The 144,179-nt window shown below is 43.2% G+C and overlaps 1 long non-coding RNA gene across 1 annotated transcript; it reads left to right on the top strand.

Annotated features, from left to right (window-relative positions):
* Positions 1-84,373: 84,373 nt before the first annotated feature.
* LOC129326482 (uncharacterized) lies at positions 84,374-141,102 on the top strand. The gene is made up of 3 exons (XR_008596698.1): positions 84,374-84,461; positions 104,579-104,684; positions 140,537-141,102. It is a non-coding gene; the product is annotated as an uncharacterized LOC129326482 (long non-coding RNA).
* The last annotated feature ends 3,077 nt before the right edge of the window (positions 141,103-144,179 follow it).

The raw sequence follows: 144,179 nt of genomic DNA, 5'->3' as shown, positions 1-144,179 counted from the left end.
TTACCCCTTTAATTCACATTCTGTTTCACAGCCTGAGAAAAGTGATTGCAGTCTTCCCCCACCCCCAACTTTCCATTTCAACTTTCTGAGAATTTTCCATAAACCAGGATCAACAACTGACAGTTGTTACAATTTCAGAGATAAACAGTTTTAGTCTCATTCCTTCTTCCTTAATTCCAAGAGGCTATTTGGAATGAAGTATCTCATCTGGTTATATTGCATAACTTTCTATAAAATAATCCTGCTGCTGTTCAAGATGGAGTTCAGCTTAATCCCTTTAGACCTTCTCAGGGGACTTGACCTTTCAGTCCAATTTTATAAACAGACATGTAAAAAAGCATGAAGTGTGGGAACTCTCTCTATACAAAGATGCAGAAAACTGAAGACAGAATGGAATGAAGCATTGATGCAAATGTTACCTTTTCCTATACAGTATATGAAAAGTTACAGTGGAATCCTATGCACAGTCAATGGCCTTAAAAGGGTGTAACTCTTCTTATAATTGCACTATCAGTATGATGAATTCACTGGATGTTCTTATTCTATGTTTAAAAAGGCACCTGATGTTGGTCGGATACACACGGGTAGTTTACTCTGACTTGGATACTATCGGGATGTGGTTTTATCTCCTGCTCCCACACTGCATCACTTCCATTGATCTCCTGGTTTTTCCCTGACTTTCCAGCAGTCTTTCCTAAACTTGCTTTGCTGCAATATTTGGGGAAAGACTGAGTATCATTGTAGCATTATAATGTTATAACAATCTGCCTATCAGGTTTTCTGAATTCTCAGCTTTCATTTTTTTTAAAGTCTCTACCCCCTTTTGTTGCAGATATATGCCTTTCCCCCTAAATCTCCATAATGAGAGAGGATAGAAATTTACATGTTAAGGAAAAGATGAGGAAACCTGCCAAGTGGAAGCCCCATTGCCACTCTGCTACATTGGCAGCCACATCAGCGATGGGGAAACCACACAAGCCCATTGTTAATCCTTCTTCAAAAGGTGAAGTCTTTTTGGGCAGATCTTTCACTAGTTAATTGGAATTATCAGGTGTTTAAATGGCTTTTAAAATGTACTCTGAATTAAAGTTGTGGCTACACGCTTAGTGCTGTATTTAGTATGAGATATTTTGTTGTATTTTGTATGATTCAAAACTTGAATATTCTTCTGAATTGGTTTACATGCATAACTTTTTTTGAAATCAACTCCCTTAATTATTCAGTGTTCGTGTTTATATTTGTTTATTTCTGTCTTTAAAAATTCTTAATAATTCTTTTTAGGGATGTTGAAAGGTTTGGGTATGGGAAAAAAGAACAGCTCTTGGTTTGCTGCAATTAAAAAGATACTTTCTAGAAGGACCCTGGACATGGATGTGCCATATTAGCATGTGACCTGCTCAGATAAATGGCTGATAATCCAAGCATCTGGCGTAGCAGTAGATTAGGGGCACAATGAGGAAAAGCCTTTATCATTTCTGCCCTACATACCATAGAATCCTAATATAATCATCCTAGAGATGATTGTCATACTGTTGTTCTATCATGCCTGCCCTTGCTGAAGGGGAATGTTATGGCTGGAGTGGCCATGTTTCTTTCCCTGGCAAAAAGGAACTTGGCTTAAAGAGGGGCCTGCAACCCCCATCTGCAGAGATCCCTGACCCATGTTCGCTTCAGAGTGCCTGCAAGGAGAGCCACGTTCCCTTTATTCCCTCCCTTAGTGCATCCACATATGGGCTGCAGCTGCCTGACATCAGCCCATATGTGGATGCACCAAGGGAGGGACATCGGCCCAGCTGCCTGACATCAGCCCATCAGTTCATGGCTACATCAGCTAGTGTCAGTTGGCTGTATCCTTGCGTGCCACTCATGGGGGTGTCAATAGCATGCTGCTCCTTGATTGGTGGATATTGTCAGGGTTCTCACAGACTCTGATATGCTCACTGTATGATCGGCACCTAGGTTGATTGTATCAGCATCAGGGCCTTAAGATGGAGCTGCCCATCTGTGTTTGGCATTGTTCTTTGCAAAAGAAGTGATCCAATGAATTTTGATTAAGAAAACTATTTCCAACTTAAGTACTAAATTAGAAATCATTATTCACAGATTTTTAGTTGCAAGTTTTTGCTGAATGATAAATTTCACATTTTACTTATAATGGAAAAGTAAAATAAGCATCCCTTTATTTTTAGCATCTCTATAATACAGGAAAAAATGAAGTGATTTTGTTTCACAGCCTAGGTCACAATAAATTTGTCTGACATAAAAGAACCTCTTATTCTGAACCCCTTGTTTTAGTCTATATCAAGTGAGATTGGTTTTTTGGATCCATCTCGCACTAGCTTTTCTCTCTTTGTAGAAAAGAAACTTCTTTCAGGACAACCTAAGCTAAAAGAGGCTAACAAGTTATTAGCAGTTTGTCAAAATCAGGCTGTTGAAATGTCTGCAATGGGGCTTCTCTGCTGGTTATACCCTTTCTCTCACTTGAGTCACACATGTAGTCAGGGGGCATGGCTGCCTTCCTGAAAAATGCAACCACACACTAGCTACTGTCTGGTTGCTCAAAATGGTTCTCCACATGACTCAAGCAATTTTCAGGGCACTATTGCAAAATTGCTTCTTTTACCATTTTTATTCACATGGTAGAAATCATCCAAATCATATAAAGAATGGAGTAGTTCATATTAACATCATGCAACCTGGAGGGCTGCTGATAGGGATGCATTTACAAATGGATGCCTGTGACATCATCAGCACCTGTGGTACAATCAATTGCATCATTAGTTTTCATCAGTGCAGGTTGCTGCAGACTTCAGCACAAATTAAGCATGCCAGCACCAGTGCTGGGCGATTGCCTTTGTTGCTGTGATTTCTCAGAGATGATTCCCCTTGATCCCCCATGATGTCGTTTTAGTGGTCATTGAATCATTCATTTTTTTGGGTCCAAATTACTCCATCGTTTCAGGAAAATGGCTACATCTTTAATGAATGTAAGAAGAACTGACTTCATCTTCCATGGCCGCACAAATGGCCAATTTGCAGAAGATATACACTTATGGGATGTCCTCCCCCAGCTAATCTCAGTTTCTATAAACCTACTCATGTGCTTCATTTGCCTGTCATGGTCTGAGAAAAATCCCTTCTGACTGATGAACTCAGAAGGTAAATCAGGCAAATAATGACTAAGTAGGTTCTATTGAAAATAACAGAACAGGCTCTGCAAAGGCCAGCAATTATGTGCCAAAAAAAGAATACCTTAATTAATGGGATTTAAAAGTGAAATGGACAACTTTAAACCAAGAACCCACAAATGCTATTAAAAATCTGTAAAAGCATAAATAGCATGTAACAAGTACATTGGAGTATCAGCCATGGCTATGAAAGGAGCCATATAGAAAGTGTAATGAAAGACCACAAGAAATGGATTATTGTCTGTAAGGTGCTGAAATAGAAACCAGTGTCTGTCAAGAGGGTACACATGTAAGAAGTCAAAACACTATTTGGAAACAGGGTCAGAAATGGAAGCAAAGATACTATTCTACTTTCACATACCTGTCACAAAAAGTTCATGTATGGAATGAAGACAGCTGAGCAATAGGTGTGAATAAGATTCTCTACACAGAAAGCACACAGGCAGAGTACTAAAAACGAGTGCAGAGAAATGTCTTTTAAATGAATAGGTCAATTCAGTGGTCTCAGGATTAGAGATGGGCACGAACTGGAAAAAAAACTGAACCATATGGTTCGTGGTTCGTCAAATTTCACGAACCATGAACCATGAACTTTCATGAACCTGCCCCTGATTTGCGAACCGGTTCGTTTGGTTCATGAAAACGTCACATCCAGGTCAGAAAATCATCACTTCCAGGCCAGCGGAAGTTCACTTCCTGATCAGCAGAAGGTCTGCAGGAAGAAATGGGATCTGATGAACCGTGGTTCGCGAACCATGAACCGGCCTGGTTCGTGCTTAATTTTTTGGTTCATATTTTGGTTCGTGCCCATCTCTACTCAGGATACTAGACTGATTTAATTTATTCATCTTATTTTCTTCAGAAGTATCTACCCTTACTTTTTTTTAAAAAAATCCAAGCAAGCTTCCAAATAATCAAAGGTTTCTTAAGTTAACCACCCTATCTTTAATCTCCTGCAGGGAAATGGTTTCCTACTCCTCTTAGTAAGATATTGTGTTCCTGGCTGACAATTCCAATGTCTGTTCACTTCTAGGGTGACCTACAAATCTGTTTTCATTATTATCATCACAGCTAAGACAAGTTTATATGATCTAAGTCTGCAACATTGCTCTCCTGGAAAGTCAATAGTTCTTAAAAATCATTTGCTTGCTAAACTATCAATCTCAGACATACTGATATTGATTGTAACCCTGTTAAAGCTGTCTGGACATTTTTTTAGGTGGAAAGACATTCCGGCCACCCCCCACAAATACTATACAAAAATAGAATTTCATGTTTCTTCCAAAGAAAAATGGCAACTGCAATAAATAAAAAATTTAAAACTCCTTGGAAGTCAAAGAATGAAGTGGTGGGTATTCATTAGTGGCAAATCAGAAACCTGACAGTTACACAGCACATGTAGGATTTCGGAACAGCAATATGTGGGCACCGCTGCATTATTCAAAAAGTGTTTTCACCAGGTTCAACACTCAGCAGCTCTAAAAAGTTAAAACGGTAAATGCTTCTAAACTCTTAAATCTTGATTGAGTGATTGAATGATTACATAGAAATCTGATATGACCTAGCTCAGATGCTTAATACGCTAAAACTTCAATCATTAGAAATGTTTAGGTTAGGACCCCATCAAACCCCAGAGGATAAGTGAGATAATAGATAACAGATATCATTATTATCTGACAGTGTAGATCAGCTTATTCAGCTCTTGGCTATTAACTACCTTTAGCTGATCAGAGGATATAACCTCAGGCTCTGGAAAGATGTGTGGTCATGACAAAGCCACAAAGCATGGAAAATTACATTTTAAGAACATGAATTCGGCATGCTTATAGATCTAACGGTTATAGAAAGGAATCTTCATTCTTATCTCTACTAAAAGTAGAGACAAGAGTGAAGATTCTAGTGACCAAAAGTTGAGATTCCTTTGGTCATGGAAAGTGCCGTGAAGTCATAGCTGATTTATGACAACCCCTGCTGGAGTTTTCAAGACAAAAGACTAACAGAGATGGTTTGGCATTGCCTGCCTCAGGTTAGCGAACCTGGAGATTGGATGGGATTTCTTTACAATACATTTATAAGATCCTCCCTCATCTATAAATCCAATGTATATATAGCAATAGATGTGGTCTTTCTACATCTACAATTACAAACACTTCCCACACATATTCATATTCCAAAGTTAGAATTTTAAGTTATTTTCTCTCATGTAGATAGGTATAAGATCAATGAGGATGCTTTGCAGCTGTGTGCTTTCAAATTATTAGAGCATTAAAATAATGTGCATTTAAGACTTTACCTTGCTTTTTGGTGATTACAATCTAGCTTCTGTTGTTAATGTTACTTGACAAGGAATGATAGACTAGAGAAGTCACAAGAGGTTTGGGAGGTTGATTCTTGTACAACATAAAGTCAAGACTGTGGGTTGTAGTCTAGTAAGAACGGTTTGGTATAATTTGTACAGACAAAATAGTTTTATAACGATGGTGTGAAATTCAGACCTTTTAGAGGCTGATTTATTTGTGCATTACTTTCACTCTATGAATCCATTGCCTGTCAAGTGTCACTAAAACTACCACAAACTTGGATTTCTACATGTTTCAAGATTGGGGGGGGGGAATAAATCATTGTGCCATCAATTATTCTGCTTCCAGGGGTAGATTCAAGCATCATCCTTGCTCGATCTTACCCATTTCCTCTCCTTACTAAAGCCTCCACCTGATGTGGCTTTTGTCCACACATTTCCCATTATCTCCACTATAACCTTTTTTGATAGTTAGTGGGGACCTTGCCTTCTTTTCTTATCTGTGGAAAAGCTGGTTGAAGTGAACCCCCCAGTCTGGAGATCAGAATAATGCTCTCTTAAAGACATTATCAGTACAATCCTAAGAAGAGTTACTCCAGTCTAAGATCATTGATTTAAATGGTCTTAGATTAGAGTAACTCTGTTTAGGATTACACTGTAACTTGTAAACATTTTAAGCAGTATTCTTTATATCTACAAGTGTTTATCAAGAAAAAAAGCAAGAACCAAAGACTTCTGGCAAGCACAGCTGTTCAGGTGATCTGCTGCCTGCTGAAGGATTTTTTAAAAAAATCCTGGTATTTATGATTGACCCAACTGCAGATAAAATAATCCTTCTTTGGATAGGAGAGACCTATAAGGAATTTGCAATTTTAACAGCAGCACCGTTTGACAAAAAACAGCTGCTGCTATATAGTTTGTTTCAAACACCTGGCCACATTCTAGGGCTCTATAAAATAGCTAATCTGATAATGAGCAGGGAAAAAGACAGTAAAGGAGGGAAGGTTTTATGGACACAATCTGGCATACAACACTGAAAATTGAAATGTGCAGAGTATTATCTCATATGTTAGTTTCTAGCTCCTACAGCTAGCTTATCTAGAGAAGAGGGTGATTTTTAATCTCATAGAGGGAGCTGTATGCAACAAATATCATGAAAGATAAGAGAACTGGGAAGCAAGAAAGAGGCACAAATGGGTGGGGGGGACACTTGGCTTAGAGAGAAAAATGGTAAAAGGTCACATAGAAGTGCAGAAAGTTGAATTTCACATATTGATCCATATCTTTGGATGCAAATCACTGGCTCTAAAAATAGTATTTTGATGTGAGGTTTTGTGTCTGATATCATGGGTCTACGGGTGTGCATATAAAAATAAAGTGGTTTGGGGGGTTAAATAAAAATTAAGTAAAAATATTATGGACAAATGACAATCGCTGATTCCAGATATTAGAATGTGAATATTGAACATAAACATGTAATTGTCAGTTTTGCAGATGGTGCAGTCTGACATGCATTTCCATCATGTTGCAAACTACTATAACAACTTTAATTCACTCTAACGGAGTTGCTGTAATGTCTAGCCTGTACTCATATGCAAATATTTTGGGGGCAAGGAGGGAAATGTGCCACTTTATCTAATATAAAAGCAAAATGTACAGGTGTGAGTCAAGTCTTCTGGAGAAACACTTCCTGGTTTCCACACAATTCCCATGATCCCACCATAACTTTTTTTTTGTTTTTGGTAGTCAAAGGGGACCCTTCCTCCCTTTCTCACCGATGGAAAAGCTGGTTGGTGCAAACCTCCAGTCTGGAGAACAGAATGATACTTCTCTTTCAGCTGTTAATTTGCAAATATTTAAAGCAGAATTTGTCATATCTATAGCATACAAGACCTTTGATATATTCTCACTTTTTGCTTTGATTGGTTCCACTGCACCTCTGTGATAAAGGATACATAAATGTAGATAGGATGTCTAACCCACTGGCATCTTTTTCAAAGTTTACCAGGTTTTTTGCATGTTAAGGCACCCACACATGTATGCTCATATGTAGAAAGTCATATGTATCCCAGTTACTCTGTCAAGGTGAACACTTTTGTGGCAGTAGAACTGGATACTGTGTGCATAGATTATTTACACATATGCCAAGGTATATGCAATATTCTGCATGTGATGTGCTTTCCTCACCATGTGTTTTTATTCTGAGGATCAGTATGAAGTGGACTTTAGAACAGCTGATACTCCTTCCATCTTATTTTCTGAAGTGTATTGATATTCCAAGACTTCTCTAGATCAACAGTGCAATTCTTTCCTGAGAGTAAGCCCCACTCAATAGACTTGAGTATGATTTAAAGTGGCCTAGCTTGGATAGCCCAGGTAAACTTGATCTTGTTAGATCTCAGAAGCTAAGCAAGGTCAGTCTTGGTTAGTAATGGGATGGGAGACCTCCAACAAAGACCAGGGTTACTATGCACTTGCAGAGGCAGGCAATGGCAAGCCACCTCTGTTAGTCTCTTGCCTTGAAAACCTCAGCAGGGGGCTAAGACTTGTCAACAGCTAAGACTTGTCAGCACTTTCCACCAACCGGATTCACAATAGAGCTGCTTAGAATTGTTCTGTTTATGGTTTATACTCTGGAATAAAGCCATTTGTCTTCAAGTATGAAGCATTACAGTTTTTTGCAGTTCTCTGTGATGACCTGCCATCTGTGCATATATTTAAATTGTTGTAACCAATCACTTTGGAAAAATAGACTGTATCCTATCCTACTACTATGTGCAGCTAAAGGCGGTGTGCTTGATCAGCACACAGAACGTCCCACAAAAACAAGAACCTCTTGCCTTGATGGGACGTACTTTGCACTGATGGAATATGCAGCCTTTATGTGAATGCAGTGATAGAACACACAGTCCTAGTGAGACAGACGGGCTATAAATAATGTAAATAATGTAAATAAATCCTTATCTTCCCTTTATTCTCCTCCCATAAGTAACTGGTGCAGTACATACCCTATTGATGTGAGATCTTATAATATGTAATAAGATACCATCGCCTATACATCAGTTTTTATAGTTCCAATAAGTCCAAGCAACAAGGCCAGACATTTAATTTCATTTCTGAATGTAGTTGGAAAGCTATTATTAAGAAGGTGTAAATGGAGAAAATGGGCAAGTCAAGTGATCTTACCGATGGCACTTAAAAAGGTATTTTTTCGGCACAGTTATGTTAAAATATGTTTATTAGCTGAGGATCGATTCAGTGATCTTCATAGTTACCATCTTGAGGGCCAAATCCTTTTTTAAAAATCAAAACATGTTTGCTTCAAACAACAACAAATCAGATGAATCCTTAGAAATATGCAATCATTTTCTCAAAGTTCCCACCCTCCACCCTATGGGCTGTTGTTACTTAAGGAAAGATATTCTATATGCATTCACTATCTCTCTTCTATTTTCTTTATTTTATACTTCATTAATATACATCATTTTTGTAATTTCACTGTTCCTGATCATGTAAAGTTAAACACAGATGATCAGATTAATAAATTCTCCAACAATAGGAATAGCATAGGTTAATGGCAAGCATTTTAATGACACACCCACACCTCTCGTCACAGTGTAACAATGCATAAAATAGATTTTCTTCCTCATGGCTCCTATGCAGTTTGAATTCTCAAAAATGTGCATTAATCTTCTTCAAGTAGGAATACCAGTGGGTTTCTCCCTGCATAATGAGACTGTTTCACAGTTGCTGGCAAAGATGAGGCCAATAAGATAATACTTCCCACAAGCTTTACATTCCAACAAAGTTTTAGAAGACAATTCCCAAGAATAGTTTTTTAAAAGGCTAATTCTGAAACAGAGGCATGATAGACGCAGGTATGTGGTAGTTTTCTTTGTTCCCTGGAAGCCTCTTACATCTGTCAAGATTGTGGAATATTGTGGTGAAACCAGTGTAGGTCTGGGCAATTTCTTTATCCTATAGTCGAATAAGATGCTTTAAAATTATATAGTTTTATACTTCCATTATAATCCATCCCACCATTCTGCAAAATTGCAATGAAATTAACACAAATTTTTTTAGACTCCTACTGTTCCAGTCCATCCAGACAAAGACCTCAGTCTTGGATTACAGGCAGGAAATAAACTGGATATTCCAGTTTCAGGAGTACTAAAGAATAATTACAGCCATTTTATCTATATATGAAACCATATTGGGAGTTTCCTCTGCCCAAGACTCTCTATTTTCTATTCTCCTCAAGGTTTATTGATATTACTTACTGATTTTTATACACACATTCTCAGAAGCAGACAAACTCCTGCAGATATGACGGAGGCTCTCCAGTCTTTCACATGCTCAGCATCTCATATAATCTGAGCTGTCAGATGCTTCTAGCTGCTTCTAGGGTTGCAAGAGGGAAAGAGGCAAGGACAGGGCGAATGATGTCACCCCATCAGTGTGGCATCACTTCCAAACCTGGAAGTGATGTCATCACATCAGTGTGACACTCTAAGATCTCCTCAAAACCCTATGGTCAAACTAGAGTTTGTGCTGGAAGTGACATTGTACCACTGAAGTGATGACTCCCCACCACTCACTACTCACTACTGCTATATCAAGAAATGCTAGGGACAGCAGGTAGAGAGCAAGTGGTGGTTCCTTGCTTGTGACTTGCCCTGGAACCTGAAGGGGTAGATCCCTATCCCACCACACACAAAGAAAATTCAAGCTCCAATGTACTCACCCTCTCTCTAACAGAAGCTGTCTCTCCCTGAAAGCCAGAGCTGGGAGCCCCCCTCCCCCCTGGTCTTTTCCTCTTGTAACAAATTTGGAGCTCCAGTCCACGTGTTGCCAAGGACCCCCTCCTCCTCCTGTTATGAGGCCTGCCATGAATTGTGTCAGTTTCCTGCGTTGCTGTTTAAAGATCTATCAAAGACTCTGTTTTAGGGCAGCAGTGCCTGTGCCTATTTCTGTTCTCCTTGCTGCAATGGACTGTGCCATCCATGTCTGTTTCCTGCCTCCTTGGGCACCTATCACACCTGGGCCCAGAGCCATGCTGCCAGCAGCACAGTGCCAACCGGGGGGAGTCTCCACGAACCTGGCCAGGCACCCCCTGGTCAGTTCCTGCGGAGAGCCCCTTGCAGGCCGGTCACTGAGTCTGCCCTCACCACTGGGCCAAGGGAGAAACCATGTTTCCCAGGCAAAGAAGTGTCGCGGTCTGATTATGCTACACAAGCCTCAGTGGCAGGTTCAAGAGAAGACACGACACACCAAGCTTCAGTACAAATGGTGTATTATACAATTTACAGGTGGATACATTTACATACTTTATTACGTTGGCTGACAAAGTGCTTCGCCAGCAACCCGCAGAGCTGGAGCTCTTTACAGTAAAAGACTCTGCATCCTTATATATTATTTAGTAGCCTATACCAACACAGTGCTGACTCACTGTGCCAGCCCAGGTGTCCTTGACATTTATAGAGAAGTACATCACCTGGCTGGTATCATATGATAGCTACCTGTCATCACTTTATAACTACTGATGACTCTGATCAGTCACTGCTAGCTGCCTTATCTCAGTGTTTACTTCATTATCTTGACACTCCTAGGCAGCTTACAGTGACTCCCAGTTTATTTCTTAATTGTACATATTGCTCAGTATACAAACACTTAGTAAACATATCAGCAATATTACATTCAGTTGAACATCTCTGCAACTTTACAAATCCTTTGCCCACACTGTCCTTTACATTCTGATATTGGATCAGAATGTGCTTGCTTCTTGACTTGGCTCCAAAGTCCTCAGCTAAGTGTTGAGCTGCTGTGTTGTCACATAAGATGGAAATGGGACCTTTATATTCAATCTTCATGTCCTGCAAAAGCTGAAAATCCCACTCCAAATGTGTGACACATTCGCTTAATGCTGCATATTCCACTTCACAAGTGCTTGTAGCAACTAGAGATTGCTTGACTGACTTGTGCATTATCAGGGCATTGCCTAGGAAAATTACCAGACCTGTCGTTGACTTTCCATCCGGACGGTCTGCCCAGCTTGCATCACAATACGCCTGCACTTGTACTTCTCCATCCACTCTGAGTACAAGTTTGTAACTTATCGTTCCTTTAAGATAACTTAAGATACGCTTGGCCGCTGTCCAATCCCTTCTGTAAGGACAGGCTGCTCTCTGACATAACAAGTGTACTGCATAGCTTATGTCAGGCCTTGACCAACAGGATAAATATAACAAAGAACCCATCAGGGACTGATACCTCCGTACATCTTCCCATAGCTCATCGTTTGGCTCTTTTATGTATCCTGTAACCATGGGTGTAGCCACACTCTTGGCTTCTGACAACCCATACTCTTGCAGCAGTTTTGCAATTTTATTTTGTTGGCATAATTCTTAATACCCTTCAGGGGTTTGTGTGATCTCTACCCCTAGGTAATTCCTTACAGGCCCTAGGTGTTTGATCCTAAACCACCTCTCAGCCATCTGTATGAAGCATTGTAATTGTGTGTCATCACCATACATATGTTTACCTTAAGACCAGACTCTTGTTTATGTGTTCAAATCCTGGAACCTGTTGCATATATATTTCCTTTTCCAAAGGAGCATGTAAATATGCTATTGTGAAGTCATGATGGTCTACTTTTTTACTTTGAATCCCTGCCTTACACAAGGCAACCTTTAGGGATTCAGACCTTACAGTTGGTGAAAACACTTGGTCATAATCGCTGCCATAGACTTGAGAAAACCCTTTTGCTACAAGTCTAGCCTTTCTATACACCTCACCCGTTGGCAGAGTTTTCAGCTTGAATAGCCATCTGCACCCAACATCGTTGGTGTTTACCGGCACTCTCAACAGCTCGAAGACTTCGTTATGCATTAATGACTCATACTCTGTTTGCATGGCTTGCAGCCATAATTGCTTCTCTTCCCTCTCAAGAGTAAGCACTTCTTGGTAATTACTTGGTTCTCTGGCATACACATAATTGACCGTTGGCTCAAAGCCATATCTTACTGGCGGAATTCCCTTTGTACTCCTGTTGGATACACGTATCTGCTACCCAGAACTCTGTGCATCCTCTGAGGCTTGCCTCCATGGCATGCTCGAGCCCCTCCTATTCCAACTTTGATCGATGATCAAACCCATTATGAAGTACAACAAATTTTGGACTCTAAACTTAAAAGAAATCAACTGTTTTATCTTATCAGGTGGAAAGACTTTGACTCTGGGTTTGATGAGTGGGTGCACTCTGTACATGTTCATGCTCCTCGGTTAATTAAGACATTTCATAATAGTTATCCGCATAAACCGGGGGGAGGAGCATCTTAGAGGGGGCAGAATGTCAGGGTTAGGATGTTCTTCCTGAGTATGTAAAACAGTGTTTCACTCACCTGTAACTATTGTTCGTCTAGTTCATTCTGTGCAGACACACATTGGGACTGCGCTTGCGCAGGCCTGCCTCGGAGAGAGATTTATAGCTTTAAAACTCCGAGAAGTGGGCGTCCCCGCCCATGGCGCATGCGCCGCTTTTGGCGCTCAAACACGCATATTAGGGCGGGGCGCCCATCTTATCCCTCAGTTCTCCTATGCCGCCAGAAGTAGCCACAGCATACCTCCTCACAGCGGGGTAGGAGGGAGGGAATGTGTGTCTGCACAGAATGAACTAGACGAACAACAGTTACAGGTGAGTGAAACACTGTTTTCGTCGTCGTTCTTCTGTGCAGCCCCACATTGGGAGTATAACAAGCTACTCTCCAATGGGGGCGGGTGTGAGGAGCTCCATCTCCCCCGGGTACCAAACAGCGGTACAAAGCACTACACGTCCGGAACCTTCTCACCTTGCATCAGGTCCTCTCCTTATACAAATAAAGAGTGAAGTACTGCACTTCCCACAGCAGCGTCCAACCTGGAGCCCGCATCCACAGCATAGTGTCGGACAAACGTGTCTGACGATGACCAGGTCGCCGCTTGACAGATATCTTGCAGTGGCGTTCCCCGCAGGAAAGCAGCCGAGGAAGACTGTGAGCGAGTCGAATGAGCTTTGACCGTGCCAGGACATGGCGTGTTGGCTGTAGCGTAGCACCTTCTGATTGTCGCTACAATCCACCGAGACACGGACTGATTAGATGCTGGTGAACCCTTACGAGGGCCAGCATAGCAAACAAAAAGGGATTTGGACCTTCGAAATGACCGTGTTCTATCCAAATAATACAATAAAGCCCTCTTAATATCTAAACTGTGTAAAGCTTTCTCTGCCTCTGAGGTAGGATTGGGGAAGAATACCGGTAGTGAGAGCTTCTGATTCAAATGGAAAGCAGACACCACCTTAGGCGTGAACCCCAGGCTTGGGTGAAGCACCACTTTCAGGGGAAAAAATTGTAAAAAGGGGGAATCCACCCGTAGGGACGCTAATTCACCTACCCTCTTTAACGATGTAATCGCAACCAGGAAGGCTACTTTCCAGGATACAAGGGCCATCGGACAACATGCTAGAGGCTCAAAAGGGGAAAGCATCAACTGAGCCAGTACGAGACAGACTCCATTGAGGTGTCGGAGCTCTCCTCAGGGGGAAAGTACGAAACACCCTCTTAAGGAATTGCTTCGACGCATGATGTGAAAAAAGGGTCCTGTCATCCACTCTCTCGTGGAATGCTGATATTGCAGCCAAATGAACCTTAACTGACGTAGCTGCTAAGCCTCTATGTAGAAGGGAAAGTAAGTAATCAAATACCCTAGGCAAGGGGCAGGAGAAAGGTGAAAACCCCTGCTGTATCGCCCATTCTGCAAAAACATCCCACTTGTAAGCATACGACTTCCTGGTGGAAGGCTTTCTAGCGTTTAGCAAAATCTCTGTAACCGCAGCAGAGAACCCCCCAGCTACGGGGATAGTAGCCAAGCTGCTAGACTGAGCAAGTTGACATCGTGGTGCCGAAGCTGTCCCCGGTGGAGTAGATCCAGGTCGTTTGGGAAGGGATGGCACCTGCCCTTTGCTAGCTGCCATAGGAGGGGGAACCACTCCCTGCGAGGCCAAAAAGGCGCTACAAGAATGCAACGGGTCTTGTAGTGTCTGACCCTGCAAAGAACCTGGGGCAACATGGGTATCGGTGGGAACGCATAAAACAGTGCGTCGACCCAGGGGATTTGGAACGCATCCCCTAGTGAACGGTTATCCCACCCCGCCCTGGAACAGAACAGTTCCGCCTTGGCATTCTGGGAAGTTGCAAAGAGGTCCACCTCTGGGTGTCCCCAAAGCTCAAAAATCGGGCGAAGAAACATGTCGTTGATTGCCCATTCGTGATGCGGTCTGAAGAACCTGCTCAACTCGTCCGCCCTGGAATTCGAGAGGCCGGCTATGTGGATGGCCTGTGGGTGGGTATTGTTGCGAATAGCCCAGAGCCACAGGCGCCTCGCTTCTCTGCAGAGTGTAAGGGAAGACGTTCCGCCTTGTTTGTTGAGGTAATAGAGAGCGGTGGTATTGTCTGTCTGCACCTGCACTACCTTGTCCCGTACCAGGTCTGCAAAGGAAGCAAGTGAATAACGTATGGCTCTCAATTCCAGGACATTAATATGCATGTGTGATTCAGACGGGGACCAGATATCCTGTACTGAACAGGACCCCAAATGTCCCCCCCATCCTTGGAGGGAGGCATCGGTGGTCAAAGTGGCCTCGGGTGTGGAAGTTCCGAAGAGAACCCCGAGAAGTAAATTGGAAGGGTCTCCCCACCATTGTAAGGATCTAACGATTGAACGTGGGATAGATAGATTTCGTAGTTGAGAATCCGTGACCGGGTTAAAGGTCCGGATGAACCAATTTTGCAACGGCCTCATAAAGAGGCGTGCAAAGGGAACAACCCCTGTCGAAGAAGCCATAAGGCCCAGCAACCTTTGAATGAGTTTTGCCGACTGGAACCGTTTGGACTCCACTCGCCTCACTAAGGATTGGATTACCCGTAGCCTTTCCACGGGGAGGAAAGCTCTTGCTACAACTGCATCCAGGGAAGCCCCTATAAACTGAATGGATTGCGAGGGTTCTAGGGTAGACTTTTTCCAGTTAACTAAAAGGCCCAATTTGGAAATAGTAGTGATGGTGAGGTGTACATGTTGCAAAAGGGCTTCCCTAGAACGGTCCACCAGGAGCCAATCATCTAGGTATGGGTAGATCGTGCAACCCTGAGATCTCAGGAAGGCCACCACCACTGCCATGCATTTAGTGAACACTCTGGGGGCTGATGATAACCCAAAAGGTAACACCGCATATTGGAACACCTCGTCCCCATAACAGAACCGCAGGTATTTTCTATGGGTATGGTGGATCGATATGTGAAAGTAAGCGTCCTTGAGATCCAGGACCGCGAACCAGGAATTTTTCTCTAGATAATGAATGACACTAGAGAGTGTTAACATGCGAAACTTTTCAACTTTAATAAACAAATTCAGTTGTCGTAGGTCAAGGATCGGTCTGACTCCACCGTCCTTCTTCTCCACCAAGAAGTATCGAGAATAGAACCCAAGCCGAGAGTCACTGGTAGGGACCCTCTGTATTGCACCCTTCTGTAGGAGTTCTGCGATAGCAAGTTGCAGTTCTTGCGAGGGCAACGGTGAACTCCCAGAAACAGACAACTGAGGCATATGCTCGAAATGTAAACGGTAGCCATATTGAACGATGGCCAGAACCCAGGATTCAGAGGTAATTTTTTCCCATTCATGAAGAAAGGGAGACAACCTGTCCAAAAACAGGGACGGTTGTTCCGAGGCTAGGTCGGTCAGTCAAAACCCAGGCTTTTGCGGCTGGGAAAATTTTGGTGACTGCGGTTGATTCTGCTTGGTTCTGGGGCGGGTAGAACGCCAAGAAGAACCCCTTTGATAAGAAGGATATGACTTATACTGTTGGTAATGATGGTAAGGTTGGTAATTGTACCTTGGGTTGCGTTGGTATTGTTGCCGGCCCTTATATCTGTATTGCTGCTGGTAGTGGGGCTGCTGCTGAGTAGAGATGACCCCCAACGAATGGGCCGTCTTCCGATTGGCTTTCATTTGGTTCAGGGACTCGTCAGTTTTTTCAGAGAATAACGAGGAGCCCTCGAATGGAAAGTCCTCGATTTTACTTCTCTTGTCGGGGGTCAGTGCCGTTGATCTCAACCAGGAATGACGGCGAAGCACCACTGCGGAGGCCATAGCACGGGCCAAGCAATCAGCCTCGTGCTTAGCTGCAGTCATTTGCTGCTTGGCCAGTCTCGAGGCTTCCCCCTGAAGGATCCGGAATACAGCCTTCTTGTCTTCCGGGAGGCCTGCAATGTACGAGGAGAGTCTGCTCCAAAGAAACAGGTTATATGACCCCATAATGGCTTGATAATTTGAGATGCGGAAGTTTAGGGCTGCTGAAGAGTATATCTTTCGTCCCAGCTGATCAAGCTTGCGCCCTTCCTTATCGTTGGGTGAAGAGTATGAACCGTACTTGTTCTTGGATTGGGTTTCCTCCGTTACAAGAGAGGAAGGTTTGGGATGGGTAAAAAGGAAGGCACAGTCAGATTGCTTCAGCTTGTAGTAACCTTCCACCCTGCGAGAAGTCACCGGAATCGAGGCCGGTTTCTCCCACACTCCATGCGCAATGTCCAGCAGATCCTCGACCGCTGGGAAGGCGACTGTTGAGGAATCCGAGTGTAGTGCTTGAAGCACCTTGCTTTTAGGTTTGGACGAAGAGCTGGAGACGTCTAATTCGAGGGCTCTAGCCATCCTCAACATTTGCTCAGTGAACAGCCTGTAATCCTCCGAAGGCGAGGATGAAGGGGGCTCGCCCACGGTTTCCTCCGGGGGTGGATCCGAAGCGATGTCGGATATCTTTCCATAATGCGACACCGATCCAATGTCCTCCTCCGAGCCCGAGCTGGGTTCCATAATCACGGAAAGCTGGTTCCTGGATGCGTTCGGTTCTGCAGACCAGTGGCTCTGATGTGAGACGGATCCAGGAGGAGGTTGGAAAGCCAGCGTGGATTGGAGCCAGGCTAAGAAATCCTGCCAGTTTGGCGGTTGCCCCTGGCACGTAGGTTGGTATGTCCAGAAGGGTCCAGGAGCCGGAGGTGCTGGGGGGGCCGATGTCTGGGCCGGCCAAGCATAAGGGTACTGCACAGGCTGAAATTGCTGCATTTGTGGTGGGGCCAGCATGCCTGTGGCCAATGATGTCTGGGCCGTAGGTCTGCGATCTCCGTAACTTGGACTCGGATCCGTAGCGGAAAAAGCCGGTTCCGGTTCCCCTAAACACACCTCCCCTTCAGTGTCCTGATGGAAAACAGGAGTAGGGGGAGGGGAAGGTGTCGAAGGCTGTTGTAATACCTCCTCCTCGATTATAAGAGAAGGGGTAGAGGCCGTAGACCGGTGTCTCTTCTTCTGAGGGGATGAATGGGAAGACTTCTTAAGGTGCTTAGTCTTCGTCTTAGCCTTCTTCGGTATCGGTTCCGCAGAGGTACGGCTCTCAGCGGTCGGTTCCGGGGAGTGGCGGTAGGCCCCGCTTTATCCTTCGGATTCGACTCGGAACCAACAGGGTCTGGAACGGCAGGTGCCGGTTCCGACTGCGTTGCGGTTCGCTCGGTCGAAGCGCCTCCCTGGCCCATCTTATCAGGTAAGGCTATCACTCTGGGCAGCGGGTTCGAACCAACCCCGGGCATTTGTACAGATGGTTTGTTGGATCCCGAAAGGACCATCTCCCACAGGGCCGCCTTGAGCCTGGCCGCTCTATCACTACGTGCCTTTGGGGTGAACCGTTGGCAATGGCGGCAAGTTGAAACAACATGGGACTCACCCAGACAGAGGAGACACAGGGAATGCTCATCCGTTTGGGACATCTTAGTGTCGCACTGAGAGCACTTTTTAAACAATGCCTTGTGCGACATCTGGAAAAAACAGGTTGAAGAACTATATACAACTAACTATCTACGACTACAACAACTAACTATATACAACTAACGTTCTGAGGAAAAACTAGTGCGCAATCAAGGAGCGATAAGCTAGCGATCTCTCCCACCGGCGGCGAAAAGAGAACTGAGGGATAAGATGGGCGCCCCGCCCTAATATGCGTGTTTGAGCGCCAAAAGCGGCGCATGCGCCATGGGCGGGGACGCCCACTTCTCGGAGTTTTAAAGCTATAAATCTCTCTCCGAGGCAGGCCTGCGCAAGCGCAGTCCCAATGTGGGGCTGCACAGAAGAACGACGACGAACCAAAGAGACTCCATATTAATTCTTTTAGTATTCCAAGTGCTTTATTCACAGGTGCCAAGATGTCCCAAGCAACTGTCTCACAGAAGAGGATTGTTTTGGCTATCGCTTTTCCAGCCTTGGGAAACTTTCGCTTTCTCAGCTTCAAAGAGATTGTTTTGAGAACTATGGGGGGAGGCTGGGTCTGCTGGGATCTGATACTTTGTACCTTATGCTTTGCCTGTCATTCGTAACAATACACGTGTACCAACCCAGATATTGCATCTGGGCCAGTGGACTATAATGATTGCTTTTTCAGTAAATCTCTTTTGGAAACAACGGACTCTTGTCTGATTGCAGAAGGTAGTCTGGATTACAATTATTATTTAGCCACAGATCTGACATTGAGAACCACAGGGAAGGGCGCCTGTCCCAGGGTACGTTGTGGGGTATTTAAGCCAGCCTCCCTGGCCATGAGGTGCGTGTGCCATTCCTATCCTGAACCTCCGTTGCCTCTCTCTACGGGTCTAGTGCAGGCATTAGATACCACCACACTTCACTGCTACATCTTTCTTCCACGCCGTGACCAGGTGAGTATACCCAGTTCCATCGTTCTCAAGTGGGCTCTCCTGCAAATGCAACCGGCTCTGTTTTTCCTACTCTTTATTTCTTAGTCTCTTATGTGTATCTTGTTGGTGTGTGTGCTATCTTAGGCATACGCAACACTATTAGTAAAAACACGTTTATCGTTATTAGTCTCACCTCTTTATTGCACGAGTGTTCTGATAGAAGGACTCTGGTATAGCTGGTCAAGATCCCGCACTAATTTAAATCCAGACTGCAAGAGCAGTTCTGGTAACACACGCTTGGAAGGAAGACATGCCTATCAAGCTAAATTGAGCTTAGGTTGGAGTTTCCAAGGCAACAGCAGGAGTCCAGACAGAGTTCAGACAATCCCTGCCTGAGTTGTCAAGGGAATTGATTGCAGGTGCCAGACTGTCTGGCTTGACGAACAGCAAAGAACTGCAATGAACGAGGCTTGCAACGACCACCTGTTCATTTAGAATGGGGCCTCACAAACAGCTTGTTCTCGAACAGCAGATTGGGCTGTTTGTGGCTTTTCTTTGTTCGTATTGCTGTTCGTGCCCATATCTACTTGTAAGTTGTTTTGGGCCACCAATCACATCTAAATCAGGCCTCAAATCCCGTCCATGGAGTGTATCCTCTTTCTTATCCTTTCCAGCTTCAAAAGATTCAATTATATTTTTAAAATTACAGCCATGATGGGATCTGTTTTTGCAAGAATTTTATTAATGTTTTTTTTTTTATGGGGACACACTCTTGCTCCATCCTTTCTGGCTCATGCCTGAATGAACAAAATCAGAAAGCAGTGAATCTCTGCTCTGTCATCTGGGACATGATGCTGCTTTTTTTAGGGGACAGGTGTCTTAAATTCAAGGTCATCTGCTTTTGCCTATAATCTTCTACTTTGGGGGCAGGGCGGGGAATCATATTCAGATTCATTGTCATTTTGCTTTTTATTATGCAGCCATAACCTGACCAGAAAAAAATGCTGCAGAGCCAACTTTTTTTGCTAGTTAGGACTCCACGTTTTTTTAAAAAAATGGAAAAACCTGTGTTTTCCTCACAATCAAAAGAACCCTCTCACCAAGAATATGTATATTTTAGTGTCTATCAGTGCTAACCTAAGAACTCTCTATTGAGAGTAAACCCCATTGAATAGACTTGAGTAGAGCTCTGGGTAGACCTACTTAGAATTGCTCTCCATGAATTGTTAATATCTGAAATCAATGTTGACTTAAAAAATTATGGCAGGCTTTGACCTACTTATAATAACTACCTTCCTTAAATTACCCCTTTCACCTGCTAAGCATGTTTGTGTTCAGTGTTATAGTACCTAAGTACCATTACAATGTAGGACACCAATAGAAACTGTTATAATAAAGAAAAGAAGAGAAAAAGAAAGGGGACTGCAGAAATAGCAGTTGCACTCCATGTATAACTTCTGAGATGAAAAACATTGGTTTAAAATGGAACACATAAACATGTTTCAGAAATTGGCTGCCATACTGGGATATGAATTTAATTTGGGGGTCTTAAAAATGTTTCCTAAGCAATTCCTTTCGTGACTGCATGCTTTGTCTTTGAGCATTGATTGACTAATTCATCTCAGCTATGGAAGCTGTGCATATGGTGCTAGGAAAAGAACAGAAGCTTGAAATCAAAGTGCTTGTTTGAATGACGAATGTAAAACACCTGCAAATAATATATGAATCTTACTGGTGTGTACAATTACTTACTTTCCCTATGCCAAGAAGTCAAAGAAACATATCTTTATAAAACTCACTATCACCCAGACAATTTTAAAGTATACCACACAGCAGTTTTGTGACTCAGTTCCTCATCAGAAGCAATCGCTATACAAATCAATTCCAAGACTTTCACTTTGCTGAAAACTATTTGCAAAGTCAAAACCATAGCAACATATGACCATACAAGTATGTGCATTTCTGTACAAGCACTTATAGTGACTGTGTGAGTTACCAATCCACTGGTTATTTACCTATTTATTTGCATTTATTTATTCACATGCATAATGTAAGCCTTGGCGCACCCCCACCTCATAGGTTCAACCGAGCCACAAGAAGACTTCTTAAAATGAATCTTAAAATTCGTAAATAAATGGCCCTCCATACCTGGTTTTGTTACTTTTGCCCATCTAGAGTTGCCATCTCCAGCTTGGAAAATTCCTGTAGCTTTGGATACAGTGCCTGGGGAAGGGGACCTTCAAGGAGACAAGGGAGCTTAATGGGGAACAGAAGAGCTCTGCCTAGAGGCTGGTAACCTTAATCTGAGTCCTTTCAACCCAGGCAAATCCCTTCCCATTAATTCTATACCCTTTTACTCCAATCTCTAATCATCCCATAGTTTTCCAATCCACTTTTCATTTTATCAAATCCCAGTGAAACCAAATTCATTCCCTGTGCCATATCTTTTAGAACATGGCATCGCTGATGCCAAAAGGCCCTCCAGTGACTAGTACCCTTATGTGGACCTCTTCAGTAGCTGTCTGCAACTATTGATGATGATATCTTTGGGTAGTATCAGTCCTAGGTGGAAAACAGCAAGCTGGGAGCGATTCTGTTGTACCTCTTCTTTCAAACTGGCTTTAATAATTAATGATAAATAAAAAGGGCTGAAAACTCCAGAGGGATAAACTTTCCAAGGCTACATAAAGCAGCCTAAAAAGATAGGCCTTGCACACACACACACACATACCCACGCACAAATATAACATGCTAGAATTCTGGGAGCCAGTCCATATGTTTTTCATTGCAGAAGATCCAAAGTGCTAGGCACTGGCATTTCCGCAAGTTGCCCAATTAAATTAAGACACGGATGGCTTCAATAGATGACAGGCAAGGAATTCCAGTTATGTCACCCCCCTCTGTTAAAAATGGCCTGACTCTCCACATTACTGTGATGAAATGTTAGATGGTTACATGAGCTGAGACCTATTGATATCTCTAGGACTAAGTGCTCACAAGTGCCCTTAAACGGTACTGGTCTTTCTGAGTAGGTCTGTTTTTAATTCCCTTCCATATGCATTTCAGTAAAATTACAAAAACCTGAGGAATTCGAAAAGGGTTGTAATTAAGACCATCTGTGTAAGTACACTGAATGCTTTCTCTCTGCTAGGGCAGGAATGAAGAGTGAGAAGCTTTTTTGAATAAAGAAGGAAAAACCCCACTTTCTGACTCACAGCTTTTGAATTAGACCCGCAATAACTGAGGGTCCCCTGTTTCTGGAGCTACATACTGATTTTAGTAACAGACACACCAATTTATTATGAAGTTTTTATTATCCTCCGTGGGATAAAATAGAGTTAGAATGGAACTTCAATAGAACAGCAGCAAAACAAGAGTCATAATAAGTACCTTCTTTTAGAGTTGCCAACTTTGGCCAGGGAAATTTGGAAGTGGTACCTTAGGAGAAAGGAATTTGGGGGGTGATTTCACCCAGAATCTATGTAGGAATCATAGTAAACTGATATTTTCTTCAGAGGAACTGATCTCTGTAGTGTGTAAACCAGCTGTAATTCTGGGAGAAATCCAGAGACTCCACTGACCCTCCATGGATTTTGCCTTTGGGACTCATAAACCTTGTAACTGGTGGGGTAGCCCAAGGTCAGAAAAGGACAATCAATTGTAACTGGTTACTAGATTTGTCTGTTCAAGAGACAGTTTCAAAAGAGTGATTTATAATTTCCTGAATATGTGTAAGCTATATAACTGGTTGAATGAAATATCTTTTGCTTTTAAAATAACCATTTATGTATATTGAATATTTAGATAGCCTCCACCTATTTCCCAATAACAAAGATTAATAAAAAAACTTTTAAAACATTTATACTTTTTATCACATAACTATATGTATGCATACGTGTGAGAAAGTCCCACTGCTGGAAAGCAGGCACAAACTGAGACACACACGCACACACACACACACACCGCCTCCAAGCAACTGAATTATCTGAGTTCTTCAAATCACAACAAAGGGTATTTTCAGAACAGGGACATTAATCATTATGATAAAGCTAAGAGGGCTTGGAAGTGCCATTTAAACAAGAATTAAGGCCTGATGTGTTAAGGCAAAGAAGATTTCCTTTGCTTTTGGACATTGGATGACTGGCCTGTTCAAAATAAGCTTTCTAAAAAGTTTTAAAATACCCCCAATAGTAATTTCTTTCAGTATTAGATATACAAATGATTCTCCTTTCTGATCAGCTACAGTTAGTCTGAGAACTTCAGCAGATGGTAAACCAGGGTCAAATCCACATTACTCATCCTAAATCACATATTCCCCGCATTCCCCACACAATCCCGAGTGCCGGTCACATTACCTCATTAAACAGACGCATTTCATTCGCATTTCTCCCGAATATGTGGTCACAGGTTTTCAACGGGAGTTTCATGGTGTCCGTGAACGGGCCAATGCACAATTTACACGTTTTTTTAAAAAACCACCCCCCTTCCTGTCTCCACGGCCGTTCCGAGAGTTCCTATTGGCTGATTCAACTTGCAAGTGCTCCGTAGTCTGCAAAAGACTGTTTTTGACTTCATAGCATTGGATTTATTGATTATGCTGTTTCTGAATCAAATCTGGTAGTTTGAAAAATCATTTTGGGGTGAATCCATCCTCAGAACGGACTCACGAAACTTCCTTTTTAACTGTTTTTTTTATTTTATATTACTGTAATATCAAAATTACAAAATATTGAAATAATGACACTCCAAGGAAGTGAAACTTCTGTAAAATTCAGGCACTGAACTGTCCTGCATAGGAAATGCCCACGAAAGCTTCCCACATGCTTCCAAATTTCCAAAAAAGAAACGGGAGAGAGCCATCAGTGCTGTCAGTGGGGGAAAGAGAGGCATCATTATCTTCAATGATGTTTCTTTATAAGGCAAGATCGAAATAACGGAAAAGTGCGCTCAAAATTTTTTTTAAAAATGGGCGGGGAAAAAAGGTCCCGCCCAAAAAAGCGGTTTTCGAGTGGCCGTGTGACCGGAGGGACGCGCGAGAAAGACGGATTGGAAGCAGGAATGTGAACGAAGAGGACAAAATCGCGGATTGGAGGCAAACGGAAGATATCCGATAAACATGCGGGTAATGGGTGAATGTGGATTCGACCCAGAAATGTGAACCTCTTTTACATATGGAGGGGTGACAGTCTGAATTCAGATCCTCAGATGTGAATCTGAGTGAATCTCAGATGTGAATCTCAGTGTTCAGCAAAGCACTTGTAAGCATTCTGGTAACAGTGATTTAGGCCTATAATAATCTGCTTTCTCATCCTCTAGGGCCCATATTGAAAGCAAGGTGGTTGCTATTAAAATATCTTTCCCACTGCAGGAACATCTGAATGTATTTTCCACATGGAAGTCCCAGATCACATGAACCCTGTCCTCGTGGTCCAGTGGGAGCTATGTGGGAAGTAGTGCATGGAACCCATGCTATGAGGAATGGATTTTAATTCTGTAGAGAACCAGGGAAGACATACACACCAATAGTGGTAACTGGCAGAAGAGCTATGAAAAACAAAATATTACTAGCATGGAGTAAATGCCACACCGAAAATCAAGCTAGAATTTAGCTGTTATTTTTTCAGTAGTTTTTGTTCATCTGACAGACAAAACCACAGAACCTCTTTCATTAAAACCCTGAACAAAGTTTCATGTATTCATCCAAGAGCATTCATTGTAATGAAATGAGTTAACTGGGTATTTTTAAAAATGTGGCTCCCCCCCCCCTAGAGTTACCGTATTCTTTTCATTCCTTGTTTGGATGTTTTGGTACAACAAAGGCCTTTCTTTTTTTAGCATGAGTGACATCACACATTAAAAAGCTTAAGAATTGTCACAAGAGTTTCAGGCAGTTGTCCAGCTTTCCAAATAAGGCATACTTTACATATTTCAGCTCCCGCCCTCTCCTGGATTATTCTCTAGTCATCAGTATTTTTTTCCTGAGGCATTTGTCTATTTCCAGACATGTAATAAGGTCTCAAGATTTAAACCAGCTGTAATCTCATTCGATACTGATAGAATTACATTCTTTTAAAACAGTCCTGTCTTTGAATGCTGCACCACTCTCAATTGTTAATACAAGAAGATAGTTAAAAGATTTTAAGGGGTAGCTAAACTATCGTTAAATGATCTCACACATGCGCCCAACAAATGCCATAAGCTTTTAAACTTTACAAGACTCCTTTCAAATGTCAAAGTTAATAGTAAGGTAAAATAGAATGGGATAATTGAAGCAGTTGCTAATTCTAATTTAATATTTAAAGTATTGAAGTTTGGCCCAATGCTGTTTCCCCTGAACATAGCATAACACAGCGTTTCCCAGTCTGTGGGTTGGGACCAAAAAGTGGGTTGTGAAGCCTCTGAAAGTGGGTTGAAAGCCAGCCATCCCTAATGGCAGCTCCTGCCCTTTGCACCTTTCTCTCGCTCCTCTTTTTTCTTGCCAGCTTCTCACATTCTCATCTCACTCTTTATGACAATAAAGGGGGGGGGGACTTTCGTGCAACTAGTAGAGTAGGTGGGAGCTGCTCAGCTCATGGCAAAGTGAGAGGAGGAGAGTAAGAAGTGTGTGCGAGTATAGGCTCTGTCTTGGTACTGCTCCTTTAGCATCCCCACCTCTTGTCCAGTCCCCTGCAGTGCCCCACTGCCCTCTACCCACTGAGGAGATGTATTTCACCAAGCCACTTGCCACTCACCTCTTTGCCAATATCTGCCATCTTCCGGCATCTCCTCAACTCAACAGCCCCACCCCTCACCCCTCACCATCTTCTCAATCTCTTGGGTGAGCCCTGGATGGGTCACCATACAAAGTAAATTTGGATGTGGGTCACCGCATACTGAAAAAGTTGGGAACCACTGGTGTAACATCTCATCCATACCTCAGGTGATTAAGATTCGCTCAAAGTTTATAGATTGTTGAATGATTCTTCTCTCAAGGTAACCGAGATGGTGGTTAAATTACTCCATGCTGCTTTGAAATGGCATCAAAGGTTATCACAGAATTAAGTTATGATTGATTTTTCCTTTTATTGTGTCTATATTTTAATAACTTGAATTGCTGATATATGCAAATAAAGGCTGACTTGACTTGACTTGATTAAGACTCCAACTTAGGACATTTATCTAGGTAGTATATTTCCTGACTTTTCTTCCTGGTAGGGACCAAAAGTGGCCTACAAAAACACCTAATTTAAATAAACAATTGCATGTGCTATGTGCCGTCAAGTCACCTCCAACCTATGGCGACCCTATGAATGAAAGAGCTCCAAAACATCCTAACATTAACAGACTTGCTCAGATCTTGCAAACTGGAGGGTGTGGCTTCTTTTATTGAGTAGTGGAGTTGCCAACTCTAGGTTGGTAAATTCCTGGAGATTTGAATGTGAAGCCTGGAGGTCTGGAGAAGGGAGGGACCCCTGCAGGAGGTAATGCTATAGAGTCCACTCTTCAAAGTAGCCATTTTCTCCAGAGGAACTGATCTCTGTAGTCTAGAAATCAATTGGAATTCTAGGAGACCTCCAGGCCCTGCATGGAGGCTGGCAAGTTGGCAACCCTGAATTAAACTTTGCTGTCTCTTCATATATCTCAGAGTCATTCCCAAAGGTCCTCTGCAGAATGAGGCACAAGTCTAACATATTCAGTTCTTTAAGTGAGAATCACATAATTTATTTGTGATGAACACCACATATCTAATGAGCTTTTCTCCCTCAGAATAGGAAGTATATGTTTGTATGCACCATGCTTTCATTCATAACACTTGTCTTGCAAACTCTCCACATGAATGCCTTCTCTGTAGGACGGAAGGAAAAATTTCTTCACACTTGGATAAAGGGGACTCATAGAGCCTCAAACTCCAGAGAAGAGAAATGTCAACATCTGTTTATTATAGCCTAGCTAGTAGACAATTATCATTCCTTCCTCCCCTTGTTTCTGGTAAGCTGTGGTCAGACAATGACATGGCATTGCAGTCTTTGTGGGCTACAAGGGTTCCCACCACAGACTTACTTCTGATATGCTAATAAAGAAGGCTTTGGGTTTTGTGCTGCTGAAAGGCTCCTTGCATGTATTCACTGAAGTGACAATCCAGAGTTCGACATGGCAGCTCTCCGCCTGCTGTGTGAGAAGTACAGTTCCTAAGAAGAGTTCCCCAGACTTTTGAAAGAAAAGCAGAGGAATTCCACCATCTGCCTTTATGGGTCACCATGAAGAAAACTATTGAACAAATTACTCCCTGACACAGTGGGCTTCGGGATCTTCTTTGACAAGCGATAACTCAGAACAGCTCTTTAGGGCTATCAAGTTTCCAATGAAGCTTATGAGTTGAGTATAAGAATATTCAAATGAAATAGCAATGTGATGGGAAAGAGGTTTTTTTTTAAAAAAAACAAAAGTTTATTTGCATGGAAAGTGTTTTATCAAAAACCTCTGGAAATACTATATCCAAACTGAGACAAACATCACTCAACTTCATTTATGTTCATTTATGCTGAGGAACAAAAATCACAGACTAGTTTACTGTTTTCTTTTTTCCCCTTCTTGAAATTCTTTCTATTTTCCGTTGGAATCATCTGATATGATCAGACTGTGGAATATTAATTGCATAACCACCCGGTATGTACATATACTCTGATTTGATATTGCACTACTGAGTTCTGACTAGACATGGGCACGAACAGAAGGGGAAAAAAGGCCACGGTGTTCATTGTTCATTGCCATCCACAAACAGGAACTCACAAACAACCACGAACATGGCCCTGTTCACGAACATGTTTGTGGTTGGCTGTTCATGGGGGCCAGCAGACTCGCCTCCAGCCATCAAAATCCCTACTGCACCACTCCCAGAAACCCTACCTGAGCAGGCAGCAGGAAAGGTACCAATAATAAATAATAGCTTGGCCCAGAGCCTGGCAGCAGCCCTGGAACTTGAAGGGGTAGATCCCTATCCCACCACACACAAAGAAAATTCAAGCTCCAATGCACTCACCCTGTCTAACAGCAGCTGTCTCTCCCTGAAAGCCAGAGCTGGGAGCCCTCTTCCCCCTGGTCTTTTCCTCTTGTAACAAATTTGGAGCTCCAGTCCACACTTGGAAGGAAGGCCTGCCTATCAAGCTAAATTGGGCTTAGAGTGGGGTTTCCAGGGCAACAGCAGGAGTTCAGACAGAGATCAGACAATCCTTGCCTGAGTCGCCATGGGAATTGATTGCAGGTGCCAGACTGTCTGGCTTGACCAACAGCAATGAATAGCAACGAATAAGGCCTGCAACGACCACCTGTTTGTTTAGAATGGGGCTTCACAAACAGCTTGTTCGTGAACAGCCGAACAGGCTTGTAATGATTTCAAGAAATGGGTGCATGTGTCTTTAAATGTTTGGTGAGATAGGTGAAGAGTGGGGGTAAAAGAGAGAGATGAGTGAGTGATATGATTGGTTGATGACAGAGAGTGGGCGGAGTGAAGACAGTTTTCAGTTACTGAGGGAGAGAAAAAGATTCAGTTAGGGCAAGAGAGGCAAGCTGTGTGCAGCCTGTGTGTGTTCATGTATTTGTGAGGGAAAGGCAACCTGAGTGGAAGCCTGAACTGAGTGCAGGCAAACTGTGTGTGCGCCTGAGAGAGAAAGAATTGAGAGTGAAAAGAAAACAGGCTAGCTGTGTGCTGTCTGAGGAGTTCTCTGTGAGAGAAATACAGAGCCTAGAGAAAGAGGCTAACTGTGTGTGAAGCCTTACAAGAGATCTGTGTGAATGAGTTTGGATGAAGCAACTAGAAGAACTAAGAACTACTTTTATGTAACCAATACGCTTCTTAAAAAAATAAACTTTTATTTTGTTTTGTTATATCCCAGAGTCGCAGTCATTGTTATCTCCCATTCCCATCCTCAGGGCCACATAGAACCACGAAGGAGCCTGACGCTCAAACACGTTACAAAAGGGAAAATTTAAATAAATCATTTTGGAATAATATATTCCTGGTGGCAGCAAACTACCCAGAGGGTGTAAGGGGGAGATTTAAAGCAAAATCCACCCTAAAGAAAGTGAAGATCATAACAAGTGGAGGCATAGCGGTGGGATCCAAACATCCTGAGGAGAAGGAAATATTTTAAGGGGGATATAATAGCCTGGGAGGAAGGAACATTCTGAGAGAAAGGCATTCTGAAAGGACAGATAGCCAAGGAGACAGAGTGTTCAGTTAAATCCTATGAGAAATATAGAACTGTTATAAAGGAAAGACACAGAAGAACTAGTAGGATTTATAAGAGAGAACATAATCTGGTGAAGTTTAGTACAATTGTAGAAGGAAATAAAAGTAAAAGAGAAATGGCAGAGTTTATGGGGACGAAAAAGGAGGCTCTCATTCAGAAGTGCATAGAGTTAAATTTACCTCATGAGGGGAAAAGTGTAGAAGAACTGAGAGTTATACTGTTACAAAGCAGTGTGGAGCCAAGTAGAACTGCAGAGGAGAGAAACCCTGAGGGAATGTATAATCCTAGTCCAGAATATTTAGAGTTTCTAAGAGAAAAAAACCAGCTTGAAAGGGAAAAGCTGAAAGTTGAAGCAGAATTTAGAACTCGAGAAATAGAACAAAAACAAAGGGAAAGGGAAGCTGAAATAGAACAAAAACAATTTGAGAGGGAAAAGTGGAAAGCTGAAATGGAACTTAGAGTTCAAGAGATGGAAAGACACACCAGTTTGGAAGCGGAAAGATTACAATTAGAAAGAGAGAGACTTAAGAATGGGGACAAAATGGAGGGAAACTCTGAACCCAGAGCTGATTTACCTCGAGTTACCCCAAAAAATTTTATGGTGTATGTGTCAGGAGAAGATCCACAAATTTTCCTGTCCACTTTTGAACGATCTGCTCAGAACTGGGAAATACCAGAGACACAATATATGAAGTATTTACCCAGCTTAATTATAGGGGAATTGGCTGAGATCTACAACACATTTCCCTCAGATAAGCCTGTTGTTTATGCTGAATACAAAGAGGCAGTATATGACAGCTTTAGGCTAGGTGCTGATTACTTCAGAAAGAAGTTTAGAAGCCTAGTGCCTCAGAAAGAGAAGTCATTTAAGTCTTTTAGTGCCAAACTGACAGACTATTTTGATAAATGGATTTCGTCTGCCAAAGCTAACTCTAAAGAGGGAATAAGGGATCTAATGATTTTGGATCAGTTTTTATTTCAACTTCCTTCAGAGATCAGACTTCTGGTTAAAGACAAACTTCCAGAGAATGTCAACCAAGCATCAGAGTGGGCAGATAGATTAACACTTAATAGAGGAGGTTGGGATCGCCGTGAAAGGAAAGATTACTCTTATAAACCAGAGTTTAAATCCAGTAAAGGACAAAAGGGAGAAAGGAAAGGAACATATGAGAGAGCTGAGATTATAAAAAGTCAGGATAAAAATATAGAAAGAAACCGAGATGGATACTGGAATGATAAAAGATGTTATGTATGTGGTCTGAAAGGACATTTAGCTTACAAATGTCTAAAGAACCAACCCAAGCAAACAACGCTTGAGCATGTAAGGAGGGTCACTAGAACTGACTCAGATGATCAGAGTGATGAAGATGATAGAAACTCCCAAAGCTCAGCAAACACAAATGAAACACCCAGTAAGAACACTGCCTTACCCATAAACACTGAAGAAACAGTCTACTTGTGTGGGGTAAAGACAGATAAGGTTGCTCAGGGTACTGAACTGAGAGAGGTGGTACAAATAGATGGGAGAGATACTTTAGCCATTCTAGACACAGGCGCCTCAGTAACACTGGTCAGGGAGGATTTTGTTAATAAGAAAAACCTGATTCCAGATAAGCAAATATCCTTACAAGGTGTGTGGGGAAATTCTAAAAGAGTGCCACTAGCACGGCTAAAAATTAACTGGAGAGGAAAAGGAGAATATTTTCCTGTAGCAGTTATTAAAGAACAGAAAATACCAGTAGTATTGGGAAGAGATGTAATGGGAGCAAAAGCAAGAATTCAAATATGCACTGACTCCAATGATTTGCTACAAGCTGAAGCCAGGGGAGCAGAAGACAAGCCCCTATGTATCTTAGCAACAGACACAATTGATACATTGCAGGAGGGAAAGAGAGAGAGACAAACTCCTGTTAGTAGTAATGCTGAAATGTCCCAAGAAAAAGCAGGAGACATAAATAAAAACTCTGAGGAGTTTAACAAAGAAATTATGACAGATTGTGAGTTAAAAGACATAAGAGAGAAAGCCAGGCAGAATGAAATGAACACAGAAAGAGACATTTTTGCTTGGGAAAATGAGTTGTTACAAAAAAGGGTTACTAACCTAAAGCTAATTTGTGAAAAAATAGATAGGTCACAGCAAGAAAACTCTTATCTGGATATAGGAAACAGAATGCCAAAAAAGACTCTAACTAGCCAGAGAAACCTCAGATTTCAACTAGAGCCCTTAGAGAAACAGAATACACAAATTGATGAAGAGAATTTAGAACTCAGAACAGTTGAATCTGTGAAGAGTATGAACCTCATGGTGGCTCAGTTACAATTTGAAAACAAGGAACTGGAAAGTGAGAACCTACAGCTTCAGAAAAATCTAAGGCTTAGGAAAACATCTTTTAAGAAGGCTGAACATTTAGAAGTCAGTTACCAAGGTTTGGATACAGAAAACCAAAGGCTGCAAAAAGCCCTAGAAAACACCAACAAAAAGATTCAGCATTTAGAAATGTTGATTTATTTTGCCGTAGTTACCCTTTTAATTGTCTTTCCACTAATGCACAGGAGCTATCAGTCAGTTAGAAATAGATTTTATGTAAGAAGAGAGAAACAACTTGATAGTACAGTTGCTGAACTGGTTGAAGACAAATGTAAAGTACTAGAAAAGTTCAGCATGTGCAAAAAACAGAATAAAGAGTTAGAAAACTCCTTGAAGGATGCTAGCCTTTTAAATGAGTCACCCAGTGCATCAAACATGAAGAGAGTATGTAAAGAACTGAGTTCAAACCCTGTTCGCAAGAAAGAAATAGACTGTTTAGGAAAGAACAGAATATTGATAGAGAAACAACCAGAAGAAGCAAACAACGACCTAGTAGAGAAGGCCAAAGCCGAGATGACCTCAGCCCAGCAGTGGAACATCCCAGAGAGCGAGATGACCTCAGCCCAGCAGTGGAGCATCCCAGAGAGCGAGATGACCTCAGCCCAGCAGTGGAGCATCCCAGAGAGGAAGATGACACCCCAGCAGAGGAGGAATGCAAGATAAAGAAACCCAGTACTTTAAAACAAAAACCACAGAAGAGTGAGAAATGGACTTAACAGGAACTGCAGAGACAATAAACTATTCCCTAAGCCAGAGGAAGCTGCACACCACTCTTCTGGAAAAGAGATGCGTTCCGCTTAAGGAGAAGGGGGGGGGGGTTGTAATGATTTCAAGAAATGGGTGCATGAGTCTTTAAATGTTTGGTGAGATAGGTGAAGAGTGGGGGTGAAAGAGAGAGATGAGTGAGTGATATGATTGGTTGATGACAGAGAGTGGGCGGAGTGAAGGCAGTTTTCAGTTACTGAGGGAGAGAAAAAGATTCAGTTAGGGCAAGAGAGGCGAGCTGTGTGCAGCCTGAGTGTGTTCATGTATTTGTGAGGGAAAGGCAACCTGAGTGGAAGCCTGAACTGAGTGTGTCTGTGAGACTATATATTCATTCTATTTGAAGTAGGCAAACTGTGTGTGCGCCTGAGAGAGAAAGAATTGAGAGTGAAAAGAAAACAGGCTAGCTGTGTGCTGTCTGAGGAGTTCTCTGTGAGAGAAATACAGAGCCTAGAGAAAGAGGCTAACTGTGTGTGAAGCTTTACAAGAGATCTGTGTGAATGAGTTTGGATGAAGCAATTAGAAGAACTAAGAACTACTTTTATGTAACCAATACGCTTCTTAAAAAAATAAACTTTTATTTTGTTTTGTTATATCCCAGAGTAGCAGTCATTGTTATCTCCCATTCCTATCCTCAGGGCCACATAGAACCATGAAGGAGCCTGACGCTTTGGGAACGTTACCAAAGGGAAAATTTAAATAAAATATCTTGGAATAAAATATTCCTGGTAGCAGCAGACTACCCAGAAGGTTAAGGGATAGATTAAAAGAAAAATCTACCCTAAAGAAAGTGAAGATCATAACAAGGCTGTTCGTGGGCTTTTTTGCGTTTGTAATGCTGTTTGTGCCCATCTCTAGTCCTGACCCAGCTCCAAATCATAACATGTCTTCTTCATAGAGCACTCTTAGGAGAACCTGAGATCGTGTAGTACTGAAGAAAAGTATTCAAATTACTACACTCCATATTATTTCAATATAACTTTCAATATCAATAAAAACAATATTAACAAAGGGAAAGGAGCAAGACATTCTGTCAGTGAATCATCTTGGCTTTAGCTAATTTGATTGTTAATTTAAAAAATACTGAAGGCCTGATGAGGTAATAACTAAATATACAGTGCTATCCTAAACAGAGTTACTCCAGTCAAAGCCCATGGGTTTAGACTGGAGTATCTCTGTTTAGGATTTCACTGATAGTGTATTGGATTTTTTAAAAGAGGTATAAATACAAGATACCTGAGAAATAAAAATAAATTGTGGATTAAAGTAAAAGATGGTTCTAACGATAGAATGGCAGAAATAACAACTGTTTTGTTGCCTATATAGTATTTCCATTCTGTAGCAACTCAGTAAATTTAGTTCAATAGTTATCAGTTATAATTCATTTTTACGATGCCTCAGATATTTACAACTGCCCCATAAAAATAACAAATCGAGCAGGTGTGTGGCCTGATTGTAAAATATTAAACACTCTCCTTGGAAAGAATTGGCTTGTTTACAGGCATTGTAATGCTGATGATTATTTAATTTTTGGAGAACAGTGACCCAAAAGAGCACACGAGCTACAAGTGTTCTATGAACTCAGCAGGATATAATCCCTAAGGAATTCAAGAGCTGAATAAGGAAAGCCGTTAAACAGCACAATAACTTCAAGTGTCCCTCAGCAGAATTTAGTGAAACAATGCTAGGAGGCAGAAATTCCTAGAGTATAACTGAGCATGCTGTAACAAAGTACACCATTGTGAACAGGAATACTGTTAATGATTGTCATTAACTATTGTTCTTTGCAATAATTTATTAACCTCTTCTTTCCCAGAATCAGCTTTTAATTCTCCATCAACAAAGCACAGAGCCAGATGGGACAGAGAAGGAATTTCAAGGCCAAGACAGCCATAAGGGACAGCTATTTCAAGGTCTTGTCTAGACTAGAACATGAATGTGCTTAAAGCTGTCTCTGTGGGCCAAGCTACACATGACGAATGACACTTGAACAGCAAGTGTATTTCTCCCTGTTCACTTGCCCTCCACTCAATCCACTTGCCGTTCAAGTGTCATTCGTCATGTGTAGCTTGGCCCTCAGTTAAGGCAACTCAACTTGCAGCTAAATCTGCTGCATTAAGATCAGTCATTTATCAATCACATTTAATTTCCTGGCTTTTGTTGGCCTCAGTCAGTGATGTTGCTATCGAAATGTAAGGATTTGTTTTTGTGTTGCGAAGTCTGTGGTCCTCCCAGTTCTCAGGGCAATCCATACTTGCAGTCACATACAATAAATCATTAAATTTGTGGAAGATTTAATGACACATAATGGACCATCCCAATCTACACAAACAGCAGCTATTCTCTGACGATCTTAAAAACTTGGAGCTTGCTACAAATGGTGGGAGGTAAAAGGTTGTAGAGCACATTAAAGAATCATCTTACAATCAATTTGGCTGCGCATGAACTATTCTGTTAGCAAGGTTTTCTTGAAGCTAATCATTTTCTCAGCATAAACCACAGAAAGTCTGTGGGTTCTTGTAAGCCTGACTCAGGTATGGGATGATTTATTTGAAGTCTTCAGAGCAGACTAATGTGGTTGGCTTCTCTTGCAGTCCTGGAAATGGAAGACTAAAGGCTTGTGAGAGAAGAACATGGATCTGTTTCTACTGTCTCCCCCATTTAAATCTTGAGTGCCTTTTTCATTCCCAGCTTCCCGAGACTGCCAGCTAAATTGACAAAAAAAGAATAAAAGCGGTGAAAAATAAAGCACTCCATCCAGCATGCCCTGTGAGGTAGCCACAATTCCTGTTACACTTAAGGAACTGGAGAAGACCCTCCTGTGTAATTCAGGCTGCCTTTGTCCCTTCATTGCCCCTTCTATCCACCATCTTCTCTCCCAGAAATCTATTCCAGATCCCAATTTTCACCAATGCCCTGATACATTATAGCAAAATATATGGTAGGTTCTGGGTAGCGTTGCTACCCTGCAAGTGGGGACTGTAGATCTTCTGAAATTACATCTGATTTCCAGACTAAAGGAATCAGTTCCCCAGGAGACAATAGCTAGACTCTGTGGAATTATACCCCTATGAGGTCCTCGCCTTCTCCAAATTCACCCTCCCCAGGCTCTACCCCCAAATCTCCAGAAGTTTGCCAATCCAGATTTGGCAGCCCAGGTTCTCTCTGGGTCCCTTCTGATACCATCTAATGACTTCAGCTATGATATAAGTAGTAGGCTGGTTTCTCCTAAGCACTTTGGGACATCATGTTAATGAGGAATGGTTGAAGAAAAGTTAGGCGGCCCTTGCCTGAGGATTTAGCTCTACTGTTCTATTCTTCATGGTCTTCATCAATTTTGGGCCTTAAGTTTCCAGAAGTCCCACTTTCTAAATGTGCCTAAATAGTGCCTCAACTCATCCTAATCTTGTCTTGTTAATTGGCCACTCTATTTGTTAGCCATGCAAGAGTCCTCTTTCCCTGTGGGCTTAGCACAGACCACAATAAAGCCTACTCAAGATGGCTTGAAAAGGGTTCCCAAGGTCCATTCAACTTCCCTTCTGTGTCTAGGATCAGTTGGGGGGGGGGGGGGTACTCCTATTATATATGAGATATTTAATAAATGATATACAAGAAGTATATTTGGGGGAAGCTACTTTAGCAACCTTTTCTGATATAATCAATCACATCTTGACCTCAGTGCTGTACTTCTAAATGACCATTTCACACCTGTGAATCCCATTCCTATAAATCTGAGATGGCATACTACAAAAAGGGAGCTAGATTATGTCTATGGACATGGCAAATGGTACTTTCACTAGAAACTGGACAAATGTGGTTTTTCAACCAAATGTTACTGTCCCTAGTCACTGTGAAATTACTTTAAAATTCAGTGCAATAACATACTGTAGGACAAAGGCCTGTCATCCTTCTTATTCAGGCCTTTTCAGTAATATTATGCAATCCTGTTTTGTCCTGTGATGCTGTAAAATTCTGGGAGGAGGACATACAATAAAATTTACTGCTGACTAAATAGGGGAAGGCACTGAATAATGGATGATAATGCTTCTTGTACTTAAGACAGTAGCTGACAGAGAAAAGAGGGCTTTTTAGAAATTAGTACCTATTTTTTGGATGGGTCATCTCTAAATGTCCCCTTCTCAGGAAGCTAAATCCTACTTTGCCCCAAAGTAGATACAACACCTGTCCATGACAATTAGATGGAACCAAAAAAGGGATGCAAAGAAATGTTAGCATCATGTATTCCGAATAGTCCATTCTAAATTATTCATACATTGTGTAACAATTTTTCAGTTAAACTAGATCCAGAAGTCTTCCTGCAAGAGACTGTATCTCTGTTCCTTTCCAAGCCTATTGCATTTGCCAAGAGATGCCTGGAGTGTGGTTTGCCAAAGTGTCTTGGACATCCGTACTGTGTACTGACTGTTGCTGTAACTTATTGCATTGTTTATGGGCTGTTCCACTCATAGTTCACATTGACATACATTGTGTAATCTGCCTTGAGTCTCATTGGAAAAGGTGGACTATAAATAACGTAAATAATATAAATAAAATAAAAGCCTGCAGCATCAGTAATGCTTGATGAACCCCATCCCGTCTCCTACCCCAGAGTGGGCCCTCATTTCAAACAGGAGATTTGGAGAAAACTACTAGTCTAGTCTCAATGCAACACATAAAATATATGAGAGAAATATTTTGTAGGGATGTGCAAAATGAAACAAACAACTAGAAATACACTCAGAGCTTGTTGTTTCAGTTCATTAAAGCAGCTTCTGGCTCAATGAACCCAGTCTGGGAAATGAAACTGTAATGACCTCCACCCACCCAATGAAAACTTTCTGTGTTCCATTTAAGATCTTGCCATGCGGTGGCAGCACAGATGGTGTAGGCAGGCAGAGGCGGGTACTGGGCCAGCACTGATAGCGGCAGCACCTTGTTTTCCTTAATGCAAGTGTAGCCGTGAGTATGTGCAGGAGAGACGGACATGATTGATGGCCACCTGCATCCCACCCATGCTCTCCTTCAGGCCAACCTCCCTGCTCTGCCAAGGGAAAGGGAGTGGGGGACAGCTGCCCCACTTACCCAGCTGGGGCAGATGCAGTAGCAGCAGGGTGCTGAGCTTTGGGTTAATGTAGCAAGGCTGGGGACGTGTGCTTTTCTCCAGTGGAAGAGAGAGTCCTTACCAAGGCTGGAGATGAGCAGGTGGCAGTGAGGCCAGCAGGAACTGCCACCATGGGTAGCTTGAGAGAGCTGGTGGGTGGGGACACAGTGAGACTTAGAGGTTCGGGGCAGGGTCACAAGCCTAGCCTGGCCATAACAGAGCAGGGGGGAGAATGTGGAAGGGGAGAGGAGGGAGGAGGGAGCCTGAGCAAGAGAGAGAGGAGAAAAAGAAGATGGAGGAAGAGTGAGAGAAAGAGAGGAGAGTTGTTCGCATGTCAAGATTGCCAATAGAACTACCTTCCCTGCAGTCCAGCCTGTTTTGACTCTCTGGGACAAAGGGAGGGACCTCTGACAAAACTGACAGGGGTTGTCTTCAAACCAATCAGTTTTAGCCTTTTTGCGAGTTCTTTGATTGCTTCTCTAATACACAACACTACGTGTTACCAAGCCTTTCAAAAGGGGTGAGTAATAGCACCATAACGCCCCGTGCTCATGCTTGCCACAAACAGCCCCCTGTTCATTACATGTTGAATAGACATCGTACTCATCCCTTTGAACAAGAGTGTACATAAAGCTGAAGAAGTGCACTTTGAAACAATCATCTACATAAGCTCTGTAATTGTAGTATCTCCCCTGAGAACCGTGTTTTTTAAAAAAAATATTCTGGAAATCTGCCTGCTAAGAAATTACAACTAGAAATGAAGCCAAACAAGCCCCCAAAACACAAGATTTTAAATGTATCAAATGCATCATTCTATTTAAAAAGTCAGTTCCCACATTCTGTAATATTTTAGAGTGATCAACAATCAGAATCTGGGCTGGTGATGTGTAGCTAAGAACAGGCTTGATAATCAATGACTAGATTCATCTACAAGCCACAGCAGCTTTAGCCACACTCTAAAAGGACACCTGAGAACATCCATTAATGTTTTCCCCTACATAACTGAATTACTGTTTTCATCCCTGCTGGGAAAAGTAAAACACTGACTTATGGAAGGAGAGACAGGAGGGCAGTGCCAGAAAGTATATGAAGGGAAGAAGGAAGTGAGAAATGCAGGAGAAGACTCTCCAGAGAAATAGGACTGGGAAATTGGAATATAGATGGGTGGGATGAAGGGATAGAGTAGAAAAGCATGGAGCAAATCAGAGAGTAATCGAAGGTGATGGATGCAGTCTTCACTCTCACTGAGGTAGTACACTCGTGCCTGGAATGTATCACTTCAGACTGCAGGTAGGACTCGCGTGACATAACATTGCTCCATGCAAACACACACAAATTTTGTGCACTGAAAGAGAAGCTCGCTGACTCACCAGCGAGCTGTATTGGCACTGAGAGCAGGATGCAGTGGAGGCGTGGTTACGGAAGAAAAGGAGCGTCCACCTCTGCTCTGGTGCAGCCACATGGTCAGAGCCATTCCTTCTGGATCCCTGGCAGGAGCAGCACATTTCCCACCCACCCTCCACTCTCTGGGATGAAAAGAGGGCTGTCACAACTTTATGGGTTTGGCGGGTTTTAGACATTGGGCCAGATCCCAATAGGGTGAGTGGGGCATTTGGGCAGCTTACCCCGACGGATCAGGAGGCAACGGCTGTCCAGCATGGCTGGCAGCAGAAGAACACTTGCTGTGGTATGCCAGCATGGGGCTGGTGTGATACGCATCAGACAGCGAGTAGGCCTTCCAATGCCAACAGGGATCCATGCCCATATGCCTGGCCAATGCTCCATCTAGCTGTAATCAATAAGGTTGCGGCCATTCCAACCTAAGAATGGTGTCTCTGTGTGTTATTTGCCAGAACACAGACTGACATAGCACATAGGTGACAAATTAACTTACCTGGAAAAAAAATTCTTTCTAACATCTACCTATCAGTGTGCAAAAAAGTGGATGTATAGTGTGGAGATTCAATTATGTGTTAGAGTGCAGACAAGGCAGTTGCTAAGGAGATCTGAGATAATATCTGAATGGAATTCTACCTGGAAACCCCAACTCCAAATAGGTGAGAGACTGGGGATGGCAACTATTGGGCACACAGCTTGACTCTCACTCACAGTGCCCTAGTCCTCCTGGGTCAGATTTGTTGGAAAATGTAACACAGCTAATGGTGGAATGAACATTTTGCATGCAAAAGTGGCTTTATGATAGTGATATAAGAAGTAGGAAGGAGTGAGCCACATATTCTGTGACTTTTCATGCATCTGTCCCTGATTCCACAAGTCACAAAGAACAAAACTGAACTTGAATGTTGTATTATTGGCAGTTCTTCACCTGGAAATTCTGACAGTCTGACAAAAGCCACCACACTTCCAATGAATCTGTTTATGAAGTATGCTAAACTGGACAAGCAGTATTCACACCCTCCATTTCTGTTTTCTTATTTTGCAGCAGACTACCTGCACAGTGACAAAACACATAGGAGCATACATGAAAGGTGTCTGTCCAGTATTATAGATCCAGAGGAGTTAGCCTTGTTAGTCTGTAGTTGCAAAATAGTAAGGAGTCCAGTAGCACCTTTAAGACTAACCAACTTTATTGTAGCATAAGCTTTCAAGAACTACAGCTCTCTTCGTCAGATGCATGCATGCATCTGATGAAGAGAGCTGTAGTTCTCGAAAGCTTATGCTACAATAAAGTTGGTTAGTCTTAAAGGTGCTACTGTCCAGTATCAGACTTTCTCCCAGCTCTCGTGCTGCCCTTGGGCTTACCCTGTTGGCAACAGGCAAACACACCATGTTTTGGGTTGCTGACCACTTCAATGGCCACCCCACGTCCTGAGTGGCCCTTTTAAGGGGCCGTTGCCGGCAGCTGCAGCCAGGCTAGAGTGGCCAGGCCATTAGGCAAAGGAGGGACAGGAGAAAAAATGCAGGGTGGACTGTCAGGAGTGCACAATTAACCACAGCCAATACAGGAGGGGGGGGGGGAATGGCAGGCCAGGGAGGAGGCTCCGGATCCTTTCTAGGCTCTGTAGGAGGGCCTTGGGAACAAGGTGGAGCCAACCCCCTTCCCTTTCTGCATCTGAGCCTGAAGCCCTTTGCCAGTCCTGGGGGCTGGCTAAACCACAAGAAACCCACACCAGGGAAAGGTTAAGTGAATAATATTTCTTAAATGCACTTAATGCAAATATTTCTCAATTACTATACTTGATACAAAAATAATGATCAACTCTCATACAATATTTTCAAAAGACTTATCATAATACACCCTTCAAGGTGATATTCAATGCCCCAGTGTCCAGAGGGGTGCACTTTGTAAGCCCCCCAGAGTCTTTAACGATGATTTGTGTTGCAGACAGAAATCCGTCTGGTGTAGCAGACAGAAATCCGTCTGTCTCCAGTGCAATTAGATTGATATCTTTTGTAGTTGTAGTTTCTTCTTTTACAGGTTGGTGGAGCAGTGAAGCTGGAAGGGGCCCCGAAGGGGCATTAAGTGCATTTAAGAAATATTATTCACTTAATCTTTCCCTGGTGTGGGTTTCTTGTGGTTTGGCATTTACTTGTGGGGAATGCCTCTTTACTTTTGGAAGTCCTGGGGGCTTGTCTGGCACCACAGAGGCAGGGACAGAATACAACAACCCTTTGGATGGCCACTGTGTCTCCCCTCCTTTACGAGCCAGTTGATGTGAGAAACAAAGGAGAGGTTTATGCATCTTAAAAGGTCAGATTAAAAATCATCACCACAACCTAACAAATTTCTGTGTGTGTAGCTGAATGAAAGGTGGAAGGGCTAGTTCTTCCTAGCTTGGCAACAGCAATCATGTTAAACCCTTCTATCGCAGCTAGGAATTTCATTAATGCTATAGGTCTAACTGTGTCATCCCAAGCGAGTTTATATTCTTCTAAATCCATTGATTTAAACTCCACATTATTTCTTTTAAAATCTTATTTATTTATTTACTTAATTTATACCCCACTTATGTTCCCAATGGGGACCCAATATTCCTAACAACATCTCCATTTTATCCTCACAAGTCTGTGAGGTAGGTTAGGCTGTGAGTATGTGACTGGTCCAGTAAGCTTCCATGACAGAGTGGGGATTTGAACCTGGTTCTCCCAGATCCTAGCCCAACACTCTAAGTGCTATACCACACCGATTCATCAAAAATTAATGGGTCAATCATAATTTGCACTAGAATTTTTATATCTTAAATTGCAATAAGTTGATTTCTTTCACATTGTCAGGCTAAGATGAGCACATTGGACCCTTCTTCTCTTCCTGGGCAATTTATTTTGTCACTTTTCCCCAGCCTGGATTTTAAAAAACTAGATCCTGCTGTCATAGCCAACCACACATCAGACCTTGATGGGTCTAAATTCTGCCTTTGTTTAGTTACAGGAAATGAATGTGCACTCAAAAAGAGATTGTTGTTCTAATGACCCATAACCAGAAGATAATACCAACCAGTCCTTGACATGAGCTTCATTTTAAAATTGTTTGAGCAGGAAAGCTAGCGGTTAAGAGATAATTGACTTCTATCTGTACTGTGGCTTTAAAATTTCATGTTTCAGAGGAACACTAGACAACACAATGGTGCAAGGTCATTCTTACATCTGCAGTTGAAATGACTGAAGCAAAAAATGGACAGCAGTAAAAATAATACAATGTTTTTATAAGGTCACTTATGTTCGCTGGCACTGAATGCTCAAATGAATAATCTCTTTAGCTAGAGAAATGATACCTACATTTCGAGAAGATTCTTGAAATTCCTTTCACCAGGAGCTGTCTCAAGAACAAACACCCGATTCATAACAGGCTTTATAAGAACACAAAATTAAAAGATCCAGAGGAGTTAGCATTGTTAGTCTGTAGTCGCAAAATAGTAAAGAGTACAGTAGCACCTTTAAGACTAACCAACTTATTTGTAGCATAATTTATTTATTTATTTATATCATATTTGTATTCCGCCCTCCCTGCAAGCAGGCTCAGGGTGGATAACAACAACATTAAGAACATTTAAAACATTCCATATTAAAACATTTAAAACATCATACAAAAATATCATACAAAAATAGCAGCACTCTTTTTCCTGATACAATAAATAACAAATAATGCAACAGTACAACTGAATATAGCAGCAGCTTAAAAACAGTGATGGGCAGCTCTCATAGGGAGGGGGGTAGATGTTGTATCCTCCAGCCAGAGGAGGCCCAGCCTCAGCCATAAGCCTGGCGGAACAACTCTGTCTTACAGGCCCGGCAGAAAGATAGTAGATCCTGCCGGGCCCTGGTCTCGGTAGACAGAGCATTCCACCAGGTAGGAGCCAGGACTGAGAAAGCTCTGGCTCTAGTCGAGGCCAGGCAGGCCTCCTTGGAGCCAGGGACTGATAACAATTGCTTTCCTCCTGATCGGAGGGTCCTCTGGGGAATATACGGGGAGAGACGGTCCCTCAGGTACGCTGGCCCCAGTCCGCACAGGGCCTTATAGGTCAATACCAAGACCTTGAACCTGATCTGATACTCCACTGGCAACCAATGCAGCTCGCGCAATATTGGTGTAATATGCGCCCTATTTGGTGCTTTCATAATGATGCTTGCCACTGCATTCTGCACCAATAAAGACAAACGTCCCCGTATGGGAAAGTAAACAAATTAAACCACTATTTATATCAGGTGTGAAAACACCAACGAGATCAAAGTGTTGTAATACATAAACACAAATTACACCTGTATTTGGCATGCAATGGAACTGTAAGGATGGCTACACTGTCCTCCAATTACAGATTAACCAGTCCATAAACACAAAACACCATAATTAGTCCTGGTGTGACTTCTTTTGTGGTGGAAAATATTTGAATGGTGATCCCCACAGAAGCAGGATGAAAATAAATGATGATAATCCAACAGGATTCCGGTGCCGGATTCTGCACCAGCTGTATCTTCGGGTCAGGTTCAAGGGTAGGCCCGCGCAGAGCGAGTTACCGTAATCTAGCCTAGAGATGGCTGTTGCCTAGATCACTGTAGTTAAGTCACAGGTAGACAGGTAAGGGACTGCCGCAGGTGGAAAAATAAGACCTGACAACTGCTGTGACCTGTGCCTCCATTTTCAGGGAGGCATCTAGGATCACCCCCAGGCTCTTAACCCTTGGAACTGGCACAAGCTGTGCCCCATCGAGGGCCGGGAGCTGGAGTCCCAAATCCAGTCCTCCGTGGCTCAAGTACAGGACCTCCATCTTTGTTGGGTTCAGTTTCAGTTGACTCTGTTTCAACCAATCTGTCATGGCTGCAAACACATGTTCCAGGACATCTGGGGCTGAGCCGGGCCAGCCGTCCATCATCAGATACAGCTGGGTGTCATCTGCATAAGCTTTAGTGAACCACAGTTCTCTTCATCAGATGCATCTGACGCATCTGACAAAGAGAACTGTGGTTCTTGAAAGCTTATGCTACAATAAAGTTGGTTAGACTTAAAGACTCTTTACTATTTTACAAAATTAAAAGCATTACATGTTTTTCTAGAATTGTTTTCAAAGTATAATCACTAACATGTATCCCATTTAAGTCATTTAGATCACATTTTATCATTAACACAAGAGTTACTTTTTATACTTTTTATAAAGAGTTACTTTAAATAGAGAGAACTCCTCTCTATTTAAAATAAAGAGATTAACAATACATTCCAATTCCTTCTCTTCTTCAAACATTATTTTTAGGCTACTGCAATTTTATATTTCTCTTCTTCCACAGAGTGCAGAGTAACCTTCTTTGAATTTCCTCCCTCCCATTTTATCCTCACACCAAACCTGAGAAATAGGTTAGGTTGAGAGACAGTCGTGGGCTGACTTCATTTGCCCATGGAGCTTTGTGGCTAAGTGGACACCTTGAATAGGTATCTAAATGTTGAGGCAAGCATAGAATTGTCCAGCTGAGTTCTCTGCTATACCATTGTGGCTGGATGTTGCATTTTCTGTTACCCATTTATGTATTTACTTCATTTATACCCCACCTTTCTCCCCAATGGGGACCCACAGTGTCTTGTATTATTTGCCTCTCCTGCAATTTATCTTCACAACAACCCTGTGAGGTAGGGTAGGCTGGGAGTGTATGACTGGTCCAATGATGTCATTTCCTTAAGTAACATCATCAATCCCAGCAGCAGGCAAGCTCCTGCACTTCACATGGGCCCAAATTGGCCCCTGTGAAGTGTGGGAGCATGCCCACCACTGGGTGTGTTGACGTCATTTCTGGAAGTGATGTCATTGTGCCCTTCTGTGAGCATGTATGCACTTTGCATGCATGAAAGAAGATCTGATAGGTAAGTTCCAGGTCCCCCCTCCCAACTGGTACTTACTTCTCAGACCTTTTTGCACGCATGCAAAGCACACACGTGCTCACAGAAGGGCACAATGACATCACTTCCAGAAGTGATGTCATCACACCCAGTGGTGGGCATGCTCCCACCCTTCACAGAGGCCAATTTGGGCCCATGTGAAGTGCAGGAGCATGCCTGCTGCAGGGACTGATGATGTCACTTAAAGATATGACATCATTGCACCTGGAGGGAGTACATCTGCTGTGTGCTGGCACAAGAGGTTTTTTCCCCTCCGGGCTCATTCCCTGGGCCTTCTCCCTTTTCCAGCCAGGTGAGTGGCAACAGGGGGCAAAGGCTGGGAGCACGGGATCCCCTGCCCCTACTGAAGGACCTGGCAGCTCTAGATGGGACACAAGCAGTTCAAGCATATCACCAAGCCACATTCACAACTCACTTGGAAGAGGAAGCCCCCAGAGAGAACTTGTGGTCAAGGTTTCAGATCAGGAATGATGTCCCTAGGAGGAGAATTTTTTGCAAGGCAAAGGAAACAGAAATATTAGAACAAGTACCAAGAAAAATAGAGCTGTACATTTACAACAGGCATCTCTACAGTAGCTCGCTGAGAAAAAGCACTGATGAATGAAATAGGAGTAGGGAATTTTGTCCCCAGCAGGTAAATGGTAGGAATAAGGCAAAGCTTATTTTTTGGCCAGCAAGAATCATATCAGTAGTTAATCAGAGGGAACAAGGATGCCTAGAACCCATATCCCACATATCAGCACACATTCCTTCAACTACACACAGCCAACTGAGAGCCAAACTACAAGTGACGCCTTACACAGGTTGGACACTAGTCGGCTTCCCTCAAGTTTTGATGGGAAATGTAGGCGTCCTGGTTTTACAGCTTGGCTCTCCATTACAGCTGCAAGACCAGGATGCCTACGTTTCCCAACAAAACTTGAGGGAAGCCGACTAGTGTCCAACCTGTATAAGACGTCACTTGTAGTTTGGCTCTAAGAATACAGAAAAGGGCATGTTGAGGCACTGGAATCCTCCATTGGCCCTGGTGACAAAAATAGCTATGTATATCTGGGTTGGAAAGTCTGTTGTGAAAGGCATTTAGCAGTGCAGTGTCACGGTGACATCACAGCCACACCAGTGACATATTTTCAAGATATGTTGGTATAGGGGGCTCAGTTGACATCCTAAGGCAGTGTTTCAGTCTCAGTTGGTCTGTATTTGGTCTCATTTGGTCTGTATTTTATTTGCTGCTTTACTTTTGTGGGGCTTAGGCTTTGAAAGCAGAACAAGCAAGCTTTCGTCTAGATAACCTAGCCTGCTCTCATATATTCTTTGATTTCAGAAAAAAGATAGAAGTCCCTTACAAGAAATTGAACTGAATCTATTATTTTTGCAGTAAATGTCTTCTTCTTATCTATCAGTTATGTTTTATTGCAGTGTTTCATCAAGCAACTCAGGTAGTATATTTGGTGTACATATGTCTCTACTATTTTAACTTCACAACAACCCTGTGAAGCAGACTAGACTGACACAGCACTCATTGACAATTAGAATTCAAGGTCCAGGTCTGCTATGGTATCTACTACATGAGACTGGCCTCTTTCGGTGGAAAGATTTGTTAAGAACTGGCTTAAAGGGGCCTTTTTTCATTTGTTATATAAATCCTCCTGATCAGAGCTGGTGATGGAACCTTGAGGGACAGGGCTGGAGCACACATTACAGTCACCATGGCAATGTTTTAAAAACAGCCTCCCTGTAGCAACAAATCTCTGCCTAGCACATAATGCTAAAACACTTACATAATAAAACTTAGACATCATGTTGGGAGTTCCTTCTAGCAACACAAAGCAGGAGCACTGGAGCTTCTTCAAGCCAATATTGCCAAGCTCCAAGCAGTAATAGCTTCTATATCATTACAGGGGGAGTCAGGGTCAGATATGACATGTTGGCCAATTTCAGCTGCAGGTCTAGGATAATGGGAATGTGAGCCACATTTTTCACATGACTTGTACTATTTTAGAACAAGCCACATCGCTATAATTTTAGGCTGCTAAATGTTTTGTGCTCTTTTATGCTATGCCTCAGCTTTTAATTGCAGTGGATTTTAAAACTTTTCCTGTTTGATAATGTTATTGTGTTTTATTTTGTAAGCTGCCTCAAGCAGGTTCTCTGGAGAAGCAGTACATGCAATTTACTATCAAAGAAATTAAATTGCAGTTACACTACTTTCCTTTCTCCCTAAAACCATACATTTGGATATGGTATGATAATCTTTATGTAAAAGAGTTAGAAAAGGAATTCAATTGCCTCCACAGGCCAACTTGTGAATTTTGTCTTATTTTTGTATGGGTTGATTTGATTGTATGGAATGGCCCCGAAGGTAAGTTTGAGAAAGATTCAATCACATTTCATAGTAGAGACAGACAAGTAGGAAGGAGAGGAGAATGGGAACAATAAAGATTCATTCCAAGATCTCATTAATCTTTCTGCATTCAGCACTCAAAATGTTTATGAAATATCTCATTCTCACCTAATAAAACTCTGCTCTTGAACATAATGTTCTAAAACATTGTTTCTCTTTTACATAAAAAGCATTTATAAATTCTGATCTGTGTACATGAACATGAAAGTAAAAAATCTCTTTATACAGCTGGTATTAGGGGAAAGAAAATATCAGTCTGTACACTCTTTCAGAGACATCAACTCTTGTGGGTCGGGTGTTTATTCTGCCCAAAATTCAGCTTCTCATCTGACATTGCAAGGACTATATATTTTGATGGTGGTGATAGTAAAGTAAATGTTGATGCAAGTTCCTGAAGATGGCAACTTTAGATGCCCACAGACAACCCCATCCTATATACTACATTCCCCCCACCACAAGCAATTAGAGGTGTGTTGTGAGATCCATAGTGGGGACTCAGTTCCCAAGAGCATGGGGCCCATTTCAGACTGGGGCCATGATACATGGGAAGAGGGGGCATTGTGCTTTCCCCCCAATCTGAAACAGTCTCAGGAGACCACTATTTGCCTTACAGGGGAAACCTGGGTGAACCCCATCAGCACACCCCCAACAGGGCAAGTAGCACTCCCAGGTAGGGATAGCGTTTTTATGGCACAAATGAATTTTTCCAGCCATTCCGTGGCTGGTTCGGAGTTTCACAGACCCTGCACCGGTTTCTGCCCATCGGCTGAACCCAGCACAGGGTCTGTGAAACTGACAGTCCCTGCGCAGGAGAAAGAGGCTGTCAGTTTCACAGACCCTGTGCTGGGTTCAGCCAATGGGCTGAAACTGGTGCGGAGTCTGTGAAACTGAAAGCCTCTTTCCCTGCTGCCCAGGCTGTCAGTTTCACAGACCCCACACTGGAACCGGTGCATGGTCTGTAAAACTGACAGCCCGGGCAGCAGGAGAAAGAGGCCGTCAGTTTCACAGACCCCGCGCTGTGTTCAGCCCATCGGCTGAAACCATCACGTGGTCTGTGAAACTGATAGCCCAGTTCTTCTGCTGCCCAGGCAGCCGAAGAAAGAGGCTACCTGTTTCAAATGTCCCGCACTGGCTTCAGCAGCCGCTGCAGGCCGGTTGAAATGCCATGGACCATGAACTGGGAAAAGGTCAGAAGTTCATGGTTCAAGGTTCTGTGGAATGCTACAAACCACAAATCACGTGGTTCAGGGTTTTTTTGGTTCATGCCCATGTCTAGAAATAAGTTTCCAGCATGGAATTCAGGATACATGGTTGATTGTGTGGATCCAAAGAGAACCTGAGGAAAACATAATATGTAGTTAGACCCTGACTTGGTCTCCACATGCAGGATAATGTAGCAGTAATTAGATGGCAAAGCCCTGAGGCCGTATGATGGGAGAACCTGTCACTTCAAACTACTGGTGGTATATTCTAGAAAAGTTAATGCATGCAAAAAATTAGTGTAGCAGGGAGAAAGGTTCCTGTCCCTCTCTTTGCTGGCTGTACTTATTTTCTATTTGCAGGAAGTTTTTAACATAGAGGAGCATTCCAAAATGTGATCTCTTGTGATCCTCTTGCATATTCTTCTCTGCTTTGGGTCCCCATTGGAGAGAAAGGTGCATTATAAATGGAGTAAATAGTTATAATAATAGAAACTAGATCTAAGTTTAGGGCCCTATATGCATGACTAGGGTTGTCAGGTCCCCTGACTCCCCCATCAGGAGATCTGGGGCACACACATGCGCTCCCAGCTTGCATGATGACATCACTTCCAGGATCTGCTGGAAGGGCACGATTCGGCCTGAATTGGGCCACTATGGGCATGGGAGCACACCACGCTGCCTAGGGGTTGGCCCCCCAACCCAACAGATGTGACACAAAATATTAGGAAACAAATATTCCCACATGCCATGGGGCTGGTATCAGTTCATGAGGATGATATTTGAAGAGGGAGGAGGAGGGGCTCCTGCACCATATTCCCAAGCTGAAATGGCCATGGGGATGGGGTCTGTTTGCCCTGCTGTGAGGCCCACATTGTCTGGCTTTGTCTAGCTCTTCTCCTCGTCCTTGTTGTTTGGGAAATGGGATGCAACAGGCCATCATAGTGTTTTTTAAAAAATGCCAGCTGTTTCTTTTTAAACAACTTTTTAGTAATATTTTTGAAAATGTCAGCAATGGATTTCCTGAACTGCTGTAGTTGTATCATTGCTGTAAGCCAATTTGTTGTTTCACAGTGGTATTCATTTATCTGTATTTTTATGTGGGTCTTTAATGGTTACAATGCTCAAGTTGTCCTGAGCCCTGCAAAAAAGAAGCTTTACAAAATGTATAAATAAGTTTAAAATTGCATTTTTATTTTGGATGCACTAAATGTGTCTTTATATCCAAGTCACAAAAAAATCGTGTTAAAAGATTGTTTACATCCAGGAAAGAAAAACCTAAATGAAAGCAAGACATGAGTAAGATCAGTCAGAGATACGGAGTATCAATAGTGATGGGAGAACTGGAGATCAAATAGTGTGCCAGTGTAAGGAAAGTAAATTCTGATTTACAGCCACCAGGATGAAAGAAATTGGCCAGGAAAAAGATTAGCAGCTCAGATTGGGAAAGGAGGAGGCTAAAGCTCTTTTCTGTCCATAACCTATGAGTTCAGTCTTGCAAAGAATGTCATCTCTTCTAATACAACACTGATTTTTTTTTGCAGTCATGTTGGGGTTTTTTAAAAATATAAATCCAAATGAAATGTATGCATATTGTGGCCATTCAGTGAAATTTCAAACCTAAGGCATCTGCAGGAAACCAGGAAATGTATTTGTAGGGGAGCCTGGCTCAGTGCCTGATGGTTTAGAAAACCATTTTGCCTTCAAAAAATGCAGTGCGCAGAAAAGCAATTTACAGGCAATTATAAAACTAGGGAGGACAAAGATCTGTTCTCTCGGGAAATGGTTGTTGAACTCAGGCACACTGAGGAGAGTGTGTGACTATCATATCTAAATCAAAGAAGTCTTATATATGTTAGAAGTGGAGGAGACACTCCAGTGTTTTCAAGTGTAATGCTGAACTGGGGTCATGTTGACCCCACAGTCATCAATGGAAAAACTCCTTGTGCTTATATAACACTCTCCATCCTCCATTTAGATATGACACAGTAGGTTTTCCATATGTAAGATTTGTTCTGTAGATATATTTTTGTATTAAGAAGGGAATAAAGAGGAGAAAACAAGGATAAGTTTACTGCAAACTAAGAAACTCTTGGCTTTGCTCATTATTGGTCCCATGAATTCCAGTACAAAGATATATGGCTAGTCTGAAGATCAAGGCAAAGACAATTCCAATGTTCATAAAAAAATGTCTCTCCTAAATTCTGTTTCATAATCCTTGAACTATAAGAAGTCCCAGAGATAAATATTTACAGAATCAGTTCTGATACTGGATTGTAGCACCTTTAAGACTAACCAAATTTATTGTAGCATAAGCTACAATAAAGTTGGTTATTTTCAGGGCTTTTTTTCAACAGGAACACAGTGGAACAGTTCCGGCACCTCTTGAAAATGGTCACATGGCTGGTGGCCCTGCCCCCTGCTCTCCAGACAGAGGGGAGTTTAGATTGCCCTCCGTGCCGCTGTGGTACAGAGGGCAATCTAAACTCCCCTCTGTCTAGAGGCCAGGGGGCGGGACCACCAGCCACATTACCATTTTCGCCAAGGGCGATTTAAACTTTGAAAAACTCCCCCCTTGTTCCAGCTGACCCAAAGTGACATCATTGTGCACTCCTGGGAGCATGCGCGCACTTTGCACACATGCATGTGGTACCAGGGGTACTACCTCCCACCAAGAGTTGCCCCCCTCTGCTGGCAACCCACCACCTCTTTTCCCAGAAAAAAAGCCCTGGTTAGTCTTAAAGGTGTTATTGGACACTTTACTGTTTTGCAACTACAGACTAACATGGCTAACTCCTCTGGATTTGTGAGAACAGAATGCCAGATACTTGGGTGTGGGGGGGATATTACCTATTAATTAAATATTACCTATTAATTATTTTTTTTACAGATTGAAAGGGGGCACACATTCACATCCTCTAAAAACAACCTACTGAAGTAACAGCACCACATGACTACTTCTTGCAAAATTTCCCCTTCTCGTCATAGGCAACACAGCTCTTCTTATGCACATGGCAGGCAAAGCTGTGGTTTTGGTCTCCACCCCAGCAAATAAGTGCACCCTGTTTTCCTAGCTGAATGGGCTGCCCATTAAAGTCAGCATTCACTGTTAAAATACATTTCAAAGAGGGAACTTTTTCAGTTCTTGCAAGCTGTGCAGTTCTTGCAAACAACCCCTTCCACCCACCCAACACACACAAACACACACACACACACAGAGTAAGTTCTACTATAGCTTTTCTCTTATCACAATAGTTTGTTATGTATAGTAATCTATTTTTGATGGAAATTTTTCTTTTAATCATGAGAACTCCTGCCTGACGTCTGAGTTAGATATGTTTTGATCAATGGTTTACATTTTACTGTTTGTGAGAATGAAGCCTTTGCTGAGTTTCCTTCAGAAATCCTTGAGGGAACACAGTTCACCTCAAGGCATCAGCCTCCATATCCTGTTGTTGATGTTTGCTGATGGAGCAGCAAAAGTGGCCCTGTTCTGAAACACACATTTCTCTGTTAGGCAGCATTTGGGAGTGGTTTTTTACTCTGCACCAAGCTCTTCTCCACCTCTCTGGTGTGGTGGTAGTTTGAGTGTCACACTAGGACCAGATAGACCAGGGCACCCAAAATATCACCCAGCCATGAAACTCATGCTTAACCAATTTTTCTGGGTTGTTGAGAGGATAAAACATAAAAGGAGAGAGGTATGGTGCCTGAGCTCCTTGGTGGAAGGGTGAGGTAGAAATATATTTGTTAGGTCATGTCTGGTTTTAGCGGCATGTTTGTATTTACAGTGTTAGTAAAAAGTAACCACTAAAATCCTTTTCAACGATAGGAGAGTATATGACCCAAAAATTGATAATATGTTCCCTTTTGTGCATGTCTGAACACACACACACACACACACACACATAAAAGCCTATATATCCCATTGGATCAGCAGTTGACCTATCTATTCTGACTGGCAATAACCATCTGGCAGAGCTCATTCTCAGTCCGGTCACCCAGGATTTATTTAACTGGAGATTCCAGAGATTGAAACGTACACATGCAAAGCATGTGCTCCTCGTGAGCTATAAACTCTCTTTTGGGTGCACCACAGAAAGATAAAGGCTGTCATTGGTTAGATATCTAAGATTTTTAGTGTATTGAAGCCCAGAGCTAGGCACACATCCATAGATGAATGGGATAAATGGCTTTATGAACTGCTGCAGTTAGCTAAGGTATGATGGCAGAAATGCTTACATGTATCTGTTTCTTCAAAATCTATATTTTACCACTAGTTCTACCTCCTTCCTGATCTCAAGACATTCATGGGAACTTCAGTATCATAGTATCTTGAGAAAATGTTCTTTCACCAAAAACTGGCCATCAGAATGAATTATCTCAACACAAAATCTTCATTATCCTATATGACTAGCTGGTGGGTTTTATTTACTGTGCTCCAGCACAGTAAATAACTGAATTTGCAACATTTTCTCACTGCATAGATCGTGTCTTGGGACTGGCTGCTGTTGCTGGAGGTTTATGCATGGTATTCTTGTTTCTAAAAAATTAATCTATGTAGCTATGGGGAGCTCTGAGTCTGCCTTTATGTGATAAAGATGACTTAGGAGTAGAGATGGGCACGAACAGAAAAAAAACCCCAAACATTATGTTCATTGGTTGTGGTGGGTTTTCCGGGCTGTATTGCCGTGGTCTTGGCATTGTAGTTCCTGACGTTTCGCCAGCAGCTGTGGCTGGCATCTTCAGAGGTGTAGCACCAAAAGACAGAGATCTCTCAGTGTCCACACTGAGACACTGAGAGATCTCTGTCTTTTGGTGCTACACCTCTGAAGATGCCAGCCACAGCTGCTGGCGAAACGTCAGGAACTACAATGCCAAGACCACGGCAATACAGCCCGGAAAACCCACAACAACCATCGTTCTCCGGCCGTGAAAGCCTTCGACAATACATTATGTTCATTGTTCGTTGCCATCCACGAACAGGGACTCACGAGCAACCACGAACATGGCCCTGTTCATGAATATGTTTGTGGTTGGCTGTTCATGGGGGCCAGCAAGTTCTCCTCCAGCCATCATCTAAGTCAAGATCCCTACTGCACCACTACCAGAAACCTGATCTGAGCAGGCACCAGGAAAGGTACCAATAATAAATAATAGCTTGGCCCCAGAGCCTGGCAGCAGCCCTGGAACCTGAAGGGGTAGATCCCTACTGCACCACTCCCAGAAACCTTACCTGAGCAGGCAGCAGTAAAGGTACCAATAATAAATAATAGCTTGGCCCAGAGCCTGGCAGCAGCCCTGGAACTTGAAGGGGTAGATTCCTATCCCACCACACACAAAGAAAATTCAAGCTCCAATGCACTATCTCTATCAAAATGCCAACAGCAACTGTCTCTCCACTGTCTGCAAAGTCAGAGCTGGAGCCCCTCTCCCCCTTGCTCTTTGCTCCCTTGTTGTAACAAATTTGGAGCTCCACACTTGAAAGGAAGACCTGCCAAGCTAAGTTTGGGGTTTCCAGGGCAACAGCAGGAGTTCAGACAGAGTTCAGACGATCCCTGCCTGTTGCCAAGGGAATTGATTGCAGGTGCCAGATTGTCTGGCTTGACAAACAGCAATGAATGAGGCTTGCAACGACCACCTGTTCATTTAGAATGGGGCCTCATGAACCCATTAGAATGGGGCCTCATGTTCACGAACAGCAGATTGGGCTGTTTGTGGCTTTTTTTTTTGTTCGTATTGCTGTTCATGCCCATCTCTGCTTAGGAGAGGTACAAGAAAATCTTGTTTTATGCTTATTTTGTCTGAAATTGGAAAAGTGGAGTTGTGATCTGGTGATGAAGGTGATTCATATAGTTACTCAGCCGCATAAATGCACCAGCTGGAAGCATTAAAAATGGCAAGTTAAATCGCCTAACAATGAGAAGGCTTTGGCAAGCATATTTGTGGAATTAGGTCTCTGCCCTTTCATGTTTTTAAGTGTGTAGGCATATTCGTGGGGATCTTTAAAGTAACAACAACACCCTTCAGGACAACTTAACGCCCACACAGAGTGGTTTCCAAAGTATGTTATTACTAGCAACAGAGCCTGTTTTTTTTTTAAAAAAAACCCAGGCCCTAGAAAACCCAGGAATGCTGGGCTTGCTGTGGCTCCCTTCGGAGGGGCAGGCGGGCTCGCCTGATCATCCCACAGCTCCCTCTGGAGGGGCGGGTGAGCTTGCCTTGCCATCCTTCCGCAGAGGCCAATGCCATCCCGCCGCAGCAGCCAGTGCCATTCCGCCACATGGCCAATGCAGCCTCCAGAGGGTGCCACTGCAACAAGACAATCAGGCGAGCCAGGCCAGGACCTTTTCAGTCCTGGCCCCAACCTGGTGGAACTCTCTGTCAGAGGACACCTGGGCCCACCAAGATCTTTTCAGCAGGTCTGTAAGACAAAGATGTTCCACCAGGCATACAGTTGATGCCAGGTTTTTTATTGCTTTAGGAGATTCCTTACCAGTCTCTCACCAGGGGGGCTATGAAAACATCTGCCCCCGTACAAGCACAGTCACAGAATATTATTAACTGCTGACTTCCCCTATCCCCTCTTTTGTTTATGTTATGATCGGGAAATTGGAGGGGGCTGCCATCTGAGATGTTGTCTGTACATGTAACATGGTTGTTGGATTTTAATTGTATCTAAACGTTTTAATGTGTATTGAGTATTTTATTGTACCCTACCCTGAGCCTGTTTGCTGGGACGGCAGGCTAAAAATCAAACAATAAAATAAAATATTTTTTTCAAGGGTCTCAAGCGGCTGACAAACAAGAAGAAACAGAGGAACCCTCTGACTGACCAGCCTTTACTGCATTCACAGAAGTGATGGACCTACTAATAGTACAATCCCAAGGAAACTTTCCCAGGATAGGATTACCAATCTCCAGGCAGGGCCTGGGCTTTCCTAGAATTATAAATGATATCCCCACTATAGACTTCAGTTCCCCTGGAGCACATAGCATCTCCAAAGGGTAGATGCTACAGCATCATATCCTTGCTTAGCTCCCTCCCTTCCCTAAACTCCTCATTGTGAAACTTTTTTTCCTCAAAAAAATTAGCAACAACCAAAAATACATTTGCTAAGTTTTTAACTGAATGTTGTTTTTAACTAAATGCTTGTAAGAGCCCTCCTGAGACTTATTCCTATTTGATAGGAGTATTTAAATATAAAATGTTGAATGCCTCTAAAACTATTAGACGCTATAGCAGATGTTTTATGCCAACATATCACATGTTAATTAAACACTCTGCCAACCTACATTTTTTCTGAGGTGTTGGAATATGTTTCTTATCAGATGCAGTTCTAATCAAATGTGCTGCGAGATCTGTCATGATTCTAAAACTGAGGTTGAGAACTGGCAGCTCCCAGGCTGAATATGGCCTCCTGAAAAGTGCCGTCTGGCTCCTCAGTTGCCAAGCCTCTCTCGGTTTCTTAAAACCAGAAGGGAAGAAAAGACAGATGGAACTGGCTTCCTTCTGTGTTTTTCTGTTGCGTTTCCCTTGGACTTTTCTAAGCTGTTTACAAGTTCAGAACAAGAACATTACACAAGAATTCAGACACTGAGATATAGCCTTTATTATTATTTTTGCTATATCATTGTTTTATCATTGTTCAGCTAAGTTTCAAATTGCTAGTTTTATATATAGGAGCTGTAGTTTATTTCATTGTGAAAGTATTTAGAAGTCTGCCCTATTAAGGAGCCTATAATCTGCTGCTGGTCATACTAGACCCCTCTGTGCTGAAAGAGAAAACAGCAGTGAAGAGATTTACTTATTTATTTATTTGTAGTCCACCTTTCTCACTTATACTCAAGGGAGATTACAGTGTAAATCAATACTAGTATCAACAGGATGGGACTTCCAGTAAGCAATGCAATAGGATTAGGATTGCAGAAATTTGAGACTGAGACAAAGTAGAAACAAACATCATTTAACATGACATGTTAAATGATGCAGAAATTACATAGTAGGATAATACATAAAACATGAGATAGTAAATATAATACACAGTAGTATATTCCACAGTCACTATCCCTTTATTAAAGTATCTTCTGTTGTAGTATAGCCCTGTTTTCTGTAGGCAGTGAAAATCTCTGCACATATGAGGGGTAAGGCTGTCAATCTCCAGGAGGATGCAGGAGATCTCCCAGAACAACAACTGATTTCCAGTCGGTCCGTGGTCCGTCGCATTTCATGGACCAAGGACCACAAACTTTTTACAGATTTGCCCAGGTTCGTGGACCAGTCGATCCATCGTCCGTCAGCACTGGTTTCCATGCTGCTTGCAAGCAGGGGCACGGAAACAGGGACTTAAACCTCCTTGCTCCAGCTGACAAACCCACAACTCTCAGCCTCGCTGCCCATTTTCAAGCCATGGTTTAGTTATAGGGGAAAACGCTCCCCCCATTACTTGTGAGTGGTGCAGGGAGTGCTTTAAACTTTAACCCCCCCTTGCTCCAGCTGACTAGCAGAGCCTGCCAGTCAGCTGGAGCAGGGGGGTTAAAATGCTCCCCCTGCTGCTTGTGAGCAACACGCAGAGCACTTTAAACTTTAAACCCCCTTAGCTGGCAGGCAATGAAGTCCTGGATCAATGGACCAACCCAAAAGTCGGTCCATTGGAAAATGGGTGTCCCACAACCCGCCAGTACACAAACGCCAAACCAGGCCAGTCCATGTCAAATTTAGATCTGTTTTCCAGTCCGTGCCCACTTCTAGTGCTGAGTATTACATATACTATTTTTGGTTTTAAAATATCAAATAAAACGTCCATCCATCAGTGTGCAACCTGTTGATTGCCTTTATAAGAAAGAGTTTGGTGGTGATTGTAGAGGCAGTTGATATCTAATACTTTATTTGGGTTACATAGTACTATGATACTATGGACTTGAAAAAACTTTTCTAAATGCAAGGCTATTCTCCTGTGATGGGTGTTAACCCGCTAAACCTGTAAAAAATTAGAAAACTGAATCAGCAGCTATCAGTCTACATAGATAAGAATGAGATGCTTTAGTTATTTATTTCCTTATATACTGTCTCTTCAGAGACCTGCTCAAAGGATCTCACTATGAAGATATATCTTCATGTATTTTACAGGCTCACCTAGCCTTGCTCTTGCATTTTATGCAGCTAATTTAATCTTTGAGAAGATGGGAATATGATGAGTCACCCTCCCAACATGTCAACGACGTGGCCTCCACTAGGCACCATACTTCACAGTGAACGGAAACATCTGTTTATAGAGAAGATCATAATATAAGTAACTCACTGAGGTTGCAATCTTTTGCACACTCAATGATAAGGAAGTACTAATGAGGTTGGTAGGGTTTACTTTCCAATTAACATACTTAGCATTGGAGTGAATGTGGATTGGTGGTTCAGTGGAACTCTATGGTGAAAATACTTCTATATAATCCATGACTGATCTCTATTTTTCCATGTATTGCAACCATGGGGTGCTGCCAACTGGTTCAGTTCAATAGCAGGAGAAAATGTCCTCCTCCCATTGATGTTTGTAGACAAAATACAGGTACCCCCTTCAGAGAATTGGAGGTAAACAGAAATTGCATATAGAACACTGCATCTGAGAATTAAATATAAATTTAGCAACAACACTGGAGTAGAGAGTCATCCCAACTGCACTTTTTTTGACACAGTGTATAGGCAAGTGGCTCAACAACTTTGTCCATTCAGGATGTTTTCACCTGCACATTAGTATATTTCGAAAATACAGCTAATTACTGCTTAGAGTTTCTGTTCTGTAAACAGAAAAGCACCTGGGGCACAAAATACTATCCATGAATTTGATGGAGAGAGAAAAATAACTGGCCCCACCACTTCCCACTGTGTTTATTCTGCCACAACAAATCATAGGATTCTGACTATTCTGTGACTGAACTGGAGAGATGTCAACTTGCTTTGTGTAAATGAGCAATGATGTTGTTTTTTCTACAGTATAGTCTGAACAAGACTGACACTGTTTTAAACCCACTGACTTCAAATAACTTAGAAAGAGGATTTTTGTTTTAAAAATGGAAGCCAGTAATATCAACTAAGCTGAGGATGTGACTCTTTTAAATTCATATTCTCTGTGTTGTAATTCATGTCTTGTGCAGACTCTCTCCCATCTAAGTAATTTTATCTAACATCAATCAGTCAGGCAGCAGTGCCCGTTTGTCATTAAGAGATTTCTTCCAAATGTTCACATAAACGTTAATTTTTAGATTTTGTCTCAGCAAAATAAAAGAAATTGTAGGGAATATCTCTTAACACCAGGAATTTCAATGAAAATTTAGCAGGCTCTGTGTGAATGTTCACAGTTGATATAATGTTACAGAGAGATTCCTGCCCATACCATCTTAGAAAGTATCTCATCCCAATTAATTTAGTTTCTGAATGAACCCCAGGTTTGAAGGTGGATAATATGACAGATCTGCAAATGTAATCAAGAAGCAAATTTAATTAGACTATACCAGCGAGGCTCAAAGTGCTATTTTAATGCAGAATACCATTTCAAGAAGACTAAGCAAAGAACAACTATGAAACAAGATGTACTGGAATTTCTGTACAGGAAAGAAGCTTTGTTACAACACAGACTGGTGGACATGAAATTTCCTTGGGATTTCCATTACTCAAGATACCCAAACACTAGATCTAAGACTATGGTAGGGAGATATGAAGGGGAAACACCAACAAAAAGTGTACTTGTAGCTGAGTGACTGAGCACCCCTCTTCCAGCAATGACCCCAAAGCCTTAATGGGAGCCTGGGGGAGTTGGTGAAGTGCTGGATTGGCCAGCCAAGGGAGAGGGGCTGGTGGCCCATCACCCACTGGACTATGTGGTTGGTCACATGGCGTCTGCCTCCAACCACTTTGGCAGAGGTGAGCCATCAGTTGGCAGTGGGAGCTCTTCTGTTTCAGCCTAGCAGCCCCTTGGTGCTCCTTGTGGTGTGTGGCTGCAGGGCTGATGGAGGACCTTTACAGGCCAGGAAAAGGAATCCTGGAAGGAGATTGACTAGGAGGTGGAGAGTCCTAGAAGCTTAAAAGGCTGTCAGATGGGGTGGACAGAAGAAACAGGAGAAGGCTGAAACAGGGGCCGATTCCAGACGGGCACAAATAGAGCGAGTGCTTTCGCTTTTTCAGCGACCTCACTCGTAAAAACCCGCAATTTCCCATCCCGGCTTACCTGCGGTCCATGGCGCTCAGTTGCGCTCTATAAGCGGATGGTGTGAACGCGGTATTGCGGGTTTGCACACTTCTGGACGCTTCGTCGCCGCGGAGAGGCCCTCCCCTTTCCCTCCTTCCTTTGCCGGCCAGCTGGCAACAATATTCTGTTAATTTTTTTTAAAAAACCAGGCGCCATTTGCGCAGTCACACGTTTGCACACATCGAACTGCGCAAATGTGCACAAATGCACAAATGCACAAAAGTGCACAAAAGTCAATGCTCCATATTCGCATACTTGCACATTTGCGCATTTGCGCAAAACACGTAAAAAAAATTTTTTAAAAAAACCCGAAATGCGAACCAATGAAGGCCCCCGACGTCAACTGTGACAGGGAGGAAACAACCAATCCCGGGTACCTCAGTTGGCCGTGCGAACATCCGGAAGCGGGACTGCACGGCATGCTGCGAGACAAAGCGGATGGAGACGAAAGTGAACGCGTGGCCGGTAAGCGATTATTTCCGCAGAAAAACCACAATTTCTGGCCATCTGGAATCAGCCGGGAAGAAGCAGACAAGAAGAAAACAGAAAAAGAATCAAAAAGAAGAGGAGGAGAGGGAAGGGAAGGAGGAGGAGGAGGACTTGGGATCACCAGGGCCAGAGGCAGAACCATTGTAGTCATCACCACTTCACCCAGGTGATGTTAACTGTGAGCTGATTCCACTTTATTCACAATTATAAATAGTTGTGCTACTCCAGCTTTTGGATTGTTTCTACAGGATTTAGGTGTTTTAATGTATATTTAAAGTATATCTTCGTGACTGTAATCCTAATCAAATGTATTTGCAAGTAAGACCATTGTCTAGTCTGGAAGGCTGCCATCCTAAGTATGTTCACTTAGAAGTCAGTTTGTTTCAATGAGCTCTGATGCAGAAATACTGGGCTATTCTGTGTATAACTGTGTCTTCACTTCATCGAATGAATTACTTAAAATACTTAAGATACATGAGATTAAGCACTAATGGGTACAGAAAGGGGAAGCTATAAACAAATCTTTCAGGATAAAACTAAGGATGCCGCAAACTTTGCAGTGAACACATGCAATAGGTGAACATGTAAAGTTCAACAGCCATGCTCATCCATCATCCAATCTGTTCACCTGTCAACTTCAAATGGCCTTTGCAGCTATGAAATAGTGGTGGTGGTGTAGTTTTGTTTCTTTATTGTGAAGAAATCTCATTTCCTTGACTTGGCTTTTGCACCTGTGCAGTAGGTGAGATGATTCTATGCAAGATTGTGGTTGGCTGGATCAGATAATTAAATGACAGGAGGGGGAAATGGCACCTCCCCAGTACTGTGAGAAAATGTGCATGTGTGAAATAAAATCCACAACATGAACTTACATAACAAACTGTAAGAGTTTTAAATACATATGCATATGCATATGAGTTTTAAATATATATATGTACAAGTATTTATGTTTATTTATACAATTTGGCTGCTTAGCTGTGTGCAGTGAAAACATATCTGTGGGGGAAGAGGGCAGGAAAAATAGGACTCCGATGGGCCTGAGAATACACGTGTGTGAAACAGCCTACTGCACTGTCTTGTTTGAATATGCAAAAAGGAACTGGGTGCAAACAGTTTGTTAACAGCTAAACTATTTGATGAACTGGCTCCTCGTTTATGACTAGTGAACAAAAGGTGAGCTGAAACAGCAGGTATCAGAGTATCCCTAGGTAAAATTGGAAATAAAAGAAATCAAGCCTTGAATAGCTGTGGGAGATACTTACATTGCTAAGGTTACTGAGAAAATGTTACCAAGGTTACAAAAGCCAAATGAGTACATGCAGCAGCATCAGTGCTTTGAAGTTCAGATTTCATCCAGTAATTATCCCACATGAGGTTACTCAAGTAGCCAGTATTCTTTTTTTAAAAAAATTAATTTATATACCCTGCCTTCACCCAGCTGGTATCAGGCACAGAGCAGGGGGCAATACCCGCCCCCCCTTCACACAATTGGGATCAGGAGAGGAGGAAGTGGCAATGCCCGTCCCTCCCCCGCCATCATCTAGCTGGGATCAGGCACAGGACGGGGTGGTGCCTGCCCCCTACCATCACCCAGCTGGGATGAGGAGCGGAGCAGGTGGCAATGCCTGCCCCCGCCTTCACCCAACTGGGATCAGTGGCAAAGCAGGTGGCAATGCCCGTTTTCCACCATCACCTGGCCAGGATCAGGTGCAGAGCAGGAGGCAATGCCCTCTCCCCCTTCACCCAGCCAGGATCAGGAGGGGGCAGGCAGCAAGGCCCACCCCCCTTAACCCAGCCAGGATCAGATGCGGCTCAGGCAGCAATGCCCGCCCCCCTTCACTCAGCTGGGATCAGACGCGCAGCTGGTGGCAATGCCTGCCCCCCTTCACACGGCCGGGATCAGGGGCAGAGCAGGCAGCAATACCTGCTCCTGTTCACCCAGCTGGAATCAGGCACAGAGCAGGAGGCAATGCCCACCCCCCCTTCACCCAGCTGGGATGAGTAGCAGAGCAGGTAGCAATGCCCACCCCCTTCACTTGGCTGGGATCAGGAGCAAAGCAGGTGGCAATATCTGCCCCCACCTTCACTTGGCCGGGATCAGTCATGGAGGAAGAGGCAATGCTCGCCTGCCCGCCCTCCCCTTTCTAGAGCCTGTTGTATTTTTTCCCACAACGGGCTTTGATACTAGTCCACTATAAATAAAGATGATTCGTCTCTCAGACTCCATGATCTACAGACAGTGATTCTGTAGTAGGGCCCACTTCACCCAGATTGCTCCAGGGGTAGTTTAACATCCAATTCAGCTCATGTTTAGGCATGTTCCCAGTTAGAGTTAACATTGGCTGGCACTGACGGAAATAAAAGCATTACAATATATACTAAAAGACGTTAATAGTTTTCAATTGAGCAAAAGAGAGATGGATCTCTCTCTCTCTCTCTCTCTCTCTCTCTCTCTCTCATTCTCACCCCCCCTAATCCTATTCACAAGAAATGATACAATCTCCAGTTCTGAGTGGAATGTTATGTGAGAACATCTCTCTCTCTCTCTCTCTCTCTCTCTCTCTCTCTCTCTCTCTCTCTCTCTCCTCTCTCTCCTCTCTCTCTCTCTCTCTCTCTCTCTCTGGTTTTCCTCCCACACTTTTCTCAGTAACAGGAAGGAGCCCATCAGGCACCAAGTCACTCAGAGCAGCAAAGGAACCATCTGTGTGAGAACTACGGGTGCAGAACAAACCATTCCCAAGTAGATTTGCTTTTTAGGAAGTCCCATTCCATTGTATTAATGGAACATTATCAAGGAGCAAAGATGATACCTTGGATGTTCACCAGGTTCAATGGGTGGAGTACCAATTCATGCCAGCTGGAATATCAGGGAAACCGTTTTAAATACTGGACAGGACAGAGTGGGGAAGTCATGGCAGGAGAATATAATGGTGGTGGAAAGTGTTGTCAAGTCATAGTCGACTTACAGTGACCCCTGCTGAGTTTTTGTAGTTATATTCTTATGTGGGGCCTCCTGCCTTGGATACTACTAATAAACTAAAAGCAAAGCTTGAGAAAAATGCTAGTAGTTGTGTAAGCTGTCCAGATTTCAAGGGGCTACAAATTGATTTCAGAGGGATTCTCAACAAATGAAACAAACAAACAAACAAACAAATAATGTGGCAGGGTGATAAGGTGGAAGGAACCACAAGAAGCATCCTCTCTCCTGGGCTGTGGCACTGGGTATAGCCCGGTTGGCTGCATCCATAGGATGTTCCCCTGCCGTACAGCCTGGCTGGCACAAATTGCATCCAGACATAGCAACCATACCCTGAACTGGATGGCCCCAGGCAAGCCCAGTCAGATCTTGAAACCTAAGCAGCGCATGTCTTGGCTAGTAATTTGATAGGAGACCTCCAAGGAAGATGAGGGTCATATGCAGAGGCAGGCAATAACAAACCACCTCTTTGTCTCTTGCCTTGAAAACCCCAGCAAGGATCACCATCAGTTGTCTACAACTTGATAGCACTCTCCACCACCACCATAGCAGCAACAGTTTTAAATGAGTATATGAAACTGATAAGTGTTCCTTTCCAGTTTGTGTAAATGCCCCTTACTTTCTAGGGAGAACTAAAGGGAGATAACTATAATCCATCATCCAGGAACTTTTCTACCATTTGAGAGTTTATTTATAAAACATTTCCCTATCAATGCCCAGATGCCTTTAGTCTGTATCAGTGAGATTAACAGTCTGTGAAACAATTAATAACCAGTTCCAATCACAGAAACCTTCCATTTTAAAAATAAGCACTTGTTGCCCAAACAAGAAGAACCTCAAAACAGCAAGGAAAAGATTAACAGCTATAGCATACTGGTAGCTGCTGAAAATTTATTCAGAAAGTGTAGAAAATGCATGTAACATAAGTAGTTTAAGCTCTTCTCTTATGACTTTAAAAATCTTTAAATTGTATGGTATGGGTAATTTTTCATTTCTCTCTGTCTATTGAATACTCCCTTCCTTACCATTCTCTAAAAGCACCTAGGGCTGAGTTTACAAAAAGTTTAAACTTTATATTTCAAAACCAAAAACATCTGAACTCTCTTTGTAGTGCACAGATTTAATAGGTTTATATTTTCTTGAGTAACTTCTGTATACTGCATTTTATTTATATTCTAAAATATATTTTCTCTTTCTCTGTGCAGTATCAGAAAAAATATGCTAGAAGGATAACAGTCTTATGATTTTTCTACTTAGTTTTACATCACCTAATGAAAGGGATAATCTGTGACCACATGCTGTTCGTCATTTTGGACAATCTTTTATTTTAATGCTTTCTTTAAAGCTTTCTTTAAAGCTTTCATGTTTCTGAACATATCCTTGAATAGTAAATAAAATTACTGTGTGAAATGAATCTGCAATGGAAAAAATAAACTTACCAAAACAACTTACTGCTGGGGGATGGGGGGTGGTAGAAAGCCCTTAAGAACTGAAACTATTATTTTCCTTTCCATCAAATCAGATAACATGTAATAATTCCATGACAATGTGCCAAATGGAGTTAGTGTGTTATTTTTGATTGACTAATGTTCCGGATGACCTTTCAACAGTCTCTTTTTCTGCTGCAGATTACAGCCTTAATATATATATATATATATATATATATATATATATATATATAATATATATATATATATATATATATATATATATATATATATATTTTAAAGTGTGTTTTCAGGAAAACAGCTCACTTAACTGAGATGTACAGTATTTCATTTTAAATTATACACCAAACTGGCAAAGACTTATATCAACAACATCAAGTGACTAAACATAGGTGGTCCAATCTATTTATTTTATTTGTTTGCATTATTTATAGTCTGCCATTCTCACTGAGATTCAAGGCGGATTACATAGTATAAGGCAATATGCTCAACAGCAGGGGCAGTCAATACACAAAGTAATAAGGTATGCAAATGTTCAAAAATTTGAAAGCAAACAGAAATCCAATACAGAGCTGAAACAATGCTGGAACTCAGCATAAGCAATTATACCTGACATATTAAATAACACAGAAGCAACTCAGTATGAACATACAGCAACAGAGAGTACGCAGTAGTATAGTCTACAGCCCTTATGACTGTATCAAGTCATCTCTTTGAACCATTCCTTATAGTACAGCACTCCTACCTGTGCAAAAAAGTTCTCCATAATAATTCAGTTTTGCATATTTTGCAGAAAGCTAGGAGGGTAGGAGCCATCCTAATCTCATGAGGAAAGTCATTCCATAAAGAGGGAACCCCAACAGAGAAAGTGCATGTTTCAGCAGTTAGTTGATTATGCCCGTTTGCAGGGCGGTACCTGCAGAAGGCCCTGTTCAGATGAGTAACATGGCGGAGTATAAGGAGAGAGGCAGTCCTGAAGTTATGAGGGGCCAAGGCCATGAAGGACTTTGTATGTGATAATCAATACCTTGAATTGAGTTTGGTAACTCAAGCTCTCAGCATTCTTGAGTATGTGCAGGAAGTACCCAGCACTTTTTTTGGTCAGCGCCCTTTTGGCCAGTTGCTAGATCCCCCAACTACCTTTGTACCATATATTTATTCCTACCTGAAAAGAGAATCGTGTGTCACTGGCTGTTGCTGTTGCATTTCACCAGCCCAGTCATCAACCTAGTGATGTATGTTCATCGTGTAATCTCATCCAAGAAAGGCAGACTACAAACAAACAAACAAACAAACAAACAAACAAACAAACAAACAAACAAACAAACAAACAAACAAACAAACAGGACTGAATCAGGATCAGATTCTGACATACTTGTACTATGTTAGATTCAAATGGGTATAATATAAAAAAGAGTAGGGAAGCTTCATGTTTCTTTCTATTTCCATTGCTGGGAACAGTATAAAACCCACACACCAATCAATATGTATGACACTCCCATACAGACATTCTCTGCATGCATGTGCAGTGGGGAACTGTGAGTGCCCATAGTTTCCCAGAATGTATATGCTCTGTGCATGTAAGGAAATCTATATATACTGCCATCTCATGATGAATTCAATAGATTTCATGCTAATAAGAAGTGCTTTCCATTCAGAAAACGTATAATGTGTAAAGAGGCCCCAAGGAATGCCATTAAAATAGGATTTAAATCTCTGCCATGGAAGCTTGCTGGGTGAGCTCAGTCTCACCTACCTTACATGGTTGTTGTGAGGATAAAAAAAGGAGAAGGGGAGAACGCTGAGTCCTCATTAGGTACTCAAGTAAAATAAATCAATATATTTAATTATTTTTCTTTAAGGATTTAAAGCCATTGATTCTGCTAGAACTTAATGCAATGGAACTATGCATGTCAAATCTATATATTTTGCACATCTCTGTAACAATATGTTTTTTTAAAAAAGAAAGGCCATCAGGAAAACATTGTCACTTATTGAATATATATGTTGGATACCTGCATTGTCTAAATTATTTAAGGGCCAACACCTCATTTAGTCAAATCTCAGTGCAAACCCAAGAATACTTTCCTGGGAGTAATCCCTATTAAATAGACCTGAGTATGATTCTGAGTACATAGCTTACAATTGCTCTGGATATATTGCAGAGCTTTTAGATTGCATGGAGTTGGCTCCCTCCAACCCCTATGAAAGTTGATATTGGTTTTGTAAAAGTATCAACACCTACAAATCACACTGCAGGCTGAATTTTGAGGCTGGTCTTTTGGATTTGGCATGAACGTGGCCTCTGAATGAACAAGCTGTTGCTGATCTGCTTATAACAACACAAAAGGTGTTACCAGAACTGCTCTATTTAGATGGGGAAATTAGCTTAGCAGTCTGGAACTAAAATTAGCGCGGATCTAACCAACGTTTACGGAGGTCCCGATTCCAGACACTCTAGTGATAAAGAGGCAGACTACAAATAGATTCAATAAACACATGTCTTTACTAATAGTGTGGCGTAAGCCTGAACTTGCACATACATACAAGAGAGCATACAAGAACTAGGAAATGCAGAGTAAGAAATACCGAGACGGTCGCATGAGCAGGTACCCATGATGATAAGGGAAATACTCACCATCCTGAAGCGGAGCAGAGACACAACAGCGAGGTGGTCCAATGCCAGCAATGGATCCACAGAGGGACAGCAAGAGGGTCTGGATAGGAATGGCACGCGCACCATGTGGTCTGAGGGACCAGCTTAAATACCCCAAAACGCACCCTGGGGCTGGTGCTGTACTTAGTGGTTCTCACGGGTTAAAACAAAGGCTTTAATGGGTTACTGAATGTCTTAGATGGGCCACTTTAGTAATCTGATTGTGTTATAGTGACACCTCAGGAAGAGGGGACAAAGGAGGGAGGGGGAGATCCGAGTGGGCTGAATGGATGTTCCAGTGGACAGGGCTTGTCCTGATGCCATCAGCTCTGGAATGTGGAGATTTCTTTGAGATGCATTCTTTAAGTGCTTGGGATGGTCGGCAATTAGCTTCTTCTCCGGGGCGGCTCCTAAGATATGCAGAGCGGGGCGAGGTTCTCTCGTTGCGGACGTGGTGTGTCCGCTTCTCCGAAATGGCTTCCCAAGGCAGGGTTTTCCTCTAGGTCTTCTGGCTGCCTAAGAACATGGTCGCCGGCTGGGCATGGCAGGGGCTGGTTAGCAGGCTGCCCGGTAGCGAGGGCAAGCTCAGGGACTGGCCCGCGGGAGGCTCCAGGCGGGAACTGACCAGGGAGCACCTGGCCAGGCTCGCTGGAGGTTTCCCCGGCAGGTGCCCAGCTGCTAACAGCGGCTTGGGCCCAGATGAGGCAGGCTTCCATGGAGGCAGGGGGAACAGCACGTAAAACACAGTCCATAGCAGGGAACAGGCGCAGTCCGTGGCGGATGGCAATGCAGGCACGGGGCACATGTGTAACAAAGTCCAAACACACACTGGGAGGTCCAGATATAGGTCTGGGCAGGGTTGCCCAGGAAGAAAGTCCTTTGTGCAGTTATCCAGGCATGGTGTCAGGAAACTAACACAGTCTATTGCAGCAGCAAGGTAATTAACAAGCAGGCAGGAAACTGACACGCGTATTAGAGCACACACGTGCAGGGCAATCTTGGTGCAGCAGTAAAACAGCAATGCAGGAAACTTTAACACAGTCCATGGCAGGCCTTAAAGCAGGAGAGGGGGCCTACTTGGCAACAAAGGTGTGAAGAAAGCATAAAGACCCTTTCTTCCCAAAATAAGCCTTACCAGCAAAGCTGTAGTGGAGAGTACTGGCGCAAAGGAAATGAATTTAAGCAGCTGCTGTTACCTTCCTATCCCTTTGTTGGCTGTGTGAAGCACTAAATTCAGTCAGCCAAAAGCCTGCAATAAGTTAAGACCAGCTACAAGTAGCGAGCAGTTCTCAAGTTCACTGGAACACTTCTTCAAGCTGGGTGTTGAGCAAAAGAAAGGCACTGAGGGGGTAGAGATGCTGCTTTGGAAAGTCTTCCAGATGTGACACTTCTAAGATGGAGCACAGGAGCTGTTATGCACACAAGACAGATGAAAAGCACTACCTATCCCAGTTTGTGGGCATGGTACTGCAATCTTGCAAGCCTCAAGCTGTGCTGATTTCACACCTAGGTGCTGAAGATATAAAGGCAGGCCAAAGGGCCAAGCTGCCCCCTTCCTCTCTTACATCCTTGTTTGACATTTCAAAGGGGTTACAGAGGTTTGCCCTTTGTAGTGCTTTCTGGTGCCATGGATCCAACAGCCTGCTTTTTAGATTAAGGTTGTGATCCTAAACCCACCTATCTGCATAAAGGCCCCGTAGCCTGGCCAGTTTCTATATATTCCTGTTTTCCAACAATGCAGCTGTAATGTGAAAAAGCTGTGGGGTGAGAGTTGTGTCTTAGGAGTACACATCGTAAGCTTTCTTCATGATCCCCAATGTGTACTGAAGCAAAGGGAACACATGCACAAGCAACTTTTCAATATTTCTCCCAATATAAAGGTTAATTTCTTTGTCAGCAAAAGTGACAAAGGAAGCTGCTCCAGCCCCTTTGTGTTGTTAAAATCAGGGTGCTAATCCATTGACAGTCTGCAAGGTGCATTTTCTTCCACTAGTAGGTGAGGAAAGATGTGGCGGCATTGCTGATGGAAGAATCCAGGCGTAAGTGGTGTCTTGTAAAAAACAGGGTTGGTGGTCTGAAAAACAGATTGGAGTTTCACGGTTAAGACCCTGAACTGTTGATTTTTTAAAAAAAATACTGGCCACCAACAAGATGCCTTTCCCCCTGTTATCAACGCCTCACTGTTTCATGAACCCTACCCATTCATTTTCTTTCGCTTATCATACTTAAAAAAAACACCTCCTTTAGCTCTTTAGAGGCTATGCCCTCACCTCACCTTCTGTAGTAAAAAGAGCGACTTCCTTTTTAAAAATAAAAATAAATAAGAAAGCTAGCTCCCTCCCTCCCTCACTCTCTCTCTCTCTCACACACACACGCACACACACAGAGCAAAGTCATACACCATGTGTTACTTGAAGCTAGATATTTTGACAGGGGTATTAGAGTCACTAATACTATAAGGCTTGATTCCCACAGAGGATTCCTGAGGGTGGAACTGGTAGTGTGATTTTCACCAATGCCCCCCTTCTGCTGCACACCGTCTGACTTTTTCCCAAGTCATTCCCGGGGGGCAATTCAATGTGCATTTTGTGAGGTGAGTCATGCTCCATGGACAAAAATCCCCTCTGTCCACAGAAATCTTCCATGAGATACAATTCATAGTGCTGAAAATTCATTATACTTATTCCTTATTCTGGCTTACATTGTTCTCCTCTCCTCTGTTTTATCTTCACAACAACCCTGTGAGACAGGTTAGGCTGAGAGACTGTGACTGGCCCAAGGTCACTCAGCAAGTTTCCATGGCAGAGCGGGGATTCAAAGCTGGCAGTCCGAAATTCTAGTCCAACCTTCTAATCACTCCACTCCACTCCACTACTGTGACTATATATATATATTAAAAACACTAGGATGATTCAGATTGTCCAGTTCCTCCTAATATATTTTCCTAGGTTTGAATTCAGCTCAGTTAATGGCAGTTGAACACATCAGTACAAACACTGGGTTAATTGAACTTTGACTATGGCATTAGGATTACAGGATTCTTACACTACTGACACTTTATCACCCCAACACAGACATAGGTTGTGAATATTTATCATTGCAGGTCATTCCACATACAGAAAAAAATATACTTTAGAATTATAAGGAAGTCGAATTTTTCAAAGACAAGCCAAGAGTCTGGAAGAGTGCAGCTTACTCACAAAGTGTGTTTGCATACAACGGTAGCATTGCCCAATGAAGACATACGGTGCAGGCTGAATTCCTACAACTCTGCAAAGTCACACAACTGAAATATAAAGTATTTAAACAAAGGACAGCAACAGAATGGCAATCTGTGTATTTCAATTTGAATACTGCTCTTACAACTCTTGTTTATTTCTCCAAATTGTGCAGGAAGGAAGGAACTTATGAACATAAGAGAGTTTGTTCCCATGTTCTTGCTTTCATAAAGCCTCAGGTTCTCGGATGCAGGAACTGATGCCTCCGGATATGGAGTATATAGAGCTTTCATACCATTACTTCTCTGTGCTTGACACCATTGTTTTTAACTGTTGTTATTGGTCTAGTCAAACCTTTCTTTCTTTTCCCAGAAACTGAAAACAAATGCAGCTTCTTTCCCTTTTTTTGCTGTGCTGACCTTTTCACTAGGAAGGCTAACTTAAAATTTTAATAAGTCTAGAGAGCTTACTCAAAGCTGCTGTTTCTTAATTACATGTCCACAGGAAACTTAATTATTGCTTCATTTTTTAAAAACAGAGACTGAAATGAACTTTACATTTGAGAACTGCTTCTCAGTCTTCCTCAGATATTAACTAATCAGAACATGAAAAGAAACTGTCCTGTTTGTTAAAATAGTAATTATAACTCACCAATCTCAACAGTATATAGCATTGCAAAATCTTCACGTTGCCATTATTTTAATGCCTGCTGGATGGCTTAGAGTTCAGATGATTGGAGGTGGGGAAGATTGAAGAAAGAATGACATAACAGATTTGTAACTGACATGGACATCTACCAATCAGCAGAGTTAAACATCAATTTTCCTCCAAAGAGTATTTCACTAATTGGTCTCTTTTTCCAAAGTGTTATTTACACCAATTTCACCTACGGCTCACTGACTTGGGGCGAGTTTTGATTTGTGGTTCCTGTTTCCTTGCAGTTCTTTTCTTTCTGATGCTATGCTTACAAGGAATGCTGCAACTTTTGCATCAAATGTGTTTACCAGTCAAACTTGTGTGTGTGTGTGCCAGCAAGTCACCTCTGACCTATGGCAACCCTATGAATGAAAGGCCTCCAAAAGTCCTATCATTAACAGACTTGCTCAGATCCTGCAAACTGGAGGACATGGCTTCTTTTCTTGAGTCAAGCCATCTTGTTTTAGGTCTTCCTCTTTTCCTACTGCCTTCAACTCTTCCTAGCATTATTGACTTTTCCAGAGAATCTTGTCTTCTCATAATGTGACCAAAGTACAACAGCCTCAGTTTTGTCATTTTAGCTTCTAGGAGAATTCAGGCTTGATTTGATCTAGTACCCACTGGTGTTTTTGGCTGTCCATGGTATCTGCAGCACCACATTTCAAATGAATCAATTTTCTTCCTGTCAGCTTTCTTCACTGTCCAACTATCACATCCATACATAGTAAAGGGGAATACCATAGTTTGGATCATCTTTATCTTGGTCCCCAGAGAGACATCTTTATCTTTAAGGATCTTATCTAGCTCCCTCACAGCTGCTCTTCCAAGCCTCCATCTTCTGATTTCTTCATTGCAGTCTCCCTTTTGGTTGATGATTGAGCTAAGGAATAGAAAATCTTGAACAATTTCAGTTTCCTCATTGTCAACTTTAAAATTGTATAATTCCTCAGCAGTCATTACTATTGTCTTCTTGATGTTCAGTTGTACTCCTGCTTTGGTGCTTTCTCCTTTAACCTTCATCAGTAGTCATTTCAAGTCTTCACTATTTTCTGCCAGTAACATGGTGTCATCCAGGACCTTTTTTTCTGGGAAAAGAGTTGGTGGACCTCAGTTGGTTGCCCTCAGAGAAAATGGTCACATGGCTGGTGGCCCCGCCCCCTGATCTCCAGACAGAGGGGAGTTTAGATTGCCCTCCTTGCTGCTCAGCAGCGCAGAGGGCAATCTAAACTCCCCTCTGTCTGGAGACCAGGGGGCGGGGCCACTGGCCATGTGACCATTTTCAAGAGGTTCCAGAACTCCGTTCCCCCTGAAAAAAAGCCCTGGTGTCATCTGAATATCTCAAACTGTTAATACTCCTTCCACCAATTTTCACTCCACAAGCTTAAAGTTTAGCATTTACAGAGCAGCAGGAAGGGGAAGGGAAATACAGGCGCCTGTATTTCCCTTCCTGCTGCTCTGTAAATGCTAAACTTTAAGCTTCCAGGACGCCTACAGATCCCGGCAAACCTTGAGGTAAGAGAACACGTGCTGAATCTAGGTATTTCTTCTCGTGTGTTTTGGCTCTCAGATAGACTCTGCATAGAGGTTGAACTGATAGGGAGATAATATGCATCCTTGTCTGACAACCTTGCTAACTGGAAACCATTCTGTTTCCCCATATTCTATCCTGACAGTAGCCTCTTGTCCAGAGTACAGGTTGCATATCAAAACAATCAGATGTTGTGGCACCCCCATTTCTTTTAAGACTCTCCATTGCTTTTCATGATCCACACAGTCAAAAGCATTGCAGATTTTCTTCTGCAATTCCCTGGTATGTTCCATTAGCCATTGTAAATTTGCTATGTGATCTCTGGTGCCTCTTCCTTTTCTGAATCCAGCTTGAACACCTGGAATTTCTTGTTCCATATATGGCAAGAGTCTTTGCTGTAGAATTTTGAGCATCACTTTGCTTGCATGGGAAATTAACGCGATAGTCCAATAGAACTGGAATGTAGGCTGAGTGTTTCCAGTCTGTGGACTATTGTTTTGTTTTCCATATTTGTTGACAGATTCTTGTTAAGATTCTGATGGACTCCATTTCTGTAGCTTGAAGTAGCTCTGTTGGTATTCCATATACTCCAGATGCTTTGTTTCTCCCAATTGGAGACCAAGCAAATCAGCAGCCATAACAATGCTAAGGACCATTTAGGTTAATACCAAAAGGTATTTTTAAAACATTTATTCATGACTGATTTACATAATTTTTATTCATTTAATTGGGTATGGTTCCATTCAAAATAGCAAGTCACCCTTTCCCCTGTATTTTCCCCCTTCCATGCCACTGCAGAATTTCTTTAAAATTTGCCCATTTGGGACCCAAATTGACCCAGTGTGAAGAGTGAGAGCACTCCCACGTCCTGCACAATGATTTTACTCCTGGATGTGATGTCATCACACCATTCCGGGTGCTCATGTACACTTTGATTGCACACAGAAAGATAAAGGAGGTAAGTGCCGGGCTCTTCCTGTTCCTGCTGGGAGGATAAGGGGACCTGTAAACCCTATACAGGAAATGGTGGGGGGCAGTGCTCACTGGGAGAATGATCTTTATGTGCATTTAAAGTTCACGCATATTCCTGGGCCTGTCGCAATAACGTCACTTCCAGAAATGACATCAACACCCCACTGCATCTATTGATGATGGGGGGGGGGAGAAAGAGGTGTATGTCCCTCAGGGCGTGAGGGGGGAGTCCCTTTGTGGGCAGTGAAGCCAGCCTTCCTTCCTTCCCAGGCCCTGCCTCACAGGCTGAGACAGGATAAAGCTGCTTGGAGCCTGACTGCCTTACAGGGTGGGAAGGAGCTGAGGAGAGGCTTCCCTTCCTTTCACCTGATGGTCTGCAGGGGGCCAGGCTCAGCTCACCCCTTCTCCTCCCTTTGTCAGGGTACCTACAGCCACCACCAGGGCAGAGGTCAACTCCCATCCTGCTCCCTCCCAAGTGACATGTTGGTCTGGCTGCCATCATGGATGCTGATGGCACACTGCAAAGCTTCTTTCCTGGCTGGCAATGGCATGACCACAATCAAGTGCTACAAGAGTCGCCTTCCCTGACTAGCAGGAGGAGGAGCCGAGGTGACCTCGGCCAGCTGCTCCTTCCACCACAAAAATATTGGACATTTATATGTCCCATATTTTGATTCCATTTCCCTCAGAGCTGAACTAGATGAGATGAATTACACAAGGCTATGCAAGTGTCTAGAATCATGTCTGTTCCTACCTGCCCATGTCCATTTTACCCCAGGTGTACACGTGTCCTGTAGGCCCTAGTGTGTGCATGTGTCAGGTAACTGGTCTACTTGTGGTTGCAAGTGTACATGGTCATAATCAGCAAGTCGTCACTGCAGAGCATCAATTTTGGGCAGCTTCTGCTTTCCTCTCCGCTCTTTTTGTCCTTAGATCCAGCTTACAGCCAAACTGTTTTGCTTTTAATCTGGCATGTTTTAAATTCTCCCATTTTCTAGTTGATGCTACTGCCTTCCTACTCCTACTTCCTGCACCCTCCTTCCTGCTTAACTTCCTTCCTAAGGAGGAGGTGGGAAGAAAGATCATGGCAACACAATTAAACATCTGAGCAAAAGTTCAGAAGCATGCCTGATACTTGAACCTGAATAGGACGGCGGGGGTGGGGGTACTCATTCTCCAATTCGGCTCAGCAATACAGAGCAAATTGGGTAATACTTGGCCATTGTTTCCAATGGGAATGCAATTTGAGGCTTTCCAGGGGTCTGGGGGGCATTTTAGGACTGAACTTTACCAAACTTGCTGGGGACCTACTCCAAACTGTTCTATAAAGACCTCCCATGTTTCATGAAGAATGGACTTTGAGTGGCCATTTTATGGGCCCCCAAAGAAGGTGCCCCCAGCCACCTCCAATCTCCATTATTCTACTCCCGTGGGGAAAACTATGGAAGCTGTCCAGAGGCTGGGGTGGCATTTGTCAAGCAAAATCCACAGAATTTGCTTGAGACCCACTCCTAAGTGTCCTCTAAAGACCTCCCAAATTTCAGGGAGACTGGACCCTGGGGAAACCATCATCTATGTGTTTCTGCAGTTGCTGTCATTTTTCCCCCACAACAGGAACAAAGGGAGTGGCTGGGGGCACCTTCTTTGGGGGGGGGGGTCATAAAATGGCTCCCCAAGGTCCAATCTCCTTGAAACTTGGGAGGTCTTTAGAGGACAGTTAGCAGTAGGTCACCTGAAAAATCTGTAGATTTATTTTGCAAAATGCCACCCCCATCCCCCTGGATAGCCCCCATAGGAAATAATTGAGATTGGAGGTGGCTGGGGACAGGCAGGAAAGAGTTGATTCTGGCTTACAGCAAGAAACACTGTCACGGCTCCTGAAGTAGGGATTCACCATCCCCCTTTGCATAGCTGCCCCCCTTCCTAGTGGGCTGAGCTGCAAGCTCTCAGCAGAGGTATGGAACCTCCATTTTTTAGCCCTCCCAGGAAACCCGTCTTGGGTTTTTTTCTGTGATACGTCCAATTGAGTAAACAAGTCTCCCTCTCAGAAAAGCTACAGAGGAACGTTTGAACATGTGCAAAAAGAAGGTGCATCATGGAATACCATCCCTCATCTCAGAGGAATGGAGAAGAACTCTAAGCCCGTCCAAACGCAAGGATCGAGTACAGTGTGACCACAGTGTGCGAGTGGACAAGAAAGCAACAGGGAAAGACATGTAAGTGTGTTCATGTGCTGTACATATGTAATTCATTTCATCTAGTTTAGCTCTCAGACAGTCCAAGAAAATACCAGACTCTCTAAGTGAAAATCAGACACCTGACAACCCTAGCAGGGAAGGGAAAGAGGACATGGCAGGAAAGTGGAAAATGAGATGCCTCCCTCGAGTCCTTGAGATCTCCCACTTGTCTCCTCCTGTTCATCGCAGCATGTGATGCACCGGCATCATTACGGCAAAAATAATACGGCTTTGCATTTTGCATCAAATAATTGAGTAAGGCTTTGCATTTTGTAATGCGAGAATATTATAAGTTAGAATTCTAAAAAGGTATTATTGAGTTAGAAACCTCAATGTGCTGTCGTTTATTTGAGAACATCAGCACAGATGTTTGAATTAAATGACTTTGAAGGTTCTTTTTTAAGCTTTATAATCCTGTGTTAAGCATTTTCACCATCCACCTTCCCTCCACAAAAAGGAAAAACAACAAATACTATTCCAATGGAAACACTTTAATTTTGATAAGCCAAATATAACTATTACAGCAGTACTATAATATCTCAGATATTATTCTGCTAATACTTTTGTTTTAATAGTAAAATATTTATTTGATATTGTAGTAATGTTATTATTATCTCTGCCAGTGGAATTAATTTTTTTCTCAAAAGCAGAATAGGTTCATCAGCAGAGAAATTACTAAAAGAAAAAGAACTCCCCCTACCACCAACAACAACGACTGAGCATGCCCATTGTCTATTAGGAATATTGAGCAATTGAGAATGAGATGAAAAAGTAAAAGTGAAGAGGAGACATTGCTTGAGCAATTAAATGTTTATGACGTTCTGAAGAAGGAAATTAGGATCTGAATATGTGTGATGATACATTCATCCCCCTGACCCTAGTTTTACACCATCACCATTAGTCCAAGAATCTTTTAACCAATTTTGAAAGTAAAAGCATCCAGGCAATAAGATTAATTAGGAGTTCTTCCCATTCTAAGTGGTGGCAAGATTTCTTGAAGTATAGCCACTAATCGCTAGAATTGAGCCAGGAAATGAAAAGTCTGCTCCAATATCTATTTTTGTTAAAGCACACACATGCTTCCATATTTATCTGCTAAGCATTGGTTTCTGCCTGTTTTTTAATTTGATCTCACACAATTCCTCTCCTCAACACAGCCCCTATCCTGTGTGGCTTTTGACTTTTCAGTGGTCAAGAGGAGCCCCTCTTCACTCTTTCACCAATAGGAAAGCAAGTATGATCCCAGCCCTAAATCTTGAATCGATCAAGCCAATACATAGATCCCCCTGTGCTTGTATTGAGAATGAGATCTCAGTTAGGAGACTTCCACAGACCTAAATACAGGCTTAGTAGAAGGAGCTACACCTATCTGGCAAGCCCTTGCCACCAGGTCCCCTGGTTCATTTAAAGCAGCACCATGGGAATAATGATGCAAGCAGAAAAAACAGCTTAGCATCTCCCTGTTTGTACTGGTTTTGCCACCGCTTAGAAGAATTGCCTGGCCAGCCACTCTAGCATCCCCACAACAAGCCCAATATTTTCTCAATACAGTCTGGCTGCAAAACACAAATATGCAGAGCAAATGCCCCAAGAGCTTGTTTTACCTCAGCAAACTTCCTTGGGAAAGATTACTTGATCTGGAAAGCTCAGTTTCCTTCTGCTTTTCAAGCTAAAATGTCTCCACTTTTAATGAGTATGTCTGATTTGGTCATTGATCATAGGGAAAAACAGCTACAGGAGAAAAACAAATTCTTGTATGTATGTTCAGGGCAATTCCAAGTTTCACATGAGCAAGCACTGAGAGCTATGCTACCCCATAAATATTGCTTATGCAGAGTATCACATGATATATTAACATGAAACATATGCCACCAAGTAAAATGGCTCTGTATATTTTTGGGAAAGACTGGAAAAATAAGAAGCACCAGGACTGTAAAATAACTCTGACTAAATACATTACAGTGGATACATCACAGAATGATATTTTCCACTAAAGTATCATTAATGTTCCGACACATGTAATGTGTCAAGTTCTTTCAGGTTCATGATGTGATCCTTCTTTCACTCTTCCTTCAGAGCTGCTTGTGGGAGTTTCTAAGTGACCAGAACATAATAGCGTATCAGTATGCTCGTGAGCGTTGCTATCGGGATTTATTTTGCTTCTACATAATGTTTTCACCATGGAAAGAGACAAACAGGAAATCAAGCATAAAACATTTCCCTTTATAGCAAAAGTAAAAAATGGGGGGGGGGGTTTGCAGGATGTGCATTACTAAGAAAAGATGTGCTAGATGATGAGGCATTATGTAGAAGCTTCGCATGTTCACCTCTCTGCATGGTGCAGAGAGTCAAAACAGACTCTGGAAGTAAACAAGAATATGCCTATCATTACCTCGGAGTCTGAAATAATTCATTTATAAAACATATTTAGGCCCAGTGAGGAACCACAGCCCTTTGATCACTCTAGACTTCCTGTGTTGCTGGAAAAGTATGTGAAAGGGAAATTGCTAAGGAGTTTCATATAAACAAATCTTTAGATACAGAGTCTGAAACAGGGAAATTAAGTTGTCTCCAAAAAGGATCTTCTGAATGCATATTTAATGACTAAATTCTTGCCACTCCCTCAGCTTTGAGCTCTCCTAGCATCAGCTTGCCAGATGTAAGCAGGTGCAAAACACCACCGGGTGACTTCTTACAAATGCACAGAAGCACGAATTATGTCATCTCCATTTTAGGCAGCTCTGCTAGCATTTCATTCATTTCTGGTTCCTATGTGAATAGCTACATATCCTTCACACTGATGTGTGTGTGTTTTTAAGGAGGGGGCAAGTTGAAACTGCCATATGCTTTGCTATGGAAACCAGAGAAGAAGTTTACAGTGAAAATATGCATCTGGAAAAGTGGAAGGGAAAATATATGCCAAAGATTACATCATTAAAGGACATTGATGTGGGGGTGTCAGCTGGGAAGCAGGACATGATACGCATCTTTGACGTGAATGTGGTAAACCTGAAATGCCACTAAACCTAATTTCCTATACAGATTTTCACAACAAAGAAGGCAGCAAAGCACAGTTACTTTGTAAGTTGTTATCAGTTTCTGCAGAACTGGGAAACAGCTGCCATCTTACAAAAGCTCCACCTATTGAATATGAGCCTGTCATTCAACTGTTTAAAGGCACAGAACCTCTGATGGGGAAAAAGATGGCAACTCATCTTTTTGGGCCTATGAACCTTCTCCTCTGTCACAAATCTTCTCTCAGGCCTAATATTCTTGCCGTGTTCCCATGCCGTGTTCCCATGCCCATGCAATGGAAATGAGGCACTGAAGCAAATTTAGTGCACATACTCCTTGCAGCTTGGAGAAACAGCTTGGAGCCAGAGAGATAGTATTGATCTATACTCTCATATTCTGGTCTTCCTTGTCTCTTTATAAATGTACTGGAGACAGAACACATACAAAGCTGCCTGTTCACCAGAACAAAACAGTACCTCTGGTGAACTGCAATAGAACTGACTGGGCTATAGCAGTCAGATAAATGGGTATTACTTCTTTTTAAAAAACTGATAACTAACAGGTACAGATAGAGTTATTTGTTCACAGAGAGCTGAAGGCATTTTAAAAGAGGATAATCATGTAATCTGTTTGACCAGAGATAACAAAAAACATGTCTAAGCAGGTGACATTGAATCTGTTTTAGACTACTCTCAGAACAATTCCTCAGTGATCTATAATCCAATTCAGCTTCTAGAATTAATATGACTGGTAGGTTTACCATGTGCCTGCTTATGGTGGCCAGTTTTCCTATGATTTGCTCCATTGACAACCACCACTACAAGAAGTTGTGGGAGGGAAAGGGGGGGCTCCAGCTTAGGCACCAGTGACAAGGGGTAGTTCTAAGAATCATTGGAAACTATAGAGTTTTACCATAGAGTTTCCAATGATTTCTAAAGCTACCCATTGACAATTCTGGGTTGTACCTGTGGCATAGTGACATTGGTGACATCACTAACATCACATGCCCCCCATGCCTCAACCCTCTCCCTGATTGCCAGATTCAGCCTTACAACTGCAATGACCACAATGACTGGTATCCTAAAGTTTAATAAGAAAGGCAGGGGAGACTCTAGATTGAAGTTTGCTTATGTGGAAGACTTTTCATTTGCATATCTGATGCTCATTCTTCACCCATAATTCAGTCCACAACATGCCACTGAAAAATAATGTGCCAAGTCAGGTTTGGCTGCTTCAGTCATTTGGGAGGGCTGCAGCAATAATTCTCTCTGCTGCAAAGCAAAGACAAGAAACTGCTGCTTTAATTATTAAACTGAGGTACCTTACTGGCATGTTTAATTACCATCTCTTGCTCTCAAGGGTGTCCTGAACATCAGCAAATTAGAAAAAACCTTTTCTTTTCATGCTGGATTTGCAAACACATGCCTTAGTGTGATGTTTCCTTTAAATGCAGCCTCATAGAAACAGTTTCACAAGAATTGCATCTTGGGGTGAGGGATTCTCATTCAAATTCTCAGATCTGAATTTGTTAGGTAAAGTTAATGTAGACCTAAAACTACTGACCTACCCAAAATGACAATGCACTAGCCATGTGTGGTCGCACATTCTGGACTCAACCTACTGATCTTCCTGGCAGATCATAATACATGGCAATGGGTGACATTCAGCTTAGCATCATTCACATATGCATATCTTTCCACTGAGTAGCTCAGAGCTGAACATAGGAGCTCACCTCCATGAAAAAATACTGTATGGTGATGATTTCAGGTAATAGAAAAAAGGCAACTAAGGGAGACATGATACAGGTTTATAAAATTATGCCTTGGGTGGAGAAAGTAGAGAGAGAGAGTTTTCTGCCTCTCCCATAATACTAGAACTTAGAGGCATCCAAATGAAGTTGTTGGGAAATAGGTTCAAAATGGAAAAAAGGAAAAACTGCTTTATTCAATGAATAATTAAATTGCGGAATGCACTGCCAGTGGACGTAGTGATGGCCTCAAACATGGGTGGCTTTCAGGGGGACTTAGATAGATCCATGGAGGAGAGGTCCTTCAAAGGCTGCTGGCCATGGTGAGTGAAGGAACCGCCGTATACAGAGGCAGCAAACCACTGAATACCAATGCTAGGCAACATGAGGGGAAGTGGTTAAATGGTTTGGCTACAAATCAGCACTCTACTGGTTTGAATCCCACTACTGCCATGAGCTCAGTAGGTGGCCTTGGGTAAGCCACTCCTCTCAGCCCCAGCTCCCCAGCTGTATTGTGGGGATAATAATAACACTAACTTGTTCACCACTTTGGTTGAGGCACTAATCTGTCTAGAAAAGAGGTATATAAGTGCAGTGAGCTCTGCTCACAATCTGAGTTCGATCCTGGCGGAAGCCTGGTTCAGATAGCTGGCTCAAGGTTGACTCAGCCTTCCATCCTTCCGAGGCCGGTAAAATGAGCACCCAGTTTCCTGGGGGTAAAGTGTAGATGACAGGGGAAGACAATGGCAAACCACCACGAAACAAAAAGTCTGCCAAAAAAATGTCATGATGTGACATCCCCCCATGGGTCAGTAATGACTCGGTGCTTGCACAGGGGACTGCCTTTACCTTTATCATCATCATCATCATCATCATCATCATCATCATCATCATCATCATCATCCAAAATACAATCAACAATAAGCAGAGGTCACGTGTTATTATTGATTGACCTTGCTAAGCTGATATAAGTTTCCGCCGGAGACCTAAGTATCAACCAAATATCGGCATAATATGTACACTGTTCCAAGTAGCGCCGTCTTTTGCAGTTCTGTAGGTGTTATGTCAGAAAGCTGCAGTTTTCCATATGAATTGCAAAGTTTTTCAAGATGGTTCCAAGTGTCCCGATGACAATGGGGACTACTGCTGCATTCTTCTTCCATAGTCGGGTGGTTTCTATTGCCAGATCTCTATATTTAATCATTTTTTCTTGTTCTTTTTCTTCAACTCTAGCATCCCCAGGAATTGCAATGTCGATTATCCAGACGTTTCGATTTTCCATGACTGTTATGTCTGGTGTATTATGTTCAAGGTGCTGATCAGTTTGAATTCTGAAATCCCACAAGATCTTGACTTGTTCATTTTCTAGCACCTTTTCCACCTGATGTTCCCATGAATTCTTTGATACTGGCAAGTTATACTTTTTACACAATGACCAATGAATCAGCTTTGCAACCCTGTCATGTTATTGGTGGTTGTTGTTGTTGTTGTTGTCGTCGTTGTCGTCGTTGTCGTCGTCATCCTTATCATCATCCAGGGCAAAACAGGATGCTTGACTAGATGGATCACTGTTCTGATCGGGTAGAGTTCTTCTTAAGTTCTGATTATAGGCAACATTGTTTCCTGGAGTTTGATATGTGGTCCATCTTTCAAGCATTCAAGTCATCAGTTAATCTTATAGTTATCAAATGATAAATACATCATCTGTGAACTTACCTTTATTTGGGTGATTTAGGGGAATGGAGGACTCTTTCAGTACTTCAAATCCCACAATGCAGGCTTCATTCCAGTGCTTCAGCTTCTGCTGTTTCCAGCCAGACTGCAGAACAACTCAAACAGTATGTGTAATTGATTTCCAAACAGAGTACAAAAGTATTTCACTACAACACATACTACATTTTCAGTTCAGGTTTTATTGAAATATATGGAATGACCTTGTACTGAATCATACCATTGGTCCATCTAGCTCGGTTATTGTCTACTCTGACAGGCAGTGGCTCTCCTAGGATCTCAGGCAGAGAAAGGGCTTTCCCAGCACCAGTAATCTGAGATGTTAGGGACTGATCCTGGATTTTTTTTCATGAAAGTCATGTTCTCTCCCAGTGACCTACAGCCACACCCCCGATAGCATTCTAGCATCCAGTGTGAAGAGTGTTTCTTTATTTGATAACTCAATTAATTACGTTTGAAAACTCCTGTACTAAAGAATGGAACTGTTTCAGAATATGTGGGGGAGAAGAAGAAGAAAAAGTATTTATGTAGTGTTTTAGAGTGTTAAAGTGTCACTTTTGTAAGGTAAATCAGATTTGTAACTTCTCATATTGCACATGAAAAGCGGCAGCTGATAGACAGTAACTTGCCCAAGACTACCTGGTGTATTCACCACCTCAGTATAAAGATGAACAGCAACCATTTAAAAATCTTAATCAGGCCCACAGCACTGCTGCTGTTGCCCCCCACCCAGTGCTTTTTCAAGTGCCAAAACAGCTACCTCCCCAAGCTTTTTCAGCACTTGAAAAGGCATGGGGGTGGGGTAACAAGAGAACCTCATCCTGTGGCACTGTAGGCCTTATCAAAACTGGGTTCTCATGGTATTTTAAATGGCCAATGTTACTCTTTAAAATGGCAGCATCATTCTTTAGTCAGACTGAGGGATGTTTTCACGTCTAATTTGGCCCTGAGGCAGGATTTCAACCAGGGATTATCCTACTCACATACTACACTAGTACCACAACTTTGAATATTCTACCATGTAATACACTCCTTGCACATTGAAACTAATGTATCCCCTGTGCCCTTTCTCTGACCTGCAAGCTTTCCAGCAGGCAGGAAATTTTGGACTAGCATTTAGATATGATATTTGCATATTGAATGTAAGGAGTGTTGCTTATCACCATTTTATATCACAGGCACTCTTTATTTTGACATTTCCGATTTTCACAGAATACACTGGAAAGGTCTTCTTTAAATCCTTCTTATCTTAAGCAGGTCTACTCAGAATCCTGTTAGTGAGGCTTATTCCACATTCAGTGGGATTTATTCCACAGACACCGTGGACACCATTGATCAACTACAACCAGTGACTGGATCACAGATGACTACGCCAGTTTCTCAAGATAACAGTGAGTGACAGATGGTACAAAGAGGAGCAGATGCAGATACGCTGTTAGTAATTCCCACTCAGGAATAAAATAATAGGAAGGATAAAGCTGATCAGTAAAGTCTGGATCTGGAACTCTGGTGAGAAATGATCTTTCTACAAAGCTGCTGCATTTTACACTTCCACTACATGCTTCTTCTGCTATGATCGTTCTACCCAGAGCCTTACAAAACAGAAGTATTTTTCGTTCTCTTCCTTCCATTGTTGCCCTGTATAATTATATAATCACATTACACGTAATCTTGTTTATTGGATATCCTCTCCACCGAACAGATTGCTTAATAGCTTCTCTCAAGGATTTGTCTCCTTGGATACCTTCTATAAACAAATCATGGGATTGTGCAGTAGCTGCTTCGGAGTCTCAGAGCTGTTGGTTCCACAGGGTACTTCTTGCTCTGTGACCTGTATTTTGTGAAGAAGGTAAGGAAGCTTTCAGCAATGGAATTGTATTTTTAGAACTAGTTTACTAATGGTTCTGGTAGGCTTAGAGTATCAGAAATGCTGCTAAGGGAACAAAGGGAAGAGACACATATGTGTGGCCCTTACTCATGCAACTCCAAACTTTGGCATAGGATCTGAAGTCTGTATATACATAGATGCAATCTTGGTGGTGGTGTTTTTGGTAAAAGTATGAGGAAGAGTAGAGGTGCGGACAGCTGAACTTAGATAAACAGCAAGAAAAGTGAAAAGGGGAGGTAGATTAGTATTGTGGAAATACAATAAAAGTTGACAAATTGGAGGATGCAATAGTTAGGACAATAGGGAGCTCTGGAGGGGATGTGCTTTTTTTGGTTATTTTGTTTTAAAGGTGCTAGTCTCATATATAAGGTTGTACGGATTTCCACCAGTTCCCTCCTCAGGATTTGGGTGAGCCCCTCCAAAAGGTGCTGGTACTCAGCACCAGTGAGTACCACAATAAAAAAGCCCTGTATGTAATGAAATACAACATTGCCATACTTCAGATGGAGTCCTTTCCACACCAGTGTGGTGGCTAGAGCGATGGACTAGGATCTGGCATCCCAGGATTGGTTCCCTACTCTACCATGGAAAGCTGCTGCGTGGCCTTGTGCCAGTCACACACAGGGTTGTTGTGATGGCAGAAATGGAGGAAAAGAGAATGATATAAGCTGCTTTGGGTCCCCACTGGGGAGAAAGGCAGGGGATAAATGAAGTAAGGTTAAATTGAGAACTAGTGTGCATAGTGGTTCAAGTGCTGGGCTAGAACTGGGGGAGACCCAGGTTCAAGTCCCATTCAACTACATTGTTCACTGGGTGAGCTTTGTCCAGTCATCCTCATGCAGTCTAACTACCTGGTCTGTTATGAGGATAGAGAACGTATGGGAAGAGACATGGATGCTGCCCTGAGCTGTTTGGAGAAAGGATGTGATTAAAATGTGATTGACGGATAGCATGAAAGGATAACATGTAGACCTGCTCTAAGTGTGATTGGAATCAGACTTTGGAAATCTGAATTCAGTGACACAATTGCAGATTGCCAACCTCTGGGTGAGGCCTGGAGTTCTCCCAGAATTACCACTGTTCTCCAGACTACGGAGATCAGTTTGTAGAAGAATTGGCAGCATTGGAGGGTGGACTGCATGGCATCCCATTCCCGCCATGCTCCTTCCCCTCCCCAAACTCTGCCCTGCCCAGGGTCCACCCCCCCCCAAATCTCTAGTTACTTCCCAAGCCAGAGTTGGCAACCCCATTGCAGAGACGTGAAAAGTGTCAAGATTGCATTTCCTCCATTATAATCATTGTTGTCATCATCACCATTACCATCCCCACCATCACTTCTGTATTAGCAGGGGGAAAGGAATGAAATTATTATATTTTCACAGGACATTTGAAACTTCGTATGCATCCCCCCCCCTTTTGTTGTTAAACCTGCTCCTCTCCTTTCTGCTGTCAGATCCTCTTTGCTCTCTCACCTGCTGCTTCCTGCTCCCCTTGAGTTTACGTTTGTATTCAAGCTCAATTGGCAACTCCCGTTGTCACTTGAGAAACTTAGCAAGGAAAATGCTGTGTGTGAAAGCCAAGCCAGGCTTCTCCTCCTGCAGCCTTTACAGTTATTCCTCACACACTCCATTGTTATTGCCTGACGTCTGCAAATATCAGACAGTACGTTCCTAACATCCTGACCTTGAAAAGCACTTCCTACTTTGCCTGCAGTGCTTCTTTTCTAGAATATAAGATGTGAGGAGGACTAAAGGCTGTCTGGAAACAAGGTGACTCCCGTGAGTTAATGTATCGTGAGAGAAACCAGCTCAGGGGTATGTAAGTTTACTTCATATGTTCAAAGATAGTGCCCTGGTTCAGTCTGAAGCCAGACATTGAGACTTAGCCCTGGTGTGACAGGGCACAATTTAACAAGAACCAAAATGTAATGGAGAGTCCAGTTGAGACCCCATTCTTAGATCAACAAACCAGCATCTGCTCTTAAGTAATCTAGACAAAGATAAAAACATTATTTCTAAGCCTTGTACTCTAATAAGCTGTATTTTGTTTAATTATTTGTTATTAGCATTGACATTTTGTGTTTTGTAAATTTTTGTGTGTTATACAGTTTCAACAAAGTTTTTTTAAAAAAGAAATTCTAAACGTTACTAAAAGAAAGGCAAACCTCATCGCCAAACCTTTGTATAGTTAATGGAAAGGGAAAAACAACTGAGTAGATGGTATGATCTTATTGTCCTGCTCTGCCTGCTTCACTAGGGCTAGCATTGGCAAACCATAATCACAATGCTAGACTCAACTGTTAGCCAGCACAACAGTATCTGTTATCAACATACCAGCACAAACACTCCCAAGCACTCTCCTGCCACACTTCTAGTTGCTGTGTGGCAACACATAAATGATACCTCTTCATTAGCCATGCATCTGTGCACAGTACAGACAAATGACCACATGGCATCACCTGTCCAGGCAGCCCAAACAGCCCCAAGATCAGAGCACAGCACAGACAAAAGACAGTAAATCATCCACTGACACCCATCACCATAAACTGTAGGAGTCTTCTTAATCTTAGTTACAGCACTTAGTCAGTTTCACAGCTTGGTGGGCTAGAGGCATGCATGGAGAATCTAGAATAAGGATGCAACAGTGCTTCTACACAGGCACTCTCATCAGACCACCAAAAGCAACTGTTGGGAGGAAATGAGCATTTTGCAAGAGCAAGGGCCACATGAAGGAGAAACAAGAGAAACCACAAGAGGAAGCCAGCACCACCTGAGCTTCTTAGGAAAGAGCATAGCCATGGGAAAGAGGAGTTGGGAGACTGACAGCCCAAAAGGGTGAAATACAAAAGTGACCTCTCTCAAGCAGTTGATTTGGGGGAGTGTTCAGGTGATCTCTCACTTGACATATCCCAACCCAGCTCTTCACTTCCCCATTATAAGCCCTTCAGGAATCTGCATTTGGATATTCATTCATAGGGAAAGGAATGGTCATTAGTACAATCTTCACTCATCTCATATAAGGAGATGCAGAGGAATTTCATCTTTCTTAGCACAACCCTGAAAATATGGGATAGAGAAAGAAAATATCTAGCCCCCAATATTTTACCCTTATCTTAGCCAATCATGATGTCAACCTGGTATGCATATACACAACTTCAAAATATTGAAAAATCTCCATAAAACAAGAATTATAGATGTAACTAGACAGGGATTTTGATAAATCACAACTAGAAAAAGGCACAAATATCACAATCCCATGGTTCTAATACCTCCAACTCAAACACCTGCAGAAGAGGCCCTTTCTTAAAACTGTACTTAAATGCAACCTAAGTGATTTTGAACATCTGCTTAAGTACACCCAACTACATCGAAAAGGCCTAATATCAAGAATCTATGAAATTCTAAACTCAAAAGAAGGGCATATCCCCTTAAAATATCAAGCCAAATGGAATAAGGATTGCAATATCACTCTGTCTGAGGCCCAATGAGATACAATATGGTCAGGGAAAGCTTACAGTCTAAAGCAATTAACATTAAAATTTTATCTTTTAAATTAATGGCAAAATGGTACATGACACCCCTCTAACTACACCACATCAATTCTGATTTACACCCGCTTTGCTGGAGACAGTTTGGTTTGGTTGGAGACTATTTTCATTTATGGCAGAAGTGTCCAAAGTTCAGTCTTTCTGGGATTCAATTATAGTAAAAATTCAAAAGATAACTGGGTATGCAATCCCTAAACACCCTGAAACAATCCTCTTATGTCTCTGGGAAGATTCCATGATCCTGTCCATTAGGAAAAACCTGCTTGCTGCCACAAAAACAATGCTAGCAACAACCTGAAAACAAGAGAAGCTCCCATCTATACCAAATTGGAATTAGAAACTATGGGATATCTTTACCATAGATAACATTTCTGATTGTCTCCAATCCATAGAAAACCCATATTATCAGTTGACATTCTTGGAGCGATGGTCACCCATCTTAAGCTACATAAGCAATACAAAACAATTGCACATTCCTAATCCATTTGTTTATAGTTATGTTGGCATTTCTTGAAAAGTTATGTGTAGTGAAGACAATATTAGCCTTCAAGTTATGTAACCTGCTACTTCTTTTATGACAACAGCATTGTAAATTGTTTATTGTTTATTGTTTTATAAAGTTCGGGAAAAGTTCTAGAAATAAGGATTTTTTAAAAGTTGTCTTTCAAACTCTATAGATGGATATAACTTAAAACTTTGCAAAATGTAGATTTCTTTGTATGTAATATGCACAAGCAATATTTCATCACATGACTGGATCCACTGACTAATTATAATGCATTTGGTTATAATTAATCTTACTTATAATAAGGTTTTCTCTTTAAAAACAACTAGTATGTCTGGAAAGATTTATCCAGAAAAATAGAAATTGAGCAATTTTTGTCCTTTGCTCTTGCCTAAACAAATAGTACTCTAAAGTCCTCTAACAATCCTCTAAAGATTCTGGAAGTACAGACTTGTGATTCCTCAGGTTATATGTTCAAGGAAAAAAAGATGGCAAAAAAAGGTTACAAATGCTAGTGAGTAGAGATGGTCACGAACTGGGGAAAAAATGAACCATGTGGTTCATGGTTCGTCAAATTTCACAAATCATGAACCACGAACTTTCACGAACCTGCCCCCAGTTCATGAACTGGTTTGTTTGGTTAGTGAAATCGTCACATCCAAGTCAGAAACTTGTCACTTCCAGGCCAGCAGAAGGTCACTTCCGGGTCAGCAGAAGGTCTGCAGGAAGTTCATCCCCTGTTGCCTAGGAAACTGATTGATCAGCACCAGGCTGTCTGCAGTGACGAACCAAAAAACAAACCAAATGAACCAGCCTAAAGTTCGTGGTAGTTCATCAGAAATGGGATCTGACGGACCACTGGTTCGTGAACCATGAATCGGCCTGGTTTGTCATGAAATTTGGTTCGTATTTTGGTTTGTGCCCATCTCTACTAGTGAGTAGAGTCAGTTTTATAATGGTGTTATTCAGATGTAATGATAAAAAAATGGCTTATCACTATGTGAGCAAGTTTGGGGGATCCTTTGGGGTTCTTGTTTATATTAACTCTTTCTTCCTCCTCCCTTGGCATGCATCAGCTAATAAAAAACTTCTACTTAAGTGGCAAGCCGTACCACAAAGCGTGGTTTCTGATTTTCATTCCAAATCAGTCTGGTTTCAAACCCTAATTTGGAATAAGGAGTGCAAACCACAATTTGTGATTTGGATGTAATAACAAATGAATGGTTTGTGGCAGTCTTTCATTAGCCATCTATGCTTGTACGGAATTTGATTCTACTAACAAAGTGTGGTATATGAAATAGCATGAACAGCACATTCCTACTCTTACTTAACAGACAGGGGTCAAAAAGAATAATAATCAGGAGTCGTCTGTGTGTGTGTAAAGTGCCATCAAATCACAACAGACTTATGACAACCCCAGCAAGTGGCTTTCAAGACAAGTGAGAAGCAAAGGTGGTTTGCCAGTGCCTTCGTCTTCAGGGTGTTCCTTGGTGGTCTCCCATCCAAATGCCGACACTGCTTATCTTCTGCAATCTGATAAGATTGGGCTATACCATGTTGCCTTCCCTCCATCAGAAGTTTGCAAGGGAAAAATTAAATTTAAGACTAGTAAAAATTTACTATGGTGTAGAATAGATTAACAGTAGTCAGTCTTCAACAAGCTCAAATCTTAATTTCTAAAATGTCTTTCATCTAAGGTATACATTATTTATATTACTATTTAAGTTTAGAATCTTACAGAACAGATTTTGTATGGGAATAGTGCCTTCATAGAAAAAGTAAACTTTCTAATTATTTTGATGTTTCCATCAGGCAAAATGGATTGGATAGCTATATTTAAGTTAAATGAAGAAAGAAAAGTAATGGAAAAATGGAAAATGTGTAGCTGCTTCAAACAATTAGTGATGTAATCGCAAAATAGATATCACTGCCACACATTGACCAGAATTACAGAGTATTAACTGAACCAGAAACTAATCTGTTCAAACAATTTATCAATTGAATATGTACTTCATATTACTCCCCCACCTAAAATTATAAATTTTCAAATTTTAAAAAATGTAAAATTAAACACAGTCTTTCTTTGTTAAAGAAATCAATAATTTTGCACAAATAAGACTTCACAGGATTCTAAAGTAGGCCCAGAGATTTAGTCAGTATGAGATCAGGTCTGTGGAATGAAGCAAGCCTATTGCCAAATATGGAAAGCGGCTTTTCGTGCTTGTCCTTGCCTCTTGGTTGGCTGAGATGGTTATATAAAAGTAGTGCATGGACTTTGAACAATCTTTAAAGAGAAGTTTTGAAATAAGGGAACTGAGATCCATCACATTCTACGTAGGGCTTGACCCTTCCAGTTAAGATGATCTATTAGGGGAGAGAAAGGCCTGGATCCTATTGACTGTCATTTGTTTGACATGCAGAATCTTGTCCTGGTGACATCATATGACAAGGAATGTGGAGAATATATCAAATGTGCACACTCCAGCTGATTATTCACCAGATCCTCTACCCTCAGTTATGGAAGCCAGCACATTTCCAAATCGGGTGGGGAGAAAAGAACCATTAGGAAAATGAATGCAGGAGTTTAATAGCCGAAAAGAAACACTTAAAGTACAAATCGCAGCATGTGGGAGAATGAAGGCTGGGGCTGAACATACCAGTCCAGCATAAACGAATATGCCAATTAGAAATGTCAGTTGCTTTCAGATATTTCCGTATGGGACTCTTGCCTATAATTGCTTCTGTACTTGTGCAATCAGCATGTCGTTATCTGCCTTATAGCCAGACTGCTTGGGATTAAGTTAAAGCCTCTTGCATAACTAGGAAATGAATTCCAAAGGAAAAAGAAGATAACAAACCTAAGCCTGATTTAGTGGAATATAGCAAAGAAGACAGTTATTCTTTCATTGTGTGCAGAATTCATGTTATTCCTACTAAACATGAGAACTCACAAAGGCTATATCCGATTTGGCTCCCCCCCCCCCCTGAGATCTGCTATTGATCTCTGTGTTAGAAGTCGCAGTTACACTGCATTCTGGAAATTCGTTGAGGTGTCCCTTTGGATACTTTCCCAGTCATAATCATTTATCTGGGTCCAGGATTGTTCATCATGAGTATGTTGCAGCAACAGGCCAAAAATCTGCCCCTGGTATTTTAAAATTTACACGTACTAAAGGAGGTATCTATTTACCAGCAACCTTCTGGCTATTTCAGGCCAAAACATTGCCCCAACTAATGTATGGGTCCTTTAGAGCAAATTCAATCAAGATTCTTGAGAGCACTGTTCCAAGTACCAAGCTGTCTCCAATGCTAGCTTACACCTTGATTCTGGTTTGCTTAAGGTAGGAGGCAGGGTAAGCCTAGCCTCTGTCAATTTTTGGCTAAAACTAGCATTTAACCCACAGGGTCTGACACCCCTGGTTCTCCGAGATAATTATCAATCTTCTTTGGTGAAGGCTATCCATTGCAAACTACAGAGGTTAGGATTCTCTTAGAATATGCTCTGAAAATGAGATGACCAAGTAAAAGCAATGGTCAAAGGCTGTTTGATTCTGAGAGATAAAAAAACAATGTCCCCAATTTTTTGACTCCTGAGAATTTAAGATATGTTGTTACTCTGGCTCCCTGTCTCTCCCTTTTGGAGGTACCTAGTCAAAAGAGAGCTTTTACATTGGCAAGATGGTGAGCTCTCCCCTCTGCAGTTTTGGAGGGGAGATATAAAAGATCCCCATGAAGGAGAAAATCTGTCCCTGTGGCATTGAAGAGGTGGAATCAGTGGAGCATGTCCTGTGCTATTGCCATTTTTATCAAGGGTATTCCTTCAAATACAATTGCCCAATTGCTTTAAAGCTTTTCAGGCTTTTCTGATGTTGATGTTTTAAAGAAGCTCCTAATGGGTGTTAATCAGCAGGTTACTATTAGCTGTGCAAAAAAAAAATTCAGCAACTTGCAAAAATCTCTCAGGATTTAAAATTTTAGTAAATTTTGAATGCTGTGTAGCAGGATTGACCTTCTGTATTTTTAAATTTTCTCTAATGTAAATTTTTCTAATCTTTTGATTTGTACTGGTTATAGACCAAATAAATCTGAATCTGAATCTTCCCAGTCATGTGGAAACTAATAAGTTTCTTCATAAAAGAGGTCTGACTCTTGAAAGCTTATCCCCTGAAAACCTGGTAGGTTTCTACTGTGCCACTGGACTCAAATCCTGCTGTTCTACTGCAAGCCAACATAGCTACGTACCTGAAACTACAGGGAAACCAAGTCTCTGTGAAGACACTGAGACAGCTGGGAGAACATTTAAATTACTTAAATACTGGGATGGCAAGGGTCCATCATGGTGGTCTGTCCTGCAAAACCATGTGCCAGACATTCAGCTACCACCCACTAAGTCAAGGCATTTAAATATTGGAAAAGCAAGAGAACCTCCCAAGGGAACCCTTATGCTCTTTCAAGAGAACCTTTAAGAGACTGGAAGCTGAGATTGGCAAAATTATTTTACCTCACTGAAAAATTAACAATCTTTTGTGACTGAAATTATCCAGATGATTTGTGCTGCCCTCTTCCAGGCCACTATCCCAACTGCCCTTCTACGTTATCAGAATACCATTTAAATATCAGAATATCAGAATTTTCTTCTTTCTTCTTGGCACCAATAGGTATCCATTCTGCTGGAGCTCTTCATAATCCGGGGATATGCAGCTGGATGGAAATAAGGAAAAACTTGAACCAAATATAACCAAACTGGAAAATGAATGATAGTCAATAATATCGAAAACAATTAAATCTTTCCATTTTCTGGTGCCTAGCTGTCTGACAGAGCTGAAGAAGGTCAAAGAGAGAGGACAGAGTCTCGGAAGAGAGCTAAAGAGGATTGTGATGATAGATGTATTGTCGAAGGCTTTCACGGCCGGAGAACGATGGCTGTTGTGGGTTTTCCAGGCTGTATTGCCGTGGTCTTGGCATTGTAGTTCCTGACGTTTCGCCAGCAGCTGTGGCTGGCATCTTCAGAGGTGTAGCACCAAAAGACAGAGATCTCTCAGTGTCACAGTGCGGAAAAGATGTAGGTCATTTGTATCTACTCAGGAGGGGTGGGGTTGAGCTGAGTCATCCTGTAAGAGTTTCCCAGGGTGTGGAATGCTAATGGTGGGAGGCTTCACTGTATCCTGAGGAGCTGCTGGCGAAACGTCAGGAACTACAATGCCAAGACCACGGCAATACAGCCCGGAAAACCCACAACAGCCATTGTGATGATAGGTTTCTCTTTTTAAGGCACTCTTTGCACCATTCAGTGGCTGTGATTTGATGCTATATAAACACAGTGACTCCTGTTTGCTTGTTATTCTGAGCATGTAAGGAACAAGGACAAATGTTTTGCTTGCATATGCTGGCATATAGGCAGCTGCAGACTGGGGGCAGATGGAGCCAAACGTCACAACTGACCTTTCCCCTTTCTGGTGATAGGCAGCAGCTGGTATGCTGTCTTAATATATGTGCAGTGCAATCAGTATCAGTAATTCCCACAGAAAGAGAGAGAGAGAGACTAGATGAGGCATCAGAGGTCTCTGACAAAGATGGAACCGAGATTTCTCAGTGTCTCTAATATCATGTAAAAACAGCTGCACCATTTTCCCAAGAAAAATCTCCTATGCCTTCAGCAGCTATTAGGCCTAGTAAGGAAAAGAAATAAGAAAGCAGGAGATGGGAGAGGGTCTATCTTTAATTTAGAGCACATGAGTGAAGGTTACTAGGGAAATGCATCAGAATGTGGGGGTGGGAATTTGGATATCAGAAAGGACATATATCAATCAGTATTCTGAATATTTGGGTCCTCCCATACCAGTTTGGTATTCAGATTCAGGTCTTCTGGGGATTCCAAAATTATTCAGGTCCATTATTCTCTATGGGGAAATCTTTCTGAGGGGGCTGAAGTGGCTGTTTTTAAAGCAAATTGCAGTGACGCTAGTACTGCCTGTCCACTAAAGACCCACAAAGTAGCTTGGGTCAAGGGATCTTCACAGCCTCTGATCCAGGCATTTCTCTTCTTAAGAGTTTTTTCTTTACTGAGAAAATGATTGGGAGATGGCAGTTAGCTCCTCTCACCTGCACACCACTTTTTAAATTAAAAACAGACTCGCCCAACCCTCAACCACTTTAGTCAGTAAATGGCAGGTTCATACATAAAATCTATATATATTATTTGTATCCCTTACCTGCTTCCCTGGTTTCCAAATGTGTTCCTCTGCCTGCTGTGCAAGTGAAAATTTTAATTGCCTTTTTGACAAGGACTTGTGTGAGGAATACAGTCCTTGTAGTTGGATGAAAAATGCATTTGTCGCACAAAATAAGAATATAATAAAGAAGAGAAAGAGAAAGATATAATAACAATAATAAAGAAAATAAATAACATCACAACAAAAACATGAAAAAATGCCCCCATCATATTTTCAAATGGAGTCCCTACAGCCACATTCTTTAAGGAAACTGGATTGAATATATCAGGGCTTGTAGACTGTACATATTAACATATTATTGAATGTTGGGAGGGAGGCATAGGTCATCTAGAGTGCCCTTGGCCATCCCTGCTTTACAGGTCCTTCCTGCTCCACCTTTACGCATGAAGCATCTATCACACTGCAAGCCATTTGTCTCATCTATGCTTATAAGGGATACCAGGGAGATGGGGAGGGGGTTGCCAGGAAAACCACTGTCACACCAATGGCATGACATCACTTCCAACAAAAACCCAGAAGTGACATCTCTGTGCTGGTATGACACTAAAAGATTCACCAATAGGCTTTACCATAGAGTTTTTGACAAATCCTAGATCATCACTGTAGCCTGGTGATATCACTATGCTTAGTGGCAAATTCTTTGAACACTAAGTAGATGAAATTAGTGGCTTCTTTGTTACCAGAACTGCCTTTTATAATGGGGAAATTAGCTTTAGCAGTCTGTAACTAAAAATAGCGCGGGTCTAACCTATGTTTACGGAGGTCCCGATTCCAGACACTCTAGTGAAAAAGAGGCAGACTACAAATAGGTTCCAAACGTGTGTATTTACTAATAGTGTGGCGTAAGCCTGAACTTGCACATACACACAAGAAAACATACAAGGACTAAGAAATACAGAGCAAGAAATATAGAGACTTTCGCATTAGCAGGTTCCCAACGATGGTAGGGGGAATACTCACTTATCCTGAAGCGGAGCAGAGACACAACAGCGAGGTGGTCCAATGCCAGCAGTGGAACCACAGAGGGACAGCAAGGAAGTCTGGATAGGGGTGGCACGCGCCACAGACAGCAAGGGGGTTCTGGATAGGAATGGCCTAAGCACCATGCGGTCTGAGAGACCGGCTTAAATACCCCAAAACGTACCCTGGGGCTGGCGCTGTACTTGGTGGTTCTCACAGGTTAAAACAAAGGTTCTAATGGGTTACTGAATGGCTTGGATGGGCCACTTTGGTAATCTGATTATGATAAGTGACACCTCAGGAAGAGGGGACAAAAGAGGGAGGGGGAAATCCGAGTGGGCTGAATGGATGTTCCAGCGGACAGGGCTTGCCCTGATGTCATCGGCTCTGGAATGCAGAGGTTTCTTTGAGATGCATTCTCTAAGCGCTTGGGATGGTCAGCACTTAGTTCCTTCTCCGGGGCGGCTCCTAAGATATGCAGAGCGGGGCGAGGTACTCTCGCTGCGGACGTGGTGTGCCCGCTTCGCCGAAATGGCTTCTCAAAGCAGTCTTCTTCCCTGGGTCTTCTGGCTGCCTGAGAACATGGTTGCCGGCTGGGCATAGCTGGGGCTGGTTTGCAGGCTGCCCGGTAGTGAGGGCAAGCTCGGGGACCGGCCCGCGGGAGGCTCCAGGCAGGAACTGACCAGGGAGCGCCTAGCCAGGCTCGCTGGAGGTTTCCCCGGCAGGCGCCCGGCTGCTAGCAGCGGCTTGGGCCCATATGAGGCAGGCTTCCATGGAGGCAGGGGGAACAGCACGTAAAACACAGTCCAAAGCAGGGAGCAGGCACGGTCCGTGGCAGATGGCAATGCAGGCACAGGGCACACTTGTAATAAAGTCCAAACACACACACTGGGAAATCCAGATACAGGTCTAGGCAGGGCTGCCCAGGAAAAGAGTCCTTTGTGCAGTTAACCAAACATGGAGTCAGGGAACTACACAGTCTATTGCAGCAGCAAGGCAATTAACAAGCAGGCAGGAAACTGACACGTGTATTAGAGCACCCACGTGTAGGGCAATCTTTGTGTAGCAGTAAAACAGCAATGCAGGAAACTTTAACACAGTCCATGGCAGGCCTTAAAGCAGGAGAGGGGGCCTACTTGGCAACATCTTCTTCTTTGGCTCTTGCAACTCCTTTATCTTTACTATGGCCTCCTTTTTACTGATAATAGCTTATTTGCCCCCAGTTCTGAGAAAACAAGAATTCTCAAGAAATTGGGACAAACTAATTGAAGAGAGAGAGGTTACCTAACAATAACAGGCCCATAATGTCCTTATACATGCAGTTGAATCCAATATAATTTCAGGGATGGTTGATTTGGATATAGAAATTTCTTCATACACTGACTTACTTTTCAGTAGGATGTACAAGTTTACATCGGGACCACAAAGCGTAGCATCCAGACAAGAATAAAAGAACATGAAAGACATTGCAGACTTGGACAACCTGAAAAATCAGCAGTGGCTGAACATAGCCTAACTCAAACAGGGCACAGTATCTTATTCCAGGACACCAAAATACTGGACAACACTTCCAACTACTTTGTCAGACTGCACAGGGAAGCCATTGAAATTCACAAGCATAAGCAAAACTTCAACAGGAAAAAGAAACCTTAAGAATGAACAGAGCATGGTTTCCAGTTCTGAAAAACACCAGGCTAACAAAACACTCTATACTCAACAATAGCCCTGCAGAGAAGATTTGCACATCAAGCACCAATCCATATGCAAAAGAACCTCCTCAGGATACAGTGAAGCCTCCCGCCATTAGCATTCCACACCCTGGGAAACTCTTACAGGATGACTCAGCTCAACCCCACCCCTCCTGAGTAGATACAAATGACCTGCCAACATATTTTCCACATTGTGACACTGAGAGATCTCTGTCTTTTGGTGCTACACCTCTGAAGATGCCAGCCACAGCTGCTGGCGAAACGTCAGGAACTACAATGCCAAGACCACAGCAATACACCCTGGAAAACCAACAACAACCAAGGCAAATCTGTTTACCAGGCACCTTATTTCAATCAATTAAAAGAATGATTGGTTTGATTCTGAATGTCAAATCTATTTGAGGAAAGTGAGAGCTTACCATAAGAAATTTAGATTGAGGAGATAAGAATATACTTTAATTAGTGATAAGATGGCTAAAGAATCTTGGAAATAACTGGTAATTAATAAAAAAGTCAGCTCTGATTACAAAATGGAGAACCTTGTTATCTGCTACACATGAAGGAAATAGCAAAATGTTCTGGCACGTGTTAACAACTGCTGAAAGAACATCTCCTCCATCCCTTTTTCCCTGGCCACATCATTCACTGTGTTCCATTCTTTATGTTCTGGTGATGTTGTTGATTGTGTAGGACATGAAGATCTGATTGATACCGGTGGGCTTGAATACTGGCTATCAGTAACAGCCAAGATTATCAAATATTTAATTAAGAATAAGGTACCATTAAAGGAAAGAACATCACTTCCAGGTATTTTCCAGAAATGATGGTGTGATATAATTCCTTTATCCTCACAAGGCGCCTTCAGGCAATATTTAATTTCACCTCTGCTCTCCTGCACATTCCTTTCAGGGACAATAAAATGACTCTAGCTTCATTCTATCCATTCCTGAACTGATCTTTGCATGTTTGAATTTCACATGAGTAAACAGCACTGCAGAAATTTCTTGTGAGACAGTGCCCTGGGATGTAATTTTAGGTCACTCCAGCTGTTCTCAGGTCATGTTCCAAGTAAGACAGCTGATGGGATTGCATCTTAAAATTCAAGACTTTCTTCAAATCACAAAATCTAAAAATAGTGCATTAGTATTTTCATCTGTCTTTTGGTTTCCCAAGCATCAAGTTATAATTCTATAATCAAGTTTATAATGTTCAGTCCAACCATGTCCATAAAATGGGGCCTTGGATCAATGGAGGATCAAGTCCTTTGCCTGCCGAAGGCTAGGGTTCCCATTTCCCCACCCAGGGTGGGGGATCCCTGATCCCATCTTTCCCCCTGCATCCACTTACTTAGCTGGTGGGGGGTGTGCTCCCTGGGGTGCCTCCTCCCTGGGTGGTGCAGTATGCCCTGGGGGGGGCACTCCCATGCCACGAGAGCAGGCAGCGAGAGTGAGCCTGCTCTCGCTGCTGCCACCACCACCCACTCTCGCCACCACTGCCACCCTATCTCGCCGCTGCCACTCGCTATCGCCGCCACCGCTCCTTTGTGCCCAACGAGAGCGAGCCACAGCTGTGGTGGCGAGAGCGGGCCACAGCTGCAGTGAGAGCAGCCTGCGCCGGAGAGAAAAGGGTGCCGTTTGACCCGGGGTGCCCTTCGACCCCCGCATGATGACGTTGCTCCCGGAAGTGATGTCATCACATGAGCCAGGAGTGTGCACGTGCAAATAAAGAACCTGGGTGTAAGTGGCACACAATCCCCCACCAGGAGAGTCCAGGGACCTATGTCCCGACGAGGGACTACAGGTCCCTGGCAACCCTACCGAAGGCCCAAGTTTCAATCTCAGGCATCTCCAGTTAAAAGGTTATGGTAGTGGATAATACAAAAGGTCTCCACCTAAGACCCTGGGAAGCCCCTGCCAGTCAGAGCAGAGTAGACAACTGAGGGCCAAGCTACAAGTGACGAATGGCACTTGAACGGCAAGTGGATTGAGTGGAGCGCAAGTGAACAAGGAGAAATACACTTGCCGTTCAAGTGTCATTCGTCACTTGTAGCTTCGCCCTCAGCCACTGAAATGTAGTGATTAGAGACCCAGGTTTGAATCCCTGCTCTGCCATAGAAGCTTACTGGGTGACCTTGGGCCAGTCATACACTCTCAACCTAACCTCACAGGGTTGGTGTGAGGATAATATGTAGAAGAGAACAATGCATAGTGCTTGGGGTCCCTTCCTGTTGGAAGAGAGGTGGTGGTATAAGCAAAGTAGGTAAATAAAAATTCTGTCCTTGATAGGCCAGGGGTCTGACTCTGTAGAAGGCAGCTTCAAGTGTGTGTCATTACCACTTGTTCTCTTATTCTTGTCATAGGTGGCTATAAACTTATTGTCCATGGCCTTCTTTCCTACCATCATATCTCTGCTCATATGGTAGAACTGTTCCAGTCCCAAACCCATTGAAAAATAAATGTGGGATCAATCCTAAGCAGGTCTATGTAAGTCCCATATTATTCAGCGGGTTCTACTCCCAGGGGAGAGCTGTGGTTATCGAAGGCTCATACTGCATTGGAATTGGATGGTCTAGCTGTATGGCTGCTACAAACTAACAGGGCAAACTCCTTTGAAGCCAACTGATCCACACACCAAAAGGAGACGTTTACATATACTAGCAAAGGAATGTTTTGGTTGCTCCCTCCCCCTCTCCCCCTAATTGCCTCTTCTCTCTCCTCCTCTTCTCCTCCCTCCTCTTCTATATTTGACCAGTCTCTGTATCATGCATCTGACGAAGAGAACTTGATTCTCGAAAGCTTATGCTACAATAAAATTGGTTAGTCTTAAAGGTGCTACTGGATTCTTTTTGATTTTGCTACCACAGACTAACACGGCTAACTCCTCTGCATCTACTCCCAGGGGAGTGTCCTTAGAATGACAGTCTGTGTGAAGTTAGTGTTTTCTCTCAGGTGCCAAGGCTTCCAAGGCCATTTCTAGGTACCTTTTCACTGTTCCTGGCAACAGACTGATTTACATGCAAAAGCAGAACAGGACTCTTAATTTCTAGATTTAAGAAGGACTATGTACAAATGCTGCTTTTCTCATTTCTGCATGATAAACTGCCAAAACTTCCTCTTCTATGCAGTTATTAAAGATATTGACCCTTGTGCATGTTGAATACCTGACCACTGCCCTTGTAAAACGAGGTTTTCATGGATTCTCATCTGTTCAGACTGATCAAACAATGTGTGTCCAGAGACCGTCAAAGCAGGCTCTTAGTGTGCTAGTAGTGCTTCACATTTCAGTCGGTATTTGTGTGTGTTTGGGGGAGGAAATGCCCAGTTGACAAACCACCCTGTAATTACTGCATCAACAGTTTAAAAAATAACTTGGAAAGTGCTATCAGTGCTATGAACAATTATGCTTAATATGTAGGTAAATTAAGCCAAGCAAGGTTTTCTGTCAGTGTCAAGGAAGGAGTAACTTTATTCCAAGATAAGCTTGCGAGTGCAAATAAATCCTTAGACAGAAAAAAAATGCTGATTTAATATTTTCTAACTGGTGCATTACTTCAACATATCACAAATTATTCTGAAATCTGAAGACTGATTACAACTTTATATTATTATTTTTTTTAATGTAAAGCCTCAAATATAAAACTCCAGTAAGGGGGTAGCTCATATATCTCCCTGGCTCGTAACTTCCCCTCCCTGGGGAAGGGACGTTATGAGCATGCTCAAATTCTAATGTTAACCTTGAGTGCACTTCCTGTGGCTTGATTGCCTGGTTAGTTCTTACCATAGGCCAGGGGTGGCCAAATGGCGGCTCGCGAGCCGCATGCGGCTCTTCAAGTCTTATTTGGCGGCTCCCGGAGGCTTGCAAGTTCACTCCTCCCCCAGGCTCTTTTAGGGGGCAGAGCCGACCAGCCGCTCACCCGATCTATGCACCCAGCGTGCTTCCCCTTTCCCAACGCTGGAGCAACGAAGGGGCGGGCCAGGGCTGAGGACAGCCCACCCCTCCTCGCCTTGCCAGGCACTCCTCTGCAGGCAATGAGTTTTGCCGGCCCCACGCTTGCAGAGCACCCGGGAAGGGCAGTTGGGGGGAAGGGGAAAGAGAGGAGTGAAGACGCGATGAGGAAGCGCCAAGGCAGAGGTGGCCCAGGACTTCCTGCTTTCTGGCTTACTCCCGAAAAGGCAGCTGCCGAGAGCCGCTCATGGCATGAAGCACAGCCTGTGCGGGGGGGGGGGGGGGACTTTTGCATGGGTGGAAGCCTCGTTAGTTGCACGGAGGACTGGCACACCCATAAGTGTGTGCAGGACAGCTGAGATGGAGGAGCAGGGAATGTGTTTGCTTCAGAGGACATGTGCTTGCTTTAAGATTGTGTGTCTCTGTTTTTGTGATCCTTCCTTCCTTGATTTTTCTTTCTTCCCTCCTTCCTTCCTTCCTTCCTTTCTCTTTCCTTCTTAACATTTCTTTCTTCTTTCCATCATTCTTTCTTTTTCTTTTCTTCCTCTTTCTTCCTTTCTCTTCTTTCCTTCCTTCCTTCCATATATTTCCATACCTTTCCATATCTTCCTTCCTTCCCTTTCCATATCTTCCTTCCTTTCTTTCTTTCCTTCCTTCCATGTCTTCGTTCCTTCCTTCCTCTTTTCCATATCTTTTCATACCTTTCAAAATCTTTCCCTTCCTTTCTCTTCTTTTAATATCTTTCCATATCTTTCCATGTCTTCCTTCCTTCCTTTCGTGTATTTCTTTCCTTCTTTCCCTTCCCTTCTTCCTTCCTCTTTACTTCTTTCCATATCTTTCTATGCCTTTCCTTCCTTCTTTCCATGCCTTCTTTCTTTCCTTTTTTATCCTTCCTTCCTTCTTTCCATATCTTTTTTCTTTTTTGTCTTTTCCTTCCTTCTTTCCATGTCTGTCTTTTTCTTCCTTTCCATCTTTCCGTGTCTTTCCCTCCCTCCCTTTCCTTTTTTCCTTCCTTCTTTCTTTCCATGTATTTCCTATTTTCAATAAAACATTAGGGTTGCCAATTCCAACTAAAAAAATACCTGGAGTCTTTAGCCAGAATACTTTAGAGGTGGTGCCTTGCAAGGATGACATCACTTTTTGTGATGTCACTTCCAAGTCAAAGGTTAGGTGGTGGTCCTTCCCAAGCTCCACCCCTTCTGATGATGTCACTCCCAGCATACTGTGCCAAAACCCCACTCCTTCCTGTGATGTCATTTCAGGGCACTCCCCCAAACCCGCCTCTTCCTCTGAAGTCTCTTCAATGCATCATGTCTTGTGGCTCTCAAACATCTCAGGTTTATTCTGTGTGGCTCTTGCATTAAGCAAGTGTGGCCACCCCTGCCATAGGCCAAGGCCAATAAGCATCGACATTCAAGCTTGAACTACTCTTTACAAACTAGAGATTCATTCATTCATTTATTTGGGCATTTCTATGCCAATTTTCTTCCCAAGTGTTTTATTGATAGGTTTCCTTTTGTTTTTATATGTCGTCATTTTGAGTCTTTTGACTCTTTTTGTCTTCCCATTTTTCATTGCTGGTTTCCTGATTTGTTGACATCTTTTAACACCATCATTCTAATGCCATTATGTACCATTTTATGTCATTTATACTGAATTATGCAAAATGACATACATTTTTTCTACATTAATCTACCATATTTAATTAGTGTGAACAGGAACAAAGACAGCAGCAGTTTTATCTAAAGTACTAAAATGTACTAACAGCATAATCTTAAAAAGATCCCATTGACTTCAGAGGATTTAAGAGGGTATAATTCTGCTTAATATACTAGCAGTGAGTTACTAGTACAGTATAAGCTCATAAGTGTCAATAGACTTAGATTGGACTAACTCTCCATAGGAGTGCACTGTTAGAGTGTAATCCTAAATGAATCCTAAAGCAGGGAAATCTGGAACTTAAAACTGAAATTTAGTAAAACTCCTGTATAGTAAAACTCCTATTAAAGATTATGATTCTGTATATTCTGTGGCTTCATAACAATAATATAATATGCATTTTCCCCTCTTAGGGGGATTAGTGATCTTCCTATACAGTATGAAGAGCTGTTTGGTAATATTTACAGAATTATTTTTCTGAGGATGTCAGAGAGGGAGAACTATATCAATGAAGTCTCTCCTTTGTCTGTCTGCCTCTATTTATTTAACATATTTTTATCCTGCTTTTTTCCTAATGGAGACAAAAATAAAATACACAATTTAAATAAATTTAAATAAAGCACACTGCAAAGAAACATACAACAAACAAGCAAAGCATCCTGGGTGGGCAGATATCCATGGGCTAAGAGCCAAGGACAAACCCCTTTGGCTCATGGGGACTCCATGCTCCCAGTCATGCCCAAGGTTTAAGTCCCCGCAACAGGAGGGACGAATATTCAGCATAGATCCTGCATGCTGGCATACCATCAAATAGTATGTTTTCTCTGCTCTAGGCTGTTATGCTGCTATAATCCTTGCCTAAACAGTCATGTGTCTTCAAATATGCATCAAGCCTTTTTAAACGCTCTTTTCACCCTTAAAACAGATTAGTCCTGGTTTTATTTCTCTAATGATGCTTGGTTGCATGTTGTTCCTTCTTGCATGTAATTTGCTTGTGCCAAGAGTTTTCAATTAGATTGGGACCCCACTGAACTGGGCACACTGCGTTAAAGCATAGAGTGGCAGTCTTTGTCTCAAACAGCAAGAGAAACCAAGATGTAAGGAGTGGGCATAATGAGAGACTGTGGCAAGAAGGACAGAAGTGATGGTGACAGCAGCAGCCACACCATGGGAAGGAGGGAGCCCAGCTGAATATACAATCTTGAAAGGCATTTGGAAAAATTACAGACTCCTTGCTTTATAAACTGCTGAAGAGTTGAATAATAGTCTTGTAAACCGGATCCCAGCCCCTGTTGAACTGGAACCTTTATATGTTGTCCTTTGAGATCCTGGCCATTTTCCCACATGATTTCCTGGATGATTCTCTCACACAGGGTGCCAAACATGACAGTGGGACTTGATCGGTCCACAATAAAGCCCACAAAACTTCAGTCATTTTCAGAGCCAAGAAACCAGACAAGCCTATATATTTGTGGGTGAACGCATTGCTGAAATGATCCTACTTTGTATTTTAAACACAGGCAAACCTCAGGAACTGGACTTTGACAGCCAATCACTTTAAAATCTCCTTTTCTCTCTCGACCTTGCAGTGTTTACCTTCCTAGGGTACTCTCCAGGAAATGAAAGGTATGCAAGGAATGTATGCAAGGAATGTATGTACTACAATGTACTGCAGATAAAAATAGGGACATGCTTGTGAGATGTTTAGGTCCTTAGTCTCAAGCCAAGAAACGCTGCCTGAACATACCCCACTATTACACTGGGATGTTGTATGCTTTATTGAATTGCTGGAGGAGGGAACTACAAGCAATTTGGATTGAGGCCAAGGCTCTAGAGGAAAGGAGGTTATCCCTCCCACCCCTCTATATAATTCTCAAATTGATACACATTCACACATACTAATTATTTAGTCTCTTCACAGCCTCTGTTTGCCTTTCTTTTTTCCCTTTCCCTGCCTAATAACAGTGTGTATGTGGGAGTGCATTGGTGGGTGTTGAATCAAATCAGGGGATACCATAGCGAATAAATGTTGTGTGGCAGCCAATCCTGCAGGAACATATGGCCTAACACTGGGCTCAGAAGCAGTGACTAAGGGTGCGCTGAGTGAAATATGCTCCCCATCAGAGGCAGTGATCAGAGAATAACAGTAGGGTGGGCAGGGCCTGACACCAGAAAGTTGAGGTGGGTCTGGATGGCATGAGGTAGAGTAACCATTCAGGAACCAGCCTTAAAATGGTGTGGGCCAGAACTATTGTGTAGGGTGAGGTGCAAGGATGGACGCTGAGCCAAAGGTCCAGGCCCTGTAGCATTGTTGTTACCATACTGGGGAGGTGACCTTGAGGAGATCAGGCAGGAGTAGAGTGATTGTAAGTTAGATGGCCACCATCTAGCCCCAACCACTCACCACTGTCAAGATTTAATTTAGGCTTAACCCTATGGTGGAAGCTGAATTCACACGCATTGTGGTTTCATGTTTGCTTATTGTCATGTCTGAATGCAGCCTCAGCAGCACATTCACTTTGGCCCTATAGGTTGTTCTGTGGAAAAGTGAGATTTTATGATCTCTTTGTTCCACCATATCTAAAATTGTGTTACAGTATAAACAAGATGTATAAAAACCTGCCACAAAGCCTTCAGATTAATTGTTCTTTAAGCTACAAATTGTACAAGTTTTTCCTGACCCTCTTGGAATTATTCCTATAGTGTGTAAATAGTGCATTATGCTTCAGAACTGCTTGAAAAACGGATTTGTACCAAATACTAAAATATCCCTATTGCTAGAGTGCTAGAAATCAGCAGCTATAAAGCGGTCAAAATACCCTTTTTATGTTTTTGAAAATTGTTATGTGGAATATTTATCTTGAATTCAAGTAACAGGAAACCTATGTGGGTTTCATTGTAACAACTGGACATGCAAAGCTGCTGAACAATTAAAAAAACTCATGAGAAAACTTTTTAAAAAGTATGCTCTGCACCACTTTTTTGAGGCTATTTCTTTCTAGGTAGGATGAATTTGGAAAGGAAACACTCAAACGTTCTTTTTTTATTTGACCAAGTTGCTTTCCATTGGTTTGTCTATTTTTAGTTGATATGCTATTAAGTAAATTCATGTAATCTCTGTGCTCTACAGTCCTCAAATGAAGTCAGGCAAACAACAGGAAAACTCTTTTTCAGTGCAGTCCATTCTCATTTTGAGACTTGAGAAAGATTGCCCCCCTAGTTGGAATGAGAGTCAGACACAAAGGTTTGGGTAAAATGGGCCGCTTTATTAAATGAAACAGCAACAAGAAAATACGGCAAGGAGCCTAACTAGCGGTACAGGTCAGGCCCTGGCTTCATTCACTGGGACCCCGCCCTGACCTGTCTGGGCAAGCACCCGCTGCCACCGGGTGCGATCCATCCATGAATGGCTGCAACCCGTCCTGGCCAGGAGGAGTGTATCACCCCTGGAGAGCTCCCCCACCCGGCCGAACGGCAGCGGGGGGAGACCGGCTTGTCCAGGGGTTCCGCACCCAAGGGCGTCTGACCTCGCAGCTGGGCCGAACGGCAGCCTGCTGCTCCTGAAAGACCCCAGTTCCCCACCAATGGGGAGGTGCCAAGGGTGCTTATTGGCCCGCCACAAATATATCCCTAGCTAAATCCTGCCACCGCAGAGGCCAAGCCTCTGCTTAGGCCTCAGTGCCCCACAAATGGCTTAAAGCCAACCTAAGCTCCTGCCGTAGGTCATCCAGAAAAATGCTGTTGCCCCTGTAAGAGAGGTGCACCCCATCCCCTCTGTAGAGGGCAACAGACTCGGCCCGAATCTGTGGATGGGGCAAATAAATCCCCAACCCCCCCATCATTATTTTGAATAGGGCTCTATTGGCCATCCGCCTAGCCCTATCGATCGCTCTGCGGTCCAGCTCCTCCCGCCACACACGGCGCGGAAGCATGGCTGACCAAAAATCAGAACGCCAGGCCATCTATTCCTGATCTCCAGGAAGTCGTCCCACGCCTGCCAAGAGAGGGCTACCCCTTTCGTTAGCCCCAGATCATTGCCCCCTAGGTGAACTACCAGAATATGAGGAAGAGGGGCGGACCTCCCCTCAAACAAGAGTGGCAGCAGCTCCGCCCAGCGTAGGCCTCTTCTGCCCTGCCACTCGATGGTAGCCCACCGGCTGAGTCCAAGCTGGGATCCGATCCAGGACCTTCTCGCTTGGTGCGCCGCCCAGAAGATCATACTGTGGCCACAGATGAGGATCCGTATCCTCTCCTGACGAACCACAGCGCCTGCAAAAAAGCAAATCAACATGATTTACCACGTCCAAGTGGCCTGATGTATGACGCGTAAGCTCCTGAACGCCAACGTCCTACCTTCTGGATGTCAGGCCCTGAGAAACCCATGGCAGCGGCAGTAGGTGCCTCCCCAATGCGAAAGGAGTGGGTCCCAAATTTGACCCCATCCAGCCCTAACACATGAAGAGCCCTGCCTGTGACTGTGCAAAATTGGTACTTGGTCAACGGGGCGCCATCGCTGTGGCGAAAAAGAACCCCTGAATGGTCGTCCCGCACCTCCAAATAGCCCCTCAAGGCTGCAATGGGGCACAACTCAGTGATGGCACACCGGCCAAGGGCCAGGTCCACCCCTTTTTGATGCTGGTCAGTTTTGGATCTTCTAATTCTGAGGACCAGCTGCTCGCCCACAAATTTAATGTCCTCTGCAGCGAGGGCCCGGCCAGAGTTGTCCTTAAGGGACTGCTGGACCAGCTCACTTACTCGAAGAGCGCCAAAGAACACAATTAAGGACGCAGCGTGAAACAGCCGCTCCTCAAAAGGAGAGCTGCAGACCTGCGACCATACAGCCTGCAATCCTTGAAGGATGCCAGGAGAGATGGGTTGCCTATCATCCCAGGGGGTAGCAGACTCCCTTGCCCACCCCTCCAGCATTTTCCAGATGCGGAAATCACCCATGGTATCTGTAAATCCTCGGGCCTTCGCGGCAAAAGCTAAGGCCGCAATCTGGCTCCGAATATATTTCACCCTGTGCCCCTTACCTCTTTGAGCTACGCAAAAGTGTGCCAGATGCTCGACTGGGAGGGGCCAGATTCGGCAGAGGCTTGCAGCCTGCCTAAAAGCATCAAAGTTCCTTACCGCCCTGTCGTACGCCCTACCGGTGCTAGGGGCAATGGCTAACTGGATGGCCCTGAAGGCTTTCACTTGCCAATCGTCCATAGCTCCTGCGGCACCAGGGCTGGCGCCAAATCGGCCTCGGGGGCAAGCTGTCGAAACTGGTCCATCTGCAGATGAGACAGGGCGTCTGCCACCTCATTGTTGACACCAGGTATGTGCCTGGCTGAAAACAATATATTAAGGTGCAAGCACCTCAAAGTAAAAGCTTGGACCAATGTCATGACCCGGGGCGATTTAGATGAAAGGGAGTTCACCACTTGAACCACTGTCATATTATCGCACCAAAAGTGCACGGAGTGGTTGGCAAGCTCCTCCCCCCACAGGTAAACCGCCACCAAGATTGGGAAGAACTCGAGATAGGTTAAATCCCTACACCGCCCTTCTTGAACCCAATCCTCGGGCCATCTGGCGGCACACCAGTGCCGCCTGAAATAAATCCCCAGACCTATGGACCCTGAAGCGTCCGAAGATACTTGCAGCTCCCCCTCTAAAAGGAGCTCCTGTCTCCAGAAGGACACTCCATTAAAAACCTGCAAAAATTGGAGCCAGACCCCTAGATCCTCCCGCATGCCTTCAGACAGGCGTATCTTGTGATGCAGGAGCCAAAGGGTCCCCATGGCGTCACAAAGGCACCGCAAAAAGGCTCTCCTGGGGGCCACCGCCTTACAGGCAAAGTTAAGGTGGCCCACTACTTACTGGAGTTCTAGTAATGAAACTGTTCTCTTCCCCAGCATGGTGCGCAAGCGTGCCTTCAGGTCTAAGAGCTTCTCAAGTGGAAGCCTAGACGTCTGTTTAACCGTATCTAACTCAATGCCCAAGAAGGTCAGGACAGTTGATGGGCCCTCCGTTTTCTCATGCGGAAGTGGAACGCCTAGCTCCTCAGTCAGGCTGACAAAGTCAGCCAACAGGCGCGCGCACTGCCCAGTTCCTGGGGGTCCAACTAGGATAAAGTCATCCAAATAGTGGGCGGAGTCACGGCAACACTGCCTATGACACAATGCCAACTCTAGAAAGGTGCTAAAGCGCTCGAATACTGCGCAGGAGATAGAACACCCCATGGGAAGGGCCCTGTCCATATAGTATCGACCCTCAAAGGAAAACCCGAGGAGCTCAAAGTCCTCTGGATGCACGGGGAGAAGATGGAATGCTGACTTAATGTTGCATTTTGCCATCTCAGCTCCCCGGCCACAACGCCTGACCACCTTAACGGCTTGTTCAAATGATGTGTAACGCACAGAGCACAAGTGCTCCGGTATCGCGTCATTGACAGACCCACCCCTGGGGTAAGACAAATGGTGAATTAGCCGGAATTCACCAGGAGCCTTCTTAGGGACCACCCCCAGGGGGGAAACCCTCAATTTGGGCACCGGAGGGGAGGAAAAGGGGGCCAGAACCCGCCCCTCGGTGCATTCCTTAGCTATTTTGGCCCTAACGACGTCCTCCATGCCCACCACAGAATGCAAGTTAGCAGACATGAAGGAGGACCGCGGCCCTTGAAAAGGAATCCGGAAACCTATAGAAAAACCCTCTAACAAAAACTGGGCATCAGCCCGTCTGGGGTAATCTGCCAACATGGCCTTAAGTTCCCTCACCTTTATTGGGCTGGGTCCCTTTTCCATAACCCTGTTGCCCCCCGGGGCCACCACCCTTTTTCCCAAAGGGCTTCTGCTTCTTACATGCACTAATGGCATGCGGCCCTCGGCAGATGGGGCATTCGTGTCCATAACGGCAGTTCTTCCTGTTGCAGACCCCCCGCGATGTAAACTCAAAACAGAGCAGCCAGGGCTGAACCGACTGCCCCGCGAGCGCGCGGGGGCTAGAACTATGTGCAACTGGACCCGGCGGCCTGGCACCTGATCGCTGAACGATATGGTCACTATCGGACCTCTCCCCCGAACCAAATTTAGTTGGGGTCATAAGCTGTCTCCACAGATGGTGGTGTAACTGGTCCCATGGTAGCGAAGGGTTACGCCCCAGCAAAAGTAGCAATTGCCAGGAGCAGTACCAAGCTGCCACTCAAGATGGTGCCGAGCACAGTCCTGAGCAAATCTGCCTGCCAACAGAATGGCTGTCAGGCAGAAACAGGCCACCAGCACTTCTCCACCAAAAGATGGCGCTGAGCACAGCCCTGAGCAAATCTGCCTGCCAACAGAATGGCTGTCAGGCAGAAACAGGCCACCAGTAATTCTCCACCAAAAGATGGCGCTGAGCACAGCCCTGAGCAAATCTGCCTGCCAACAGAATGGCTGTCAGGCAGAGACAGGCCCTCTTTTATGGCCCACAAGAATATAGGCTTAGGTGCCGCTTTACCAGTAAGCCAAAGTGAAGAACACCGGCTCTATTTTTTAAGTTACTTTATTTTACTTCTTGCCCGGGGTGGGGGGAGGCTAAATGGAAACAAACAGGCTTATGGCAGGAAGAGAGGTTTATGTGTGAGTGGGGGGGGAGAGAAGACTCTCACCACCCACTCTCTCCAAGACAACTATTAAGGGGAACGACCACACCCAAGTTGGGCCAAAGTCCCTCCAATACAGCCTAGCTGCCTGCCACCCCAGTGCCCCACCAGCCTGCTCAATTAAACTGCTCAATTACTCTAGCCCCAACAGGCCCTGAAGCCCTGGCCTGTATTGTGCGCTGCAGCCGCCAGTCGCCTCCGACAGCCTCCAAGAGCTGACTGCTGTCGCTGCTTTCCAACTGCCTCCACTGCCGCCATCAATGTTTGTTCAGCACACATTCCTCCCTTCAGCTTCACCACTCAAAGGAAGGCAGAGCAAAGAGCTCTTGTTTCACCGAGCATGAGGCGAGACTGTGCTGTGGAGGGCGGAGTGGCAGGCTGCTGCCTAGAAGCTCCGCCCCCCTTAGCTAAGCCCAGGAAGCAGGGCTGATCCTCTCTGGCTTCATCCTGCCAGGGAGGCAAATGGCTGCCACCAGCCTAAGGGGCTTAAGCCCCTGGCTGGAATGGCAGTATTCTCAGTAGACCTGCTTAGAATTGCAGTACAGTGCTCACTCAATGTGCGCACATTGTTCAGGTTTCTTAGAAAACATAGCATGCAGTTATGTTGCCATTGTTTTTCTATATCTCCAGTAAGATTTTGGAGTAGAAGGATTGTGGGGGCGGGGGCAGCCATGCAAATCAAACACTTGTCCTTGGTCTTTTAATGTTAAATGTTTTTTTTAATCAATTAGCAATACAAATGACATTTCATGGTACTTTCAGTAATAAAAATGCATGGTTCATGTTTTGAGCACGATAACCAAACAACAATATCTAAGGATTCATTAGGTTTCTGCAGCTTATAAAGAGTGAACTCTTCTCATTTTGGCATAAAAACCGGTGACATAATCATTCACTATTTATTCTGAAAAACAAAGAGAGAAGAGTGACCAGTTAACTGAGGTGGTAGAGTTGTACACAGACTGGTTAAAAAAAATAGTGATAAACATGTTGATTTATAGAAACCAAGAAAACAAGAAAGAACACCCTCAAGAAATACAAAACAAAGTACACAAATACAAGAAGGTATATTAAAAACAGGGTGTATTGTAAACCACAAAATGAAAACACCACCTGAACCAATGAGAGGAAAAATGTGACAAGCATGCTGTCGTATGCATTAACAAATGTGTAAATACACAGAAAAATAAACCATACAATTGTAGAAGTATGAGAATAATCAAAAAAGAGTTAACACACATGACAAGTTATGGATCATAAGCTAAACTCCATTTCATGTTGTAGATCTTCTTTAGACCATTTCTGTGTATTCAATTTTAAAACACCCATCAGTTCAACGTAAGGAACCAAAAATGTCTCTCATTCCTGCTGTACGAGATGCAAAATAACATCAGTTGATGCGGTTAGAGGACTAGCTTGCTGTAAAGTTCATCCCGGAACTCAACCGCAAAACAGTCATACATTTGCTCTAACTGCTGCTGAGTTCTGGATGCACTGGACAGGAGTGGCACCACTTGAGCAGAACAACGCAGGGTATTTTTGTTTCTTTCTGTACCCAGTACAGGTGGTTTGTGTGCATACATCGTCATATATTGCCCAACTCCAGTTGTCTCTGGTTCCAGGCCACTATAATTGCATTGCTTCTCCAGTTTAAAGACTCCTCCTGGGGCATGAGATTCACAGTTTCTTCTAGCTTTAAAAGTGTATCAAGCCTTTAAAAGCGTATGGCTTTCCAGACCAGCAGGGGGGATATTCAGTCTCAAGGGCACTAGGCTAATTTCTCTCCCTCCCCTCAAAACTAACTCACAACTATTTGATGCATTCCATGCTCAGTCTTCATCAGCTGGAGTGATGTAGTGGTTAGAGGGGTCAGGCAGACCTCGGCTCATATCCCTGCCTGTCGTGGAACTTTCTGGGTAACCTTGGGCCAATCATTCTCTCTCAGCCTAACCTACCTCAAAGGGCATGTGTGGAAGAGGGGAATTCTTTGGAGGAAGGGTGGGATAAACATGTACTAAATCAGTCGGTGCATTGGATTAATTTTGTGGGAGGTTCTTTTCCTGTTGCTTAATTTCAGCATATCTGGGCAAACCCTACCCTGTCTTTTTTGGGATTGCCACAGGCCATACATGATGATGATGATGATGATGGCAAGTATGCAATCACTTACTGGAGTATGAAGACTGTACCTACATTGAACATTTTGCATCATAAATGTACCACAGATCCAGTTGGGTGATAATTGCATTTGGCAATGAAAGTGCCTCCATAAATTGCAAGCTGAATGTGATAATTCTGTCAGTTTTTGCAAATATTTTGTATAAGCACTTTCCTATTAATTTGTTTGGATGTGACAGCCAGTTTGAATTCTCAGCATGCTGTTACTTTGCTTCTCTGATAAATAGTTTGTCAAGTTTTTTCTTTTTTTTAAATTATAAAGGCGACAAAACTTTTCACAAGTTGGAAGGAAAAACATACTCTTGTTATTTTTAAAAGAATACCAGTTCCTTCTAGGATCTATAGTAGACAGTTATCATGATAAAAATTATGAGACTTCAGAGAAATATGTTTTGTGACTAGTAACTGGGATGCAGGGCATGCAGGGAATCACCAGTACCTTTTGTCAGACTAGTGTGGACACAGCTGTGTTCAGTGCTCCAGAAGTCCTACGTGTTGACTTCTATTTTTGGAGACCGGTTTCCTGACTGCCCTTTTATGTAGTCTCATTTGGTTTCCTCCTTTCTTCCTACCATATTAAATTGTAAGCTTGCAAGCAGAGTCTACTTTATTTTTAGAGGTATAAAGCTGAATCCAACACTCTGATATCTCAGTTTTTGGCCTATGGTTATCCTTTGCAGGTTATTATGGCTGCTAAAACTAGAGTAGATGGTACAATGAGATAAGAACTATTGATTAAAATAATAGACCTGTAAAGGAAATAAATATTTCTTCTCCATTGAATGTTTTCTTTTTGCATACGGCATTAAACTTGTCATTTTAAAGCACTAGCATTTGGCCAGTAACGTTTCTGATATGGAAGATTTCCTGAAATAGGTTTTTGCAGAAACCGATCAGTTAGTGCATACTGATCTTAGAATTCAAGAACTGAACTTTACTGTAGACCCTAAAGGTCATTTCAAATTCAGGAACTGTGTGAATCGCCCCCAAGCTATGCAGCTTAAAACTTTCAGGCATCCAGCTACAGGTAGAATATTTGAATTAAGGCATTTCTCCAACTGCAGCTCCGCAAGTGTTATATTTATGTGTTCATTTGTCCATGCCCTCTTTTGTATATTGGCAAGACTAGATGCTCCCTGATAACTAGAATTACAGCATACCATAGTAAGTATAATAAGAGGGTTTGAAATTTCTGCATTCCCTAGCACCTTAGGCAATAACAATATGACATGGAAAGGATATAATATCTTAAGAAAGCTTTTAGAGAGTAAGGCCTGTATCCTGGCTACTTTGAAAAACAAGAGAAAACAGACTATTGAGTATGTACATATTGTTATCAATTGTGGTTACGCAGTTTTGTGCTACCAGCTCCCCATTTGGTTTGGTTTGCAAAACTAAGGGTTGTAAATGCAAAAAGACTCTTCCTTTCCCCGGTGACCTCGGAATAGTTAATTACCCTTTTAGGTCAGTAGTTCGGTGGAGTATTTAAATCAAGGCAGAGTTCCTGGTTTGTTTTTAGGGGTTGCAGCTGGAAACCTTTAAGTAGAAACATAAAAACTATTTCTAAAATATTAATCTTCAGTGCCCTGGTACAGGATGAACAGCTCTAGGATGGAGTGAAGGGGGAGGTTGATGGAGTGAGCGATGGCTTCATTTATTAAGTCTTCTTCTCCTTGTATCTTGCGGGAAAGGGGGAGATCATGGAGGGAGCATGGGAGGGAACTTACCTCTGGAGCTCTTCCTTGCCATGCCAGGAATAACATCATTCCCATCACAACAAGGAGAGGAAGGCCCCCAAAGGGGTCTGATCTAATGAAAATCGGCCCCCAAGGGGCTGATTCTCATCAAATGTGGGGGGGGCGTGGTGTCGAGAACGGTAAAGATGGATGCTTAAGTCTTGAGTTCCGTCTCCCCCTCCCCCATAAAGCCTGCTAAAGATCGTTGAATACTCTCAATCTGTAATATTATGGGCAAGCAGGACGTGGACAAAAAGAAATCACACCCTAGGTCTGCTAAAAAACTTCAGCAATTCTTCTCCTCGGCTCAAATAACATCTACGTGAGACGCTAGCCTTCCTCGAGAAAACATGGCGGGTAGTGAGGTAAACAACGCAACAGCAAGCCAAGCTATTTCTGATGCTGAAGGTCTGGATCCGCAGTTGGCTAAACTCCAAAAAAATCTCTCTGCTGAAATGGCTAGCCTAATACAGCCAATAGCAGCACAACTTAAAGAAATCAGATTAGACCTGTAGAAAACAACTTACAAAGCAGACCAGGCAATTGAAATCGGAACAAGACTGCAAGTCCAAGTAATTGATCTTCAAAAAGGAAACAACAAAATGCAGGATAGAATGATGTCCTTGGAAATATCCCGACCCTTGAGGTCCCACCCTGTGACAGGTCGGCTACGATCTCTGCGGCAGTTTCGGGGCCAATGCGGTTGGCATAAGACCTACGTACCCAAGCTTCAATAGGGGAAAGAAGAGTAGAGGAGAAACTAAGATTGAAACAGTGATTACAACCCAAGGAAAGTGAATGAGAAGGTAAAGATCACTATCTTCTGATACGGGACAGATTGTTAAAAGTAAAGAAGAATAAAAGTAGATTTTCAAACTGCAACAGGCTAATTACAAGGAGGGGAAGACTCGGCAAGAGTTGTATTAGAAAAAAGACTAAGTTTAAAGAAGTTATTAAAGAAAGTGGACTATTGTTTTGAATACTTGCGGTTATGGAGCTGTGAGAAAATTTTACCATCGCGAGAGCTACTGTGGGAAGTCGGGAAACAGGAAGTACGTAATAACAATAGAGTTGCTGGAGAGAAGCGGCCCCTGCCGGAAGGCAGGAAGAAGGGAATCGCCATCTTTGAAAGGGGAAGAGTCGCGGCTTCAGTGGAAGAGGAAGTAAGCCATTTTGGATTACAAAAATCATAGAAGAACCATAGAGAAAAGACGCCCGACATTTTGGATTTTCTAAAAGTTTTTTTGCAAGAAGACCGGGACGTTTAAATTAAAAGGACATTAAATTTTACGCCACGGAGTTAAGGAAGAGAGCGGACTCGTGGGAGCGAGCCAAAGCAAGCCCCACGATGTCGAAAAAAGAGTGGCAATCGGCAATAGACAAAAAACTCTTAGAAGTGATTAAAGAACTTAAGGACATGAAACCGGAGCTGATCAAAGAGGTTAAACAGACAGTGAAAAGTGAGCTGTCAGAAGTGAAGAAAGGTATGGAAACAATGCAAAATGAATTGCAAGGAACACAGCAGAGAGTCAAAGTAGTGGAAGGCGCGGTGGAGAATCTAGCTGATACGCAACAAACAGAGATGAGATTGATGAGGGGAAGAATGGCGGTTGCGGAAAGTAAACACATGGAGAACCAGCTGAGATTTCGCGGCTTGCCGGAAGTGGAAGGAAAGACCGCGCAAGAACAGATTACTGAGGTGTTAGCTGAATACCTGGGAAAGGAGGAGGAGGAAGTTGTGGCTATCCTGGACGTGGTATATCGCGTAAATTCAAGAATTGCGACCCAGAGGAAATTACCAAGAGACGTGATTGTGCAGTTCATGACTCGAAATATGAAAGAGAAGATTGTGACTAAACAGTTTCAAGATCCATTGGAGATTGATGGCAAGACGATTATCATTATGAAGGAATTACCCAGATCGGTGTTACTAGATCGGAAAAAATACAAAGCGCTAATTCAGATTCTGAAGGACATGAAAATCAGGTATAGATGGGAATTACCAGAAGGAGTGTCCTTTGAATTTGGAGGGGCCAAAAAGCGTATCAGATCTGAACGAGAGATGGAGCGTTTTTTAAGGGACAATGAAAAGGACTTACCAGCAACAAGATTATGATTATGGAGTGTAAAGTCTTATCTTGGAATGTAAATAGACTTAATTCACCGAATAAGAGAAAAAGCATTTTCCACTGGCTATTAAAACAAAAATGTGATATTGTATGTTTGCAAGAGACCCATATTCGAAAACAGGACGTAAAATATTTAAAATCGAAAAAATTGGGTAATGATTTTGCAGCGGCCTCTAATAAGAAAAAAAGAGGAGTGGTGTTGTATATAAAAGAGGAGCTGCAGCCAAAGTTTGTAATGAAGGATGTGGAAGCCAGATTTATAGCAGTGGAATGTATATGGAATTTAAAGAGAGTGCTGGTAGTCGGAATTTATGCACCTAATGGAGCAAAAGAAAGCTTCTTTGAGGATTTGAGGAAGCAACTAGATGAACTTTCATATGACCAGATAATTCTTGCTGGAGATTTCAACGGAGTGACAAATTTGGAATTAGATAAAAAATCACCAACTGCACAAAAGAAAAGAGGACTGTTACCAAAGCTGTTTTTCGAATTGACACAACAGGAAACCTTAGAAGATGTATGGAGAAGACAAAACCCTAAAAGTAGACAATTCACGTTCTTCTCTGCAAGACATTCTACACTATCGAGAATTGACATGATCTGGGCCTCAAAAGACTTAGCGTTATGGACTAAGGAGGTGGAAATAATGCCGATGGTAGGCTCGGATCACAATCCAATTATGTGGAAATTGGGGAGAAGGAGCAAAAGGAAAGGATGGAGAATAAATGAGGACTTGCTACAAGAGGGAGAGAACATGGAGATGCTCAGAAGAGAGACAAAGTTCTTCATACAATACAACATGAATAAAGAAGTACCAACCAACAAGGTTTGGGACACCTACAAGGCGGTAATTAGGGGCATACTAATGGACTTAAATGGAAGAGCCAGAAAAAAGAAAGAGGAGAAGAGACAGGAGATTATGGAGAAAATAAAAGCCAAAGAAATACAGTTAAAGAAGAGACCAGGGAAAAAGAAAATTTATCAGGACATTAAAATACTTCAAGAACAGCTGACAGCAATGAATAACAAAGAATTGGAGTGGAATCTTAAAAGATTGAACCAAAAAGCGTTTGAAGGTGCAAACAAACCTGGGAAATATTTGGCATGGCAACTGAAAAAGAGAAAGGAAAAGAAAACAATAAATAAAATTTGTGAAGATAACAAAACGTATCTGGATCAGACAGCCATTAGTAGAGCCTTCTATAAATTTTATGCCAAATTGTACAATAAGAAAGAGGTGAACAAAGAATCAATAGCGACATATTTGGAGAAAATGAAGCTCCCAGTAATTTCGGAAGCTTGGAGAGATAGATTGAATAACAAAGTAACGGATGAGGAAATAAGAAAGGCAATACAGTCAACAAATCTAGGAAAGGCGCCAGGGCCAGATGGACTTACAGCTAAATTTTATAAGGTAATGGCTAACGAACTGGCTCCATTCCTAAAAGAGGTGATCAATGGAGTCTTAAAGGATCAACGGATTCCAGACACCTGGAATGAAGCTAACATATCATTGATCCCCAAAGAGGGTCAAGATCTGACTAATGTGAAAAATTACAGACCTATATCATTACTTAATAATGACTATAAAATCTTTGCGAAGATACTGGCGGAGAGAGTGAAGGGATGGCTTTCGGAAGTTATTGAGGAGGAACAAGCAGGCTTTTTGCCAGATAGACAAATCAGAGATAACCTAAGGACAGTGATCAATGCTATTGAATATTATGATAAGCGTTGTGATAAAGAGGTTGGTTTCTTCTTTGTTGATGCTGAAAAAGCGTTTGACAACCTGAACTGGGACTTTATGTTTGCCACTATGGAAAAGCTACAGATGGGAGAAAGATTCATAAGAGCAATTAAAGAAATGTATAGAGACCAGAATGCAGCAATTGTAGTGAATGACGAGGCTACTAAGAAACTGATTATAAGTAAAGGAATAAGACAAGGTTGCCCGTTGTCTCCGCTGTTATTTATTCTGGTATTGGAGATTCTGATGATACAAATACGACAAGATGAAGAAATTCGTGGAATAAAAATAAAGGACTTTTCTTATAAGGTCAGAGCATTTGCGGACGATATAATGTTAATTGTAGAAGACCCAATGGAGAACATGCCAAAAGTGATAGAGAAGATTAAGGAGTTTGGGGACTTGGCAGGGTTTTATATTAACAAAAAGAAGTCAAAGATATTATGTAAAAATATGACTAAGCAAAAACAACAACTGTTAATGGAAATAACAGACTGTGAAGTAACAAGTAAGGTGAAATATTTGGGAATTGAACTGACTGCAAAGAACATAGATCTATTCAAAAATAATTATGAAAAATTATGGACTCAGATAGAGCAAGATCTGATTAAATGGAATAGACTGAACTTGTCATGGTTGGGAAGGATTGCAGCATTTAAGATGAATGTGTTACCAAGAGTAACGTTTTTGCTACAGACAATACCAATTATCAGAGACTCTAAGCAGTTTGAAAAATGGCAGAGGAAAATATCAGACTTTGTTTGGGCAGGCAAGAAGCCTCGAGTGAAAATGAAAGTTTTACAAGATGCAAAAGAAAGAGGCAGAATGCAACTGCCCAATCTAAGACTTTACTACGATGCAATCTGCCTAGTGTGGTTGAAAGACTGGATGATGCTGAAGAATAAGAAATTATTGGCCCTAGAGGGATATAAAAAAATATTTGGATGGCATGCATACCTATTGTATGATAAAGTAAAAGCGAACTCTCTGTTCTTGCATCATTACATACGGAGAAGCCTATATGCAACTTGGAAGAAGTACAGAGACTATCTACAAGAAGGAACCCCCCTATGGGTGGTTCCATATGAGGTAATAGATCCGAGAGCTGTCGATACTGAGCAACAGTGTTTAACGTATAAGGAGATAACCCGAATAGAATCTTCTAAACTTAAAATAAAGACACAGGACGAGTTATCACCAAACTATGATTGGTTTCAGTACAGACAGATCAGAGATCTCTACAATTCGGACTGTGCAAAGGGAGGCATAAGAACAGAGAACTCGGAACTAGAGCAGACACTTTTAAAAGAGGACAAGAAGGAAATTTCCAAGGTATACCAAGTACTGCTGAAATGGTATACTGAAGATGAAACAGTTAAAGTACAAATGGTGAAGTGGGCCATAAATTTCAACAAAGAAATAACAATGGAGGCATGGGAATACTTGTGGAAGAATACAATGAAGACTATGACGTGTACTAATATTAAAGAGAACATTTACAAAATGATTTATCGTTGGTACATGACACCAAAGAAGATTGCGCTAGGGAATCTGAACACTTCTAACAAATGCTGGAAATGTAAAAAACATGAGGGTTCCCTGTATCATATGTGGTGGACGTGTGAGGTAGCTAGGCAGTACTGGGGGGAAATAATAAGTGTAATAAGTGAGATTCTACAATTTCAAATTAATAAGAACCCAGAACTCCTGCTACTGAACTTGGGAATGGAGGGCATTCCAGCCCAACACAGGACATTGTTATTTTACATGACAGCAGCGGCTAGACTTTTGTATGCGCAAAAATGGAAAGTACAAGAAGTGCCAACTATTGAGGATTGGATTTACAAATTGCTGTATATGGCGGAAATGGACAAAATGACAAGAAAATTGAGAAACCTTGACCCAGGACAGTTCAACACAGACTGGGAGAAGCTGAAACAATATTTGGTGAAGAAATGGGAGGTGGGAGGAGAACTGTGGCAGTTCGAGAACTATTGAAACATAATAAAATGCAGAGGGGGGTGACTTTACTGGGGGGTGGAGAAGTAAATGAGAATTTCTAAGCAGTTATTTTGTTAGATTATTATATATAGAATAATATATAGAATATTGATAGAAAAGAACTAATTATATGGACTGACTAACTAATATTACTTTTGGTAAAAATTGTATGATGTACTAAATTGAATAAGTCTACCTGAAGATATATATGGGTCAAATTGATTGATAACTTTTGATGATAGTTATATAGATGTATAATCAAAGTAGAATAAAAATAATAATATAATTAAATATAACTAAAGCAGAATGAAGATAAGATAGGCAGAAAAAGTAACATATAGAGTATAAGTTAAATTGGTTGACTTATATGAATGTATGGTTTATATGGTTTATGGTTTATAGAAATATTTGAAATTATGAAAAATGAGACAAATTGTTTGTCTAATATGGAAGAAGGGACTTAAAGATAGGGTACAGAGTATTAAAAATAGTTAAAGAATTATTGCTTAGAATAAAGGGAAAGTATATGTTTGTTAGATAGATGAATTTAAAATGAGTAAGGGAAAAGGGACAAAGGGTTGGAAAACTGTTGGAAGTCTACAAAAAGGGGGGGAAGGGAGGGGGTTAGAAATTGGGAAATGGGGGAATTGATTGTAATGTGAAATTAAATGACTCTAATCCAATAAAAATTTTATTAAAAAAAAAAGAAATCGGAACAAGACTGCAAGTCCAAGTAATTGATCTTCAAAAAGAAAACAACAAAATGCAGGACAGAATGATGTCCTTGGAAATATCTTCCTGACAAAAGAATCTAAAAATACATGGAGTGGAGGAGATTTTGCAACCGAAAGAGGACTTATTATCTTTACTCACAGCTATATTTGCCTCTTCACTGCAGAGAGCTGAAACTGCACCTCCGATTATCTGGAAAGCCTACAGAATAGGATCTAGGAAGCGAAGTGACAGAAATGCTCCTAGAGATATTATTGTAGAATTCTGCGACCAGGAGGCAAGACTAAAAATCTTAGAAATCGAGAGGAATCAAGGTTACCTCACTTTCGAAGGCAAGAGATTTTCTGTCTTCACTGATCTACCCCAAGAAGTTCTTCGTAGAAGACAGGAACTACGTTTGACTGCTCAAACCTTGAGAGAAGCCAATATCCCCTATAAGTGGCTCAACTTCTGCAAGCTGTTAGTAAATCATCAAGGCAAAACATATATCGCTTCTGACCTGGACTCAGGTGGCTCTATGCTTCGTAAACTAAATCTAAGCGATGCGTCAGAGATGGAATGAGAAAGAAGCCTCCAGAAGAGAAAAATGATGCAATCTCTCCCCTCATAAGGGAAGCAAAATCCCAGTCAGAGACACTTGAAGTCTAAATACTCCTGCTTGTCGTGAGACATTCGTTTAATTTTAAGACGTGGACATTAAGTTAGCTGATATATAGCCTGATATATATAACCCTGATAAGAGCGGGTCATTGGGGAGGGGGAGAGGAGATCTCCTTTGTTTGCCCCTATTTTATTTTTTTAACAGTTCCTCAGAATTGGTGATTTACCAATAGTTGGTGAGTGAAGGAACTTTCCAACTATAGTGTACTGTTAAGTTAATAGTGATACTAGTTAGTGAAATTAGTTAAGGTTAAGGGGGGGTTAAAAGATAGGAATTAATAGTAAGATAAGATGTTATACAGGATTGTAGAGGTTAAGAAGGGAGGGAACGACTGTTTGGGAGGAGGGTGGGAGGGGGCAGGGGCGGCGGGCCTATTGAGGCCAGGTAGGCGGTGGCCGCAGGCACGGGGTGCCGGAGGGAGCGCCGGAGGAGGTGTGGCGTGCAGGAGCGCACGCCACAAAGCACCAGCCTCCTATCCCTCCCACCCCACGCTACTGCCGCCGCCAGCACAAGCCCCCGGCCAGGCACAGCCACCGCGGGCAGGCATCTGCGGCGGCGCAGGCAACTGAGCGGGAGAGCTCGGAGGCCGCCCGCCACAGCAATCGGGCCGGTGGCGGCGCATGCGCTCCTGTGATGACATCACACAGGCTGGTGCGCGCCCGCACGCATGCAGGGGCGCCCAGCCAGCTGCGAGCGTGGTAAACCCTTGCGCCACCCCTGGGAGGCGGGCTACGGACAAGTATTTAACACAAGGAAGTGAATTTATTTTTGGTTATAACGGCTTCAATCTTTCTTAATTCAACAGCTAACGAGTCGCTATTGATACAAGTTGCTTTATTACTGTGCCTAGACTCTTTTCAGCTGTCTTATAAAAATAATTTATCATTGCTTAGCTAAAAAAAAAATCAGCCCCATGTGGGGGCTTTCCCTTCCTTGTTGCACCAGGAATGACATCATTCCTTGTGCAACAAGGAAGAGCTCTGGAGTGTGCTCCCACACACTCTGGAGCTCCTGAGCCCATTCCCCACACTTTCCCTCCTGCTTGCCAAGGGAGTGGTGGCAGGGGTAGAGGCTGGGAGCAGGATGGGGTGTCCCCGCTCCCACTGGAGGGCTGGTAACCCTACTCCTGCATGAAACAGGGGAGAGGGGTGTTGAGTGATTCCTCTGTCTTGGGCTGCCAAAGCACTGGATTCCTCTGTGGATTTTCTAAGTCCATGTGGGGGTGTGAGTCGTCTCAAGCACACCTCATCCTCCCCTTTTCCTTATGCTTTCTGGGTGAATTAAGGTTTTCCCTGGGGGTATCAACTTTGATGGCAGTTCTATATTTTGCTTGTGAGCAGCTTTTAAGTCTACAAATAAAATGGCCACTGTGATGTCACAAGGGTAGGCAGAATGGAATGTGGAAACAGAGTAACAAGCTGTCATGAGTATTGTCCATGATATTTGAATGCAACCTGTAGTTTATGGTGTGGTAGTAATGTTGCACTGGATGGTTTTCCATGTTCTGGGAGAGCAAGATTTGGGCCCAGTAGCACCTACAAGACCAACTAGAGCACCCAAACAAGAAGGGAAAGTCATTTATGCATCCTCTTTCTGGGCATTCAAATATAACATTAAAAAAATAGAGTTGAGACAGTTGGCATAGCAACCACATGCCTTTTTATCCCAATCGAGCTCAGCAGCACTTTCTCAGTCATCCTCAGCTCAACAATGACATGAATTCATACACCCCATTTTCACATACTTGCCATATAACAGTCTCCCCATGCTAGGATAACCCTTTCCTGTATTTCCCCCCTTTAAAAAGGTGCTGCTGTGCATGATATTCACTGCCTTGGGGGTCCAAGCCTGCTGGCAGAACTACATACATACTGGTGCATACCACCAGTAAAAAAGCTCTGACCCTTTTTCTCTGTACTTCCTGGTGAGTCATCCAGGCCATGCTATTCTTCTGTAACTGAGGGCCAAGCTACAAGTGACGAATGACACTTGAACGGCAAGTGAACAGATTCGCATGTATTCCTCCCTGTTCACTTGCGCTCCACTTGATCCATGTAGCGATCAAGTGGAGTGCAAGTGGAGCGCAAGTGAACAGGGAGGAATACACATGAGTCTGTTCACTTGCTGTTCAAGTGTCATTTGTCACTTGTAGCTTGGCTCTGAGAGACATTCCCTGTTTACTGCCTGACTCTAGATTTTTTTCCGAAGCATCAAACTCTCCATCATCTTTAGATCCTAACAGCATATGCTCTGTGGCAAGTTTAGCCTGTGCCATTTGTTGCTACAGAAATTTCTTCCTCCTACACAGACCCATCCTGATCATCTCCCTAATAACAATTTTGAAGCAAAAACAAGAGAATATTTACATTTCAAAGATTTGGATGCTATTATGCTGAAATTGCAATTCCTGTCCCTGGGAGAGTACAGTTTATTTTATTTTTATTTGCTTCATTTGTGCCCCATCTTTCTACCCAGTAGAGACTCAAAGTGGCTTATATCATCCTCCTTGCCATTTTATCCTCACAACTAGGGATGTGCGTTTCGGCATTCAGAATGCCGAAAGAATGCCGAAATAAAAGTGTTTCGGCTTCTTTCGGGGAATGCCGAAACGTTTCGGGGAATGCCGAAACGTTTCGGGTAGCCGAAAGAAAAAAGCCGAAACGTTTCGGGATTCTTTCGGCTTTCTTTCGGCTTTTCAATGGGAAAATGCCTCCATCTTCCCGGACGTCTGGGGGAGGCATTTTCCCACCGAATAAGCCCAAAATTGGTGGGGACCTTCCTCTAACCCTTCTCTAACAACCACCCAAGTTTCAGACAGATTGGACTTTGGGGGGCCATGTTATGGCCCCCCAAAGCAGGTCCCCCCATCCTCCCATAAGAAAGCGAAGGAGCAGCATATTGTTAGCATGCTGCTGCTAATCTTTCTTCATTATTTCCTATGGGGAAAAATGAAGAAGCAGGCTTCCTTTGCCAGGGGTGGCATTTTGCATGCAAAATGCCCCCAAGCCCTCAGGGGCCCTTCTCCCACCCCTCCTCCCACCCCCCACCAAGGCTCAGCCTGCTCCCACTTGGGGGGGGGCATTTCATGGCCTCCCCAAGTAGGTGCTCTTTTCTCTACCACTGACAGCTGGGGAAGGCTTGTCTTGCCAGGGGTGGCATTTTGCATACAAAATGCCCCCCAGCCCTCTGGGGCCCTTCTCTCACCCTTCCTCCCACCCCCCACCAAGGCTCAGACTGCTCCTACTTGGGGGGGCATTTCATGGCCTCCCCAAGTAGGTCCTCTCAGCCCCTAAAGTCCACCCCTTACAGCCCCACACAAACCCAATTCCCCCCCAGCTGCCCCTCACAGACCCAAATCCACCCCCACCTGCCCCACACCCATAACCCCAGGAACAGGCTGGCAAAGGCCAGCCCTCTCCCTTTGTTCCCTATGCTGGGAACTTCTAAACTCTCTTTCCCTGGGCAATTCTGCACAGCCCAGGGGTGCCACAATGGTGGGCACACTTCTGAGTGCCAGCTGGTCCCTGTGAAAGAGCACCTGAACCACAGACACCCTCCCTCAAATTCCCCCACCACCTACAGAGATGGCTGGCCAGCCAGCCCCATTGTTCCCTATGATGGGAACCAACTGCACAACAAAGAATAAAACAAGAACAACACAAAATAAAGTTTTAAATTTTTTTTTCTCCCTTCCAAAGTACAAGTAGGCAAAGCATTATGACACATTACACCAGCAGTCCCCCACACAGAAAAATAACACAACTCACTTAACATCAGAGAATCACAAAGCATGATTCCTGTCAAAAACACTTTATTTCTTGAACAGCTTTAGGTTACACAGCAGGGGGGAACACCAAAGGGCATGGCAGCACTATCTTACACAAAAATAACACAACTCACTTAACATCAGAGAATCACAAAAACACAATTCCTGGCAAAAACACTTTATTTCTTGAACAGCTTTAGGTTACACAGCAGGGGGGAACACCAAAGGGCATGGCAGCACTATCTTACACAAAAATAACACAACTCACTTAACATCAGAGAATCACAAAAACACAATTCCTGGCAAAAACACTTTATTTCTTGAACAGCTTTAGGTTACACAGTAGGAGGGCACAACAGGGCATGATAGCAATGTACTACAAAAAATGATACAACCCACTTCACTGTTTTTGACAGCAATTGTGTTTGTGTGATTCTCTGATGTGAAGTGAGTTGTGTTATTTTTGTGTAGTACACAGCTTTCCTGCTCTGTGGTGCCTTCCTACTGTGTAACCTAAAGCAGTTACAGAAATAAAGTGCTTTTGACAGCAATTTTTTGGGGTGATTCTTTAATGTGAAGTGAGTTGTGTTATTTTTGTGTAAGATACTGCTTCCATGCCCTTTGGTGTTCCCCCCCTGCTGTGTAGCCTAAACCTGTTCAAGAAATAAAGTGTTTTTGACAGGAATCGTGTTTTGTGATTCTCTGATGTTAAGTGAGTTGTGTTATTTTTGTGTAAGATAGTGCTGCCATGCCCTTTGGTGTTCCCCCCTGCTGTGTAACCTAAAGCTGTTCAAGAAATAAAGTGTTTTTGACAGGAATCGTGTTTTGTGATTCTCTGATGTTAAGTGAGTTTTGTTTTAATTTTTCTGTGTGGGGGACTGCTGGTGTAATGTGTCAGGTCCAATATATATCTTAACTATACTGACTCCATTTTCTAATGCTTTTAGTGTTTAAGTATTTTCTCCTCAGGTGCACCAGTTCCCAAGCAGCATTCCCACCAGAGGAGACTGTTTTGTCTAACACCGTTCCACCAGGCATTGGCCTTGAAGGAGAGCAGCTTCCCAGGACTGAAAGATGTTGTTTTGAGAACTGTGGGGGGAGGCTGTTCCAGATGGGTATTGTTACTCTGTATCCTATGCTTGCTCTTCATTGGTAACAATGATCATGTACCATCCTGAGTCTCCTATTCAGGACAGTGGACTATAATGGATCTTTTCTGCAATAAAGCTTCCTTTGCCAGACATTGGACTTATTCTTGCTTCTAAAGGGAATCTTGCAGAGAGTACCTTATTTAGCCACAGTCTGACATTTTGTTACCAATCATGTCTGAGTCGGGCCCAGCGGAATCCAAGGTTGTCCCGGACAGGGATCCTTTGTTTGATCCGTATGCGTCTCCCGACAATCAACCGGTGCAAACCCAAGACTCCCAGGAGCTGGGAGCAACCGGGAACGGAACCGGAGCCTCCACTTCTACCCTGCCTCTCATCGACTTCAGTACTCGGAACGAGACCGAAAGCAACCTCGGGGCAAGGCCGAAAGCAACCGCTCTCCCCTTGATCTCGGTACCCACCCCGTCGGAGTGGGGAGCCAGACCCCGAGAAACCAGAGAGCGCCGGGCAGGTGGACTCCATCCACGAGTTTCGATGGACGGGCGCCGAAGCCTAGAAACCGTCCCGGAACTAGATAGCAGCCAACCATGGCGATATTGGAACAGGACGTTTGAGCAGATGGAGGGGGACACGTCTCGCCGAGGCGCCCTGAGTTGGGATTATTCCGAACTTGCCCCGTGGAAGGAGCCAACGGAAGTCCCTGAACAAAGTTGGGAGCAGATACGAGGTCGCACCTATGCGGTAGATACCAGCATCTCGGCCGTGACGGGTATGGCCAAGGGAATTCTAGCCGCGAGGTCGCGAATAGTCCAAGGGGACCCTCCTCCGTGGGGCCCTTTCTCCCCGGTGAGTACAGCGAATGAAGGTTCCCTGAGCGAACAACCAGGGCCAAGTCGTATACAACAATTAGAAGCTAAGCTGATGGATATGGAAGAAAGTTTGGCTCACGCCATTCATTTAATTTCCTCAATGGGGGCAGGGGAAAGACTGTCTCCTGAAGAGATGGCGATACAGATAGCTACCCTTCAGAGTGTCATCTCCTATCCGATGGAGGAAGTTCAGCAGCGGTCGTCACCTACCGGCGAGGGGGGCACCTATCCTGGCGAATCGGGAGAACAACCCAAGGAACTTCCCACTCAGCGAGAAACTCCACCGAGAAGGGATCACCCGGTTGTGCCATCCGGTGAGACTCCCATCGAACCTCCTATCACGGGAGGGGATGTGCCGCCAGACGAGACCCCCGTTGAGAGGCCTACGGAAGGGGAGGAAAAGCCAAGTGATACACCGGTGATACCCCCCCATACTTCCCCTAAAACGGTCCGGCCGGACCAAGCGGGAGCACCCGTGGCTCCATCAGGGGAGGGAGCCCCTGGTCAACCGCGCGAAACTGTTCCCGTCGGGCAACCTCCGGGAGATGGTCTACCAGCGCCAAAAGGCCAGCCGACGCTTCCCAGAACAACAACGCCTGGAGGGGCAAGCCCGCGCGGCCTTCCACCCATTCGGCCTTCGCCGCTGCGGCCCCTTCCGCTTCGACCACAACTAACCCCGCCGCTGCAGCCGATACGTTTGCCACTGGAACAGCCCGTAAGACCACCTCCGAACCAACCGATGGGGCCTACACCACTACGACCCCACCAACCCACCCCTCAGCGGCCGATTATTACTCCGCCGCACCGACCTCAACCGCAAGCACCTCAACCGCTACGGCCAGCACCTCCGGCATTGCCACCAGCCCAGCCGAGAGCACCACCACCAGCCCAGCCGAGAGCACCACCGCCAGCCCAGCCGAGGCCGCCACCCCCGGCTCAACCGGTGATGCCACCGCCAGCACAACCGGGTCCCCCCATACCTCAAGTGCCATTGATGCTTCCGGCGGACTTCTACCCAGCACCGGCTCCGAGGCAAGACCTCCCAATGGGTTGGGTGAAACTGGACGCCACTTTTGATGGGGATCCCTCCAAACTGGGCTTTTTTCTAGTGCAAGTCGTGCAATTCTTCAACCGGTGGGGACACCTCTTCGGCAGCGAGGCCAGCCAAATTGAACATCTCGGCTCCCGCTTACAAGGGAAAGCAGCGGACTGGTACGTAGGACTATATAATATCGGGGCCCCAGAACTCGATACTCTCCAGGGGTTGGTAGATGCTATTAGAGCACAATATGAAGACCCCTTAGAGGAAACCAGGGCCCGAACAGAATTGCAGGCCATTAAGCAGGGCAGCATGGCAGCGAGAGACTATATCACGAAATTCCGACAATTGGCTGCCAAGTGCCCCAGGTGTGAGGAGTCCACAAAAATTATTCTGTTCAAACAAGGACTTAATCCGAGACTTTTGGACAGAGCCCTCATGCAAGACAATCCCCCTACGCTGTTAGGTTGGATTCAACTTGTCTGCGAAGTGGAGAATCGCATTTTAGAAGTCCGTTTGGTTGAGCAACAACAACAAACGGGACAAAGAAAACCATTGACCTTACAGAAGGGAGCTCGGGGAGCTGGCTACGCCACCCGTGGAGCGAGAGATGCTAGATGGCAACAAGGGCTGTGTTTGCAATGCGGACAGGCTGGTCACTTTGCAGCACAATGCCCCTACCGGCCTGTGCAAAGACCTCCGCTCCAATTACGGCGCCCAACCCTTGCTCCGTTCCCTACGCTCCAACGCCCGACTCCAGCTCCACGAGCAAACAGAGGCCGCGGCGCTTCCCAAAGGCCAGCCTCAGAAAGAGGGCTGGAAGCGGAAGAAGTTATGGAATACGATCCCGCTTCCCCATCTGCAGAAGTCAATCCAGAAAGTCCCCAGTCGGGAAACGAGATGGATCTGTCGTAAAAGGGCCCAAACGACAGATCCGCCCCAAGCCCGTCCCTGCACGGAACCGGCCACCTGGGTCCATTTTATTCATGCCAGTGACTTTAATCAACCCAGAGAGAAAAATGCACATTCGGGTGCAAGCTCTTATTGACTCGGGTTGCTCAAGAGATATCATAGCCCCAGCTCTAGTCAATGGACTAGTCTTACCAACTCGGGAATTACAAAATCCAGTAATTTTTGAACAAATGGATGGTACCAACATGAATCCGGTCACAACTGAAACCATCCCGGTGATCACAGGCATGGGACAACATTGGGAAAAGAGGTCCTTTGTCATCAGCTCTACTGCCAAGTACCCGTTAATTCTAGGCAGCAAATGGCTATGTGATCACAATCCCTACATAGACTGGGCTCAAGGATGTATTACCTTCAATCATGCCAACTGTAAAATTCACCGTTGGAATCAAAACTGGGGCGAGGACCCAACTTACAAAGAAAAGGCCCTCCTCACTCAAGAAGAAGTCAACCAAATACCCGAACCGTACTGGCCTTTCCTAAATGCTTTCTCGGAGGAGGAAGCTGATACTCTACCCCCGCACCGACGAACGGACTGTGCGGTGGAAATTTTACCCGGAGCCTCATTGCCTAAAGGACGACTCTATCCCATGAGTCTCCATGAACGTGAAGAGCTCCGGAAATTCATCGACACCAACCTCCAACGAGGGTTCATCCGCCCAGCCTCTAGCTCCCACGCCGCTCCAGTTCTCTTCGTGAAAAAGAAGGACGGGGGACTCAGACTGTGCACAGATTTCCGAGGACTAAATGCAGTGTCCACCAACAACGCCTATCCTATACCGCTCATCCGAGACCTTCTCAACGTCGTGGCCCAAGGTAAGATCTTTACAAAATTAGATCTAAAAGATGCTTACTTCCACGTTCGTATCAAGGCAGGGGATGAGTGGAAAACCGCGTTTAATACGCCCCTCGGACAATATGAATACTTAGTTATGCCTTTTGGATTGACGGGAGCCCCGTCTGTATTCATGTCCATGATAAACGAAGTTTTACATGAATTTCTGTACAAAGGGGTGGTGGTGTACCTTGATGATGTTTTAATTTATTCTGACACCGAGGAAGAACATGTTCAAATGGTACAAAAGGTCCTGGCCACCTTGATGAAGAATAAACTGCCCATCAAATTGTCCAAATGTGAATTCCATAAAACCGAACTCACTTACCTTGGGTATTGTATCTCACAAGAGGGATTGAAAATGGATCCAGCCAAAATACAGGCGATCCAGGATTGGCAAACACCCACCACCCGCAAAGAACTGCAATCCTTCCTGGGTTTTGCCAACTTCTATAGAGACTTCATAGCAAATTTCGCCCAAATCACACTCCCCTTAACAGAATTGCTGAAAACCAAAGATAAAGGGGACCAAGCCAAAAAACCCTCTGCTAAACTACAATGGACCCCCGATTGCCAAACGGCCTTCGAATGCCTTAAAAAGCAATTTGTAACGGAACCCATCCTCTCCCACCCCAACGAACAATCCCCCTTCATAGTACAGGTCGACGCCAGCGATACGGCGATAGGGGGGGTTTTGCTGCAAAAGGGGGAGGATGGGAAATTGCGGCCTTGTGCATTCTTGTCTAGAAAGTTCTCAGAGGCAGAAAGGAATTGGAATGTGTGGGAGAAGGAGGCCTTTGCAGTGAAAGCAGCTCTCACAAACTGGAGGCATTGGCTGGAGGGGGCGAGATACCCTTTTGAGGTCTGGACAGATCATAAAAATTTGGAGGCCCTCCGAAGCCCACGCAGACTGAATGCCAAGCAATTGCGGTGGGCGGAATTCTTTTCCAAGTTCAACTTCACCCTCAATTATCTCCCGGGCAAAACTAACTTTTTAGCGGACGCCCTGTCGCGCATGCCCCAACATAAGAGCAAACGGGCGGAGACTGTCGACACGGTCTTCTCGCCTAAGCAACTTGGGGGCGTGGTGACTACTCGCAGCCGTGCTAAGCAGCCCCTCCCGGCCGACCAAGAATGGAAATCGAAACTTAAAACTGAAGTGGAGAAGGAGGGGGATAAAGCTCCGCGAAACAAACTAACCCAATCCCCACAGGGGGATTGGCTAGCTGGGAGCAAGTTTTATGTCCCGGACAGCCTTAAGCTGGAAGTCTTGCGGCGCTGTCATGATGCTCCCACTGCTGGACATTATGGGTATCTGAAAACTTTACACCTAGTTCAAAGACAATTCTGGTGGCCGGGCATGCGCAAAGACATTTCCCAATACGTTAGTTCCTGCCCTGTTTGCCTCAGCGCAAAGACCAGGAAAGGGAAACCTCCGGGTCTCCTGCAACCATTAGAAACGCCGAACAGGCCCTGGGAAGTAATCTCCATGGACTTTATCACTGATCTACCTCTTTCAAAAGGACATAATTGTATTTTAGTTGTGGTAGATCTGTTCTCCAAACAAGCCCATTTTATCCCCTGTACTGCTATACCCTCCGCTCGAAAACTAGCGGATCTGTTTCTAAAACACATCGTAAAATTACATTCTTTTCCGTCCAAGGTGATTTCGGATCGCGGCGGACAGTTCGTTGCCAACTTCTGGCGGGAGCTTTTGAAAATGTTGAATATTGAACAAGGTATCAGTTCAAGCCACCACCCACAAACCGACGGGCAATCCGAAAAAACAAACCAAATATTAGAACAGTTCCTTCGTTGCTACATCAATTTTCAACAAGATAACTGGGTGGACCTTCTCCCTCTAGCCGAATTCTCCTATAACAACAGTGTACACGCTTCAACGGGAGAAGCCCCCTTCAAAATTGTATATGGGACTCACTTCAATCCCTTCCCATTGGACGCACCCCCTCTCCATTCCTCTAAATTGCCAGATGTATCCTCATGGTGGGGGGAGGCGGTGCAGCAATGGACTATCATTAAGAGACACCTCGAAAAAGCCAAACTGGATTACAAAAAGTACGCAGATCGCCATCGTGTGGCCGAACGGGAATTGCAACCAGGGGACCATGTGTATATTTCCACAAAGAACCTAAAGCTAGCTCAGACAAGCCGCAAACTCGCTCTGAAATTCTTAGGACCTTTTCCTGTGCGCAAGGTAATAAATAAAGTGACTGTTGCTGTAACATTGCCCAAGAACCTTCGCCATGTGCATGATACGTTCCATGTCAGCCTTTTGAAGAAAGCTCCCACAGACAACAAATGGCATATCAAAGCTCCACCCATTCCAACTTTAATTGATGACCAAATACACTATGAGGTACAACAAATTTTGGACTCTAAAATCAAGAGAAATCAGCTTTTTTACCTCATTAGATGGAAGGACTTTGATTCTGGTTACGATGAATGGGTGAACTCTGCACATGTTCATGCTCCTAGATTAACCAAAGCTTTTCATACTCGCTACCCATATAAACCAGGGGGGGATCTATTTTAAGGGGGGCAGAAATGTCAGGTCCAATATATATCTTAACTATACTGACTCCATTTTCTAATGCTTTTAGTGTTTAAGTATTTTCTCCTCAGGTGCACCAGTTCCCAAGCAGCATTCCCACCAGAGGAGACTGTTTTGTCTAACACCGTTCCACCAGGCATTGGCCTTGAAGGAGAGCAGCTTCCCAGGACTGAAAGATGTTGTTTTGAGAACTGTGGGGGGAGGCTGTTCCAGATGGGTATTGTTACTCTGTATCCTATGCTTGCTCTTCATTGGTAACAATGATCATGTACCATCCTGAGTCTCCTATTCAGGACAGTGGACTATAATGGATCTTTTCTGCAATAAAGCTTCCTTTGCCAGACATTGGACTTATTCTTGCTTCTAAAGGGAATCTTGCAGAGAGTACCTTATTTAGCCACAGTCTGACATAATGTGTCATAATGCTTTGCCTACTTGTACTTTGGAAGGGAGAAAATATTTTTTAAAAAACTTTATTTTGTGTTGTTCTTGTTTTATTCTTTGTTGTGCAGTTGGTTCCCATCATAGGGAACAATGGGGCTGGCTGGCCAGCCATCTCTGTAGGTGGTGGGGGAATTTGAGGGAGGGTGTCTGTGGTTCAGGTGCTCTTTCACGGGGACCAGCTGGCACTCAGAAGTGTGCCCACCATTGTGGCACCCCTGGGCTGTGCAGAATTGCCCAGGGAAAGAGAGTTTAGAAGTTCCCAGCATAGGGAACAAAGGGAGAGGGCTGGCCTTTGCCAGCCTGTTCCTGTGGTTATGGGTGTGGGGCAGGTGGGGGTGGATTTGGGTCTGTGAGGGGCTAATGTGGGGATTTGGGTCTGTGTGTGGCAGCCGGGGGGGAATTGGGTTTGTGTGGGGCTGTAAGGGGTGGACTTTAGGGGCTGAGAGGACCTACTTGGGGAGGCCATGAAATGGCCCCCCCAAGTGGGAGCAGTCTGAGCCTTGGTGGGGGGTGGGAGGAAGGGTGGGAGAAGGGCCCCAGAGGGCTGGGGGGCATTTTGCATGCAAAATGCCACCCCTGGCAAGACAAGCCTCTCCCAGCTGTCAGTGGTAGAGATGAGAGCAGAGCACCTACTTGGGGAGGCCATGAAATGCCCCCCCCCAAGTGGGAGCAGGCTGAGCCTTGGTGGGGGGTGGGAGGAGGGGTGGGAGAAGGGCCCCAGAGGGTTGGGGGGCATTTTGCATGCAAAATGCCACCCCTGGCAACACAAGCCTCCCCCAGCTGTCAGCGGTAGAGATTAGAGCACCTACTTGGGGAGGCCATGAAATGGCCCCCCCAAGTGGGAGCAGGCTGAGCCTTGGTGGGGGGTGGGAGGAGGGGTGGGAGAAGGGCCCCTGAGGGCTTGGGGGCATTTTGCATGCAAAATGCCACCCCTGGCAAAGGAAGCCTGCCTCTTCATTTTTTCCCCATAGGAAATAATGAAGAAAGATGAGCAGCAGCATGCTAACAATATGCTGCTCCTTCGCTTTCTTATGGGAGGATGGGGGGACCTGCTTTGGGGGGCCATAACATGGCCCCCCAAAGTTCAATCTGTCTGAAACTTGGGTGGTTGTTAGAGAAGGGTTAGAGGAAGGTCCCCACCAATTTTGGGCTTATTCGGTGGGAAAATGCCTCCTCCAGGCGTCCTGGAAGATGGAGGCATTTTCCCTTAGAAAAAAGCTGAAAGAATGCCGAAATAATGCTGAAAGAATCCCGAAAGCCGAAAGCCGAAAGAGATTCTTGTTTCGGCTTTCGGCTTTAACGATAGAGAATCTTCTTTCGGCTTTCTACTTTCGGCTATAGCCGAAAATTTTTGGCTTGCACACCCCTACTCACAACAACCCTATAAGGTATGTTAGGCTAAGGGTGTATAACTGGCCCAAGGTCACCCAGCCAGCTTCTGTGGCAGAGCGGGGATTCATACCTGATGGCCCCAAGTCCTAGTTCAGCACTCTAACCATTATGCCACATTGACTCTGAAGGAGCCACGCCTTATTACTTGACCATTTTAGATAACTCCCTGTTTATTTTAGGACAAAAGCTAAAGCACATCTGATCTTGAAAATAGTTTTCAGCCCCCTTCAGCCTCTTATTCATTCCTCAGATATGGAAGTAAACTAGAAGATGAATCAAGTCGTATGTCTGTTTTGCTAAGACAACTGACCTTGAAACAGGGAAGAAAATTAAAAATGAAAATGATGCACACAAAAATATTTCCATGTTGGGAGAGGTTAGATAAGTGCTGATAGATTTAAAATGCCCCCAAAGTTCATCATAACATCACTTATCGAGAAAAATTGGCAGGAAACATCCTTGTTAAAGCAAAAGCAAATGGAAACAACATTTAATCAGGCGGGCATATCGAGCCTTGTGTTTCAGATCAGCTGATTGTCTAAGTTCATGTTCTCACAAGCTACCAAATACCTCACTAATGAAGGCCTCTTTAGCCACCCCTGGGTGCACATCTTCAGCTGTTAACCATCTGATTAAAGTGGAAGGGAAGAAGGATAAACTCCTCCGTTGTTATCAAATGATGACATATAATTTGTGCAGTTTTTCCCTTTAGAAAACAGTTGGAGAGTTTTGCAATAAACTGCTCAGCAACTGCATGGTTGCACACAGCTGTCTCTGGCTGTGAACAATGGGCTTGTTACCGAAAAGTGCCATAAATCATATTTTGCTCAATGGTTGGAGGCTAATTAGAAAGCCATTTGAATGGAAAATAAAGTGTGCTGGAAACAAAATTAAATTCTCTACTACATAATGATTTAATAATAAAAAGTTGTGCTGATTACAGGATGGGAAAACTCAGAATTTTTTATTAGGTTTCCTTTGTAAATTGTTCCTTAATGTGAATGAACCATATTGTAAGTGCCAGAAACAGGCATATTTTCTGTCAATTCAAAGTGTTTTTCCCCATTAGTTGCCAGTATTTAACGCTGTATAATCCCTACATCAAGATGTACTACTGTATCTAAATAATCCTCAACAAAGATTGCAGAATTTGAGCTAAATCATTAAGAAAAAACTTAATTACTCATAAAGGGGTTTGCTCAGGAATAGAGAACAACTGTACTAATTCACATCTAGGCTGCTGGATTTCTCCAATGTGCACTGATACATCCGCCCTGAGCCCTTTATGGGGAGGGCGGAACAGAAATTTAAATAAAATAAAAATAAATAAATACATCTCTGTTCCTACAGTTACAACTGATGACAAGATTATTCTTCAACCAATCCTAACATATAACCAGGGATATATGATTTGCAGAAGATGAAAACAAATCTCACATATCAAAGACAACTCATTCTCTCTCTGCTCTTATCCAGTGAATTTATAGTACATGTAGAAAATTGAGTGATTGGACCTCTGGGGTATCTTGCCCATAAACCAGAATCAAAGCCACCAGAGAAAGGGTCTTTTTCAAAATTCTTTATAATTAATCAATAGCAGACAAAATCATATCCAAGACTCTTGACCGCATTGGCCGGGTTGGCGTTGCAACAACAAGAAAACACACAGAGACAAAGCTAAGGATAGGGTTCACAAAGGCATTAGATACAATTTAGTGGGGTGGGAGTGGCACAGGAAGAAAGGGCTGGACATCATCTTCTCCCAGTGCTTTGTCCCCGATCAAATGAACAGTTCCACGGGGCTGCTTGAAAACAACGTGGATCATGGATCTAGTTAGCCCCTGCACCAGAAACCATTTCTCTGTGATAATTTCCTCCAAAGTCTGGCTCCTTGTTTTGGACCAATGGTCCCAGCACTGAAAGATACGGGGTTAATATTTCTTTGCAAGACGTATGCAGCACCACTGCCTCTTTATCATCTCTTATGCAGAGTTTGCATTTTCCGTAAGACTTTTAGAAACACCACCCCACCATCCCATCTAACCGAGGGCTGTTTTGAACAACACAATTCTTTCTGATTCCAGATGCATCATTATTTCTCAAGGGGAGTAGGAACTGGGAGAACTTGGCCTTCACGAAGAGAAATCAGAATTCCCTTCTTGTCTTGTACTAGCCTTAAATGTCTGTTGTATTTGGCTTTTACCCTGGAAAGAGAACAAGGAAGACAGAAACTGTCAAGATATAGAATTTCACAATAAGAAAAGCTGGAGCTTCCTTTTATTTGGGGAGGCAATTGAGACCCCAGTACAAAGTATGCCTAACACATAATGAAGGAAAGACAAATGACCTCTTTCCTCACCAACCCATTAAATCATGTCTAAATTTCTCTTTACTGTAAATTCAGCTGAAACGATTGAGACTAAAACATCACTCTGTCCCCCTTCAGCAGCTCCTTGATGTACACACTGGGCAGTGGCCCAGATGGATCACTGTCCCCTTGTAAAGGCTTTACTCACCACTAGCTTTCCAGATGAGATGTGGAAAAGAGCAGATGCCTAAGACAATCAGCTTTAAAAGAAACACAAGAATTGTAGATGACCAGTTAGTATAGTTGTTTGGTAAACATTATTCTAGAGTTGAGGCATCGGTCCCAAAATTATAATGACTGCAGTCAGGAAAGCGCCACTGGGCCTGCCAAGGGAGGCACCAGCAGGGGTAGCGCCACTCCTGCATGATGCTTCTTAGCTTTGCTTGCCTATGAGATTTGATTGAATCGAAAGGCAGAGTTCCAGCCCAGCCTTTTCCCCTCTCACTAAATTCCATACGATGAAACATTTTGTTCTGCATTAGTCAAGGACCCAAGCACAATTTCTTTGGGCCTGGTAACATATGGGACCCTGCTTGCACACATTCCTGCCAGATACATCATTATATATCATTATATAATTCATCATTATATGAAAGAAAATATATATCTATTTTGTTTCAGAAATGACATAAATGCACTATATAACTATAGAGGCTTAGAGCCCCCCCCCCACACACACACACAGACATACCAGGCAGGAAATATGAACTCATGAAGCTGCCTTATATTGAGTCAAAGCCCTGGTCTGTCCATGACTAGCAGCAGCTCTCCAGGGTCTCAGCTGGAGATCTTTCATATCACTTACCTGATCCTTTTAATGAGAGATGATGAGGATTGAACCTGGATCCTGCAGCATGGAAAACAGATGCCCTGCCACTGAGCCACAGCCCCATGCCTGGTCTTTATTCCATGTCAGGCGTAACAATCAGTAATGAGTTGCAGGATTTCCTCAGTTCCTGTGTGTAGTGCCCAATTCAGAGTGCAACTATGTTGCATATGAGGATGGTCTTCAGTCTTTCCTGTCCCATGACATTTTTCCAAGCTGAAACTGTTCTGGGTACGCTATTTGGCCAGCTGGAGAAATCTTTGAGTTTATAGTGTGCCAAACAGCGTGTGTGCACACACCCCAGGACTATTTAAGATCAGAAAAATTGCACAAGAGCTGAAGCATGGCCCAAATTAATGTTGTGAATCAGGCACCCTGCATGCAGGAATTGAGAACTCACAGCTCAAGTCTGCCTGTTACACAGCCCCCAGCCACAATGTGAAAAGTAGCCCATATATAACTACCATGTGGCTTGGTCAGTGAGAGCCTTTTCTCCTGGCCTCCCTTGCAAGCTGCCTTGAAATGTACCAACTAAAAGTCAGAATTCAGGTCCAGTAGCACCTTAGAGGCCAACTAGATTTCCCAGGTGTGAGCTTTCAAGAGTCAAAGCTCCCTTTGTCAAAGCTTCAACTCTCAAAAGTTCACACTTGGGAAATCTAGTTGGTCTATAAGATGCTACTGGATGTGCCTCTTGCTTTTCTACTACAGACCAACATGCCTACCCACATGAAACTGAAGGTCAGTATGTGGAGATGAAATCATTACTGTGTCAGTATATGGTGATTGGGGGGCAAAAAGACATGAACAGGAGATGGAAGGGAGAATGTATGAGCAGTGTCCAGGGCCGTGTGCCATTACGGGAACTGAGGTTCATATGAATGCCCCGAATGCTTCAATGCAAGTGCAAGAGCACCCAGGAGGACCTCTGTATAAATCAGCCCTTTCAGCTACCCTTGTCCCATCTCAAGATACCAGAAGTGGCCAGAAACGTTATGTTGGATGGGCTTAACAGAAAAACCATATTGTATACCAATAAACTGGACAGGCAGGCAGTTTTCAGGAAATCCTAAAGTCACACTGAATCATAACATAGAGACCATGCATCCCTAAGAACATGGTCTGTATAAAATAGATTAGGTATCTGTGAGAGCCAGTGTGGTGTAGTGGCTAGAGTGGTGGGCTATGATCTGGGTGACCCAGGTTGGATTCCCCACTCTGTCATGGAAGTGTGCTGGGTAACCTTTGGCCAGTCACATATTCTCAGCCTAACCTACCTCACAAGGTTGTTCTGAGGAAAAATGGAGGAAAGGAGAATGTCACTTTGGATACCCATTGGGAAGAAAGGTGGAATATAATGAAGTAAAATAATTACTAAACAACTAATTAAATAAGTAAATAATGCAATCTCTATATTGTTCATTTAAATACAACATTCCCATGAACTATAGTGCTTGACTGCAGTAATAAGTAGACATGGGCACGAACCAAAAAAAATTAACGAACCAGTGGTTCGCAACAATCCCAAGGGTGCGAACCACAACGAACATTTTCCGTTGCCGAACTGGTTCACAGTTCGCAGTTCGTGGGGTGCGGAACGCCCCCGTGGCACTTAGAGAGCCCATATTCCCAGGGAGTCTTTTGCAGGCTCTCCTACAGCCATCACCGAAGTTTGGACAAGATTGCAAAAGGGATCTTGGAGTTATACCCTCTCCAATCCAAGGCCCCCAGGAAACTCCCACAAAAATCCAAGCTCAATTATACTCTCAGTCTCTCTCCCCAAAGGCTAGCAAGTGGCAAGCAAAAGCTCTGTCTCACTCCACTGCTCACTGAAAGTGAAACCCAGCCTGGGAGCCCACAGCTATTTATAAGCACAGGTCCCATTGAGCAACGCAGGAGGTCTGCGTTTGGCCGTCAGAGCTGCCTATCAGGGTTTGCAGAGATGAGATTGGAGTGCCCATGGCTACAGAACACCCCCTTCCTCCTCCCTCTCCTGGGTTTCTTCTCCCAACTTGTAACCGCTTTGGCAGCTCCATGGTTGGCAGGAAGACCTGCCGATCAAGGTAAGCTGGGATTCCATTCGGGTTTCCAGGGCAACAGAAGGAGCACGGACAGAGTTCAGGCATTCCCCCGGCTGACTGTCTGGCTTCCCAAACAACAGCCGAACGCACCAAACCAGGCCTCTCCCGAACGCTGGTTCGTTGGCTGTGGACAATCACAAACTGCTGGATCGCAATCGCGCGATCGCCAATTTCTTAGGTTTTTGACGTTCGTAATGCAGTTCGTGCCCATCTCTAGTAATAAGCAAAGTTTTGTAATTGGACAAATATAAGCCTTCCTATTATATATTTGTTCTAACACTGTAATTCCTCCATCTCTTTCATAGTATAAAAAGAAGAAATGGTGTTTAGTGAATTTGCTTGCATGTATCTTCTCCTAATAGTAATTCTGTTAATGCAACCTGTTTTTTCTTCCTTGCAGGGTTGAATGTCCTTCCATGCTCAAGTGGATTACTAACTCTGCCCCATGACCAGCCAAAAATCTGGATTGCATGGTAGTTTTGAAGGGAAAAGGAAGTAGGGAAATGGAAGAATATGTTTCTGTGAACCTGTCAACAGACCACTTTCTGGGACGGAAGAATATCCATCCTATAGCAGTAGTTTAAGTCAGCTTTTATGTGGGGGTAATCCTAACAGCTCTTTAAGTAGAAAAAGCTAACTATTCTGCATTTAGTCAAATCAAACTCAAGTTATGAGCGCTACTTTCTTCTTGAATGATTTTCTTTGTTTTGAAATAGGTTGTATTCGCAACATACAAGCAGAAATTCACAGTCTTTATGCACCAGAAGATATTAAAAATATTGCCTCCTAGAATCACCACGTTAGACTAATACGTGGAGAACAGGTACTTCAATGGCTAATGAGTTACGGCTAAATAAAAGCTCCATGTTCAGAGGCAGCATACCTCTGAACACCAATTGCTGGGAAGCAGAATGCCTTCATGTCCTGCTTGTGGATTTCTCGGAAGAACGTGTTCGGTTATTGTGGAAAACACAATAATTTAGGATTCAGGATGCTGAACTTACAGACCCTTAGAATTTGTTCTATATTTGCGTATCAAACTAGTTACTTTAATAGCGCCATTGTTATGAGAATGTTCATGCAGGAAAAGTCTGTTTTCAGTTAGGTTTTCCCCAGGCTCATACAACTATATCTACGCACAAAATTTAAGCAACTTCTCTTTTTTGCTGAAATTCTTTAAAAATTATCAGTTGCTGATAACTATAGTTAAAGGTTTCAGGGTTTTTGTTTGTTTGTTTTTGCATGGTTTGGTTGTGGTCCCATTGAAAAATTAAATCTTATGGCTGCAAAAGTCTTTGACTTTTTGATTTACATACAAGCTTGTTTGACATTACAGAATTGTCATGTGTTACAAAAGGTTAAACTATGGGAAAACTACAAGTGCTCCAGCATGCCAGTTAAAATATTGGGGCAGAGGGGAGCATACATATTTAAACATGGTTTCTAAAAGGGATTATCACAAGTTTTAAAGCATTTTATGGAAGAAAAATGTGGTTTCCTACCAGGCTTTATACAGACAAACATTCAATTTGCATCTTATTCAACCAGATGGCAAACTCCAATTGGTGGCAATGATTCCAGGTTGAATCTTGGGGTTTTACTATTGCTCCAAATCAGAAGAAAGTGATTAAGCACTTTTCCCCAGTCCCGGGTGTGAATGCAACTCCTTTTCCGTAGTCTTCAGGATAACTCTTTCATGTCTATGAGTCGTTCCGAAAATAATATACAGTCATGTTGAGAAGGCATTTTGTAAAGTGAGGGAAATTGACAGATATTTTGCAAAATGTCTTTTACTCTGTATTTTCAAAAAATTACTAACATTCCAGAGAGCTTTCAAATGGACTTGCTGCAGCCTTTTATGAATTGAACCCTTTTTCAGTGTGAAATAATTAGTGCTTTTGAGCCATTTACATACAGTTCTCCCAGCTGGTCATCGCTCAGATTTCACTACCACCAGCTTACCTGCATCCTTTCCATAGAGGCCACATTTTCTATTACAACACAATACCTGACAGTTTCAGCAGCCTTGCATGTTGTTATTCATATTGTTTTCCCAATAGATTTACAGGACCAGATTATTCCAAAGCACAGTATCCTTGCTTTTCAACAACTTTCACTGTGTAGAGTGTGTAGTCTATGGTATCTGTTCACACACAGTGAATTAATTGTACCTATTCCTTTAAGTCAGTAATCAGTTGTTGTCTGTGTGCAAGCAATCAGGGAGCTGAGTTAACCCTGCAAGTAAACTGGTCCAATCTAGAGATTGCAGCTTGGTCTTCTGATTAGTGAAAATACATCTTCTTAATTTATATTCATCAATGCTCATTTGGGGCTAAAAATACTTGAAAATGCCTCTTTTGTACCTATAAGAGAACTCTGATACCTGGGTAGAGATGCAGATTGCTTGATCGTCTAGCATTATCTGTACAGTAGTCATTCTTCATGTAAGGCAATTACACAAGCTATTTGGAATGGTCAGGTGGTTGAAGATACTTGACCTTAAGCCTCTTCTCTTACAAAGTAACTGCAGTGTGTGCAAGGTTTCCAACAGCAACAGGCAAGCCTCCAAATTTTGGAAGGGGATAAGTAACTAAGAGCTTGAATTCTCATCAAAAGTTTATCTGAATTTGAACTGCCAAGAAGACCCATGACCATATTACAAAAAGTAGTTTAGAAGGGAAATATGTTGCTTTGACTTTTATTTGATCTGATCCCAGTTTGTCTCTCCCAGTAGTTTTAGACGCCAGAAGGCATTATTGTTCTGTTATTCTGTCAATAAACATAAATAATCCACAGGGATGAGAGGATCATTCTCAAATCCAGTTCAGAATACTTGTTCACCTCCTGCCACTTAACATTGATTTACATTATACACATGTACTCTGAAAGTGCTCAGTCACATCTTTTCAGACCATCTAAGGAAGTTGCCTAGGACAGTTTGTCCCACAATGAACTAGTTGGCTTCTAAAATAATTTCTATAACCTAAACTTTGATGTTGATTGAGGCACATTTTGCATGAAATTGCAAAATACAGGGAAAATTGATTTCTGTCTAAACACAAGGCCACAAATTCTTTATGATGCACTGGACACCAGGATGGTTCTGAATAGAAGTTGTACCAGCCAAGTTAACCTCTCTTCATCCTCCTCCAGCAAATAATAACTCTTAGTTTTGATGCAGAAAGAAAGTTCCATCCATTATTTCTCTGCAATATTCCAAAGCTGATACAAAAATATGAAGAAACTTCTTTGTGCCTATCCCTTACCAAAGCAAATTGTATTCTTGAAAATTATGATACAAATTTGAGTTCTTTGATCTTCATAATCAATTTTGATTTACTAAGAGAAATATTTGAGACACAACTGATTTATAAAATGTGAGACCAGACAGGAATACATTTATATTTCAAGGAAATATGATGACAAATCATTTTGGAAGAAATCCAAAAGGATTTCTGAACAAACAGGAAAACATTTGGTATGGCAAAGGCCAAGAGAGGGTCAGACTAAAAATTAGACTTTTTTCAAAGGATAAATAGCAGACACTGGGGAATTATTTGGATTGGGAATATAGAATGCAAGGGGTGAGTATTCCTATAGTTTCCTTAGGTATTAATCATGGCTTGTCAGACCAGAACGGGCTGCTATGAAAGAAGACTCTAAAAGCCCTACAGTATCTTCTCTCAGGGTCTTCTGAGTCTTTGCCAAAGACATGTTATACACAGGGGTGACAGAAAGAAAATATTTTAGCATGATGGTTGTAATTAACGTATTGATTCCATGTAACTGCATTCCAAAGTACGTCAATATTTTATCAGAAAATCAAATAAAGGAATATTTTTCTTACCACTATGAACAGATTACAAGAATCACTTGGAAATGTAATGGTGTCAGACACTGTACATGTATGTTCCTTCTGGTCACATAATGCCTCCCACAAGCCATATTGCAATTGTACATTATAGGAACTATGACTGCTCGGTGCTACATAGGATCACACTGAATGGATGCTTAGTCAGTTCTATTTAGTTGCCAAGGCAATA

This window comes from Eublepharis macularius, chromosome 3 (assembly GCF_028583425.1).
Source record: "Eublepharis macularius isolate TG4126 chromosome 3, MPM_Emac_v1.0, whole genome shotgun sequence".
NCBI lineage: Eukaryota > Metazoa > Chordata > Lepidosauria > Squamata > Eublepharidae > Eublepharis > Eublepharis macularius.
Note: the sequence above shows the minus strand (reverse complement) of the source record. Positions and strands in the feature narration are given on the sequence as shown.